The 122,863-nt window shown below is 44.9% G+C and overlaps 1 protein-coding gene across 2 annotated transcripts; it reads right to left on the bottom strand.

Moving 5' to 3' along the window:
* Positions 1 to 12,300: 12,300 nt before the first annotated feature.
* Positions 12,301 to 66,739, bottom strand: RAPH1 (Ras association (RalGDS/AF-6) and pleckstrin homology domains 1). Of its 2 annotated transcripts, XM_056861550.1 has the most exons (15): positions 66,620 to 66,739; positions 65,288 to 65,393; positions 61,946 to 62,472; positions 42,290 to 42,370; positions 36,988 to 37,062; positions 30,925 to 31,002; positions 28,711 to 28,870; positions 27,694 to 27,815; positions 26,079 to 26,144; positions 22,359 to 22,502; positions 20,922 to 21,032; positions 19,910 to 20,008; positions 18,429 to 18,549; positions 15,550 to 15,695; positions 12,301 to 14,280 (listed from the first exon to the last, which is right to left on the bottom strand). In XM_056861550.1, exons 1-15 carry the CDS (start codon positions 66,737 to 66,739, stop codon positions 12,301 to 12,303), a joined length of 3,936 nt encoding a protein of 1,311 aa, XP_056717528.1. The 2 variants fall into 2 exon arrangements, with proteins under 2 accessions (XP_056717528.1, XP_056717527.1); XM_056861549.1 differs by lacking the exons at positions 36,988 to 37,062; positions 42,290 to 42,370.
* Positions 66,740 to 122,863: the final 56,124 nt, after the last annotated feature.

Below are 122,863 nucleotides of genomic sequence, written 5' to 3'. Positions count from 1 at the left end.
AATAATCCAGGCCCTGGTGTTGGGAGATCCTGGATGCCAGTGACGAAGGATGGGCTTGGACAGGCCATCTGCCCTTCCCCCTTTCCTCAACTTCCTGTTCTGCCAGTCTCTATTGCAAGAGTACTAGTGTAGCGCAGACCTTCAGGGTTCATGTTCCAGCTGGATCTCAGCCTGGTTCCTTGCATCTCTAACCCAAGCACTTCTGCAGCTGCTCAGCACACATGGCCTGATCCAGGCACATCCACTTTTTTTTTACGATGTAGGAGGGTGTAATATCAAATGATTTCTCATTATATAAACCCTTGAAAATCACGAGCTAGACTTCCCTCAGACTATGATGATGATGTTGATGGTACAAATTGAATCTGAATTCTTATTTCCAGATTTTAGTGCATATCACCGCTAAGCGCCAGTGCAGGCAAGGAGACGCATCGCCCAGGCCGCTGGCTGTTCTCGTTAGGAACCAAAAGGGCTGCCGCTTGCCAGCCTTTCTTGGGAAGCTAATCAGGAACTGAGGAGAGCCTTCGCTGCCTTTTCTCCGTCAATAAAGCAGTTGAGTCTCCTTTGTGTGTGTCTTAAGTGGAAACCTGCCGGAATGGCTTCATACATTTGAGTTAGGCTGCCCTGACCTGTTGAATGCACACTCTAGTGATGTCTTTTTAAAGCACTGATACTGTTAGAAAGGGAATTCACAGGTGTTGCTAGCCAGGCTTATTTTCCCCACTGACTGCAGCCAAAAGTTACATTTCTTTCATTAACCAGCAAAATTGGGTTTTGCGGGAACATGCCTTCCGGATGGGAGCAGACTAATGTAATGGCTTAGGTTGGCCTTTCTGGCTAGCGCGTCAGCGAATCGTCGTGCATTTTTATTTTTGTCTTGAGCTACAAAAAACTTTGCGGTGGTACCGAAAGTCATTTCCGAGTTTCACAGGATCTCTGCTTTTGTTGGGTGATTGATAGGTGTTCCCAAAGGTTACAGATGAGGATGCTTAAGGCTCCATTGTACTTCTGTGAAGGATAGGATTGCTTTCCTGACCGGGTTGTTTGGAGGAGTGCTGGTCGTACTTGGCGGGGCCCTCTCTTAAGAACTGGTTGACACCACAGGTCTGCATGTGGCAGGGCGCATGGGTTCTGGCTCAAGCAGTAGTGGTACACACAGCGCATAGAATGTCAGAGAAACACCTGCGCACAGACATCTGTAGGTAGTTTGTGTGCCGCAAATATGGATGGGCAGACAGAGATGCTTATGTGTCTGCTTCCATATTTTAGGCGGTGGTGATTGGGGGCAGGTGTTGTGCGCACCCAATACTTAGATTCTCGCCAACTTGCATACAAGCACAGACCTCCACAAATCCCCTCGAGGGGGGAGAAGGCGGATCCCCACTCCAAAGCCCGGCACAACATGGCATCCCTCTTCCCCTCTTCTGAGGTGGGGGTGGAGGTTTCTCCTGTTGCTCCGAGATTTGAAACAGGCGGAGGCGGTCTGGAAAAGCTGCACTGATTCCACTGGCTGCAGAGGGTAGTGCGGTACAAGAGACGCACGGGCCCTTTTCTCTTTTCCTCTCCGGAGTTCTCCGGCGTTTGCAGAAGGCTGTTTGTGGGAAGAGAGAGACCAGTGAAGACCACAAATGATGGCAGGTCAAACTGATGGCACGCCGGTGCCTTGAGAGCATTGGTTTGGAAGGGATGGATGAATCGGAGTAGATGACCACTGCCCTCTTCTGTTCTCCCTTCTCCTGCAGGTATACCGTATACCTGCAGGGTAGTTGCAGAGGGTTCTTATAGTTGAGAGAAAAGCCTGATGCACAATGAAAAGGCATGGGCTCCTGCTGCTCTGGGGAAGCGAGCCCCTGCCCTTACAGTGGTCTGACTTTCCTGTTCATCTTTTTTATTTTTGCACTTTATGTCTGGTGCTGGGACCAGCATTCTTCCGTCGACTTTCCAAGACCACTGCTTTTTTTCAACTGCTGCATCCATCTCTCCACCAAAAATATAGGTTGCCTTAGCTTTGGATTCTTCAGGTCCATAGTCTGGCGTGAGACCTGGTCTCTTTGATTATCTTCTAGGAAACATCACAGTATCTGTAATTTGTAGATTATGTGACAGATCAAACATTCACCTGGCGTTTTAGCCCCTAAAGGTTAATAATAGTCATCTGGCTCTTTGCAAGGTCCCACCCTCCAGAGCTCACTTTCATTCTGAGAACAAGCGTGCGCAATGGAAGAAAAGCTGAGCCGTGATTCCGCTGATCAGAATAAACGGAACCTGGACAGGCTCTTCCCGTAAGCAGCTGGGTCGAAGAGGCTGCTGGGATCTCACCTACATGTTTTAAAAGAAGCGCTAACCAACCCAGAATTGGGTTAAAATGAGCTAGTCTGTGCTAGTTAAAATGGGAACATTTCCTAAAACTGGGGGAGGCGACCCTGAAGCCTGTGCCCCTCCAGGGCGGGCTGGGTGTTGGCTGAGAAGACGCTCAGCTCTCTCCATAGTGGCTTGCCTGTGCACGTTACAGGTGTAGGGCGCCTTCTTGCCGAGCTGCTGCAGAGGGCATTTCCAGATCGACTGTCTCCTGCTGGCTTTCTTCTTTTGTTTTACAGTACTAATATTGTAAAAAAAAAAAATCCTTTTTGAGTTTTATGCTTATTTTTAAATTTGTACTATTCGACTTCTGTAGAAAGTCTCTAGGGACAATGCCATGTCCGAGGCCCAAAGTAATCTGACTTTGTATGTATGTAATGTTACATAGACTGCATGCTGTTTCAAGTCAGTGCGGGTGTTATTCTATCAGTTGTCATTTCACCCAACTTCCCTTTTTAAATTTAATGTTTACTTTTTTAAAATGGGGTGGGGCAAGGAGGGGAAGGGGCCAGGAGACTGGAAATGAAAAAGTATTCCCTCTCCCCTGGGCAGAGTTCCGCTATCAATCGAAAGTATTTTGATTTTAGCATCTTGTAGGGAAAAGTACAAGAGCTCAATTGATGGCCCAGCATCGGAAGTACGAAGTGTTGGTTTCTTCATAAAGCAGCTTTCATTCCCTTCAGCCCTCTTCTCTCCCCCCCCCCCCGAGCAAGAACAGCACAGTGGGTTTTCCCCCACTGCCATAGTAGCTTATTGTGAAAGATCAAAAACCTGTTCTTCAGTATCTGTGGAAAGAGCCGTCAGTCTAGAGTAAGGAGGTGGTTTCTGGTGCCTTCTTTTCTTCAGGCCTGCATGCTGCCTGCCATGATTTCCAAGGGCTGTTTTTGCCCCACCCTAGTATAAGTGGCTGCTGTCTTTCTGCTCTTCCTTCATCTGTTAACCAGCTCGCGGTCGTTCAAGGGCCAAACTGCATATTCCACAGCCCGGCGTAACTGCTGCTAGTCGGTTTGGTTTCCAGTAGGGCCAGCGGTGTTAGTCAATGGCAAAAAAACAAAACGGCGCCTTGCGGCATACATTAAAGGCTGATGAATCTGCTGAAATGCCAAGTTTTCTTGGGCTGCGCCCTGCCCCCTTGCAGAGATTGTGAGCAGCGGGAGGGGTTTAAAAGGCCATGAAAGATGGGACATGTATAGTTTGAGATTTTTGGATAAAACTGAAAGCACAAGGACTGTCACAACAGATATAGTGTTAATCGGTGTTATTGGCACTTATAGCCATTGCCATGTATTCCTGCTGTTCTACTGAGTAAAATTTGAAACCTGATTTTAGACTGGAGGAACTTTCTTTAGCTTCTGGTAGGATACAGGCTATTGTGAACTGTCACCGTGCTCATCTTGTATATTTTCGAATGGGATGTGGAAACGTGCTTTTCTGGTCTATGGCCTTTGACTCCCCCCCCCTTTCACATTTTTTTCTCTCATATGTTTATAGAGATCTAAATCAGCACCTTGAAAATTCACATCCTGCGTCTGAAGGGAGCAGGATTCCAAGAAAGCTTCCATTTTAATACACCCATTAGCCTCTGTGGTGTCACAAGGCTCCGTGTATTTTGTTTTGCTTCAGTACAGCACAAGGAAGATATTCTCGTTAGAAAAATATTGCTGGCGTATTTGTCGGGGGAAGCCAACCCCCTTGAAAAGCGTGTTGATAGGTTTGTGCTTCTAAGGATTCATTTTGGTGAATGTTGAGAGGGACACAGTTGAGTGGACTGTCTCCTTTTTAACTTGTATTTTTGTTCCGAGCTTTGACTAACATCCCTTGTCTAGCAACTAACCTCTCTTGCACGCATACCTTAGGCAGATGCAGACCTTCTAGTTAACGCAGCAGAGCCTGAGGACAGGCACTCCTAGGTTGGCAGTGACTGCTTTAGTACATGATAAGAAACACTTAGCCGGGTGTGCGTTAGGCCTTGAGTTAAAAAGCAGAGAGAATAATCGCTCCTTACCCTCTTTAGAGGATCAATTCCTTAGCTAGGCCTCCTTTCTTCCAGAGCTCAGCCATTCGGTTTGGGGGAGAGGCATCGTCAGCCAGGAAAGCTTTCTCGAAGGAATTTTCCCCAACCTTTACGGCTTCCGGCTGGGTTGTAACGCTTCGCTTTTGGCTCCTTAGACTGCAAGAGGGTGCGAAAGAAGCGTTTTCCCATGGGAAAGAGGATTTGAAGCAAAAGGAAGTTTCTGCAGGACAGGACCTAGGGCGGACGCCGGGGAGGAAAACACTTCCATTTCCACACGCTGGGCTAGGCTAGGGCGCTAGTTTGTGACGCATTGGTGTGGGGAGCAGGGAGTGGCTGCCGTGGCCATAGCAAGTCTTCCATTGTAGAGTGGTTGGGGTAGACGCGATCCAGCAGTATTTGAAAATGTCTCAGCTGTGGGTGGGTGGGGCAATTGATTTAAATCGTAGTGGTGTTGGGTTGCCCCTCAGTGAGATCACATGTGGCCATTTTGAGGTGTAGTGTTTGGGGACCAGGATGCAGGTGCTGGTAAAAAAAACAAAACATACACACCTGTGACTAGGTGGTACCAATGGGGGTTTTCTGGTGTATTACATAAATAAGGGGTATGATTTCTTTCCAGCGAGCAGTATTAGTCACTTTTCCCCAAATGATGATGCAATCCGCTGCAGTATTGAAATGTGAAGTGAAACTTTGCACGCTGTGGGGTCTTCGGGTGGGGTGCAGTGTTTAAAAGTTCAATCTTGATGCATTTGGGAAGAAGGACCCAAATGTAATCTGCAAGGAACTCAGAACGGTGGCTGTTTATACCCAAAACGGGTGTTGGGATTTTACCTTCTGCAGCTAGTGTGACGTACATACATTGATTTGATCTTCCTTTGTAGTGCAAAAAGTCAGTGCGTGTTATGGCAGGGGTGCTGCTGGTTCTGTTTCAGGGCAGGCTGGTAAAGGCAGCAACACAGCATACTACAGTCACAGTGGATCCGAAGACTAGTCGTGCGCTGAACAGGGGAATTAAATAGGGTTAGGAGGCAGAGGTTTGTGCAGTTCATTTATTCATCACGTACTTGTTGATAATGCCGTTATGTTCTCCAAATCCTGACAAAGGGGATGAGCACAAATCTATTTCCTTTGGGGGGGGGGGGCTCACTGCCGAGGCTGTTTGTTAAGAAGGGGCGATTTTTCACACATTGGCCGGTCTCCTTTTGCCCCTCATGAGGGGCGGGTTGCTGTCAGTTCTCCGCAATCCCATCTGTCTCTCGAGTTGTCCTTAAAGAAACCAACCCTTCTGATCTGGTTGACGGTCAGCAACTCTGCTGCCGGTGCCATGGTGCGCTCTGGAGCCCACGCCATTTTTACCCAGTCAGTTGTGAGAAATGTGGAGGATTCTGGGGGAGGCTGTGTTGCCGGTATTGTTTTATTGTGTGTGCCATGAAACCACCTTCCAGTGGATGGGAGGAACATAAATTTTTAAAAGGTTTTTAAACTGTACTTGGAATTAACTGTTGCTGTGTACTAAAACCCTCTTGTTACAAGTCCTAAATAAAAACGAAACAAAACAAAGCACACACCCCATAACCCCCCTCCGGTAGAGTCTTGAGGTTGTTCCATACCTGAGCTTTGAATTTTGGGGTGTGGGGGAGGAATGTCTTTTTTTTCCAGGTAAGCCTATAAAAGAAAGAAGAACGAATAAACTTCCAGAAGGACAACACACGGTGGCGACAACTTTAAAAGCAGAGGGGAAAGGGAGGGAACAGATGTAGGTTTCCGCCAGGTGAATTGAGCATCAGGAATAGTAGAGAAAAAGGCCCTTCCTGTCCTCATTCCCAGTGTGCTGGGGCCAGACTGTTCACTCTGAGCCTTTCATGGCATTGATTGTCACTGCTGTGTAGTGGCCAAGGAGGAGGTGACCTGTACTAACCCCACAGTGGAGCACAGAAAAATTTGGGAGGGGGGCTGGTTTGAGCCATTCTCTTCATAATAAAGGCATAAATGTGTCTGGAAATAGTTCGCTTCCCCATCTACCCAAAAATAGCCCACTTCAGTGGATCAGTCTGTACTTTTGAGAGTGCTTGTAGGGACATGGCTGGTGTGACCCTCTGCATCATACAATGGCCGGTTCACTTTTGCTTCCCTGCAGTCAACTGATTTACACGGTTCCCCAGCTTTCCCTTTGTGGGAAACAGAATTGCAGTGGAGATAAGCGGTTGATTTAGTCAGCTCTTCTCCACAAGGTACACCTTAAAGACTATAAAATACCCTATCTCCCCCCTCCCAGGTCCTTCTTAAACTGCATAACCCCTCCTACAAAGTCCCTTCTAGAAATAACCTGTTCATCAACAACCTATACAGCAGAACTTGCTTCAAAGATGGTAAAGTCAAATCTGTAGCTGGCCCAATTACTACACCGCTTGGTCAAGCAGGTACTATTTTTTACCCTCTTCCCTCTAACAACTTTATTTCTGTAGGGGAGTGGTTTTCTCACTACTGTTTCTAGCAGAAACTAAAAATGAAGTAATCACCATTTACCTAGGATGGGAATACATTTGACAGCTTCACCTTCCCTCTCCTGTACAAGTACAGCTCAGCTGTCACACCTGAGGGGGTTCTAGGGCTGTTCGTTGCACAGGTGCATTTCTGCGCTACTGCTGAAACAATCCCCTTGTCAGCTCGGGCAGAAAGATTGAGGCTGCACTCAGGAATCCCTCCTTCAGTCAAAGCCTGTTTTAGGACATTCGTATCCTGTGCTTTAAACTTAAACCCCAGGCAGGTAACAAAGCAGCAGGAAGAGAGGAAGACCTAACAAGAGATGGGTTGTCTCTATAAAGGAAGCCACGGCCCTCAGTTTGCAAGATCTCAGCAAGGCTGTTAGAATAGGACGTTTTGGAGGACATTGATTCATAGGGTTGCCATGAGTTGGAAGCAACTTGATGGCACTTAACACACACACACACAGGCAACAAACAGCAGCTGGAACCATCTTCACGTGTCCCAATTCATGTCGGGAGTTTTCAAAGTGAACATGTGTGAGTCAGCAGGAGCGGAAGGGAGCCTGTCGTAAGATAGACCAGCCATGTGTGCATATGTTGCTTTCTGCAGGAGGCAAATCACCCAGGTGAGAACAAAAACCAGGCAAATTTAACTACATCTTTATTGACTTGTGCATATGCCACAGTATAATGATTTCTGTTAGGTACTTTGTCATGAATTTATGTTGTATTTTTCTCCCATGCTTAAAAAAGTATATTTATACATATTTATAGAATATTCTATATATAACAAAGCTCTCGTCAACCATAAATTACCACTCATAAAAGAGCTTTGCTTTCTTTCTTTCAAGGGGCAGGACGAGGGAGGCAGTCCCACTCAAAGAGGAAATGTGCAATTTTTTTTCCTGTAAAGCAAGTAAACATGAATGTATTTACAGCACTTTGCACAAATCTGCCGCACAGACAAAAACCATGGTTGCAACATTGGTGCGTTACATGTGCATAATCGTTTCCATTAGGCGTTAACTCCACCACCACCTGATACTAACACCGGTCAAAACAAAGCCCAGGTTCCTTCCCACAGTTAAAACCTATGTAGAACAGGGAAAAAAACATGTCAAATACATAGCTTGTGCCACCGCATCAGTAACAGGCCATTTTTTCCTCACATGACATACAGATCAGTGCACAACACACACATTGGGGCTGAAAGATTTGGTCGTTGAGTTTCTCAAATGTTCTTATCTCTCTTCTCTCCCCCCCCCCCCCGGTTTGTGTGAAGAGATTGCTGCCAGCCTAGACAGCTGAGAAATCCTCTATCGGCTCTGGGTTGCCAAGGGCACCACAAAGGCATCCTCCACGCTTAAAAAAACAACCGGACTCAAGGCAACCAGAACCATCTTCTTTCTGGCGAAGCCATGCTCTCTACTTGCGCAAGGTTCACAACTGCACCCATACAGAACAGTCCCGGCAACACACGGACAAACATAATCCAAGCATAATGCTCCATGCCACAAAATCTGTAGGCCCTGCATGGGCAAATTTATCTTGGTTCTTGTGGGTTATCCGGGCTGTGTAACCGTGGTCTTGGTATTTTCTTTCCTGACGTTTCGCCAGCAGCTGTGGCAGGCAGATGTGGCAGATGCCTGCCACAGCTGCTGGCGAAACGTTAGGAAAGAAAATACCTAGACCACGGTTACACAGCCCGGATAACCCACAAGAACCAATGAACTCTGACCGTGAAAGCCTTTGACAATATTTTGAAATTTATCTTGCTCTTGAAGGGCAAGCAAGGCACCCACGGGGGGGATTCCTACCCCAGCAGGGCACCCACAACTGTGCTTGGCATAGGGTATGCCTGACTTGTCTCCTTTCCCCACACAGCTGTAAGGATGGGCGTCATCTGTGTGTGGGAGGGCATTTTTAATGCATAGCTCAAGCTCTGTGGGTGGAGGGTAAACCCTTAACCATTTTTGCTCTTACGTTAGTACTACAGTCTTTTCAAGTCTGGTTAAAAGTATTATCCAGTTTTCAATCCTGGGTTCTATGGTCCAGAGTGGCAGAGGCTTATTATTTTACTGATCGTAAAAGATAGGCAGGCTGTTTAGTGACAGATGATTCAGCTTCAGCACATGTAAGTCGTAAACATTTTCAACACTGAGGAAACCAACTGCAGCTCCAACTAGGGGAACCCCGTTAAGCGAAATACAGGACAACCACGCAGGCAGGTCAAGGAACAGCGGGGCAAGCAACTCTGTACGAACAAGCCGCTACTTTACAATCCCTTTCTAGAAAACCAGGATGCTTGTTAGTAATGTGAACAAATAATCAGAACACTTCTCTATGAAGAATGGGCATCATCAAAAGCCAATGATTTATGTCTCAAAGTACATGGTATTGTGCCTCGCAAACATTTTAACAACTAATTTTCACTACGTGTTCTAAAGCAACCTCACTTTAGAAGATGCTGTTTGGACCCTCCGCCCCGCCTCATTAAAATTTGGATCAAGGAAATGCAAATGATAGAAACGAAGATAACATTTGTGATTAAAACAGCTACGAGCACTGCTGCTTGTCACCGAGGAACTCTTCAAATCATTCCTTAATTTGGAATGCAAAATGAAATGTCGGCTTCTGGACCTAAATACAGACATGCATCTAAGGGCAACAACTGCACAGAAATTTCAGCCTCCATTCTGTTCAAATTAAGCTAACTCAGCTGCCCTGGGGTGCAGAGAGAGCGTTCCAGGCAGTTTTATTAAGGCCAACAGACAGGAGCGACTGTGGCAGAGGGTAAAAGTGTCGCACTGTGGTAGGATTAGTTAAAACCCAAATGGGCAGAGAGCTACATAAAGAAGTCGCCAGCAAAATCTGGGAAGTAGGATGGTTTTTGGTAACTGTTCCCAAAAGAAGCCAAGAGTAACAGGAAAGGCAGTCTCTTCAGCCCTGCTGATGCGGACTGCTTAGCGACGTCCACTGGTACAGAGAGAGAGATAGTCCCCAGAGGTTATTACTGCAAGCGGACTTTTGTCATAAGCAAATAGTGGTTATTCAATTTGGCATTTGCCAGGAAGAAATGCCGACTGGCCCCTGAAGTACCTGTTCCAAGTGGACAAGTATGCAGGGGAAGCGGGCAAACAAACCGATCTTACTAACCCAAAAACAGCTTCGCATATTTCCAGGACCCAGGATGCGCTTGGAGGCTTAAAAAAACCTAAAGCGCTCTTCGTGCCGCCCTAATGATATGCTCATTCTAAAGGCTGGGAATTGGTTCGAGCAACGGCAGGAACAATAAAGTTGGAGCACCAGTGCGTTGTAAGTAAACTGTAACTCTAAGACGCAAGTCAGATATACTGAGCACGATACAACGAAGTAATGCAAATGGTTTTAAGGACACTTTAGAAGCACAAAAATAGAAGAAACCAAACTCTGAATGCCTTGAAAGATACCAAAAAAGTGCCTTCCAACAGCAGAGCTTTAAAAATGCACACAGTGGTATATTCTTATTGCTCAAGTATAACTATGTAAAATAGGAAAATTACACCTGGGAAGAGGGAAAACATAAACTGATTCAACAATCAGACAAGACATGATTGTTCATGTTCTGTATTTAGGATCTCCCCTGTCTAAACTGCACAGGCCAACGATTCCACCAGTTTCTAAGGAAAAACAGTCCCCTTTAGTGTTCAAAAAGACCCCTATTTGAAAAATTTCCTTCATAATACAAATAGGGCTCAAGATAGACCAATTTTTAGAAAACTGTAAGTGATCACATCCCAGAATTAACTAATTTCAGTCACTCATCTCTCTTATTTATGGACACAAAACTATGTAATAGGGGAGGGAGGTTTAAACAGACACCTCAGCTTTAACAGCCCCCCTTAAAACAAAAAGTATTTTTCAAGTAAAGAGCAAATATTACCACAGGCAAATTGCACTCATGATATGAAACTGATGATTAACAGATATGAAACTAATGAACAGTGTAAAGATGCTAAATCTGTTTTAACAATCAGTAATGACCGGTATTCTAATCTGGGTCTTGTATGGTACACACAAAACTTGCTTCCGAAATTGGGATTCCTCACTCAATGAGATTTCTGAGATGATTATGAACGTAGTGCTCCACTTCCATCATGCTAGGAACGGAGGCTGGCTCTCTCCACTCCCTTGCACTTTCTTATGGTGGCTCCCACCGTCACCAGCCAAACTTGGTGACAAGAGAGCTCTGCTGATTACTGCAGCCATCTTTCAGCCGCCCAGACATGTTTCCTTGTGGAGTACCTGCCGTGTTCTCTTGTGAGGAACACACACTAGCTAGCTCCTAAGCAGTCTCTCCTCTCTCTCCCCTCCCCCGGAAATGAATGCAGTATTTGCACATGCAGCTGTACACTTACATGAAGCTTTTCCCTTTAGTAAGAGACTGACGTGCACCAGCCACACCTTGCCACGTTGGGGGCCTAGCACCAGTACCTAACGAATTTAATAGAATCTGTGCTCAGCACACCAGTCTGGAACGGCGCACACGTTACATGCACCACCACCCCTCTAAAGTAAACCCAACGAGTTCAATATAACTTACTCCGCCATGTGACGAGGACAGCAGCTTTCCGGTCTGAGCCTATGCTACCTTCCCATTGTGTTCAACAGGCCTTACTCCCAGGTAAGCGTGGACTCGATTGCAGCCTGTAGTGCGCTAATAAAGAGCTGTGAAGTTTGGAACATTTGTAGTTTTATCAATTAAGAGTTTCCAGAGAGAATGCCTTTATTCTGAATATTTCACTCTACCCCCTGTACAGCACCAGGTCTTTGGGGTGATGTATGGACGCCACCTCGGCAGTAATCATGACCAGAATGTTTTGGTAGGTTTTGTCTGTATTTTCTTTCAATCAATTGACATTGTACAGATACAATCTGCCAGCACCGTATACCCGTCACCAACTGCGAGAAGAAGTTCTTCTGATTTAAAGTGCCCCCGAATATCTTCATTTTCAAAAGGTAAAAAGACTTTACTGATTAACACAGCAATCCCAATTTCTGGTAATATATATTTCAGTTGACTGAAACAATAAATACAGATGTACAAAAACATTCTGGTTAGCCTCTATTGTTGCAATGAAATATTTCACAATATATTATATACCTACATTTATAATACATGCACCAACATGTCTCACGTGGACAGACAACAATTTGCTTTCCTGAACTGCAGGAAAGAAAAAGGTTAATAAAAGGTTTTGGTCCGATCCATTAGGAGGACGTTAAAACTCAGAACGGCCCACCCCTCCAGCCCAAATGACAAACCTTTAGGACTGATCGTGAAAGGGAATGTACGCATTGTTCGTAGCGATTGTTGCAGTACTTCTTTTTTGAACCACAGCTATCGGACAAGACCGAATACCAACGAATCCTGTGTGTTGCCTCGATTTGTTCTCCACCCCCTCACCAGTCTCGAGACAGCTTGGTGTTTTGATCTCGTTTTGGAGGCGCTGGAGGTGGGCCCCTCCGCAACGTTGCATAGCCTGATATGTGAGCGCCTCCAAAGTTGCTGGTCTTCTGCTTGTCTGTAAGGAGTTCTGGAGGAGGCGGGGGCAAAGCCATGTCATCCATCGTAGTGGTCGGCTCTGCCCTGGAAATCCGGGCAGAGGAGAGGGAACCGTGCCGCGTGATGGACTTGCGCTGCAGAGTCCTGTTCAGGTCAGCCAGGAAGCCGGGCTGGACGCTAAGGCCAGACTTGGGGGAAGTGGGCACTTGGGGACTGGGGGTCACCTGCGATTCTGCGATTTCGGCCTGTGTGAGTCGAGTGCTGTCATTGCGTTTGGGGCGGGTTGGAGGAGGAGCTTTCTTCCCCGACGATTTGGACCACGGCTGAGGATTGACCACAGCGACTTTTGGAGAGGTATTACCTGAAAATACAGCTGGAATCTCTACTGGTGGCAGAGGAAGCTCTATTTCAGGTGGTGGAGGAGGGAAGTCTGAATCTGATGGAGGAGAAGGAAACTCTTCCACGGCAACCTTCCCAGGGGCTCCTACGGCTGGGGTTTTTGCTGAGGTTCCAGCTTGCTGTAGAACAATAGGCAGATGGAGCTTTCCTGGCTTTGGAGGAGCGGCAGGGGGAGCTGCAGTCTCCTTGGAAGGAGACCCTGAAGGTTCTGGCGGGTGTGCAAATTTGCTGACCAAGGCGTCCACCGAAGGTCTCTTAGATTCATGGTATTCTGCCGAGCTGTTAGACTTGATGCTGGAGTTGCGCTGAGGGGTAGGGGGTGGTTTCTTTCCTCCAGGACTGGAGGTCTTATTAGCCTTTTTGCCCGGAGAACCACCTGGCTTCTCCGGGGTGGGAGATACCGCTGACGGAGCTGGGGATGGCGGAGGAGGGAATGGGAGGCTACTCTCGGGGGGAGGGGGAGGGAAGTCAGGGGAAGGGGCTGAGGTGGGCTGCCATTTTGGCTTGGCTTTCACCGCCGGAGGGGAGTGGGGGGGAACGCTCAGAGGAGCGGGCTTTAAAGGCTGGGGCTCCGAGACTGGCAAGGGAGGAGGGGGAGGAGGAAGAGGAAACTGACTGGCTATCTGCTTCACAACCGACGGCAGGGGAGACTGGGGGGAAGGAGGAAGCTTACTGGAGTAGCTCTGTTGTTTGGGTAATGTGGGTGGGGGGGTGGGGCCGAGTGGGACTGGAGATAAGGGAATGTGCGGAGTGGTGAAGCTCGGCTGCTTCTTCATGGCCGAAGGAACAGGAGCGGGGGTGGGGTGTGTGGGGTGCGTCACTACAGGCGAGGCGGCTTTTGTGCTGTTCTGTGTAGGCAAAGTCATGACCGGCTTGGGCGGGGCTTGTGGAGGTGGGGGCGCAGGCATCGGGGGCGGTGGGGGCGGTGAAGCTGCCACTGCCACAACAAGTGGGAGCTGAGGAACGTTCTGATGAACCTGGTGGATTTTGAGAGGGGGTGGCGGAGGGGGCGGCGGGGTGAACTGCGGCACCGACAGGTTGGAGGGCACCGGCTTCATGAGCTGTGCCATGGCGGAGCCTGGGGTGGGGGGAGGCGGTGGGGGAGGTGGGGGAGGGACCACACCGTTCGGGGGCAGCAGGGTCAGAGGCTTTCCTGGGGGTGGCAGCAGTGGTGGCTGCTGTGTCATGAGGGGTGGCTTGAAGAGCAGCCCCCCATGCTGAGAGGCATTCTGCAGTCTGGTGATGGTGCTGTACTTCACAAAGACGGTCGCCGAGCCCCCTCCCGATGGCACAGATTGGCTGGGGAGAGGGGGAGGTGGTGGCGGCGGTGGGGGAGGAGGCGGGGGAGGTGGCGGCGGGGGTGGGGGGAGAGGGGGAGACGGCTGTGATGCTGCTGTATATGGGGCAGCCGTTTTGGTTTGGGGTGACAAGGGAGTGGCCAGTGAAGGAAACGGTCGATTTATCGAGTCCATTCTGGCCTAAAAGAAAAGGGGGGGACAGAGGTAAAAATTAAAAATGTGTTTATGGCAGAGGCAACCGATTAGTAAACCTTCCCAGCACAATGAAGGAAAAACAGCTAACATTTATTCCAGAAAACTCAAACTTGAACCAGCAGGTAAGGGAGATATGCTGAAGATATTCAGAAACTCCTGAAATCTGATAGGGAGCTCTAAATGGATTTATTTGGCATCCCTGTTGCTTTTCAAAGCACCAGCCCTACCAGCGGCAGAGAGGCAACACTCCAGAATCAAACGCAGAGCTGAGCGCCACTGAAAATGCATAAGAGCTTGGTGGGCAGAGGGATTTTTTTCTAAAAAGTGAAAACCGTAACAGAAGACTGAAAGTGCGAGTGAAGACATGCATGGATTGTTACATGGAGGGTGGGGAAGAGAGAGGCCAAACAAAAACAAGCAAAGCAACATAAGAACAGGGATCAGTTACTTGGACCATTTCTATTTTTAAAAACCACAGGGCACAAAATGTGCAACGTTAGTTTAAAGGATGCCTTGCCCTGTGCAATTCTTTCAGCCAACCGTCACACTGCGTACTGATTTAGCAAGAAAACTTTAAAATTGCGGATTCTAATGCAATAAATATATGCTTTAAAATTTTGGATTCTAGTGCAATAAATATATGCTTATCGCTGCACCAAGGAAGCGTCAGAAACTCCAAAAGGAGCGGCGCGGTACCAAATCCATCACTCCGGAAATGGTGACCTACGCTAAAGTAGAACTGTGACAGATGGATAGTGAGATGTGGGGTATACGTGACACTATCAAATGAGGGTGCTGAAAAAGGGCTCAGGCACTTGTGGGATAATCAGTATATTTAAAGAAGATTAGATCTCTTGGGAGGAAAAAAGTTAGTCTGCCTGATTCTGCCGTCATTCACCCGGGTTAATAGGTCAAACAAGGCCCCTGACCTGAACGCTACACCCCTGTTTAAGCCATCACTGCGGTGGAGCTCTGAGCTGTTCCGGGTTTGGCATTTGCAACACGAGACTGCGAGGCGACAGGAAAAACAAAACAAAAACAGCATAAAAACACAGGGGAGAGATCCGAAAGGGTGAGCAAGGGCTGACAGGAAGCAACCGCTACCGCAAACGGAGGCTAAGCTGTTCCTTAATTCCATGGAATGGCAGCTCCATATGGATTTTGGCTTCCGGTTTGCATTGGAATTGGGACATATAAGCAAAGCCAATATTGAAGTATGAAATTCCAAAGCTGGCACTGATAGTGGGTACTTACGCTAATCTTGCTGGACTCTTCCAGCTGGGTGCCCCGTTTCCAGGCCTCTGAGAAGATGGAGCTGACAATACTTTGTGAACGGATATGTCCCATTTGGGTGTCTGAAACCCCACTATCAGACTGATTAGAATGATTGGACTGAGATTCTGTTGAAAGAAATATAAGAAAAAATGTGTGCGTGTCTCTCTCTTCCCCTCTGAATTAAAGAGTACGCAACCTACAAACATGGGCAGTGTGTAAACCAGCTTACAGATAGTAAAATAAGAGCACAGAATATATATTTCAGTAAGCCTACACAATAATGATGCGTGGGATTCAACAGAAATGTCCAGAGTCCAACCCAAGGGTACTAACACTTAAAAAAAAACAAACGGTGATGCCCGCCGGGTCAAGACAGTGATCCAAGATCAATCCATATCTGGATAAGGGATGAAATGCCGTCGCATTCGGCAGCACGCTTTTAGATCTGATCCGCTGATGACAACCAAAGACTCACCTTGGGCAACTGCAACAACAGCGCATGGCATAGGCAGCTAAGGTACGCTGGGAAGGAGAGAACAGTGCATGCTCCTGGGACGCCCGCAAGGAGAAATCCCCTTTGATGATAGCCCCACATAGCATATTTGGGTTTTTAATTTTTAAAATTTAAATATAGCAGTGCAAATCCAATCAACCATCAACTTTCAACAACATACACGATGACAAACAGTTATTTATAAATGACTATGCAACATGTGGAAGAGAAAAATGCCACATACTAAGTTCTATCTGTCCTGGGATCATAAAAGATGATTTTAAAAGACAAACACCTTGGGTAACTGACCGTATACAGTCACAAAAAAAGTTTCACAATCCTAAATGCCTATATTACTGCTAAAATAGTGTTTTCCAGATCTGAATGGGTTAACAATATTTCATCAGCATAAGGACTGATCTGGAACATCTACTTTTACCCCTTTGATCTGATCTCACCATTTCGGCTAAAGGTGCCGTAGCGATGGTAAAAAAAAATAAAAATTCCAGAGTGTCTCTTGGTAGAGGCAAATGAAATTGTTTGCTCTATGAACTACAAATGAGGCTCTTGGCTGTTTATACATGGCTTTCATCATATTGAAGAAATTACCATAGAGTGGGACCTTTGTATCTGTGAGACGGCTTCTCCCGATACGCCCCCCGGAGAGCATTACGCTGCGCAGAAGCCAACTTACTGGTTGTCCCCGGCCAGAGAAGTGTCTGGCTGTCCTCAACCAGGGCCAGGGCTTTTCCATCCCCGGCCCCGGCCTGCTGGAACTCTCGCTCAGATGAGACTGGGGCCTTGAGGGATCTTACCCTGTTCCGTAGGGCCTGTAAGTCCGATATGTTCCGCCAGGCCTATGGTTGAGGGCGGCGACGGTTTTCCATCAGAGCTGGCCTCCATCTCCCCCATACTTTTCTTACTATTCAAGTGGAGGAGCCTGGCTGCCTTTTGTGAATTGGCCAAGACCCTGTGCGCCAAATTTGAGCACCAGCTGATTCTGATTTTAATTGATCTTAACTGAGAATTGCTGGTTTAAATTAACACTATCCGGAATACGTTTTATTGTATTTTATTAGATATTGTTGATGTTACCCACCCTGAGCCCGGCCTTGGCTGGGACAGAGGGCGGGATATAAATCCAATAAATAAATAAAAATTGGAAGGTCTGAGATAAGGCTACTCCACCCTATCAAAGGTTTTTTTCTGTGTCATTTTATTTATTACAGCTGAGCTACTTGTTGCTAAGATTGTTCGTCTTGTACAATCCACTATTGTTCTCCCCCTTATATTTGCAATTTGATAATGGTTTATATTTAGATATAATCAGTCTGAGCCCTTTTTTTGATTTCTGGACTCTGGATTCACAGCTGAATACAATGTTTTGACTGATATGGCAAATTATCAGGGAAAACAGAGCTGTTGGCATTGAATTTGGATATGTAGAAGAAGCATAAAAATCTGAAAGTCTGGACTTATTTCGGTCTACCTCTCCTGCCCAATTATTTAGGAATTTGGCTCTACTCTAATACTGCAGATTTATACAACAATAACTATGTAAAACAGATTAGGCCTAGATCAGAAAGGATCTAAATTGGCTTCATTACAAAAATATGAGGAAAAATCAATGTAAAACTGATGACGCTACTCAGGATCCTTTATCTTTTTGAAAATGTTAATTTATCTAGGCAAATATTTCAATATGCTTCCTTCTGTTGCAAAAGAAGTTTCACGTGGGGTAGTAGCTTGTTTGTGAATGAGTATGTAGGTAATTATGTTTGCATAACCAAAGAAATTTAAATGCATACACTGTAATCCATTCTTGACTCAAACTTTTCAAGTAGCTACAGATACAAGGTTAGGTGCATTTTTAAGGAATTTTCAGTTTAGAGGAGCACGAACATTTTGCTGTCAGAAACCAGATTGTGAAGAGAACAAAATGGTTTGCCAGCCAATTGCTGGCACTATGAGCGAACCACCCATGTTTTCCATAATCTTCAAACAAGAACAAGAAAAGTTGTTTTTTATATGGTGACTTTCTCTACCATTTAAGGAAGAATCAAACCGACTTACAATCACCTTCCCTTTCTTCCCCACAACAGACACCCCTGTGAGGTAGGTGAGGCTGAGAGAGCTGTAAGAGAACTGTGACTAGCCCAAGGTCACCCAGTTGGCTTCATGTGTAGGAGTGGAGAAACAAATCCAGTTCACCAGATTAGCGTCCGCCGCTCATGTGGAGGAGTGGGGAATCAAACCCGGTTCTTCAGATCGGAGTCTACCACTTCAAACCACCCCTCTCCACTACACCACACCGGCCTCACACACAATATATCTCTTTTTTTCCCCAAGGCTTACTGGGACTTACCTGGTAAACTAGATGAGCTAGATCCTGACTTAATACTAGAGCTGGACAGAGATGTCCAATCATATGCTGACTCTGTCCTTTTCAGCGCTTCTTGATAGTTCACATATAATTGTTTCCCATACTGAAAAATATAACAGGGGAAGTGTTAAACACTCCTCAAGTCTACCTTTACCAGTTGCATAATTCAAGTCCCCATCCCCTTTTACAGAGAAGCAGGCTAGATATTGACAAACATGGGCTGTAAGATCAACTGCAGTGGAAGCTTCATTGTGTTTTTGGCCAAGAAAGTTGGAAACAGCTGCTTGTCTTACGGAATAATATCAAACTACCTGGCAAAATGTGTGGAAAGCGCAGTAAGATCATAACTGGCCCCTTACAGCAAACCTTTGAGCTCCAAACAATCATTTGTCTGACACACTGACTGCTAGTTCTCCAATCAGATTTACCTTTCTGCAATCCATGCAGGCATTGGCTGAAAAATCAATCGGAAAAACTGAACAGCAATCGGAAAAACTGAACAGGGCTCTGAAGCAGACTTGGACAATAAAATGAAAGAATCCACACATGCATGCCCGAGTACTCAGAAATTTGTAACCTGGAATCTTAGAAAGCAGTAATAGGGCCATTTGTTTGAACACATGAAGCTACATTATATATAGGCTATGCAGAGGCAGGCACTGGCAAACCACCTCTGTTCGTCTCTTGCCTTGAAAATCCTACCGGGTAGCCATAAGTCAGCTGTGACTTGACGGCACTCTCCACCGAACCAGAGTTACATCTCTAACTGGGATCCTCTGTGCAAAAAAGAAGGGAAGAAAGAGAGCCCCTGAACAAGCTTGTGTGCACATCCCTCTTTCACACTGGTTAAAAATGATGGCTGAACGCAGCAAGTGTGTTGGGGGGATCCAACCCATTATTCTGTTGGTGTTGCTGGATTGCTTATCTTCCCCATGCCCTGGAGACAAATGTAAATAAGAATTGGCTTGAGACGGCTTTTTGCTTGATGGCCTACGATAAGTCATTCTGGCTTCCAAGAGACTAGAGTTGCACAAACACAACAGCGAGAGCCCAAATAATCTCTTATACATATACAGATGCAGCAGTCACCCCTCCAAAATATAGCTGAGTGCCTTGGCTTCTTTTCCTGGGCTGAGCGAATGGCTCCCCGAATCCTTATGTGCAAGTTAACTTGTACACCAGACAAAAACAGCACCAGTATTCTCGATGCGGAGGGAAGGTGGCATGGTGCCCGATCTCATTAGATATCAGAAGCTAAGCAGGTCAGTACTTGGAAGGGATACCTCTAAAGAAGACTGCAGAGGAAGGCAATGGGCAAACCACCTCTGCTTCTCACTTGCCTTGAAAGCCCCTTGCTGGGGCCGCCGCAAGTCAGCTGCGACTTGACGGCACCTCACACACACACTCTCGATGCAGGAGGAATGTTAAGTCACGAGGTCTTGTGCACATAAAGAAATATTTACCTTAGCTATACGGATTCCATTTACCCATTGATGCAACGTTCTGACATCGTCACAGCACAGATACTTAATATATTGGGATTTCTTCTGGATCTGGGGATGCTGCAAGAGGAAGACTCGACGTGACCCACAAAAGTAGCACAGACGCACAATAAGAAAAGAAGCGGTATAAGAAGAAAGCGGTATAATCACATTCACAGTGATTACTTATACTCCACAACAGTACTTCATTTTTGGGTTTAAGAACTCAACAACCCGAGGAAGGAATGCCACAAAAATACTCTGGGACATTATACTTAATCTATTATCACTATTGAACTGCCTTGAAAGTTGTTTTCTGTTGCCCCAGAAGGTCGGACCAGAACCAATGGGATGAAATTAAATCAAAAAAATTTCCGTCTAGACATTAGGAAGAATTTTCTAACAGTTAGAACGGCTCCTCAGTGGAACAGGCTTCCTCAGTAGGTGGTAAGCGCGCCTTCCCTGGAGGTTTTTAAGCAGAGGCTAGATAGCCATCTGTCAGCAATGCTGATTCTATGACTTTAGGCAGATCATGAGAGGGAGGGCATCTTGGGCATTTTCTGGGCATGGAGTAGGGGTCCCTGGGGTGTGGGGAGGGAGGGAGTTGTGAACTTCCTGCATTGTGTAGGGGGTTGGACTAGACTCTGGTGGTCCCTTCCAACTCTATACTTCTATAAAACACAATTAACAGTGCAATCCCAGAAAGAGCTGGACCAGCCTAAAGGCCACAGAAAATCACAGAAAAAGCCAGAGTAACTCTGCATAGGACTTCACAGTAAGAAGCTGCCTATGGGCAAATATGGAATCTAACATTCAGACTATCAGAGACAACAGCATATTCTTCAATTTTGCAGTTTCACAAATTGGGGGGGGGGAGGGGATTGTTGCTAAAGGTAGGAGCAGGCTGTGCATTGTGGCATACCAACATCTTTCTCCCCCGCCCCTTGACCTTCTTACTCCCCTTCGAAAGCGACAACTCTTACTCAGCAGTTACCTTCAGTACTAGACAATAGTCTGTCGGGGCTTTATACTTGTTCCGATAGTCTTGCCCATAGTAAACATTCACATGGTCAAGCTGAAGAAAGCACACAAGATCCCGTGAGACCTATAACACAAACACGTTTTGTCATGATAAAAAAATTCAGTTTGCCCTTAAATTTGGCTTATCCTAAAATTCCTAAAACCTTTCTGATTTAAGTAAATATCAAAAAGGCCTTGATCCTTCCCTCCTCACATGGGTAATCTCAGCTAGAAACGAATTTTCCCAGCTAGAAACGAATCCAAAGCTGGATGCAACAGTTCCAGGAGTGAATCTGGGAGGGCCAATTAGAACTAGTTCTGCTGCCAGGAACACACAGCGGAATCAAAATTCAAAAGTCATCTGCCCATAAAACTTGTAGGTCCTGGATGGGAACGAATCATCAGAAATTATAAGCAGGTGGAATGAATTTTCACAAGAGCATGAAATTTTTTTTGCTGCAGTACTCAAATATTTATGATAGAATACACCAGGAAGTTAGAAAAATGCTTTGGATAGAATAAATACACCATGGCAGTGGAAGTGCTAAAAGAAAGAGTATGCAAAGATTTGTTATCAACTGCTGTTTAATAGGCGCTATCACCATCATTGCAGACATTACAACAAACTGAAATTAAGCAGCAGTTGGGAGCTTTGGGCAGAAAAGCTGTCTTTCTTTTTTTTTGCTGTGTTCATCTGCTCCCCTTGCTCCATCTTGGAGACTGCAAGTTCTACTGGGATTTCCTAGCAACGGTCAAATTTTAATGGAACTATGACACTGGGTAAGCTGCGTTAGTGAGCCCTGTGGCGCAGAGCGGTAAGCTGCAGTACTGAAGTCCGAAGCTCTGCTCATGACCTGAGTTCAATCCCGATGGACGTCGGTCTCGGGTAGCCGGCCAAAGGTTGACTCAGCCTTCCATCCTTCCGAGGTTGGTAAAATGAGTACCCAGCTTGCTAGGAGTAAAGTGTGCATGACTGGGGAAGGCGATGGCAAACCACCCCGTAAACACAGTCTGCCTAGTAAACGTCAGGATGTGACATCACCCCATGGGTCAGTAGTGACCCGGTGCTTGCACAGGGGACTACCTTTACCTTAAGCTGCAGTAACTCTCCAGCAAACACAACGGCTTGGAAACCACCAAAATTCTTCGCTAATGGAAAGGAGTTTGGTCAGCAGAGTCTGACCTCATTGACTCCCCCAAAGTGCCCCCCCAATGCTACTCTGGGGGGACAGGGGATATCCCTAGGAACAAAAAGCTTGAGGAAAGACGCTTAGCAGGAGGAAGGTACTGGTGAAAATTCCCTCCTTCCACCTGTGGAAACCATCAGCAGGATCCAACCCACAGACTCCAAAATGACTGAAAACCAGTTTAATGCAACTAGACCTAATAGCTTTGGAAAGAGGAACCTCACCTTTGCCTTCCCTTTTGGAACATAGTAGATTCCGGAAGCTCGCAGGAGAAAGTACCGCTTCTTCCAGGACTTTTTGCCATCATCTTTCAACCACAGCACTCCCTCAATTTCTGGAACTGTTACTGAGCTTCCACAAAAACACTCCTAGAGAAACAGAAGGCATCAGGCCAAACATTCTGACATATCACAGGAATATTTCTTCAAAACATACGTACAACATTTTTCAGTCTTGAATCCTCAGGTTTTCCACTGGTATCTGTTAGTGACAGTGTAAGTACTTGGCATTCAAAAACATTCTGACATAAGAACATAAGAAAGGCCCTGCTGGATCAGACCAAGGCCCATCAAGTCCAGCAGTCTGTTCACACAGTGGCCAACCGGGTGCTTCTAGGAAGCCACAAACAAGACGACTGCAGCAGCACCATCCTGCCTGTGTTCCACCACACCCAAAATAATAGGCATGCTCCTCTGATACTAGAGAGAATAGGTATGCAGCATGACTAGTATCCATTCTAACTAATAGCCATGAATACCCCTCTCCTCCATGAATATGTCCACTCCCCTCTTAAAGCCCTCCAAGCTGGCAGCCATCACCACATCCTGGGGCAGGGAGTTCCACAATTTAACTATGCGTTGTGTGAAAAAATACTTCCTTTTATCTGTTTTGAATCTCTCGCCCTCCAGCTTTAGCAGATGACCCCGTGTTCTAGTATTATGGGAGAGGGAGAAGAACTTCTCCCTGTCCACTCTCTCCAAACCATGCATAATTTTATAGACCTCTATCATGTCTCCGCTTAGCCGCCTTCTTTCCAAGCTAAACAGCCCTAAGCGTCTTAACCGCTCCCCATAGGACAGTTGCTTAGTCCCCTAATCATTTTGGTTGCTCTTTTCTGCACCTTCTCAAGCTCTGTAATATCCTTTTTTAGGTGTGGTGACCAGAACTGTACACAGTATTCCAAGTGTGGTCTCACCATAGATTTGTACAAGGGCAGTATGATATCAGCAGTTATATTCTCTATTCCTCGTCTAATTATGGCCAGCATAGAATTTGCCTTTTTTACAGCAGCCGCACACTGGGTTGACATCTTCATTGAGCTATCCACTACCACCCCAAGATCCCTTTCTTGGTCTGTTGCTGCCCGCACGGATCCCATCAGTGTATATGTGAAGTTGGGATTTTTTGCCCCAATATGCATCACTTTACACTTACTCACATTGAATCTCATTTGCCATTTTAATGCCCATTCTTCCAGTATGCAGAGATCCTTCTGGAGCTCTTCACAGTCCGATTTTGTTTTAACCACCCTAAATAATTTGGTGTCATCTGCAAACTTGGCTACTTCACTGTTTAACCCCAACTCCAGGTCATTGATGAACAGGTTGAAAAGCACCGGTCCCAACACAGATCCCTGAGGCACCCCACTGCTCACATCCCGCCATTGTGAGAACTGACCATTGATTCCTACTCTCTGCTTCCTATTTTTCAGCCAGCTCTCAATCCATAAGAGGACTTGTCCTCTTATCCCATGACTATGAAGTTTGCTTAGCAGTCTTTGGTGGAGGACTTTGTCAAAAGCTTTTTGGAAATCCAAATACGCAATATCCACAGGCTCATTCCTGTCCACATGCTTACTGACGCTTTCAAAAAAACTCTAATAGGTTAGTGAGACAGGACCTACCCTTACAGAAGCCATGTTGTGTTTTGCCCAGCAGACCTTGCCCTTCTATATGCTTGACAATTCTATCTTTAATAATGCTTTCCACTAATTTACCCGGAACAGACGTTAAGCTAACTGGCCTGTAATTTCCTGGGTCCCCACTGGAACCTTTTTTATAAATGGGTGTTACATTGGCCATTCTCCAGTCCTCTGGTACAGAGGCTGATCGAAGGGACATATTACATATCTTTGTTAGAAGTTCAGCAATTTCCCATTTGAGTTCTTGAAGAACTCTAGGATGAATACCATCTGTTCCCTGTGACTTGTTAGTTTGCAGTTTATCTAGACGTTCTAGGACTTCCTGCCTTGTTACCACTATTTGCCTCAGTTCCTCATTTTCCCCTCTCCAAAATCTCTGTTCAGGAGAAGGAATCTGCCCTGTATCTTCAACAGTGAAGACAGATGAGAAGAATTCATTTAGTTTCTCAGCAATCGCTTTATCCTCCCTTACAGTTCCTTTACTCCCATTGTCATCCAATGGTCCAACCGCTTCCTTAGCTGGTTTCCTACTCCTAATATACTTAAAGAATTTCTTATTGTTTGTTTTGATGTGTTTAGCAATAAGCCCCTCAAAAAAATTTTTGCATCTCTAATTATCTGCTTGCATTTCCTTTGTGCAAGTTTGTGTTTGCTTCTGTTCGTCTCGTTTGGGCAAACCTTCCAGTCTCTGAAGGAAGACTTTTTTTCTCTAATTGTTTCCTTCACCTTACCCGTTAGCCATGGTGGTGACCTCTTGGACTTATTACTACCTTTCCTGACCTGCGGTATACAAGCAAGCTGAGCCTCTAGTAATGTGGACTTGAGTAACCCCCAAGCCTTTTCAAGAGATTTAACCCTCTTAACCATTCCTTTCAACTTCCTCTTTACCAGTTTTCTCATCCTATATTGCTGTTTGGCTAGTTTCCTAGTAAAGGAAATTCTACAACTTAGCAAGGCAGATGCGTTTTGCAGTAGCCTTTACGGAAAATAATTTTCAGGCATCATCTGCCCTATTTGCAGTTTTACACTGCAGATGCACTCTTGACACAGAGCGGGTAGGAAACCTTAAGGTATGATGCAGTTGTGAGCTCCGGATGTTTTCATTTTTCCTACTTTCCAGGCACATATTCTAAGAATCACAGAATCATACAGTTGGAAGGGGCCATACAGACCATCCAGTCCAACCCCCTGCTTAATGTAGGATCAGCCTAGAGCATCCCTGACAAGTGCTTGTCCAGCCTCTGCTTAAAGACTGCCAGTGAGGGGGAGCTCACCACCTCCCTAGGGAGCTGATTTCACTGTCGAACAATTCTTACTGGGGGAAAAAAGTTGCCTAATATCCAGCCGGTACCTTTCGGTCCCAATTTAAGCCCATTCTTGAGAGTCCTATCCTCTGCTGCCAACAGGAACAGCTCCCAGCTCCCTGCCCTCCACTAAGTGACAGCCCTTCAGATACTTAAAGAGAGCAATCATGTCCCCCCCTCAACCTCCTCTTATCTAGACTGAACATTCCTTAAACATTCATAGCCCTTCTTTTCTTATATGACATGTCCTTAACCAAGGTTTGGAACTCTGTCCTAATGAACACCTCGAAGAACTAGCCTTTACACACTCTGGCTCCTTTTCCCTCTGGGACTAACCAGCCACCTTTCTATCAGATTAGAAATGTTTCTGCTACAGCTCACATAGAATCATACAGTTGGAAGGGACGAACAGGATCATCTAGTCCAACCCCCTGCACAATGCAGCAAAATTCACAACTACCTCCCCCCCACACACCCAGTGACATCACTCTATAAACATTTGCACAGATTTACTGAGACTTTTTGCGTCCCTTTCAAGATCCTAATTCCTATATTGAAAGCTCTGGAGTTCTTCACGTGTCTTTCGGCTCTGTCAGCCTCATTTTTTTTTGGGTCCCACTTTTAGGCTTGCTGACTGCCGCTTGTCTTTACCTGGCCAGCAAACCTTTCCATGTTAGTGACAGAGACAGGGAAACAGCCTTTGCTCTAGGAAGTCTTACCTCCAGTAGTACTTCCTTGTTCCTGTCTGCCATTTCAGAGGTCTCTCTTTTCCCCAGAAGATAATTCTGTTAAGAAACACATTGAGACTTCAAGTGAAACATCTCTATTTGGAAATGAAACTAAGTCACCCCAATCTTTTGACGCGTACACTGTTAAGAAAGTTGGGCTTACAAAAAATAATTGTCTGGTTTTCCGGAAAAAAGATCTCGGTCTCTCAAAAAGGTAATATTTGACATTTTATTTAAAACATGTCTCTCTCCACAGTCCTTTAAGTGTAAGGTAAGTAACGACAATCTTTATGTAATATTGAAAACAAGCATTATACCCACACACACATTAATCATAATGGCCACCATATTAATTCTTAACCACAGAAAATCTCTTCAGGTACTAAAAACTGCCCTCAAAGGAATTTTAAAGCTGCTAGTAAGACTCTCATCAGATCTCAGAAGCTAAGCAGGGTCAGCCCTGGTTAGTATTTGGATGGGAGACCACCAAGGAAGTCTAGGGTTGCTATACAGAGGAAGACACTGGCAAAACCACCTCTGTTAGTCTCTTGCCTTGAAAACCCCCGAAAGGGGTCGCCGTAAGTCGGCTGCAACTTGACGGCACTTTACACACACACACAAAAGACTCTCATACAACTGCATGATTCCTCAGTATTCTAAAACTAAAAGGGTTCAAACTTCTAAAATTCTCCAGAAAAACGAATTGGTCCTTGGGAAGTGACTAAGCAACAGTGTCCCCAAAAGTATAATTCTCAGGATGGCAACACTACCATTTCCCCCATGGATAGTCTTCATAAGTTTACCGAAGTGCCATCTCCATGCATGGAATGCTATCAGTACCATCTGACAACTTGGGGAGAGTAATTTTTAATACAGCCTTCATTTCTGGTTGGGTACAGATGAAAAAAATCACCATAGGGCTAGATGCTACAGAGGAAGAACTTCCTACATATCTACATATGAACTGCTGTACATTTACAACCAGAAGCTATGGTGTAAAGTAGTCAATGGTAGCTACCCTCAATCACAAGGACATGCTTTTATTGGAATACACACAAATTAGGTCTCTCAATACTGGACAGAGTAGAACTGACTTGTGAGTATGTTACCACGTACTATCTACTAGATTACACACTCCCTCCCCTCCAACCTTCAGGTGTTTAGCTACATGAGATACCTCAAAAGGATCCAATGTATTTAAAACTGTCTGACAAAATCATTCTTCCCTGCAACCCCCACAACGCGAACAAAGGATGCACAACTCTTGCATTCAGTTAGCGGAAAATATACGTTTAATTGTGTTGGTGGAAACTTCCACTACACCATGTAATCAGACCAGCAAAATTATGTGATGTTAGGTTGTGTAAAGCAGCGCTTCCAGGTGGGGATGGGTAGAATGACCCACAAAGGTCGCAGCGTTCCATTCCCCTGTTAAGATTTCTTGTTTACTGACAGATCAGCAACTGCTTCTGCTTAATACTCCCCTCCTCCCCGGTATTATTTTTAATCCATTAAAGATGAGAAAAAGGGATGACAGAAAAAGTGTTTAATTACACACAGACACAAATAATTACTACACACAAAACCCCAACACACCCAGACTCACCTGGGGATTTTTGAAAAGTGCATATTTTTCTATACGTTCTACAAACATAAGCTTGTTTTGACTGTCTCTTGTCCAGTTGAGGAGATTTTCGACTAAATTTTCGTGATCTTCGAAGATTCTCTCTGCATAACGAAATGGAATACGCTATAACAGATACTCTAAACAAGCCTCCTGGTTTTGCAAGTGATACCAGTGGCTTTGTGGCAAATGACAACACTATGGCAGAGTTTCTAGCCGACACTCCAGAAACACTAACAACTGGGGCAAGTATATTTTGCAGTTTTATGATTCCAACAATGCACAAGCACACTATGAATGTGCCTTTCTCATGGTCATCAGGGCCCAGAGTGTAAACCAACTACATTATGAACCCAAAAGCCTCATTGTGCATAGATGGGGTTGTGCATGCACAAACAACCTTTTAATGGACTCTGTGGAACAAAGAAGTAGCTGTTCAGCACTGAAAGCCGTTCTATGCAGGACTCTCTCTCTCTCTCTCTCTCTCTGCATTATTGAATTCAGCCTATTTTTTTAAAGAAAGAAGAGTCTACTACAGTAAGGACTCAAGTCTATCATTTCATTACCACCACAGATAGAAGGGAAACAAAATCAATGAAAAGGAGAAAGTTTAGGAAGAAGAGTTGGTTTTTATATGCTGACTTTCTCTACCAATTAAGGAAAACCAGCTTACTATCTCCTTCTCTTCCCCCTCCACACAACAGACACCCTGTGAGGTAGGTGGGGTTGAGAGAGTTTGGAGAAAATTGTGACTAGCTCAAGGTCACCCAGCTGGCTTCATGTGGCTTCAAGTCCTATATCGTTAAGATGTTATCAAATGTATTTCATTGACATGTTTGAAAACTGAAAACCAGAAAGATTAAAAAAATCAGATTATTAACACTGACTAAATTAATGAAGATTTGCACACTAGGATTTCACTTGTTAAGTTTGGTCTGGGGGTGGGGGAGCATGAAGAAGCCTGGGAAAAGATTATTCTGCAAAGCTTGCTTTACTAACCCATTTGTAATTCCGAGATGGTTTCTACCAAGGACCAGTCTAAGCTAAAGCCACAGTGAGATTTGTCCATCAAGTTGTCCAGCACTTGTCTCACTGTCTGCCTCTCATCGACCATCATCGTCTTGGAGCTGTCGTCGGACATGTGGACACGTATCACCAGCTGGACAGAGAAAGAATGGCGAGTTATGGAGAAAGGCCGTGGCCCAGTGGTACAGCATCTGCTTTGCATGCAGAAAGTCTCAGGTTCAATCCCCGGTGTCTCCCGTTAAAAAGGTGATGTGAAAGACCTGTGCCTGAAGAGCCGCAGCCAGTCTGCATAGGCCAGTGGTCGGCAAACTCATTAGTCAACAGAGCCAAATATCAACAGTACAACGATTAGGATTTCTTTTGAGAGCCAAAACGCCTTTTAACAACCATTCATGCACGGGAGGTTTTGCCTTGGATTTGCCGCTCTCTAGATGCACATTTTCCCCATCTGCATTCTCAAAACTCTGCAGGGGGGCTTATTGTTGAGTTTTGAGAATCTGGATGGGGAAAATGTGCATCTGAGTGGCAAATCCAAGGCAAAACCTCCCATTCATAAATGGCCAATAACACCCCCCATGCAGAGTTTTGAGAATCTGGATGGGGAAAATGTGCATCTGAGTGGCAAATCCAAGGCAAAACCTCCCATTCGTAAATGGCCAATAACCCCCCATGCAGAGTTTTGAGAATTTGGATGAGGAAAATGTGCATGAATCAAACATGGCTTCCCTCCCCGGGCCCCAACCTCCTCCTCCTCCTCACCTACCTTGTGAGGTAGGTTGGGCTGAGAGAGTTCGGAGAGAACTGTGACTAGCCCAAGGTCACCCAGCTGGCTTCATGTGGAGGAGTGGGGAAACCAACCCGGTTCACCAGATTAGCCTCCGCCGCTCATGTGGAGTGGGGAATCAAACCCGGTTCTCCAGCTCAGAGTCCACTGCTCCAAACCACCGCTCTTAACCACTATACCACACTGGCTCCTACTTTAATGATACTGCTCATACAGCCAATTCGCCTCTGAACAGTGTCACACTAAGACTAGAACAAAAGAAATATATACATATCTGCATAAACAATCAGGAATTCATAATTTTTAATATAAGGTGACTTCATGTGTTCATGAGTGTCAGAGAGGGGGCTTAAAATCATCCAGAGGAAATTTGACAAAAGGTTTGCTGCCACCTTTCTATTGAAACTTTTGCAATTATTCCCATTTTGCCACTAATTTTTTTGAACTCCCATGCAAATGGTACTTAAAAGTAACCTTGCTACAAGTGAACTGTATTGATCCAAATTGCTGCACTTATGAATCTGTCCAACAGTCCTGCTGATTTCAGTAGCAGTTAGCAACATGTTAAGTAAATTCAGACACGGGCATCTTTCAGTGTACTTGAATCTAACAGCTCATTCCTGAGGCTGGGTCGTGCCAGCATCCAGGGAGGCATTTCTGGGGCATTCTGGGGGCGGGGCTGCTGGTAGGCTGCCTCCAAACCCAGCCCAGGAACAACCCCCCTCCGAAACAGCATTGCTGCACCAGGTTTTTCCTGGCGCAACCTTGCTGTTCTCTATAGATAAAAATGCCCCACTTTTGAAGTTTTGAATTTAAAAAGGCTTTTTTTTAGCCTTTCAGCGGCTGGGAAACCTCTTTGGAGGTGCCGTGGCGACACCGTCCCCAGCCACCGCAAAGCTCAGGAATGAGCTACTGCAGACCAACACAGCTACCCTCTGAAACTATCATTCAGTGTAGTCATTTCATGTCTACCTCACCGCACCTCTAAGAAAAATTAATTAGAATAAGCTATTTCACTTCTATTTTAACTTCACAGTGTTAGGTTGTCAACATTATCAGAGACACACCGAACTGCTTGGGTACATGCTACCGTTTATGATTTCCAGTGCCTTCAACTAAACCTAATATTAGAATAGATGGACTTTAAGAAGTCGTACACTTTAATATTTTACTAGGGACTCGTGTTATTGCAACTAAACATGGAAATGCAGCACTGACCAGCAGCTGGAACTAAACCAGTGAAGTGCAAACGCTCTGGGAATAACTCGAGAAACCAGGTGGCACGAATGCCATGGAGAGGAGGGGACATTAATGCCATACACAAGGGTCGATTTCAAACTGCACTTCAAAATAACACAGCAAGTCTAAACTTTGTAACGACGTAAAGTGGAATTGCAACTTACCTTTTTAACTTGTGCTTCTTTAATCTTCTCTAAAGCTACCCTGATCTTTTCAGCCTTTAGTTTAGCAGCTTGTTCCTCCTGTGGACAGAAGAACTCTTGGTCAAAACAAGCCCCGGGCTACGTATCAACCACTGCAAAGCTTCTGAATGCTTGCTTGCCAGTAGGAAATTATCATGGACCTAAAACACAATGGTGAGGCAGATTTTGGCAGGACCCCTTGAACCAAGCCACACCATTTGCCATTTAACTATCCCCTCCCACCCGTCCTAATGAAATTATTTCATGTCTCCCTTCAGAGAATGCAGAAGTAGAGAGCAGTGCCGCCAGTTGTTTTCTAGCTTTAAAGTGATTTAGCAAGGGAAGGCGGCAATATGAATTCCACGATTTACTGCGACCCTTTTGTCGATTAAAAACCCCAAAACACGTGCCACTCCAATTTAAAATTTTACCTGATGTAATAAAAGGTACGAGCGTTTTCCCTCCTGGTTGAACACATGCTGCTACTGTCGTCCTCTCCAAGAGCCCCTCCCCGACAAGTCTTTTCTCCTAGTCACGTATCGCTACTTCCTACCTCATTATGTTCTGCCTGTACTACTGTGAGTAGTGGAGCAACAGCTGCCGTTAGCAGTGGCCTTGTCTGTTAGTAACACAATCATCTTCAATAAAAGTAACGGGTAAGTTGATAACAGCAGTAATAAAATGGGGACTGAAACAGTATCTGAACAGTCAATTAGGCAAGAGACAAAGTATGTTATTAAGCGGGCGTGAGGAAGGATCCGTCCTTACCCTTCCTGAAAGATGGTTTCATGTAGCTCGAAAAGTAGAGCTAGACTAGTAATTTTGTTACTAAAAAAATGTTGCACAAGCAATTAAATATTGGTGGCGGAAGGCCCTTTTTAAATTTTAAACTGTGCATGAAATTGAAGCCTTTCAATGTACTGATAATTCTTTTTGACAGGCTTTTCAGATTCCTCAATTCCGTCAGTCTTTTTAGGGTTTGATCCAGCAAAGTATAAGCCTGCTCGTGGATGCTGGAGGATGCAGAGGATGTGTGGGAAAGCCCATCCTGGGAGACTGGGAGCGACAAGGCAGAGAAAAGTCACCCCCATCCTCCTATTGGCCAAGAGCAAAGTGGAATTAACTTCATACCCCTTCCCCTCCTCTCTGCAGCTTCTGGGTAGCACGGCTTGTTGCCCATGTAGGTGCCACATGCCAAAGTATATACATGCCAAAGTATTTTTGCTTCTGTACCTAAAACAGCTGCTGCCTGGTCTTTATCAGAATTCTCAGCAGAATTGGGGGGGGGGGGTTTGCCCTGGGTCCACATCCCCAAAGAAGTCAGTCAACAGATTCAAAACCACAATTTCCCAGCTAGTCCAGAGAAAGTGTGTTGCCAGCTGTGATGCTAAGAAGTGTGCCCTGCAGTTCTTAGTGATCATACAACGAATGGCCCCAGCATTAAACAGCAGGATGTTTGGGCAGAGTTTGAACAGAAGGATGGAAACATATGAGGGTACTGCCTGCCATCTGACCAGCCCAAAGCCTCAGTCGGGAAGCTCTCTATTGTCGCGCTCCACTTCCATAAATCTTTTGCTAGCTCTCTACTTCGATACAGCCCTGTGGTGCAGAATGGTAAGCTGCAGTCCTGTGGTCAAAAGCTCTGCTCACGACCCGAGTTCAATCCCAACAGAAGTCGGTTTCAGGTAGCCGGCTAAAGACTGTTTCAGCCTTCCATCCGCATCCCAAGCAAACGAGATTTAATCCATAGACTGCGGAACAGCAGAAAATGACTTTTGTTCTGAACCATTGTTCTACATGCTTAGGTGCTGTGGAACACAGGCAGGATAATGCTGCTGTAGTAGTCTTGTTTGTGGGCTTCCTAGAGGCACCTGGTTGGCCACTGTGTGAACAGACTGCTGGATTTGATGGGCCTTGGACTGATCCAGCAGGGCTTTTCTGATGTACTTATGGAGAATGGGGCTATCCATGGCTACTAGTCAAAATGGATACTAGTCATGATGCATACCTATCCTCTCCAGTATCAGAGGATTATATCAGGTGCTGTGGAACACAGGCAGGATAATACTGCTGCAGTCGTCTTGTTTGTGGGCTTCCTAGAGGCACCTGGTTGGCCACTGTGTGTACAGACTGCTGGACCTGATGGGCCTTGGTCTGATCCAGCAAAGCCTTTCTTATGCTCTGATATTCTACATGCAAAGAAACTGCATTTATGATCTCCTTTAATTGTGGCAGCTGTATTTAATCCCGCCAAATCTATTCCCATTTATCTAATAGAGCCTACAACAATTTACTATATGGGTCTAAATTCCTAGGGCTGGCGTGGTATTTACTGTGGGCAGTTCACACTGCATCTCAGGAAAAACTAATATTAGTCATGTTTAAATCATTCATGCTCCTAATTTAAAAATTTAAATATATATTACTGGGCAGTTTAGCACTTTTATTTTGGCCGTTCGGTCGCAGCTCACTTATGGCAAACCAGTAGGGTTTTCAAGGTAAGAGACGTTCAGAGGTGGTTTTGCAGCTGCCTGCCTCTGCATAGCAACCCTGGTATTTCTTGGTGGTCTCCCATCCAAATGCTGATCGGGGCCAACCCTGCTTAGCTTCTGAGAACTGACGAGAATGGGCTAGCCTGGGCCATCCAGGTCAGGGCAATTTTTTATTAGCCGTCAAGCCACATCTGACTTGTGGCGACCCCTGGTGGGGTTTTCAAGGCAAGAGACTAACAGAGGTGGTTTGCCATTGCCTGCCTCTGTGTCACGAGCCTGGTATTCCTTGGAGGTCTCCCGTCCAAATACCTGCTAGTGTTGACCCTCCTTAGCGTCTGAGATCTGACAAGACCAGGCTAGCCTGGGCTATCCAGGTCAGGGCTTAGTACCCTTAGATGGAGTTAATTCAATTTGTAGTTTATGTTCAGCTTACTAGTGTATAAATCAGCAAATTCAAGGATTCAACTTTTTTAGAATGCTGCTAAATCGGTAAAAAGCTTGCTGGGGGTAAAGTGTAGACAATTGGGGAAAGCAATGGCAAACCGCCCCATAAACACAGTCTGCCCAGTAAACATCGGGATGTGACGTCGCCCCATGGCTCAGTAATGACCTGGTGTTTGAACAGGGGAATACCTTTACCTTTAAATAAAAGGTAAGCCTATGGCCAAAATAACAGCATGAGTAGGTTAACATTTACACCGGACTGAAGTTGAATGCAGAGGTGGTAATTGTGGGGAGCCAGCGGATGCGGGCTTGTCTTGTAGCTGGTTTCAGGTTACCCTTTATTCAGTTTTGCTCTGTAAATGAAGTGGCAGTCATGGCCAGAAGGGTCAATCACATTACAGACCTTGGCTGAGCTTTCTGCCAGGCAATGCCATCACTCATGCTTCCTTCATCTTTACAACTGACTGCTCTATGTGGAGCTACTGCCAACAGCTGTTTGGAAGCTGCTGCTGGTTAATGCCACCTGTCTTGTGTGGTCTTCCATACCTCAGGGAAAAGCTCTCCCCCCTCCCCATCCAGTTAAGACAGATGGGTAGGATCCTTCCTAAGAGTTCAGTCATCCAAAGAGAATAGTAGGATGGTGGCAAAGAGGAGCAGGACCTTCTTTACAGTAGCCCCAAGATTTTGGAATACACCTATATTGGAGATGTGTCAAGCAACCCTTTGTACTTGGGAGAAATTAGCATTGGTAATGAGACAGGAATCCCAGATTTCTATTCAATCCAGGAGAATGCAGTGTCTTGAGCTTCATTATTAGCTGTAGTTCAGCAGTCCCTCTTTCTAATCTCCCATTGAAATCCCTTTGTAAGAGAACTGCTACCCTTAAATCAGCAATTGAATGTCCTGGATGGTTAAAATGTCCCCCCACTGGTTTCTGAATGTTGTGGTTTCTGATGTCAGACTTAGGTCCATTCAATCTTTGTCGCAGAAATTGGCCTGTTTGTCCTATGTAGAGGGTGGAAGGGCATTGCTGGAACGTGATGGCATAAATCATGTTAGAAGATGAATAGGAGTATGAACCTGAGATAGTATGCCTGACATTGCTGGGCCTAGTGATGGTGTTGGTAGATCTGTAGGACAATGCATTCTCCTGGACTGAATAGAGATCTGAGATTCCTGTCTCATTACCAATGCTAATTTCTCCATGCCTACTACCCCTCCGCATATCACACCTAGTCCAATCATACCTGCTAATGTCATTTACTTGCTTTTGACATTTACATTGCCATTGTGTAATTCACTCTTCTCTACTTAAGGACAGATGGACTCACATTCTAGCTGAAGAAGTGAGCTGTAGCTCATGAAAGCTCATACACTGCCAAAAATTTTGTTAGTCTTTAAGGTGCTACTGGACTCTTGCTCTTTTCTACTGATATTCAGCCACTGGAACTGTACACCGACCAGTCAAACCTAGTGATCGGGACCAAATAATTAGTTTCTCTTAAACACAAGCTAAAGTGTAATTTCTCTTCTTCACTGCTTAACTAATTTATAGAACCTTATCATAGACATTGTGTGTGCGTTTTGTGTAGTTCCAAGGATTTTAATAGACCCCACTCTTGGCAAAAGAACTACTAAATTAATATGGCTAGTTTTTTCTATGTTTCCATCTAACAAGTTTTTTTTAAATGGAATACCCTGGCAAAGATCAATAATCACCTATCTCCTCTGTGTGTGTGTGTGTGTGTGTGTGTTAAGTGCTGTCAAGTCGCTTCTGACTCATGGCAACCCTATGAATCAATGTCCTCCAAAATGTCCTATCTTTAACAGCCTTGCTCAGGTCTTGCAAACTGAGGGCTGTGGCTTCCTTTATTGAGTCAATCCATCGAATGTCGGGTCCTCCTCTTTTCCTGCTGCCTTCAACTTTTCCCAGCATGATTGTCTTTTCCAGTGACTCTTGTCTTCTCATAACCTATCTCTACCCCAAACTAATTTTCCAAGAGTCGGGGGAGTGCCAATCCCATGGAGTTCCAAATCGGATCAGCTTCTCACTAGAAGAACTCAAGGTCTGCCAAGTACATATATACTTGGCCAAAACAGGCAGGTGTGCTCATCTAATTGACAAGGAAATTGTATAGTCATTTCCTGCTGTTGCTTACCTGACTTATAGCTTGCTGTTTAGGCAGTTAAGGGTAAAAACCGAAGCAGGGTTTTGAAATTAATTCTTAGCAATGCAAATTTAGGCACTGCTTAAAGGGTGTTCACTTCCATAAACAAATTCTGAATGGAATGGAATGCAATATTAGGTTTTGCTTTAATACTAAAATGAGTAATATCAAGATAAAACTTTGGGGACAATTTTCAAAAAGGGAAGACAGCAGGAGCAGTTTTATTCAGAACATACAGACTGGGCAGATATGGCTTTCTCCTTATGCCATACCTAATTGACCACATCTCCAGCACTGTTCCGACATAAAATATCAAGGTCAGAAGGAAGAATGCAAAACAAATCAAATACCCGAGCTGCACCAATCCCCATAATTTGTGAGCAACAAGGTATCATCTCGGTAGAGAGTGGGGTTTTTTTTTAAAAGATGGGGACACATACTATGAACAGGCCTGTCAAAAGAAAGATTCCACAAGTGTTCATTTCTAGAACGTTCCACTGACTATATCACAGTGAGAGAAATCAACAGCAGCTACTTGACTCTATGACACATGACATTCTAAACCTTAAGGGTATTTAGTTGTTTCTCTACCAGAAAACAGTGAACTTCTCAATGTATTCCACTATACTGAAGGCATCTCTCGCTGTCTTTTCAATGGTGGATTTTAAGAAGAACATTTATACAATTTTCCATGTTTTTTTTAATTAGCATTAAAATTCTACAGAATACTATTAGCAAAATTAAGTATTTTTTTAGAAATTGTGAAGTCCCCAACTACACCCCAGCCACATGTATAGCCTGTCCCCTTCTGAGCAGAAGAAAAGTAATTGCTGCAAAAACACAAGCAACTGGAAACAAAGTCCAAATTTACATTAAAAAAAATGGGAACACCACTCTATCTAAAAGAAACAGTCACATGCAGGTGAGAAGTCATAGTTCACCTTGGTCAGCAAATGAGAAGGCTTTCCTGCAATGTTTCTCAGAAGGAGGGAGGTTTCCCTGTCCAAATAGGAGTGCTTGTGCAGAAAAGAGAAGAAAGAAAATCAGTCAAAAGGAAGTTAAGTGCAGTGATTTTTATAGCTTATGATTAGCAGCAGACAGGAGCAATCTTTTCTTTCTCCATTAGAAGCACATTTTTTAAAAAAGAATTCCAGAAGTGTTTCAAGCTAAAAAGAGGCAAGTGAGCAATTAGGATATTCAATGTTACACCTTATTCTTGCTTGTGTGCAACAAGTTTTTTTAAAAAAATCAACAAGCTGAGGGTTTTTTTTGTTCTTCTGTGAGTGACAAGCTGGCAATTCCACAGAGGTTCTGCAGAAGGGACCACTGTGGAAGCAAACAGCTTCCTACTAGTAACGTAACTTGCCATTATTCCTATCTTGGCGAATGACATCAACTAAAAATATTTGTGCAGATTAACAAAGAGCTTCCACTTACAATCACTTCAACATAAAAGGCATGCATGTTCACACAGATTTTGCCCACAGTTCTCAAGGGGATGATGCATAGCACAGCATATCTCAAAATCAGTAATTCCAAACTTAAATCATAAGCAAAGTATAAGACAATTTTTTTTACAATGTGGGGCTAGAAAGCCAACGTACTCAGTTTTAAGATGTGCGATTTAGTCATAAAAATCAATCCTCCACAGCGACTCACATCCATGGCCATCAGTAGCAACCCACATTTTCAGACCCATTACCAAAGCTCCCAGAATCTTTCTCACAATGCAAACTTCCTTGATGATTCAATCATAAGGCTGGATAAAGCCACCCAGTCACATCCTGGCCTTTATGAAGAAACATTCATCCAGTCCACCATCTAGATCTTCCACCAAATGCGTTCATCTCACCTAATACACACCTGCTTCTTTGTATTGTTGGGTTTTTTTGCTGTCAAGTCACAGCCGACTTATGGTGACCCCACAGGGTTTTCAAGGCAAGAGACGTTCAGAGGTAATTTGCCATTGTCTGCCTCTGCGCTGTGACCCTGAACTTCCATGGTGATCTCCACATCCCAAATACCGACCAAGGCCAACCCTGCTTAGCTTCCGAAACATGACAAAATCGGGCTAGCCTGGGGCTATCTGGGTGAGGACACTTCTTCCTTATCTTTACAAAAATCCAAATCCATCAATAGGAAGCTGGATCTGGCATTTCTGGCCCAATGCCAACAAAGAGTTGCTAGAATAAGTCACTTAGGTAGAACCCCAAGAACAAAAAGACTGCGATGCTTGTAAGGTAGGGTTTTCCAACAGACAGCCCATATGCTTCCAGTAGCTTGGCAGCTGCTGCAGAGTAGCACATGTATCTCATAGAAGATGAAGGAAAAGATAGCAAAGAGACTGGCTCTAAGGTTGTTTTAAAAATATATATGGGGAGGGAGACCCTGGAGAGCCGTTGCCAGTCAGAGTAGACAACATTGACCTTGATGGACCGAAGATCTGATTCATGTGTTCAAGAAGAAGAGTTGGTGTTTATATGCCGACTTTCTCTACCACTTAAGGGAAAATCAGACCGGCTTACAATCACCTTCCCCTCTCCACAACAGACACTCCTGTGAGGTAGATGGGGCTGAGAGAGTTCAGAGAGTTGAGTAGCCAAAGATCATCCAGCTGGCTTTATGTGGAGGAGTGGGGAAACCAACATGGTTCACCAGATTAGCGTCCGCCACTCATGTGGAGGAGTGGGGAATCAAACCCGGTTCTCCAGATCAGAGACCACCGCTCTTAACCACTACACTACGCTGGCTCCAAATTATACATACTTGCATACATCTAATGGTTTTTTAAATACACCAATAAGACTGGGACAAGAGAACTGAGCCGTGGTCTTCTGCAGTGTTCAAAGTCTGGAAAGGATGGACAAAGATGGGCCAGGATGAGAATGGTGGGAGAGTGGCTTGGAGGTCAGCAGGTGCCCATGGGGACCAACATGGCCACACCCCAGGAAGCCGAGCTACTCTCTGTTCCTCAGACATCTCTGTTGACAGAGAGAGAAATGAGATAAAAACAAAGAGCACATGTTTAGCCGTTTCCTCCCAAGCTACACTCCTTGATCGCATGCAGAGCCAAACAAATTTACCATCAACTTCCAAGAGGAGCCCTTCAGGCAGATGCTTTCTCCTTTCTAGACTGGCCCTGTGGCTGACACAACCCAATTACAAATTACATTGTGAATGGACTTCAATACTATGTAGCCAATCAGGCTCTTCAGTCTAATCACCACCAAGAAGTGAGGGCTATGAAGTAAACATGTGCACAAGGATGTGTGTGTGTGTGAAAAATAATAAAGCACAAAACAGAACATAAGAAAAGCCATGCGGGATCAGACCGAGGCCCATCAAGTCCAGCAGTCTGTTCACAATGGCCAACCAGGTGCCTCTAGGAAGCCCACAAACAAGATGTCTGCAGCAGAATCCTGCCTGTGTTCCACAGCACCTCATATAATAGGCATGCTTCTCTGATACTGTGGAGAATAGGTATGCATCATGACTAGTATTCATTTTGATGAGCAGCCATGGATAGTCCTCTTCTCCATGAACATGTCCACTCCCCTCTTAAAGCCTTCCAAGTTGGCAGCCATCACCATATCCTGGGGCAGGGAGTTCCACAATTTAACTTTTAAGGCATTGCATTACTGCTGCAAGCATCTATGAACAACAGTGAAAAATTTCAGCTTGCTTGGTCTCAACAGTCCAAATGCACCGATTTCAACAGTCCAAAGGTACCCTAGTGAATTGCTCCACATCACACCACTAAGATGATTCCTTCTTCCCAGAACACTTAACAGATTGAATTACAAATTATTTTTTTAAAATTCAGAGTTTTCATTAGAAACCTCTGTTCTTAAGGCAAGCAGCTTTTCGCCACTGCTGCAGAATTCGGGTTTGAATTGTTTTCATACCAATGTGGGCTGTGGTCTATGACAGGAGATTTTGCCTATGTTTAGAGACTAAACTATACAGTAAGTAGAAACAGCCCAAGTATTGGACTGCATTGTGTGCTTCAGATGTACTAGCCAATTAATTCCTGCTTCCTACGGTTTCTTCTCTTACTAGCATTATAGAATGACCTCTAATACACAGAGAGAAATGTAAAGGGAGAAAAATAGGACTTTTACATGTAAAAAAATTTTTTAAGTCATTTTTAAAAAGGATCTTGTAGATATGTACCAAGATTTAGAAGTTGTGAAAACTATGAAGTGATCAGGGGAAAAGGCTTTATGTAAAAAAACACAATACAAAAATGCACAGAAGGCCAGAAACTAAACAAAAAAAATGACAAAGTGTCTCAAAACTGTTGAATTCGGCAAATATTCAAGACAGCATTTAAACACAAATGGTCAGCACAGGTAGAGCACTCTCCAGTTTCAAAACCCAGTACAGAATTCAGGCGGAATCTAAGAACGAATAGTTATGTTCCCATTACTTCATCTGAAAACGTCAGGACTTTCAATTCTAAAGATCTCTTTAATATCTTAACAGGCAACTCCCCTTTAGCATCACAAGAATTTCCTGAGGTTTTTAAACACAGTTTTGGCCAGTTTTAGATGAAGTTAAACCAATTTTATGCTTCGTCTAGGCAGCAGATGGCAATATTGTGCAACAGAAATTTTTAAATGAACTGCCACCACACAGCTGTTTAATCTAATCCTACATTATATGACATTTATACAAACACACACCCCTAACTTGAAAAGCCACTTTAATGGCCAAGCAATAACTGTAGGGATTAATGGCTCGCTTTGTTTCAGATTGCGAAAAACAAGCAAGGCGGCTGCAGAGTCCTCTTTATTCGACTTTTAAACTCATTGCCCCTGGACTCAATGTGCTTTTGTCTGAAGTTGACCTCAACGTCAGCAGCAGCCTATCAAGACAGGTACACTGTTGTTAAGCCAGATATTTGGCTTGAAAACGGGCACCCCACTTCTCAATTACGCATCTTGAAATGCTGTTTCCAAGCCCAAACCCACAAACACCTCCACCACTTCTACAACAGTGCCACAGACGAGACATGTGCCGGAAGATATAGAAGCAAACATTGTAATTAGTTGTTTTCTCTGCCCCCAAGCGGTTCCAATCACAGATGATCCATGGAGTGCACAACTACACCTAAACCTGACGAAATTTTTATTTTATTGGTTTTATTTATAGTCTGCCTTTCTCACTGAGACTCAAGGCAGATCAGATAATATAACGTGCCACTAACATGCCACTATCCGATTATGTAAATAATGTAAATGTAGATAATGTAAATGTAGATAATGTAAATGTGCCACTATTCGTGAAGCCACACATTCCACGGGCCAAAACCTAACCCTGTTGCATGATGTTTAATTGACCATAAAGTATTACTGAGGCATGCATTGTGCCTGCAATATGATCTAGTGCAGAAATCAGACCTTCCCAAATTACAGATTTACACTGGCTAGCACTGCCCTGTAAATTTGTCCTGGGACAACAGAACTCATTCAGCCATACTCGGAAAGGACTTGTCTGTGCTATTCTCGCTCCACTGACTCACTAGCTCATGTGCTCTTGGAATGCTGTTTCTATGAGGACCTTAAAAAGGTAAAGGTTCCCTGTGCAAGCACTGGGTCATTCCTGACCCATGGGGTGACGTCACATCCTGACGTTTTCTAGGCAGACTTTGTTTACGGGGTGGTTTGCCAGTGCCTTCCCCAGTCATCTTCCTTTTACCCCCAGCAAGCTGGGTACTCATTTGACCGACCTCGGAAGGATGGAGGGCTGAGTCAACCTTGAGCTGGCTACCTGAAACCAACTTCTGTCGGGATCGAACTCAGGTCGTGAGCAGAGCTTGGGACTGCAGTACTGCAGTTTACCACTCTGCACCACGAGGCTCTTATGAGGACCTTAGAGCACGATATCTCTCTCCTCTTTTAATACATAAATCCAATGCCTCTGTGCCTGATATGTCTTTTTTATTAAGTGATAGGGATCCCAAGGCTACGTTGGCAGTGGCAATATTTATCTCAGTCCTTATATCCCTCAAACATTAGATTCAAAATTATGCTGCTCAAGATCAATGGATCAAGGGGCGTCTAAGGGATAAAGGAAAGAACTCATTCAGACCAGCAGAACAAGTGATTAACTTGAATTCAGATGAGTGTGACTCAACCCAAAAGGAAGGAGGCAGAAGGGGGAGTGCTGGCGCCCGGCGCATGCATTCCCTTACAGACATCTCCGAGACACCCTGAATCACACATACAACTAGCAACTTACAGGAGCCAATTCGGCCTCTTCTTCAGAAAAGTCAATGTGACGCCTGACTTGCTTGCTGGGAGGTTCCACAGAAACAACACGCTGTGAAAATGTCAGAGGGGTAAGGATGGGGAAGGGAGAAAGACAGCGGTAAAATGGGGCGGGGGGGAGGAAAGGATCCATTTATTATATCATGCAGGATAGGGGCAAGGACTGAAAACATACCGAGGAACACCTATGCACATCCAATGAGCCTTTTTTACATGGTCAACACTAAGAGAAAAGATGCTTGTTTTTTCCCCTTTGTCTCCTTGATTGATAATTAAATTTATATTATATGCCGAAGAGTGAAATGAACCAAACCTAATGAAAATCATCATCTTACTCAGGTTTGCATTCCCTCTTAAGCTGCCTTTCTACTATACTGCGCTGAAAAAGGAGTTAAAAACAAGATATTACTAATAGGTTTGGGTTAGGACTTTCAGACATGTCAAAGACAGAAGGGCTTGGAGTTTCCCTCCATTGAACAACCTTTCCATATTCATCTGGGAAGCTTCAGTGAATCTGCAAAAATTTAACTCCAGTGTATATTTTGGGGTCAGGAATGAAAACGTAAGCTGCATAGAACCCTACTACAGTCTTATGTTTTCTACATTAACACACAAAAGTAGTAATTCTGGAAGAGTGAAAAAAAAAATCTCTCACTCCAACTACAAAGTGATGCACTTAGAGTGTATTCCTAAGGAGAGTTACTCCAGTCTAAGCCCATTCATTGCAATGCACTGTTAGTATAAGTTGTTACAGTCAATCATGAGCAGAGGGAAATGATAAAAAACATCAAGCAGTAGTTTCCACAAATCTAATATGTCAATTTCACACAAGCACTGCGATACCTGATGCCTAGAACATGCATGCCTGTTGATCCTGAGTCATTAACTGTCCTAGCAATTTGATGTATGTGATGATGAAGACGACAGACAGTTGGGAAAAATGCAAGTTCTTAAAAACAACAACAACAGAACTTAGTATTTAATAAGGAACACCATACTGGATAGCCTAGAAGATGTTTTCAACCTTATACAGACACTTTCCTTTCAGGGCTTATTCACCGTAAATTTCCAAAGGGACAGGACCGAACAAGCTGTTCACTCAAAACTGGTATGCTTTATTTTTTTTTAAAGGTAAGGGGAATTTTTGACCAACAAAATGAAGCAAAAAATACATTTTAAGAATGTACGGCTGGATCCGCCCTGACCTGGATAGCCCAGGCTAGCCTGATCTTGTCACATCTGAGAAGCTAAGTCGGGATGGCCCTGGTGACTGTTTGGATGGGAGGCCGCCAAGGAATAGCAGGCTTGTGACGCAGAGGCAGGCAATGGCAAACCACCTCTGAATGTCTCTTGCCTTGAAAATCCCACCAGGGGTCGCCATAAATCAGCTGTGACTTGACGGCAAAAAAGAAAAGAAAAAGAAGACTGGCTCCACAATACGCCCCCTCTACTAACTGAGAGTTATTAGAATAAATGGATTCAAACTACTGACTTTTTCCTGAGTCAAAACAAATTAATTTTACTCCATATAAAGAGCTCCTCCAGGAATTTTAAAATGGAACTAAATTATGTGAAAGGCTCGTGGGACTGATTTTCTGTATATTTATGGGAATAATTATTTTGCTTGCAATCTGTAGTACCTAAAATGGAGCATTGTTTACTCACCGTGAATGCTCCTTCTCTCCTGAGGCGAAGGCGTCTTGATTTGTGGGTTATTTCCTTCCATCATCGGGTAGGCAGGACCAATTCTTTTGACTTCCTGTCTCCCCCTGGTGGGAAATAGCCTGCAAAACCTCAGTTACAGTCTTGCCTAGCTATCAACAGGAATGAAGCTCCTTGATAAAAAACATGTAAACATAATTGACGACAACGACCACAGTAATAAGACCAAGGAGGACTGAACTGGTTGAAAACGGTCATCTCAGGAACCTAACTCGAAAAATTTTCCAGAACCTTGACCTTAACGTTTCCGCCTTAACTAAGAATTCTAACCTGTGCCGGGTGGGCAAGACGCCTTCGCCTCAGGAGAGAAGGAGCATTCACGGTGAGTAAACAATGCTCCATTCTCCTACTGAGGCTCCAGCGTCTTGATTTGTGGGACCTCCAAGAGCTCCCAACTGGGTGGGTAGAGCACCCTATTCCACCACGTGCTGAAGAACTCTACGGCCAAAGGCCCTTGAGCCGATGCCCACGTGTTAACCCTATAATGTTTAACGAAGGTAGAAATAGATGCCCCGGTAGCGGCTTTGCAAATTTCTTCAACCGGGGCCTGTCTATCGAAGGCCGCTGATGAGGCCGCGCTACGCAGGGAGTGAGCAGTTATTCCCTGTGGCGCTATAACTCCCTAGGCCTTATATGCCTGTATGATGCAGAGTCTAAGGGTATGACTAATAGATGCTGCCGACATCCTTTTGCCCTTACTGGGATTGCTGATACCAATAAACATATAATCAGTCTGACAGATGTCAGCGGTTCTGTCTATGTATATATGTAGAGCCCTACGTAAATCTAAGGTAAGCCAGGCCTGTTCCTTTGATCCTGATTGCTTAGGACAAAAGGAAGGTAGGTTGATTTCCTGCGACCTGTGAAAGGGAGAACTTATCTTTCGAGTAAAGGTAGGGTCTGGTATCAGAACCACTTTGTCCTTATAGAAGGTACATAAACCTTCACGAATGGACAGAGCTCTGATTTCGGAAACCCGTCGCGCAGACATGATTGCAATCTGGAAAAGGACAGTCATCTGAAGGAACTTCATGTCTATGGTACATATTGGCTCGAAGGAAGCCTTTGTGAGGGCTCTAAGGACCAAATTGAGGTTCCATGAGAGAAAACGGTGTATAACCGGTGGTTGAGTCTGAGAGACACCCTTTAAAAAAGGAGATGACGTGCTGGTGCCTGGAAATAGGTACCCTATCCAGTTCTGGAATAACTGTGGCCATCGCTGCTATCTGTCTCCTTAAGGTTGAGGCTAAGAGATTAAGCTGTAGACCTTCCTGTAAAGAAAAAATCAGTACCCTCTGAATGCCCGGACGGAGTGGGTCTACCTTCTTCAATCTGGCCCATCGGACAAATGCTTTCCACGACGCATTGTATATGAGTCAAGTGGAGGGTCTGCAAGCCACTAAGATGGTGATCACTACCTCCTTTGAGTAGCCCCTAACTAGGCGAGATTGCCGTTCAAGCGCCAAGCGGTCAAGGAGAACCAGTGAGGATCTGAATGCACCAGTGGCCCTGGTGCAATGTTCCCCAATGGGTTGGAATAGCCCAAGGTTCCTGGCATGACATCTGACGAAGAGCCGCGAACCAAGGCCAGTGTGGCCAGCAGGGGGCCACCAAGATGACTTCGGCCCAGTCTTCCTTAGAACCTTGGGAAGAATGGACAGCGGGGGGGAAAGCGTACAGAAGTCCCCGGGGCCAAGGACTCAGAAGGGCGTCTATGCCCTCTGCTGCCGGGTGGTAAAACCCTTCGAGAAAACCCTTTCTACTCTGCAATTTTCTGCGGAGGCGAACAAGTCTACTAAGGGAGCTCCGAAGACGGTTGTAATCTGAGAGAAGGCCGCATGGTCTAAGTACCATTCTCCTTCATCTGCCAACTGGCGGCTTAGATGGTCCGCCTGCACATTCAGAGCTCCCTTGATATGTTCTGGCCGAATCAACTGAAGGTTTGACTGGGCCCAGGTAAAAATCTGCACCGCTTCCCGATGCAGAGCAGAGGATCAGGACCCCCCCCTTTATGTAAGCCTTGGTTACTATATTGTCCATTCTTATCAGGACATGCAACCCCCTGAGGAGTGGGGCGAAGGCTCGGAGGGCAAGCCGTACCGGCCTCAGTTCCAGGACGTTGATATGTAACGATGTCTCCTCTGTGGACCATCGTCCCTGGGTAGAGTTGGTGGCCAAGGTGGCTCCCCAACCCTCCAGACTGGTGTCTGTGATCACTTGTGTGGGCTCCCCGTGTATATAGAAGGTGTGCCTGACCAGGTTCCTTCGATCAGTCCATCATCGAAGACTCCTCCGAGTCTCTGAGGATAGGGAAATGGATCTGTTCCTCTTCTTTGCGATGTCCCTCTGGTACGGTCAAATCAGCCACTGCAGAGGCCTGGAGTGGAATCTGGCCCAGGGAACGACCGCTATACAGGCCATCATTAATCCCAGCAACTTCGCTAGGGACATGACCCCGGCTTTCCTTGTTCTGGCTAAGGATGAAAAGACATTGATTAGTTTCTGAACGCGTTCCTGGGGCAGTGATAGGGCATTGAGAGAGGAATCTATTCTGACCCCCAGGTGTAACATTGACTGAGAGGGTATGAGAGAGCTCTTTTGAAAATTGAATAAGAATCCATGTTCCTGAAGAACGTGAAGCACCCTTGCTGTGTGATGTATGGACTGGTGTTCTGATTGAACACAGATCAGGATATCGCCCAGGTACGGGTGTACCTGGACGCCCTCCTGTCTGAGAGTGGCAATGATTGTCACTAGGGTCTTGGATGTCAACCCAAAGGGGAGGGCCCGAAGTTGAAAATGGTCTTGTCCATAGGTGAACCTGAGGAAGCGTCTGTGTGAAGGGTGTATAGGTATGTGTAGGTACGCCTCTGTCAGGTCCACTGCCATCATAAAGGTGCCTGGGAGCAGTGAATCCACTACTGACTTCACCGTTTCCATACAAAGTGCCTTCGAGCCATCCGCCTGTTTAAATATTGTAAGTTAAGGATGGCTCGCCAGTTCCCGTTCTTTTTGGGGACTGTAAAAAATATGGAGGCCCCTTTCGAGGGCAGGGACCTGTTCTATGGCCCTAATAGACAATAGATGTTGAATGGCCTTTAATGTTCTGGAATGTTTCTCTGCCCTGTGTGGCATGGGAGATCTTAAGAAGTGATCCCTTTTTAGAGATGTGAATTCCAGGAGGTAACCCCTGGATATGATCTGATAGACCCAGTGGTCTGGTTGTGAGGTGGTCCACCTGGCACTGAAGAAAAGAAAATCTGCCCCCACTGGAGACAGATGGGAGTCACTGGGGATTATTCTTTGGGAATTTGTCACCTCTGTCCGACCGGGGCGGTTGGTTCTGAGGTCTGGTGAACTTGCCCCCCCTACGGAAGGGTCGTGAAGCGTTCCACAATCCCCTTCTGAAGTCAGAACGATACCTGTTTGTTGCTCGTGGGGCACGAAAGGATCGGAAACCAGGGACTCATGGTTCCTTTTTAAATTGTTTAGGCAAGGCCTGCTTTTTATCCTTCGTCTCCACTAATATTTTATCTAATTTCTCTCTAAACAGGCGCCCTTCCTGAATGGGGTAGGCCATTAAGTTTGTTTTTGCCTTAAATTCTGCTGGCCAGGCTCTGAGCTACAGTGCCCTTCTTATGGAGGTTACCGATGCCATGGATCGTGCTGTAAAGGACATGGAGTCCAGACAGGCATCAGCTATTAGGGTGATGGCGTCCTGGACCCTTTCTAATCCTCCCACTATTCTATGATGTTCTGAAGGAATCAACTGGATGAGCTTCTTTACCCAAAGGAAGGAGGCTCTAGCAAATATTGATGTAGTAGCATTGGCCTGTATAGCTAATGCTGCGTTCTCGTGGGCCCTTCTGCTTAAAGACTCAGCCTTTCGATCCAATTGATCCCTCAGGGATCCCATGCCGTCCTCAGGCGCAAGGCCAGGGGACTGCAAATCCACCACTGGTGCATCCACAAGAGGTACTTTCAAAAGGAGCGAGGGTGTATAGTGTTTTGATGGACTGAGGCGTCTGCTTATTGGACGCAGGACTGGTCCACTCCTCTTGAATGGCTCTGAGAAAAAACTCTGGGAATGGTACTGAATTATGACACGGCTGCTTTCTAGGAAAGCATTCAGGCACTTCCTGTTTCAGTTTAGAATTAGAGTCCTCTGTAGAGGAGGCCTCTTCATTCAGGTCCAAAGCTAATATAGCCTTTGCCAGGAGGGCCTGATAATCCTCCCCACTGAATAGGCGGCTCTGTGACTCCACAGGGGCTGACTTGTCCAGGGAGTCAAACACATCAGCATTGAGGGAGGAAGTGTGGGAGCTAGTGCCAGCAATATTAAGATCAGTAGATTATTTTAGTGCTGCCTTGGTAGGCCATTGTGAACTGGTAGAAGGACCTCCCCCAGGGCCTGTAACCTGCCCACTCTCAAAGGAATGGGATCTGGTAGACGAGGAAGTTGCTGACTCAACCGGTCCCTGAGGGGAATTCTCATTAAGTATGCATGAAAAGCCTGCCACTGTCTTTGCAAGGCTATATTAATCCACTCATCTGCCTCCTCCCTGGTAAGCACCGGGGCAGCTGCCCTAGGAGCAGAGGGAGAGAGTTGCCCCCCCGTCATTGAAGGAGATGGTGGGGGTTGTGCTGGCACTGGCAAATAAGTGGCGGGAAAATGGGCGCCCCCCTTTGGAAAGGCAGTAGAAGCCTGTACTCCTGTCATCAGGAAGGAGGAGGGAAAATGGCCGCCCGCCGGGAAGGAGGAGGTAAAATGGCCACCTGCCCCCGGGACCAGTGGCTGAACATTACCAATTCCAGATGGAAGTCCAGAGTCGCCGCCAGGAAAACCGTGGGGGTTGCGCCTTCTGTGCCGTCGGCATGCAGCGAGTAGGCGGGATCCTTTTTCCCGGCTCTCGACATGCCCCCCGCTCTGTGACAGCGCTTTCTCTTTTTTTTTTTTTTTTTTTTTACACCATGTAAGCTCGTTGCGACTTTTTAAGAGCCGCCGCGGCTTTTCGCGCCTTTTTTTTTTTTTCCTCTTTCTTTTAGGCGCATCATCCGCACTCTGCGCTGAGCCTTCCAAATCCCTACTCCCTAAGGCACCAACATTGTGGGCATTGGGAGTGGGCGTCTCGGACTTCTTCGGAGTAGGCTGGACCAGCAGGTAGTCCGAGACTGAGAGGAGGCCATCCTCCCTCTCCTCTGAGGCGTTTGCCATAGGAATCTCCGGGATTAACACCGGGGCTCCTATTCACTCAATCTCACAAGGGAAACGAGGGACGGCAATGAGGGAGGGAGGGAACACCCAAACAGTAGGATATTACAAACAAACAGACAAAAAACACAAATCGATAAGGAGCTACGGTAGAAAACCTGAAAGGCTAACTTAAGCTGAGCAAGCACAGAGCTGTGCTTACGACCTGCGTACCCTTCTGAGGCAGGACGGAACTGGGGTTTTGCAGGCTATTTCCCACCAGGGGGAGACAGGAAGTCAAAAGAATTGGTCCTGCCTACCCGATGATGGAAGGAAATAACCCACAAATCAAGACGCTGGAGCCTCAGTAGGAGAAAAAAGTTTATAATTGCAAATGGATACTTTTTTTAAATATAGTTCCACTGAAATTGTTCAAACGGAAAGGTTCCAGGAACATATATTGAACTGCTGGTATTTATGCAGGTAAAGCAGCTGCCAGCCAAAAGTAACATTTCAAAACCATTGCTAGTCAAGATTTCCTCCAGTAATTTTATTCTAAAGAATCAATAATTGACAATCCTGAACTGTAAAAAGGCCCGATTTCAAAACTTTAACACATTTTTAACACATTACATTTCAAAATATTTATTAATTCCAGGTATCTGGAAAAGTGTCCATACATAGCTAAGCGGTGCCTGTGCTGCAGCGTAGACATGAGTCCTTTAATTTCCATCTGCACCTTTAAGATTTAAACTAGCAATAACAGACCAAGGCCATTCATGCATAGGTTTGATCTCCCTGGTTGGACCTGGGTTCATTGCACATTAATGTAACCCGATTTGGGGGAAACTGTATGCATTGGCTTGAATGATCAGGGACGAAACTGTGTGCTAATTGAGCCATGAATACAGAAAAGCAGTCTCCCAAGCTCAAATCAAGTCCCACCCCTTTAAATGCTGCTTTGTAACTGGCTTACTTCACAGTGCTCACTGTGAGAGAAGATTTCCTTCCCCCCAAACCCAAGAAATCCAAGCCTCGTTTTTAAAAAGCCTTTCTTTTGCTCAGAAAGAGCTCAGAGGTAGCAGGAAGCACTTGAATCCCCGCCTCTTTACACACTGCTTCGTGATTGGCTGTGAGAGAAGCCAATCTTCTGTGTTTCCCCCTTTTAGTCATCTGCACGCTACTTTCTGCTGGGCTGAGCTCAGGGGAGAGGGAAAAGTTGGATTAACAGAGAAACAGGGTCGAGCTATCAAGGAATGGGATATCGTGCATACTGAAAAGTTAGATCCTGGCTGAAACAGGATAAAAGAGGTTACAGCAACCATGCATAAATGACCCAAGTGACACTATGTATTGCAGGGGTGGGGAACATCAGGCCCGGGGGCCATATAAGGCCCGTGAAGTCATTTGGTCTGGCCCTTCATGGGTCCTGGCAGATCTCTAGCTCAGAAGGATTTAAGACTGGCGATCCACCCCCTCCCGCAGACAGGAATAGCCTCTATTCAAGGCAGATGTGAGTTTGTTTTGGCAAGAAAAGGAACCTTTTCCCCCCTTGCAGAAGAGTTGTTAGCTATGTGTTAACCTTTTCCCACCTGGGCCATGGAGAAACGTATTCCCTCTGTACTACAAGAGGGCTGGGGGCGGAAGTGGCGAATGGCCCGCGAATAATGCTACAAATATCCAAATGGCCCTTGGCGGAAAAAAGGTTCCCCACCCCTGATGTAGAGTTTCAAATGCTGCAAGTGAAAGACATTAACAGTGCCATCCTAACCAGAGTTACACTCTTCAATGGGCTTACAGCAGTGATGCTGCTTAGGATAACACTGTACATGGGAGATATCCAACAGACCACGCTGCTTGTATTTCTAGGTTCTACAACACAAAACGTGCTGGCTAAAATGGAACCTGGACACCTGAAATTAGCTGGAAAAAGGGAGGCTTCTTACAATCATAGACGCTACTTTCATGTTTCCAAAGGCATCAACAAAACACAGAACACCTGTCCTTGCATAATTCTCATTTTCTTCTTTTTCACCATATCTAATGAACATGAAGTCCCTACCATGCAGATCAAAAAATCCACACAGCGAGGCCACCCAGTGCTAGAAAATCGGGGGTGGGGTGGTGGTGGGGGGTGGAGAATCCTGACTGAGACCTTGTGAGACTACTTCACAATATCATGGCCACCATTTGGTGGTTATGTTGTCCCCATCCTATCACATGGGAGTGGCATATCACTGAGAGGAAACGTTTAAAAAGGCAACTTGATTGCTTGAGTTATATCGTTATTTTGTCTTCCTTGACCCAAACTCCCTGGGCAAACTCCTTTGGTAGATTGCCGCCCAGCTTGGCATCCATTGTCATCTATATTAGGTCTTGTAGGTGAACAGGTCTTCCCCTTTGGAGTCGTTGGACCTACTGGTCCACCATCTTAAACTCTGCCACAATGTCTCTAAAGTCAATGATCTGATGCCTGTGCTTAGATTGAGTGGGCATCCCACTGTACTGGGATCCTGTAGAGCCCATACAACCTACGTTTAGCAAGATGGAGGCTCTCTAATGGCTTAGTCTTTTTTTTTCGCCATCAAATCATAGCTGGCTTACGGCAACCCCTGGTGAGGTTTTCAAAGCAAGAGACATTCAGAGGTGGTTTGCCATTGCCTGCCTCCATGCCATGACCCTATATTCCTTGGTGGTCTCCCATCCAAATATTGACCAGGGCTAATCTTGCTTAACTTCTGAGATCTGATGAGATTGGGCTAGCCTGGGCCTTGAGAAACTGGCCTTTTTGATTGCTTGGCCGTTTTGAAGGTATGTTCTTTTATTAAACCGGATGAAGGCAAACAAGATGCAGTAGCAAGGCCAAAAGATGCCAATTGTAGCAAACACACAACTTGACAGTTTCTCTTCCAATCCCTTTCCAAGTTCAATACAAGGTGCTTTTTTTTTAAGGGTATAGGGTATTTAAAGAACCTCTTAACTGCATATGAATTAAATGCAATTAATTGCATATGAACCTGCTCAACAGCTGTGATCTGCATTGGAGGCCTTGCTCCACTTGTCTGCATTCCCAGATCTTAGATTGGTGGCCCCTAAGGACTGGATGACCTGGATAGCCCAGGCGAGCCCGATCTCGGAAGCGAAGCTGGGTTGGCTCTGGTCAGTATTTGCATGGGAGATCACCAAGAAATACCAGAGTTGCAACGTGGAGACAGGCAATGGCAAACCACCTCTGAACATCTCTTGCCTTGAAAACCCCCTAAGGGGTCATCATAAGTCAGCTGTGACTTGACAGCAAATAAATAAATAAATAAATAAAAGAGGAGGAGGAGAAAGGATTGGGTATTTTCTGCCATGGTACTTAACTGATGGAAAGCCTTCCCTCTGCCTAGGACCAAACTAGGGTATCTTTTCAATGCCAGGCAGCCAAAGACTTTAACAGCACAGGTATTTTGAACTGTTAATTGTTGCTGCCTGTGTGCATGTTATTCTTTTCTGTATCTTTTTTCCCCACACTGTTCATTACCTGCAGTTTTATTATCAATTACTGCTACTGCTAATGACTAGGTATGGGTAATTTCACTATTTATTCAGGCTAGGGGTCTTTAGTTATTTTAATGTTACTATCTTACATTCCATTTTACTTTATTTACACTTTCAACGCTGGAAACCACCTTGTACACTTTTAATTAGAAGTCCAGTACATAAACAGACCTAATAATCAACCTATCAGTTCCTTGTAGCAGTCAGATAATTAAAAATAGCACAGGGAAGTCATTCTGTCCCTCCTAGGCTACGAACTGGGACAAGCGCAAAAGAAATGTGTAATGTAGGGGGAAAAGTTGTGAGGTGCCAAAGACCAAATGGAAATCGTTAAAATTAATCTGTAAATCTTTAAGTTTACTCAAGACTCAAACAGTTTGAGTCTTGAAATGAGACATCCTGGAGAATATAGCCTTGGTTACTCACCGTGAGGGCTTATTCTCCCCTGAGGCGAAGGGCATCCTGAGCTGTGGGTTGTTTTCCTTCTCCATCCGGGTAGGCAGGACTAAAGTTTCTGACTTCCTGTGTCCCTTGGCGGGAAAACAGCCTGAGGAAGCCAGTTACCGTCTGTACTAGCTACGTTCACAGGAACGAGACAAACTAACGAGACACTGCATTATAACATATGAATAACCGAACAAGAGACCAGGCGTGCTAACATTTGTGGTTAGACACGGTACTACGGCTGGCGTGGGGAGATGCCAGGGGTCTATTTCTAAAAACTGATTATTTGAAAGGGCGGGGCAGGATGCCCTTCGCCTCAGGGGAGAATAAGCCCTCACGGTGAGTAACCAAGGCTATATTCTCCGCTGAGGTAAGGGCATCCTGAGCTGTGGGACTTTTAAGAGCTCCCAATAGGGTGGGAAAGAACATATTACTCAACCACACTTTGTAAAACCCTGCGACCGAAGGAGGCTTGGGCTGAGGACCAGGTATGGATTCTATAGTGTCTGACAAAGGTTGAGACTGAAGACCAAGTAGCGGCTTTACAGATCTCTTCTACCGGCGCTTGTTTGTCAAACGCGGTCGTAGTGGCGGTACTTCGAAGAGAATGTGCCGTGATACCCCCCGGTACAGGTTTGCCTTGCGCCTTGTACGCCTCTGCAATACATAGTTTGATCGTGTAACTAATTGCGGCGGCTGACATTCTCTGTCCCTTACCGGGGTTTGAGATCCCTATGAACATGTAGTCAGACCTTCTGATGTCTGATGTGCGGTTGATGAATATACGAATAGCCCTCCTTAAATCTAATGTGTGCCATGTGGCCTCCCTTGGACAGTTTGGTTTTGGGCAAAAGGAAGGGAGGTTAATCTCCTGAGTCCTGTGGAAGCGTGAATTTATCTTAGGTTGGAATGTGGGGTCGGGAGTTAGCACGACCCTGTCTTTGTGAAAGACACATAATCCTTTTCTGATAGACAGCGCCCTGAGCTCGGATACTCTTCTGGCTGATGTGACTGCCGTAAGGAACAGTACCTTCATGCGAAGGTATCTCATGGGTACTGTTTTGAGAGGCTCGAAGGGTGGTCCCGTAAGAGCCTTTAGGACAAGGTTAAGGTTCCATGTAGGGAACCTGTGCAATACCGGGGGTTGTATTTGGGAGACTCCTTTTAGAAAGGCAGAAATGTGCCTATGTTGTGACGTGGGGACTCCGTCTGAGATAGGTATTACTGTGGAGATGGCGGCTACCTGTCGTCTCAGGGTAGAGGCCTTGAGGTTTTGTCTGACTCCTTCTTGGAGAAATTCTAGTATTGTAGGAATATCTGGGTGAAGAGGGTCACGTTTCTTTCTCCTTGCCCATCGGGCAAAGGCTTTCCATGACGCGTTATATATGCGTCGGGTGGACGGCCTGCGTGCTTCTATGATTGTGTTGACCACATCTGTAGAGTACCCAAGGTTTAATAGAGTCCTCCTCTCAAGCGCCAGGCGGTCAAACAGAACCATTGGGGGTCTGGGTGTGTTATGGGTCCCTGGTGGAGAGTGGTCTGTTCCACTGGGATTCGCCACGGTTCTTGGTAGGACATGCGCTTGAGAGTTACAAACCATGGTCTCCGGGGCCAGTAAGGAGCTATCAGTATCACGTCTGCTCTGTGTTGGTGTATTTTCCTGAGGACCTTGGGTAGGATGGGGATTGGAGGGAATGCGTAAAGCAGACCCTTGGGCCATGGACTGAGAAGGGCGTCTGTGCCTTCTGCTCTTGGGTGGAAGTACCTGGAGTAAAATCTGGGAACCTTGTGATTTGACTCGGAGGCAAAGAGATCGACGGAAGGGATACCAAAGATTTCTGTAAGCTGCTGAAATGTTGTGTGGTCTAATTCCCATTCTCCCTCGTCTATTGACTGGCGACTTAGCCAATCGGCACGCAGGTTGAGGTTTCCCTTGATGTGTTCCGCCCTGATTGAGGGGACGTTGGCTTGTGCCCAGGTGAATATCGCCACTGCTTCCCTGTGCAGGGAAGAGGACTTGGAACCCCCTTGTTTGTTGATATAGGCTTTTGTCGTGATATTGTCTGTTCGTATAAGTAGATGGTGTTTCCTGATTGTATGTGTGAATTTTTGTAGTGCCAATTTCACTGCCCTGAGTTCCAGCAGGTTGATGTGGAGTCGAGACTCCTGCTGTGACCATTGGCCTTGGGTTATCTGATCGCCTAAGGTGGCACCCCAGCCCGATAGGCTGGCGTCCGTGAAGATTTGGATGGGATCTTCGTGTATGTACTGTGTGGCTTGGCAGAGGTTGGATGGATTGGTCCACCAGAGAAGGCTGTGAGTGACCTTTGAGGGGATAGCTATTTTCTTGATCTTTTTCTTTACTATGTCTAGCTGGTGAGGCCTTAGAAGCCACTGTAGTGGGCGTGAGTGAAATCGGGCCCATGGTACTATGGCAATGCACGACACCATGAGCCCCAAAAGAGCCGCTAGGGACATGAGCATTGCGGTGTTGTGATTGGCCGTGTTGCGTGCGGAGGAAATTAGTTTCCTGATCCTTTCCTGAGGTAGGGATAAGGAGTTGGTTTTGGAGTTGATTTTGGCCCCCAGGTGCGTCATTACCTGTGAGGGGTGCAGTGAGCTTTTTTGGAAGTTTATGATGTACCCGTGTTCCTGAAGGGTCTGGATGACCCTTTGTGTGTGGGAGTGAGAGAGACTGTGGGTTGGGGCACAGATAAGGATGTCGTCCAGGTACGGATGTACCTGGATTCCTTCCTGTCGGAGGGATGCAATGATGGTGACTAGTATTTTGGTGAAAACCCTCGGAGCTGAGGTCAGTCCGAAGGGGAGGGCCCCGAACTGATAATGGTCGGGGCCATAGGCAAATCTGAGAAAGGATCTGTGTAGTGGGTGAACTGGAATGTGGAGGTAGGCCTCCGTGAGGTCCACAGCCGTCATAAAGGTGCCAGGGAGTAGTGATTCCACAATTGATTTGACTGTTTCCATACGGAAATGTCTGCGGGCCATCCTGTTGTTGACGTACTTTAGGTCCAAGATGGCCCTCCAGTCCCCGTTCTTCTTCGGGACGGTGAAGAAAATGGAATATACTCCCTGGCCCTTCTGATGGCTGGGCACTGGTTCTATGGCCTTGATATGAAGCAAATGCTGGATAGCTGTTAATGTTCTTTGGTGTTTTCCCTTTTTGAATGAGATTGGGGAACGTAGGAATCGGTCTCGAGGTTGGACCGTGAACTCCAGGAGATAGCCGTTTGTTAAAATCTGTGAGACCCATTTGTCCGGTTTGGACATGGACCACCTTGCTGCAAACTCCTGAAGTCTTCCCCCCACCTGAATGTGACTGGCGTCACTGAGGGGTGTGCTTAGTGAACCTGTCTCCTTTTTCCGATCTTGGCTGGAAACCCTGGGGTCTGGAGGTTCTTCCCCCCCTACGAAAGGATCTGGTATTGCCCCAAGATCCCCTGTTTGATCCCCAGGAACCTCTTCTAAATTCGGATCTGAATTTGGGTGAGAACTTGGGGGGACGAAAGGAAGGATATGAAGGGTGGCGATGGTCCTTTTTGATTTGCATGGGGAGCACTTGCTTTTTATCCTTTGTTTCGACGAGTATGCTGTCAAGCTTCTCGCCAAACAGTCTGCCCTCTTTGACGGGATAGGCCATGAGGGTGGTCTTGGCCTTAAAGTCTGCAGGCCAGGCCCTGAGCCAGAGTCCCCTTCGGATAGAAGTGACCGCTGCCATGGATCTGGCCACTGAGGACATGGTGTCAAGGGATGCGTCTGCCATTAATGTTACTGCGTTAAGGACCCTGTCCAGACCCCCCAAAACCCTGAGGTTTTCATCAGGAACTAACTGTATAATCTTTTTTATCCACAGGTATGAGGCTCTGGCAAAAATAGATGTGGTGGCACTGGCCTGAATAGCCATAGCCGAAGCCTCGTGCGCCTTTCTCGCCAGGTAGTCTGATTTCCTGTCTAGTTGGTCCCTCAGGGAACCCACCCCATCCTCAGGGACTAAGCCCGGGGATTGTAGGTCCAGGACCGGGGCATCTACCAAGGGAACTTTAAGCATTGACATTGCGTGGGAGGCCAGATTGTATTGCTTCCTAATATTAGTGGGAAGCTGTCTGTTAGGTGTTGGGTGGTCCCACTCCTCTCTGACTGCATTAATAAAAAACTCCGGGAATGGAACTGTATTAGAGAGTGACTTGGGTCTAGGAAAACATTCCTTGACTCCCTTCTTTAATTTGGATTTAGGTTCATCTGTTTGGTCTGCCTCTGAGTCCTCATTAAGATCGAGAGCTAGGATAGCTTTGGCTAAGAGGGCCTGGTAATCCTCCCCCGAGAACAGTCTGGTGTGCTGATCTGCCTCTTGGGGTGGATCTTCGTCCGAATCAAATTCACCTTCCTCGATCTCTTCGTCTTCATAACCGGCTGAAGAGAGAGGGGATCTAGAAATTTCAGGCTGAGGCTCCCTAGTCTCGGAAGGCTTAGCCTTCATGGCCGCTTTTGTGGGCCATGCCTTGGATTTAGTAGTAGAAGAGGAAGAAGGGCCACCATTCTCCTCAGTATGGAGGAGAGTGGGTTGCATGGGCTGAGATAGAGGGTTGGGGGGAATCCCATAGGGGCCCGCAGCCATGGAGGGAGGAAGGCGAGCCTGGAAGGATTGGAAGGCTTGCCACTGGCGTTGCAAGGCATAGTTGATAAGATCATCTGCGCTTTGCCAGGAAATAAAATGGCCGCCCTCTGCCGCCTGGTTGGGGGGGGGGTTGCCAACTCCCGCCTGGAATGCTCCCATAGCCGCCATTGCCGCGTAATTACCAGTCCCCGCCAGGAAGGGTGAAGATGCCGCTGCCGGGAGGGATGAATTCGCTGCTGCCGCCTGGTCTGCGTTCTGGGCAGTGCGGGATGCGAGGGAGACTTTTGGTGAAGAGTCGGGTGTTTTAACCCCCGGCTTTCGTCCCGCCGGCGGTCTTAGCGCCGCGCCTCTTTCTTCTGGCGCCCGGTTGCAGCGGCGCTGACTTTCGCGCCTTTTTGTATTTAATTGGGGCCGAGGAGGTTTCGGCCGCTAGGGTCTCTCCCGGATTAGTAATGCTCCCTAATGGTCCGTCAGGACGGCCGTTGGGAGATCCGGAGCCCGTGGGGGTGGTTTGAACCAGCCCGCTTTGGAAGTCCTTCTCAGAGAGAAGGTCGTCTTCCCTTGCTAACATGGCGTCGGCCATGTTGGAGGCTATAGACTAACACACAGAGGGAAAGGGAGACGGAGGATAACAAGAGGATTTACAATAAAAGGGAAGACGAGGAAGACTCACGGTACTTAGAAGACAAAGAGACAGGAAAAATTTCTTTGCTGAAATGGGCCTAAAGGATCTTCTGGCACAGAGCTGCGCGAAGTTGCCTGCTCCACCCGGATAGGCAGGACGGAAACTGGCTTCCTCAGGCTGTTTTCCCGCCAAGGGACACAGGAAGTCAGAAACTTTAGTCCTGCCTACCCGGATGGAGAAGGAAAACAACCCACAGCTCAGGATACCCTTACCTCAGCGGAGAAATGGTCCCCTCTACAAAAGTGGCCTCTGCCAGAAGACCACTGGCTCCTCCTTTAGTCCATTTCACCTATATAGTCCTGCGTATCAAACAGGCAAAGAAACCATTGCTTTGTAAATGCTTTTCTCTTTCCTTGTTTTGCATAAATAATCTGTTCATAATGGGAAATAAAGAAACAGTCCTGAAACATCCAGGCTTTATGATTTCCACAGAACAGGATAGGAGAAAAATTAATGTATAAGGAAAACAGCAGTTAAACTAACTGATCTGTCAGCATCACTTGTTTGTCAGTCGGTCCCGTCCAGGTTCTCTACAAGCCAGTGTGATCCATATCTGGACTGACTCCCTTCAGCAGCGTGAGCACTTCTGCGTGCTTAATTGTGCCAATAAATCTAAAGAAGTACTTTTACCCGTGGAACAGGGCCTTAGCATATTTGTTCTCTTTCAGGAATTATTAAAAGTTGGAGAATTTAGACTCTGTGCAACACTGCTTATAGCAAAGTTTTGGGAAGATGTGGGGATGTGAATTAACTTTCAAGGGGGGTGGGGAAACAATTAGGATATGGAACTAATCAAGCGTATAGCTGAAGATAAAGCACAACCAACAACAGGATCCAAGTGTATAGATGATTTGCGTAGCACCTCATAAGTTACAAGGTTAGTGCACAGAGTTCTACGGAGCGTTTAGGAGAGAGCTTGAGTTACTGAAATCTGCAACATCTGCATGAAAACTGCATGAAAAACATGGTCGGACCAATGAGCCGACAAGTCTAACATTCCACCCTACACTGTGACCAGTACTTCAGAAGAGATTTCAGGAAAATCAATTATTCCTTGACCACTTTCTGTTATTTATGCGTATGAGCAGACGGTAATAACTCTCCCTATCAAGGCAGGAAACAGAATGGAGCTGAAGAAGGATGGGGTTATTTCTCCCGGGAGACAGGAAGTGTTAAGACTTTTTTGTTCCTGCCTCCCTGATCATGAGAAAGAAAATAACCCATTTTGAAGATGCCCTCCTATCAGGAGCGACAACTAAATGGGACTCTTTTGGCTTCTCGGCCAGGGGTGCTTAAATGACCCAAACCCTGAAGAACACATGTCTAACAGCGCATACTCCTGTGCCAAGTTACTCCGGTAAGCTCACTGAAATCAATCCACTTAGACAGGAGCAACTTTAAAAAGGACTGCACTGTAAGTCATGGGAAGGGCCAGTGTCTGCATACCCAGAGGTGGGGCCCACTATCCCCAGCCCCCACCCCCCCAGGCACCTTCCCTTGCCACCTCTCCGCATGGCCTTCCCCATCTGCTGGCTTGAAGTGCTCCCATCCATGCTCCCAACCACCCAGAGTCACTGGAGAAAGGGCATGTGGGTGTTGCACAGTGGCAGCATTCTTGGTAGCCATGGCAGCACTCCCAGCATGCACCAGCCAGTGCTGTAGGGGAAAGGGTATGCTGGTGATAGGGCTGCCAAGCCTCCGCTGGGGGGGATACCCCACTCCCAGCTCTGGTTTCTCACCACCATTGCTGTGACTGGCGGGAGAAAAATACTTAAGAAAAATCACTGTGATGGCATGATATAAGTTCCTTTCCCCACCTCAGAAGTGACTTCAGTCCTCTATATAAATCAGGGGACACTTATGGTTTTACCATACACTTTCCAGTAATTCCTACAGAAGCATTATGTCGCTGTCCCCCACCCTGGGTCTCCCCCTGGTTGTCAGGCTGTGCCAGGAAACCCTCGTTGGTGGTGCTAGAAACTAAGCATGGATGGAGGGAGGACTTGCAAGCAGGAAAAGGAATCACTGACACGTGGGAGATGCGCAGGTGGACGTGGAAAGAGAGGCGGGATGGGGCCCCTAAAACTTGGAACCGGCTAGCACAGAATAAAGTTGGGACTCTTACTTCTCATGACTTGAATTCTATGCTTCTCTTAAACACAGCTTAAAATTGCTTTTGCCTTTTTTTTTTGCTGTAGTGCTGTACTACAAACTCATGTTCCATTTGTTACATAATGCAATCTTAGGATCCTTTTCACATGTACTACTGCCGAGACAGGTATTCCCCACTGTATACTTTCACATTTGATTCTGTTTTGCCTCAAAGAAGAACTTTGCATTCATCTGTCAAATTTCATTTTCGCCCAGCTTCTCAGCAATTTGAATTTCTTTGGTCTAAGTATGCTTAAATGTAGCAGTTGAAATGCTTCATACCAACCCACTCCCCTCAACTGGTATCAAGAGCCTTCACTACAACAATCTATATCTAAGAGCTACATATATTGAATACATACAGGCAAGAGACACAATACCAAAATACTTCGACAGTAGCAAAGTTCATAGGTAAGTATAAAAGGTAAAATGGGACCACCCTCAAACAAGATAGTGGTTTCTGCATACTAAATTCAGAGTAAACTTGACTGAGTATACTAAATTCAGAGTATCCCAAAAGGAAAGATTTTCTCATTATTAATTTCCCCCTCTTACTGTGATATTTGCGTAAGAACAAATGAAGAGCCCTGCTGGTTTGGATCACACAATGGCCAACCAACTGCAGGCCAACAAACAGGGAAAACTTTGGGGGAGCCCAACTTGTACTTCCTAGTTCCGGCAGTCCAAAAAAGTCCCAAGTTCTCCTATATCAACGAACTTGGGATATCTCCTATATCAACTTCATACCATAGCAGCATGGATGTCTTTGTTCCCTGTGGAAGTCTTTCTCCAGGGCCTTGGCTATGGTTATGGCTGTGGGCTATGTTGTAAGGTTACTATTTAATATAAAAGGACTAATTCTTCCCAGGATTTCATACAAGTTCTGTCTCCTTGGTCCTACACTATTATATCTTTGAACATTTAAACAAATGAAACACAGTTTTAGCTCTTCAGCGGATAGCATAAAAGCAAGATGTTAAAGGAAAACAACCATTTTATCTAGAAATGTTTAAAGTGAGCAGTGTTGACATATTATGCATATAGAATAGCCGTAGTTTGCAAAAGCTACCGGTATGGGACTTTCAAATTACAGGCTGGCTCCTACCACTCCACGAAGAACATTCTTCATGGACATGTGACTTTCCTCTGGTAGAAAAAGCACTTCCGCTACAGAAAGGCTTCACACTTAGCTGGGCAGAACACTTGGATCCAACTAAGTATTTTAAAGACTTACTGTGAAGAACGGGTCATACTTTACCTCGCTAATCGGCTGTGCTTGTTGCGTCAAATCCAGTTCCTGAGGTCTTGTCACCTTATCAATGTCCAGGGAATCCATACTTGAGGCTGCAGACGTGTTGCTGGAACGGGAGGAATTACTGATGGAACGGACTTCCGCGTCACTCACGGTGCCTGCCGACGCTGTCCTTCTGTGCTGAGTAGTAACTATGGGCTTGTTATCTTCCATCAAAGGTTGCTGAGCTGCTTCGTCCATACTCAGAGAGGCTTTTTCTAATTGTGCGGTAATGTCGTCCAGAGAAAAGATAGCGTGTGAAGGCTTAGTTGCCCGACCAGAGGACGAAGAGGACAGTCCCTTCATACTGCTGTGTTTGGCAGCAAGCCGGCCGCCACCAGGTGGTCTCTGGACCATTTTTCCTTCCGTGGCAAAGCGTTTCATTGATGTACTGTTTGCAGACTGTGACCCGATGCTGCTGAGCTCCTGCTCTATGGAACAAAGGTCAGCCATGAGGGCATCCAGATCCACAGTCTCTCCCTGATTCAGGGCTTCTGCAATGAATGACAGGAACATAGTCAACTTTCAGAATTCTATTTTCATGCTCCACTGCTTTAAACATTTCATTGTTTTGGAGTCCAGTTTGCGTGGTCTGTCTACTTTCCATTTTCCATTAAGGAATCCTGGGACACAAATAATGCCCACTTGGTCTCACCATAGGTTCACATGAAAGTGTGCACCTTAGACCAAATCAAACTTTCCTCTGTGATAGTGCAAGGGAATTCTGTAACAACGGGCAAACTGTCTCTCAGGAAATATCATGGTAGCTGCTTATTTTCTCAGTAAACTTCAAGGAACATGGGATTACCTGGAGTATAGTTTGAAAATCACAGGTCTAAGGATTAACAGAAGAAGCATATGTAAACCAAACTAGTTTATTACAGAGTCATAATGTTAACAGTTACCATTAATTACAAACTCCTGCCACATAAATTCCTAAATGCCTGGACAAGCCTTTCAGCTTTATCTTGTGTTTCAAAACATTGCTCATTTATAAAGATTTTTTCTGGAATTTTCCCATACAGTGCTGTTAAATGTCTCATTGCAAAATTCTTGGAGTCACCTTTCTAAGGGGGTGGGGGATTTCATATTTCACTTTAACTATCAAAGTATACTCTGCACTCGTAATATTCTGTTTTTAAAAACGCCCCTTCATTTAGAAGCAAGCTTTAGTCCTGCTGTAGTTCTTGCAAGTTAAATACCCGTTCAGGGACTGAAATTACAAGATTTCCTATGAACCGTATCTGATTTCCATGGTAAAGTACATCCTGTGATTTGTCACATGGACACATACTTATCCCATTATCCCAAACACAGCTTTACCTTGGAATTACATTATGCATATTTTAATGATTCTGAAACTGCTCAAAATGTTTAATATCTTAATGTTACTCTTCCATAAGCATGTGGACAGGAATGAGCCTGTGGATACTGTGTATTTGGATTTCCAAAAAGCTTTTGACAAAGTCCCCCACCAAAGACTGCTAAGCAAACTTCATAGTCATGGGATAAGAGGACAAGTCCTCTTATGGATTGAGAGCTGGCTGAAAAATAGGAAGCAGAGAGTAGGAATCAATGGTCAGTTCTCACAATGGCGGGATGTGAGCAGTGGGGTGCCTCAGGGATCTGCGTTGGGACTGGTGCTTTTCAACCTGTTCATCAATGACCTGGAGTTGGGGTTAAACAGTGAAGTAGCCAAGTTTGCAGATGACACCAAATTATTTAGGGTGGTAAAAACAAAATCGGACTGTGAAGAGCTCCAGAAGGATCTCTGCATACTGGAAGAATGGGCATTAAAATGGCAAATGAGATTCAATGTGAGTAAGTGTAAAGTGATGCATATTGGGGCAAAAAATCCCAACTTCACATATACACTGATGGGATCTGTGCTGGCAGCAACAGACCAAGAAAGGGATCTTGGGGTGGTAGTGGATAGCTCAATGAAGATGTCAACCCAGTGTGCGGCTGCTGTAAAAAAGGCAAATTCCATGCTGGCTATAATTAGACGAGGAATAGAGAATAAAACCGCTGATATCATACTGCCCTTGTACAAATCTATGGTGAGATCACACTTGGAATACTGTGTACAGTTCTGGTCACTATACCTAAAAAAGGATATTACAGAGCTTGAGAAGGTGCAGAAAAGAGCAACCAAAATGATTAGGGGACTAAAGCAACTGTCCTATGGGGAGCGGTTAAGACGCTTAGGGCTGTTTAGCTTGGAAAGAAGGCGGCTGAGGGGAGACATGATTAGAGGTCTATAAAATTATGCATGGTTTGGAGAGAGTGGACAGGGAGAAGTTTTTCTCCCTCTCCCATAATACTAGAACACGGGGTCATCTGCTAAAGCTGGAGGGTTATCGATTCAAAACAGATAACAGGAAGTATTTTTTCACACAACGCATAGTTAAATTGTGGAACTCCCTGCTTCAGGATGTGGTGATGGCTGCCAGCTTGGAGGGCTTTAAGAGGGGAGTGGACATATTCATGGAGGAGAGGGGTATTCATGGCTGTTAGTTAGAATGGATATTAGTCATGCTGCATACCTATTCTCTCTAGTATCAGAGGAGCATACCTATTATTTTGGGTGTGGTGGGACACAGGCAGGATGGTGCTGCTGCAGTCATCTTCTTTGTGGGCTTCTTAGAGGCACCTGGTTGGCCACTGTGTGAACAGACTGCTGGACATGATGGGCTTTGGTCTGATCCAGCAGGGCCTTTCATGTTCTCATGTTCATAAGGTCAACAATTAGGTGTTTGATTAAAATTGAGTACCTTCACTACGCCCTGACCTGGATAGCCCAGGCTAGCCTAATCTCGTCAGATCTCAGAACCTAAGCAGGGTTGACCCTGGCAAGTATTTGGATGAGAGACCTCCAAGGAATACCAGGGTCATGTTGTGGAGGCAGGCAATGGCAAACCACCTCTAAACGTCTCTTGCCTTGTAAACTCCACCAGGGGTCACCATAAGTCAGATGTGACTTAACACAACTTGATGCAAAAAAACAATACCCCTACAAAATAGTATATTGCATGTTTACATGCAATTCAAAATTATACCTACTATCTAAGCCTATTGTTCCCATGTTGGGACACAGTCTTGAGATCCAAGAATAAGCTTGTCCCATATTTGAGCTCAACCAATTCGTCGTCCCACAGTGCAGCTTTCCTCTTATTTTATACCCTAGTGGGATTTGTGAAAATTAACTGTGACAAATTACTTTCTATGGTATTTCAAAAATGTTTACCCCACCTTTCAGCTACACTCTCAAGATGGCGGTTTCACACTGCTTTCAGTAACACCTCTTACCATTCAAGTTATACATTGAAAAGCGGTAGGAGAAATTGGCAATATTTGTCTCCTGGCGAAGAGGGGATCTTTTCACTGGCTCCATGGGTTTGTCAGTATCCAGACTCTAAGTGAAGAAATTGGGGAAAAACATAAGTTCGAATCACACTTGTACTGAATATATGGATGCTTACAAATGTAGGCATATTACTAAACAGCTCTTCTAGACCTTCAGATTTTTGATAGAATGCAAGACACAAAAACAAACCAATATATGTCTACCCATTAGGCAAAAGAAACTATGACGGAACTGATTCCTCGCAAACCCATTCACTCCAGAGACTTATGAAATGCCTCTCGTTGTTTTTCTGACCCAGTCTTCGGACGATGAAGAATTTACCAAAAAACCCTTATCTGTTTAAGTCAGAATATGGAAGAGACGCTGAATGAATTAAGAACTCAAGACTGTTTTATTTTTCTCTTTTGGGGAGATGGTAAAGTCAGGTTGTCGGGGAGGTTTCAGAAATAAACTTGGCAGGTAACACAACAACAGGATTGAGGAATGAGAATTAAATACGCTGGGTACGCTTTTGAGACTAAACACTTGGCAGTCACTGCTTAGCTGAACTGACAGATGCTTCTTGGAAACAATATTTCTAAAGTCGGTGGAGGAAGGAACAAAACACACAGGTTCCTAGTTTTCCTCTTTAAAACTGGTTAGGGATCACCCCCTTTTCTTTGGAACTATTTCCCTCAGGGAAGGACACTCAGTTTACTTCCCATACATAGGATCCTTCTTGATCCTACACACAACAGTGTTCATTCCACCCTGGCTGCTAGTCTCCAACTGTCACTCTCTTAACTGTCACTCTCCAACTCCCAAACCGCAGAATTCTGTTTGAACACTCTGTCAATCAAGGGTTCCAAGACTAAGGCAACACACCGGTATTCAGCTGTCCATCCTAGAAACACATAGATTAAAGCTCATGTTTCAACTTGAAAACAGGAATAAATAACTCCCATTTTAAAATTCCGCCTAGTTTTAGCTTGATTTTTTTCACAAGTGCCTTAGTTTGTTCACATATCAGAAGCAAGAAACTCCATTGCAAGGACAACCATTATCACAAAACATCTGAACAGCAATTTTGATCTCCTGAATATTCCCAAAAACACATCCTATGCAGTTTCTGCATCAAATAGTTAACCACACTGTGGCATTAATACATTCTACAGTAGCAACTGGTTCTTTATCCATCTCACTTCACTGCTCTGTCACTGTTGCATCCCTCCAATGCTACTCCAACATGGCCCCATGTATCAATGGCAAGTTTATTTTACTATGAAATGTACAACCTGCGTCAGTTTATCCAGCTCTCCAAGCCAAGCCCCAAACATCTTGTCCAGATCTTGATCTTCTTTATCACTGTCTTCCTCTGCGACATGATCAAGTTCTTCATCTGATAGCTGCTCCATCTAAGAGAAACAAGAAACAGACCTTGAAATGTTTTAAGGAAACAGTGCCTTTTCCCCGGAGAAAACTACACTAAGTTGCTGCAGAATACCATTTTTGTCCCACCAACTTCTTCAATACAGTTCTTGGTAAATGGCATCACTAACTCAGTAAAAGGTATAATGTGGACTTTAAACGGTAAATAAAAAGAAAAAACAAACCATAGCTTACAATTAAATGCCTTGGTGACATATTATTCCTAGAAATAAATGGAGGTCAACAACCCAATCCTAAATATGTTATAAGGACATAAATATCAATACTGAAATTCAGTTCTGTTTTTTTTATCATGATTTCCATTCTTTTCTCTTTTTAAAAAGAATTGGGTATTTCCTGTTTTGTCATGACTAGGAGAACACTGCATATCTAGCTACATGCAACTCTTTCTTTACACACACACACAAAGGCAAAACCCAACCGCACCCAGAACACAAAGTAGTTATTCAAATATATCAAATGTACCTCCAGTCAGAGGAATTCTGCTGTATTTTCTGGACAAGTTACAACCTCCTTAGTATGGGGGAAAGCTAGCAAAAACTTGAGTTTAGAATAGGCAACTGAAGACCTAGGGACCAAATCCAGCTCTCAAAGGCTTCCAGTCTCAGGAGAGTCCTGGTCCCAACAATCATTGCCCTCCTCCAAATAGACATGCATTTAATCCCTCACTGAGACTACTCGGTCACTTGGTCCCAAGCTGAGGTGCAGGGGAAGGGCCGTGGCTCAGTGGTAGAGCATCTGCTTGGCATGCAGAAAGTCCCAGGTTCAACCCCAGGCATCTCCAGTTAAAGAGACTAGGCAAGGAGGTGATGTGAAAGACCTCTACCTGAGACCCTGGAGAGCTGCTGCCGGCCTGAGCGGACAATACTGATCTTGATGGACCAAGGGTCTGATTCAGTATAAGGCAGCTTCATGCGTTCAAGAGGCTCTAACACTGTTCCCTACACTGTGAATAGTCTGGCAGGCTTTGGCAGAGCCCTCACATTCATGCAACTTAACTCAGCCCCATGTGCAAGCCAAGACAGAGAGAAACGACAGCAAGTAGCTGAAGTGCTTAAACAAAGGTCTCTGCCAAAATGTCTGTTATTATTTACACTGCGTTAAAGAATCTCAGCTTCTGTGGGAATGAATCAATGGGCAGAGTTGTCGCTTGTCTTTCAACCCTCACTCAGCTGAAATACACACCCAGCTGAGAAGCTCATTACTGAACCGTGGTTTGGCATTTTTAAGGAGATGCTGTCTTATGGATATTTGCCCCAACACAAAGTGCTCACTGTGTTGTCTTGTCTGCCCTGTACACTGTGTACTACAAAAGATATCCTTCCAATCACACAGTCACAACTGCTCAACAGTTTTATAAAAGCACTGGATGTAGGGCTGCCAAACTCCAGGTACTAGCTGTAGATTTCCTGCTATTACAACTGATCTCCAGCCGATAGAGATCCGTTCACCTGGAGAAAATGGCCGCTTTGGCAATTGGACTGTATGACATTGAAGTCCCTCCCCTCCCCAAACCCCAGCTTCCTCAGGCTCCGCCCCAAAAACCTCCCGCTGGTGGGGAAGAGGGACCTGGCAACCCTAACTGGATGCGCCTGCACAGCACAAAACACTTTTGCATACAGACAGAATATGAAATCCTATTGTCATAAAGCTGATCACGTTGAAAATAAACCACAAAAATGTCTGTAAAAGGATTCCTGCATTGGAGTCTTAAAGTACTTTAAGACTCCTTGTTGCACTTTACTTGGAGGGGGCGGGTCAGCTCTTAAAGAGACTGCCTGTGCTTTTGCTGGGTATTCCTCCCCACCTTCCTTCAACAGCTCCCTTCCAACCTTTGCAGCCTCTCTTCGGTATCTTCCTGAACATTTCATGACAGTTTAACTCCCTTTTTTGTGCTTTGCTTTGAGGGAAGGGGTTGGATGGGAGGGACAGACACGTGGGAGAAGCCAAAATGGGCATGGGAAGAGAAAACCAAAGTTAAGAGAAATGTATGGAAATGGAGCGAATTTGTGCGGCTCTTGCCTCGAAGCAGTATTTAAATTCATTCTAAAACAGGATCCTAGAACTGCGGGGGAAGAACGAGGCCACAGCGAAGTCATGTCTGAAGGTCGGTAAAATCATGATTAATGCAAAGGAAGCCTCAAAGTAGTTCAGCAGGGACTGCGAAGTAAATATCCCTGCATAAATGGCCCATCTTTTGTACGTAAGAAGCAAAAGAACTCAGGCACATGCCCTGTTGACAATTCTCACGAGACTGTATGCTTTACCAGCAACAGATTTTGCGCTTGAAAATTCCAGGGAATCCAAGCTGACCACAAGTTGCGCAACATCACCCAAACCACAGGAAATGCATCCTTACAAATGGCTGACCACCCTTTTTGCTCTAGAAATTCTGCTTATTGGGGCCAATTAAGAGTGCCTTGATGACATCCTGTCAGATAGTTTAGATACTGGACGCTTTCCAGATTTCTGCAGCTATACAGTACACTGCATGACCTCTTATAAGAATATAAAAAAGCAAAGCCTAAGAGTAAACAGAGATAGTTACAGTTGAAGATATTTCTACCATGTGTTTTCACTCACGATTTAACTGAGCTGTGGTAACTATCCAACAGGAAGGACAGTTAAGTATTATTATTATATAGTCCAAGAGGTACTATTCTCATAGCCAAGGAAATGCTTTGTTACTAAACAGTAAGTGCTGAACATTTTCCAAACATTTTCCACAGGTCTCTCGACGGAAAAAATACATCTGCATCATGAGAAATAATTAGCATGAATTTTAAAATGTGACTTACAAATCCCATGCGCTGCTAAACTACTTTAACACTGGTCACATCAGACCTTTGGAGAAACCATAGGTCTGCATTTATAACACACATCTGAGTATTCCCAAGTGCTCCACATACATTCTTTCAGCAATCCTTGCACAAGCCTATGAAGTAAGCCATTATTACAATCCCTTCATTACAAATAGGGAGGATGAGAACACAGTGCATGACTAAATGAAAGATGAGAGAACCGTAACAGGAGCAATCTCAGTCCAAATTCAATGGAGATACCAGAGAGATGTTTTTAGAGTGGTGTAGTGGTTAAGAGCGGTGGTTTGGAGCGGTGGAGTCTGATCTGGAGAACCGGGTTTGATTCCCCACTCCTCCACGTGAGCAATGGAGGCTAATCTGGTGAACTGGATTTGTTTCCCCACTCCGACACCTGAAGCTAGCTGGGTGACCTTGGGCTAGTCACCCTCTCTTGGTCCCACCTACCTCACAGGGTGTCTGTTGTTGGGAGGGAAAGGGAAGGTGATTTTAAGCCGGTTTGATTTTTCCTTAAGTGGTCGAGAAAGTTGGCATATAAAAACCAACTCTTCTTCTTTTTCTTTTCTAGTGAGAAGGCAACAGAGACGGTAGTCCCATTTTCTGAGTATTTTTCAAATCCACCAAAAAGGAGAAGTGGGCTAAACCACTATCAAACAAATCTGAGTAAGACATCTTGAAGGACCTCTATATGTGTGATTCATAACCTTTAGTGCATTTCTGTTCACCAAGTATGCAATTGCATCACTGAATGCACCCATGCAAAAAACAAACAAACTAGGACATAAATACAATGCTCAAGACAAGGTAACTTTACGGAGATATCTAACTGTGCATATCTTGTTGGATCATACCCAATGAATGTTCCTTTAAAAGCTTATTTTCAATAAGCTAAAAATACAAATGTGGCCTCCACTGGTCTAACATTTTCCCACCTTTGAATACACAGGAATGATCTCTGGTTCTGGGCCACTGAGATGGTAGGAGCAGATTGGAGTCAACTTCTTCAAAGACTGAGGAAAAAAAGTTTTTTTTTTTTTTTTTTGGTCTCTTGCTTCAACGCCTATGGGTTTAAATAAGGATTTAGATTGGATGGCCACAATGTGACATACTGGCTCTGCATTCCATACGTAACCTACGTCTACCAGTATAGAGTACCTTTGGTTTTCATTCTGATGACGTTCAATTTGTTGGATGTTCGTATGTATTGTGGTATTTTTATGCCTTTTGTGATTACTATGAATGTAAGTAATGGAGCAGCCTCTTCTCGCCTTTAGAAATGTCAGGTGTACCTAATATGGGGGGAAGGGGAAGAAGGAGTAGGAGGAGTAGGAGTTGGTTTTTATTAGCTGACTTTCTCTACCACTTAAGGGAGAATCAAATCGGCTTTCACGGGAAGGGAAAAGTGATTGTAAGCCGGTTTGATTCTTCCTTAACTGGTAAAGAAAGTCGGCATCTTCTAGTGATAGTAACATAGAAGAACTGGAAGTGCTGTCTGTGAATCCTAAAAAAGGTAAAGGACATTCCTGACCCATGGGGTGACGTCACGTTTACTAGGCAGACTTTGTTTACGGGGTGGTTTGCCAGTGCCTTCCCAAGTCATCTTCCCTTTACCCCCAGCAAGCTGGGTACTCATCCTGGTCTATACTTATTTCAGAGACAAAATAGTCCTGTGGACAGATCCCTTATTCCTGCTAAAGGTAAAGACCTTGTTTAATTGGAATTCTGTGTACCCTATGTTCTGGAATTCTGTGTGCCCTTCTTCTTGCTTCTATAGCCTTGGGAGAAGGAACAGTATTCACTGGATGTTCTCACAGCTCTTCATATTTACATAAGAAGTACTGCTGTCAGAAAGCAAGTCTCTCTTTGTAGCCTCCCATGCGGTGGGAAGGAAGATTTCTATCTAAATTGTCACTGAACAGGTGGTTAAAAGAATCTTATCTCCTTAGCCTACTCAATGCAGACTAAGCAACCACCTGCTGATATCATGGCACATTCCATCAGATGAGCAGAAACGTCACAGCAACGCATGCCCAGCTTCCTGAAGCTTGCATTCCCTGCACAAACCAATCACTGCAAGACAAGACTGGCTTGTAGAAGTGCACATCTGAATACTGCAGCAGTTTTTTACAACTATCACAAAACACCCAGCAACTGCTCTTCATGGAACCTTTTTAGCATTTGCTATTGCAAGAGCTAATTTTTTTTTGAGAACTGCATTTTAAGTGAATACAGAGTGAACAAATGTACATACAAAGCAGTAGAGGACGTTTATTGTCTGATTACAGTTAAATCCACCATCATTCAAGTAAGCCTGATAGAAGAAGAAACACATTCTCTCCCATCTCCTCTGAGAGTGTTTAGATAGAGAACAACCAATTTCCAAAGATATGAAAACACCAATTTGTCTCTGTTACATGGAGGAACACATAGATACTCAAATTGTTGGAATGTCAGCAGAAAAAACATATGAAGTCTGTACCATGGAAAACACACAGAGTAAAAATCTTTATTTCCACATGTTCCAACCCCTGATATATTAGCTTGCCAAACCAAGGAAAAGAATTTAATCATTTCGCTGTCAATTTCCTGGACAAGGATATCAGTGAGAAAAAGCCCAACTAGCTGTTAAAGAACCTACAATTACTCCAATAGCGTATCTGCATCAAATATAAGTTTCTAAATGCACATGAATTCCAACCCTTTTAGTTTAAGGCTAAAGTCGCTAGCGAAATCTTTTCTGTAAATTAATGGTTTATTAATAATAGCTTCCACTGAGCTATTTCTAGTGCGTAAAGAAGGAAATTCAGGCAGGATGTATGCATAGTGTGTATTTCGTTTATTTGAAGCACGAGACTGCTGTCACCTTGTCAGAAGTGTCTCATTATTGTCATGTGGGAAAGATTTCTAGAGCCATTCGTAGTTTCTCCTTATTTGGAAAATGTCATGTTCATGAAAGTGATGAATGCAGTCAATATTCATGGAAGTACTGACAAATCCCTTCCACCAAAAAACAATTGGTGAACAATATCCCTGCCCTAAAGATTTCCACAAAGGAAATATAACACAAACCTTTAATTCTGTATTTTGGTCCATTTAGGCAGCTTTCAAAATCTGCTAACACTGACAGTTGTTGGGAGGCTAATAATCTCGAGCCATGCTCTGTTTTCCCAAGGTCAGGGATCCACAGACAAAACTTAATTCTAGCAGCCAGCAGGGGAAATTCCATATTGCCCTCTCTACCATAGGAACAGTAAGTTCTTTATAAACTGCCTGTAATCCTTGGGAAGCAAGAGATTTCAAAATGATGCTAGGCTGTGGAGTTGCTGCATATATCCCAGCTGCTATTCCGTATAAAGTACCTTTACCAGCAAATAGTGAAGAAAGACTCTTACTTTGCCTCAGTGGAACACAGAAAGAAAACGAATTCCTCCAAGCCCACCTGAAATTCCCAGACTTCTGTCCAAGACTTTTAAAAAAAGCTCACACAGCTAAATCCTTCTTGAAACAACCTGCCTGCCTTCTAAGACCATAAGCTGCTTAAGGAAAAAAGGAAATACAACCAGTAAACTCCAGCGCTATTAACAATATTGTGCATGAAATAACACTGGCTTGACAGAGTGCTGTAGGTTGGAAATTTTTACAGCATAGCCTTTTCTTTAAAGACATGTTGCGCACACTTGCTTGCATCTTGACAAATAAGCAAGCAAAACTTGTTTTTTGTTAGCTGGCTGTTATTATTCAAAGTAATTATTCTAACTAGACCAAGACGTCTGTACTCTGAAGTAGGCGTGCCTTGTGGCCAACAATAATAGATGCTCTGAAGCTTCCAACTTTTGGCAGAGAGCCCTTCCCACACTGGGGGATTTGACAATGTTATGCTATATTGCAAGTGATGCTACAGCTAAGTAATACTACGGTCATTGTTACGGATTCCTACCCCATTATTTGGCTATAGGGTCTTCCAAGTGGCTTGAAAGTTTGATGCCCTCCCCGCAAGCAGCAGAAGGAGTGGGTGGAGAGATGTGTAGCTTAGTGGTGGACTATCTGCTTGGCATGCAGAAGGTCCCAGGTTCAATCCCTGGCAATGCCAGTTAAAGGACCAGGTAGTAGGTAACGTGAAAGATCTCTATCTGAAACCCTGGAGAGGCACTGCCAGTCTTAGTAGACAATTCTGAACTTGACGGACCAAAGGTCTCATTGACTATAAGGCAGCTTCACACACATATGTGAATATATCCATACATGATATGGAAAGAGTGGACAGGCAGATGTTTTTCTCCCGCTCTCATAATATTAGAATGCGGGGTCATCTGCTGAAGCTGGAGGGATTCAAAACAGATAAAAGGAAGTATTTTTTCACAGAACACATAGTTAAATTGTGGAACTCCCTGCCCCAAAATGTGATGATGGCTGCCAACTTGGAAGGCTTTAAGAGGGGAGTGGACATGTTCACGGAGGAGAGGGGTATTCACGGCTACTAGTCAAAATGGATACTAGTCATGATGCATACCTATTCTCTCCAGGATCAGAGGAGCATGCCTTTATATGAGGTGCTTTGGAACACAGGCAGGACAATGCTTGCTGCAGTTGTCTTGTTTGTGGGCTTCCTAGAAACACCTGGTTGACCACTGTGTGAACAGACTGCTGGACCTTGGTCTGATCCCGCATGACCTTTCCTATGTTCTTAAGTGTTGTCCATACCATAATATCAACATGTGGTTCCATTTCTAAAAGCCAGAGATTCTAAACAATCAGAGAACTCTAAATGAACAACCCTCCAAAGGAGTTCAGCACAAGTACATCCATACATCGATCGGGAGGACTGCTCATATTTCTAAAATAAGTCAGGAAATCTGCACACTGTGGTCCCCAGACCATTAAGGGCTTTGAAGGCACGAACCAGCTTTTAACTGAACCCAGGAGCAAACTGGTAAACAATATAGCTGTTTCAGCACTAGTGTCATACACCAGCATGGTGCAGTGGTTAAGAGTGGTGGTTTGGAGCGGTGGACTCTAACCTGGAGAACCGGGTTTGATTCCCCACTCCTCCACATGAGCGGCGGACGTTAATCTGGTGAACCGGGTTGGTTTCCCCACTCCTACACATGAAGCCTGCTGGGTGACCTTGTGCGAGTCACAGCTCTCTTAGAACTCTCTCAGCCCCACCTACCTCACAGGGTGTCTGTTGTGGGGAGGGGAAGGGAAGGTGATTGTGAGCTGGTTTGATTCTACCTTAAGTGGTAGAGAGAGTCGGCATATAAAAACCAACTCTTCTTCTTAAGCCAACCAGTGGGCAGCTGCATCTTAAACCTAATGAAGCTTTCAAACTGTCTAAGGGTAGCCCCATCTACAGCATGCTGCAAACAGCTAACAACCCTCCACTTTGAACCAGCGTGAACCAGAAGACACTCTGCCACATAAAGCATCATGAAATGAAAATGCACTGAACCATCACGCAATGCAATTCCAAGTTATTCCAGATGTTACATCACAGGCCTGCATAACACCTCTTATCGCTGTAAACCATAACATGTGCTACACAGTCAAACTGCGCATCTACGGAAGCAGTTACCAACGCCGCTTTTAGATGTCTGAGCATGCAGAAAGTTGCACTTCTTATCGACCAGGCTTTTTGTTATAATGCTCGAAGTTGCTCTCAGTACAAATGAGCCAAAGATGGGAGCTTCTGAAGTTCTACCGAATTCATCTGAAGACTGCCTTGCTCCAGCAGTTGTAAATAAAGTAGAACATTCTACTTCAAACATGAATCAATTCTGGCTCACCAAACTAGCACTTGTCAAGATATTTGTGGAGCATTCGTGCCGTGCACAGCATTATTGAAAAAAGGCATGCACACTTTCATGGATCAAGATTTTCACAACCCTTCTTTCTCAAAAAATAGAAGAGGATTTTAGGAACAAAGATGAATGCTTCGAACGGATGTATAGATGTAGGTCCCACATAATGTATAACAAAATTCAAGATGAGCAAATAGGACAACCCCAACTGGCTGGACGCATGAAATAGTCTAAAGCATATTGTGTTCGAGGATTTTAAAATACTTAAGCAAACGAAATACACAACACAGTGGCCAAACAAGTAAGTATACCACACAATATTGTAATTAACTATCTTAATTTGAAACTGGAAACATGAATTCAAGCAGACACCCTACAATTAACTTGGAAAATAGCTGGATGGCAACCTGGTTACACAGAACACTACTCTTTGTAAAGCCAACACATAGTATAATCCAAAAATGATTTCAATATTGATAATAGGTAGTCCAATATGTGGGACAGAATGGTCAATCTCTAGACAAGTTTGAAATGCGAAAAGGAAAGTCCGGTTTCTAATCCTTTTGAGACATCTTCATCAGTCGCTTGTAACATGATGTCAAGATGAAATTGGCCAATAAAGGCTCCCTGTGCTTCTATCCATTCAAAGCAATGCTTTTTCGCAAGAAGTTGGGGGCACTTAATGCCCAAAGCAAATAATCGGAGGTACTTTCTAGTAACCTTCCTCACCAGACATCTGCTGGAATACTTAGGCAGACACCTACGCCTGGTATAGGATACTATACAAAACTTTTTGTTCAAACAGAACTTTGATTTATAGCCACTTTTTTTTCTGCCTACACATTTTCCCACCGGCTTCTACCCAAACCTGGGTCTTTCTCCAGTAGTGGAGGTAAGATGAGCAACAAACAGAGATGGGGCCTTTTCAGTTGTAGCACCCTGATTATGGAATGACCTTCTCCTTATTTATCCACCTGGTGCCACACAAATTTATGCAGGCATTTTGAGTTTGTACTTTTTTCCCTTGGTCAATATTTAATGTACGTACAATACCTTCTGTTTTGGAAGCCAACTCAAGATATGGCATTCGCTCCCGAGAGTGAGACAAAAGTTTCAAACCAACCAACCAACCTTGGGAGGAAGTGATCTGAAAATTTCTAGACTTACCCTTCTGCCCAGTCACTTTCAGGGCAAGCTGGGCAGAAAGGACACACAGAACAGGCTACAACGGTGAGATGATAAATCCCTTCAAAACAGCTACAAAAGGGAGATGATAAATCCTTTCCAAACTGTTTTACCTCCCATTGGGAGGTGAAAAGGCAGGGGAGCTTTAAGTAGCTCCTCTCCTTGATGTTAGGAATGTCTTCTTTTAGTATTTAAGCTGTCTTACACCTATGCCTTCTTAATGTATTTAAGGGTGCTGCTTGCCAGTGAATTCGTAAAAGTGTCAGATACTAACGGCTCAACTTCAAGCTGAATTTAATTGAGCTGGTAAAACTGTAACTAAAAGTGAACACAGTCAGCAAGCATTTTCAACAGTTGCACCCTACTACGTGAGACTGTATTGCCCTGGAGCTGGCTGCCCATTCCTTTTCAGTAATTACCACCACTGACACCTTTACTTTTCTGTGCCAGCCCTGCAGCATCTCTCTTCTATCTCCACAAAGTTGTAACTATTTTTTAAAGATGGCAAATATAAGGGCAACCCCTCCATACTAGTCATGATGCATACCTATTTTCTCTAGGATCAGATGAGCACCTATTGTATTAGGTGCTGTGGAACACAGGAAGGATAATGTTGCTGCAGTCGTCTTGTTCGTGGGCTTCCTAGAGGCACCTGGTTGGCCACAGTGCGAACAGACTGCTTGACCTGATGGACCTTGGTCTGATCCAGCATGGCTTTTCTTATGTTCTTAAGATCCAATCTACTCAAAAGGGGTTGAACCTATACAGCAAACGCTAGTAGCTAAAGTTACATTTAGTCACTACACCCAACTGCTTATCAAAAAGTCCACAAGCACTCGAAAGGTCTGCAGATCAATGTAAGTTGCTTTGGCTTCCCACTGGAGAGAAAGGTGGGGTATAAACAAAGTAGGGTTGCCAAGCTCCAGGTACTAGCTGGAGGTCTCCTGCGCTATTACAATTGATCTCTAGCCAATAGAGATCCGTTCACCTGGCTGCTTTGGCAATAGGACTCTATGGCATTGAAGTCCCCTCCTCCCCAAACCCTGCCCTCCTCAGGCTCCACCCCCAAAACCTCCTGCTGGTGGTGAAAAGGGACCTGGCAACCCTAAAACAAAGTCCATAAATAAATATCAGTGCCCGTTCTCCAACCTTCTGTAATATAAAGGTCTGCATACAAAGATTGTTCAGTCTACCATTAGCATTTTCTTTTCACTACAACCAAAACATAAAGCACAGTCCTATTATAAACACAATCCAACGGCCACAAGGTCCTCACCTGGAAAGCGCATGAAGGATCCTCCTATTGAACTAGCCTTACTCAATTTATTTATCAGTGAAAAGACACTTATTAACTTTTTATTAGTTGCAGCTAGAATGGCATTTTTCCAACACTGGGCAATAAGCAAAGAGATTTCCTTAGATAGGTGGTATGATAAATTAAAGAATACAGTGGCACTTGAAAATTTAACAAGATTAGATTAATTCAGGGGAGGAAAGAGAAAGACGACTTGGAATAGTTTTATAATTTATATAACGGAATTTCATGAACATAGCTCGTTAAAGAATTTTCCTTAATGGTTGGAGGGCCTTACATGAACATTTCGAATAAGGTATTGAATAATAATATCACAGGATACATATATATATTTATATATTTAGAAATGGATATGTAAAGTCCCAGCCACCTTAGAGGGAAGCACCCATCTTCCCTCCCCCCCTTTTTTTTGCTGTGTGTGTTTTTTTTCTTTACCATAACTTGATGGTATCATCACCACATCCCTGCCCCAGGATGTGGTGATGGCTGCCAACTTGGAAGGCTTTAAGAGGGGAGTGGAAATATTCATGGAGGAGAGGGGTATTCATGGCTACTAGTTAAAATGGATACTAGTCATGATGCATACCTATTCTCTCCAGGATCAGAGGAGCATGCCTAATATATTGGGTACTGTGGAACACAGGCAGGATGGTGCTGCTGCAGTTGTCTTGTTTGTGGGCTTCCTAGAGGCCCCTGATTGGCCACTGTGTGAACAGACTGCTGGACTTGATGGGCCTTGGCCTGATCCAGCATGGCCTTTCTTATGTTCTTATTTTGGATACGAGGTTACTATATGGTTTTTTTGTTTGTTTTGTTGTATTGTGGATTTTTTGGTTCTGTACATGTATATATTTAATCTTTAAATTTTTTTAAAAAGAAAGCACATGAAGGGAGTTATATGGATATATCCTGTGACCCAAGAATCATTACCACATACTAAGAACAGCTACTTGGAAACAGGCCCTGCTGAAATCTGAGAGACACTTCAAAGAACATAAATTTAGCATCAGGAAGTCTGGATGAAACAACAGTTTTGTATACATATCTATTTTCACGTACATGTCTGAATATGTTTATCTTAGTATAACATAAGCATCCTCTAAATACAGGAAAAATCCTCTAAAGGAAAAGTAACATACCAGCCAACCCAGGGTATTGAAGTTCTTTGCTCCAACAGTGACTATGGCTGCAAATCTAAGAATACTTTCCTGCGAGTAAACCCCATTGAATGAAATGGGACAGCACACTACGCAACTTAATTGTGCTTTTAAAAAAAAATCACAGAATAATTCAGTTTACTGATCAAAAAGGTTTTAGCTATTTATAACAAGACATTAAAATGTAATATCAAATGCCTCCAAATCCCTTCTGACATCCCGCACTGGCCTCCCATGTCCAAAGAGGACATTGTGGACATTTTAGCCTCAATGAAGTCAGGCAAGGCCCCTGGCCCTGACAGTATCCCTCTGGAGCTGATAAAAAATAATCCTGATTGGTGGGCTGAACCATTAGCCCACCTATTCACTCTTATTGACCATTTTGGGATACTACCAGAATCCTGGTTAAACTCCATCATAGTCCCCCTATTTTTAAAAAAGGGGACGCTAATGTCCTGGGCAACTACCGTCCCATAAGTCTACTATCAACTATGGGGAAATTATATTCAAAGCATCTGTTAAGACGCCTGAATGAGTGGATGCACAAAAATAATCTTCCGGGCAAAGTACAAGTTGGGTTTTGCCACGTCCATTCTTCCATGGATCACGCCCTTGTCCTTTCCTTCCTGGCGGAAAAGTATTCCAACCACCTCAAGGGCAAACTCTACACAGCCTTCATCGATCTTCGCGGGGCTTTTGACTCTGTTAACAGAAGCCTCCTGTGGGAGAAACTTGCTAGTCTAGGGATGGACAAATGCCTACTTTTTCTGATACGGAAACTTCACTCAGGGAACAATTGCCTAGTTAGGATGGACAAAAGCGGCCAATTGTCTAGGAAATTCCCCGTCTCTAAAAGAGTGAAGCAGGGCTGCCTACTTGCTCCGGCCTTATTTAATCTGTTTCTGTCGGACCTACCATCTCACTTATCTACATCTGACAACCTTGCACCCAGGATGAATTCCTCAAGAGTTCCTCTTCTGCTATATGCGGACGATGCTGTTCTCCTATCCATCACTAAAATCGGCCTCCAACAGCTTTTGTCTGTCTTCTCTGCCTTCTGCTCACAGAATGACTTAATCATCAATTCTGAGAAATCCAAGATTATGATTTTTTCTAAAACCTGGAAGGGCCATACATGGAGAATCGACGGCAACCCAGTCAAACAAGTTAAGTCCTTCAGATACTTGGGCCTCCTTTTTCACTACAACCTCAACTGGTCGCACCACCGGAAAGCAGCTATCATTACAGCAACGAGCCAATCCCAAGCGGTGGCACGTTTCCATTATCAAGATGGACACCAGTTTGTTCCCGCACCGATTCAGATTTACACATCGAAAGTTTCTAACCAATTACTCTATGGGATCCCCGTTTGGATCCAAGCTCTCACCTTGGATGTTGACCACACTTTGAACTTCTTTTTGCGACGAATATTGGGTTTGTCCAATATGATTAATCTCTACACTCTTTGCAAAGAGCTTGGCCATCTTCTGTCCACAAGAGCTTGGATTGCCGCCGTTAAGCTGTGGCTTCGTATCCACTTCCGATCTGACCCATTCACCTTATTGTACGACATGCTAAGAGATCCCTATGTCCCCCTATGGTACCAGCACACTGGCTGAAAATTAATTCCTTAGGAATTAGTTTAGACTCTCTAAATAATTGTGGTGAGTCCCAAATTCTCTTTACCATCCGGCAAAGAATTAGGGACATTGAGGAACAGATTATAAATGAAGGTTCAAATATGACATGTTCCCCCTGTTTTCACGGACTGTCGACCTATATCCCTGGAGGAGCTCCTTAAGTTCAAAACATCACCAATTCCCTCCATCAGTGGGCTTTTATGCTCGCCAGACTGAATGTCTTCCCCTCGGCAGTTCTCTCTGGGAGATTCCATAATATCTCATTTAGAGATAGACTATGCAAATTCTGTCTTCTTGAACCTGATTCCATAACTCATATTTTACTGCTCTGCCCCTTTTTTTCTAGTCTAAGAAATCGTTTCATAGACCCAATTATTATGAATTTTCCTTGCCCAGCGAAGAGGACTACCCAACTCTTATTAGCTGATAAGTGCCCCAACTCAACTGAAGCAGTCGCCGAATATTTGGCAAAAATGTTAACTATGGATCTTTGTATTGACAAGTAATAACTTTGCCAATTGTATGTGTTACTTTGGTGTTTACAATGATTTTTACTACTGTATTATACTGAACTCGATAAGTACTGTATTACCCTAATCTGCTTCTTTTATGCCATTAAAGGTTTTGATATTGAAATATCAAATGCACATAAAACAATCATCATTCTCTCCAATATTGAGGCTTATGGTTTTATCTATTAGGAAAGCAGCTAAATAGTGCCATCTGCAAATATAGCAAGGATTTCTATATGCAGGGGCAAATCTAAACGTGTTAAGTTCTAGATAATTTTAAAGCCATAAACTTCCTTTTTTTTCTATCAGAAAAGTCCTCGGGAGAAAAATGAATGCCCCAATAGTTTCCCCCCAACAAGGCCTTTACATGTCTAGGCTATTCCCTATGTTGTCAGACAAATATTACTTTATAAATAAAAAGCAAACCCCTCCCCACAAAAAGAAACCAGCATGATGGGGGACTGACCACCTCATTGCCTTTCAATTATTCAAAGTAGCTGAAAGTCAATTAAAAGAAGAGAACAAGTAGAGGCACATGGAGAAATTGGCCTACTCAAGTCCCTAAGGGATGAAAATATCTTGGAGGAGGAGATCTGGGTTGGAGGAGAGAGTTTCCCTCTAACAGCGAGTGATGCTTGGAATACCCATTAGCGTAAGTAAGTATAAAACAGGACTACTCAAGGAGGAAAAGACATTTCTGCATACTGGAGAGCCTCCCCAGGTATGCGTGCAAAGTGCCGTCAAGTCTCAGCTGACTTATGGCAACCCCATAGGGTTTTCAAGGCAAGAGACTAACAGAGGTGGTTTGCCATTGCCCGCCTCTGCATCAGGACCCTGGTATTCCTTGGGGGGGGTCTCCCATCCAATTACTAACGGGGGCCGGCTTCTGAGATCTGATGAGATCAAAGTGGGCCATCCAGGTCAGGGCTCCCCAGGTATGCAGTCAAGTATTACTTTGCAAGTTTTTAAAAAACAAATTAACTGCAGAAGCAGCCCAACTGACAACCAGTTAAAGGGGGAACCACCCTGCTTAGGATACTATAAACTCTTAGGGGCTTGAAGGAAGACATCTGGGTCAGAAAGAGAGTTCAAAAGCAATTTCCACTCCTTTTACCCATCCCCACTTGTAAAACCTAATGCCGAGCATCAGCTTAGCAGTCAATCACATCCATCAATCCCTCAATCTCTTCCTAAGTGTCTGGGTTTGCTGAGAGAGCCTAACCACGCTCACAGCACAATCCTAAACAGAGTTATGCCTTTCTAAATCCGCTGAGGTTCGAGACACACAGACGTAAACATTTATCAATACCCTCAACACAAATCCATACCATGAAACAGAGCAAAAAGCAGAACAGAGGCTTTTAAACCACGTAAAAGGTCACACATCTCTTCACTCAAGTCCTAGTACACTCACATGCACTTTCAATATTTAATCACCATAAATGGGATAAATAAGAAGTGAATTATTTATGAACTATTGGTTTAAAATGAAAGATTTTGGACTGCTACAAAGGAAAGATATTTCAGGGAACTACCATTTTAGAAGGTTTCTAAATAAATATAGTCCTGGGTTATAAGGAACCACCCTACAAGGATTTGGCTTTCTATATCAATAACCCTCCCCTCATTCTTGCTAAAGGGATTCTTTATGGGAGCATTTAAGTGGTAATTATGCCAGCCCTCACTTTTTAGATTCTCTGCCATGTGCAACATTCTGCAAACTAACAATGTGGGTACTTATCCAGTAAAACTCTATAGGAGTTGCCAAATTCCTTTCAACAAGAACTTAGTATCAGCATTTCAACTGCGGTTTTTGTTTTTATAAAGATGGACACAGTCTTCTAGTTGCTACAATAAAAACAACTTTCTCCCATATATTGTTTACATATTCATAGCCAGTATATAATTATAGCCCAATACCAGTAAGTTAAACTCAGCTGCAATATGATTTTTAGTGCATGGCTAAGAATTCTTGCTACTAACAGCCAATTTTGTGCTTGAGCTACAGCTATTACACACACACACACACACACACACACACACACACACAGAGAAATATTGCAAAAAATAGTGTGCATATGCCATCCCTATCTGCATGAGCACATTTAAACACATCCAAATCAATCCCTGCAACAAAAATAAATCTAATAAAACAAATAAATAAATAAAATACAAAAATACAAAACATGGAACACTCAATCACAAATGATACCGGGTTCTCATGCAGCATAGGTTCCCAATCTATTCCCTGGTCCCAAACCAGGCCCAGCATAGCACAAATCCACTCACTCACATTTCAAAACATCAGAGCAATATTCAACATTCCCGCCATCTTCTGTTACTCTCCATTCATTATTTATCCAGTCCCTACCATTTCTAGGGGAGGGAAGGTGGCATGGTAATAGTCCAATCTTGTCAGATCTCAGAAGCTAAACAGGCTCAGTACTTGGATGGGAGACCACCAAGGCAGGCTCTGCAGATGAAGGAATTAGCAAACCACCTCTGCTTCTCACATGCCTTGAAAGCCCCTTGCTGGGGTTGCCACAAGTTGCTTGCCACTTTATTTATGGCACTTACGTGCGCACATACAATTTCTAGTCCCCTGATACAACAGGGCCAGTATTTGGCTAGTATTTGGCTGGGAGACCTCCAAGGAATACCAGGGCGACGTGGAGGCGACATCGCTTGACTTGAAAACCCTATGGGGTAGCCACGAGTCAGCCGTAACTTGATGGCATAATAATAATAATAATATAGCCTTGGATACTCACCGTGAGGGCTTATTCTCCTCTGAGGCGAAGGGCATCCTGAGCTGCGGTTGTTTTCCCTCTCCATCCGGGTAGGCAGGACTAAAAGATTCTGACTTCCTGTGATACTTGGCGGGAAAACAGCCTGAGGAAGCCAGTTACCGTCTAGACTAGCTACATTAACAGCAGTAGGAAGAACTCGCTATATAAACTAACTGTAAATTGCAATTGCATATAACCCAACATGAACAGATAGACAGATAGAGCCATTCCTGTGCTAAGCAGGAGACAAGTACTGAACAGTTAAAATTTTTATTGTAAGACAAGTTATAAGGGAGGGGCAGGATGCCCTTCGCCTCAGAGGAGAATAAGCCCTCACGGTGAGTATCCAAGGCTATATTCTCCCCTGAGGCAAGGGCATCCTGAGCTGCGGGACTTATAAGAGCTCCCCAAAAAAGGGTGGGATAAGCTACACTTACTCGACTACATTCTGCAGGACCCTGCGGCCGAAGGCCGCCTGCGCTGAGGACCATGTGTGAATTTTATAATGCTTGATAAATGTTGAAACAGAGGACCAGGTTGCGGCCCGGCAAATTTCTTCCAGCGGGGCCTGTTTGTCAAAGGCGGCAGTAGTTGCCATACTCCTAAGGGAATGAGCTGTGATGCCCTCGGGCACTGGCTTGCCAGCTACCTTGTAAGCTTCAGCTATGCATGCCTTGATTGTGTTACTGATGGCAGCGGCTGACATCTTTTTTCCTTTACTGGGGTTAGATATTCCTATAAATAGGAAGTCTGACTTTCTAAATTCTGCAGTACGCTTAATGAATGTGCGGATGGCTCTCCTGAGGTCTAAGGTATGCCATAATGCTTCGGTTGTGCCTGATGGATTGGGGCAGAACGATGGGAGGTTTATTTCCTGAGATCTATGGAAATGGGAGTTTATTTTAGGCCGGAAGGTGGGGTCAGGAGTTAGGACAACCTTGTCTTTATGGAAGACACACAGGCCTTTTCTGATGGAAAAGGGCTCTGAGTTCCGATACCCTCCTAGCTGAGGTAATAGCTGTAAGGAAGAGGACCTTCATGCGAAGGTACCTCATCGGAACCGTTTTGAGAGGTTCGAATGGTGGACCCATGAGAATCTTAAGAACCAGATTAAGATTCCATGTAGGGAACCTGTGAGAGGCAGGAGGTTGAATTTGGGATACCCCTTTTAGAAAGGCAGAGATGTGTCTATGCTGTGTCGTGGGATGTCCGTCCGTGAAAGGAACAACAGTAGAAATGGCGGCCAGTTGTCTTCTTAAAGTGGAAGCCTTCAGGTTCTGTCTAACCCCTTCCTGTAAAAATTCCAGGATGCCGGGAATGTCAGGGTGAAGTGGGTCCATTTGCTTTCTCCTGGCCCAGCGAACGAAAGCCTTCCACGACGCGTTGTAAATGCGTCTAGTGGAGGGCTTTCTGGCCTCCAAAATTGTGTTAACCACTTCGACGGAATAGCCTAGCTCTAGCAGTGACCGCCTTTCAAGTGCCAGGCGGTCAAACAGAACCAATGAGGGTCTGGGTGAAGGATAGGTCCCTGTCTGAGAGTGTTGGATTCCGTTGGAATTTGCCATGGATCTTGGCAGGACATGCGCTTCAGAGTTACAAACCATGGCCTCCGAGGCCAGTAAGGGGCTATTAATATCACATTGGCTTTGTATTGATGGATCTTGCGGAGGACTTTTGGTAGAATGGGTATTGGGGGGAAAGCATACAGCAGTCCCCTGGGCCACGGGCTGAGAAGGGCGTCTGTGCCTTCTGCCTTTGGGTGAAAATACCTGGAGTAGAATCTGAGTACCTTGCGGTTTGATTCGGAGGCAAACAGATCTACTAAGGGGGTGCCAAATATTTCTGTGATCTGAAGAAATGTTCCTGGATCTAACTCCCATTCTCCTTCGTCTAAATTTTGCCGGCTTAACCAGTCGGCCTGGCAATTGAGGTCTCCCTTGATATGTTCCGCTCTGATCGAGGGAAGATTGGCTTGAGCCCAAGTGAGAATTGCTACTGCTTCTCTGTGAAGGGAAGAGGACCTGGACCCCCCCTGTTTGTTGATGTGCGCTTTTGTAGCGACATTGTCCGTTCTGATAAGTACATGATGGTTCCTGATTATGTCTGCGAACTTCCAGAGAGCTAATTTGACAGCTCTCAGCTCCAACAGGTTGATATGGAGCAGTGATTCCTGGTGGGTCCAGCGACCCTGGGCTACCTGATCTCCCAATATGGCCCCCCATCCGAAAAGGCTGGCGTCTGTGAAGACTTGAACAGGGTCTTCGTGAATGTACTGTGTGGCTTTGTGCAGGTTCGACGGAACAGTCCACCACAGAAGACTGTGTCTGACGCTGTGTGGGATTGTCACTGACTTGACCTTTTTTCTTGCTATATCTAATTGGTGGGGACGTAGAAGCCACTGAAGGGGGCGTGAGTGAAAGCGTGCCCATGGGACAATCGCTATGCACGACACCATCAGGCCCAGTAGAGCCGCAAGGGACATTAGCATAGCGGACTTTGATTTGGTCAGTTTGGTAGCAAAGGTTTTCAGTTTGCTTATTCTCTCCTGGGATAGAGATAAAGAGTTGGTCTTTGAGTTGATTCTGGTTCCCAGGTGTGTCATAACTTGGGAAGGTTGTAAGGAACTCTTGCCGAAATTTATGAGATATCCATGTTCCTGGAGGACCTGGATAACGTGATCTGTATGGGTGCGGGAGAGATTTGGTGTTGGAGCACAGATCAGAATATCGTCCAGGTACGGGTGTACCTGGACTCCTTCCTGTCTGAGTGTAGCAATGACTGTTACCAGTACCTTCGTGAAGACCCTCGGGGCGGATGTCAACCCGAAGGGGAGGGCTCTGAATTGGTAATGGTTGGGTCCATAGGCGAACCTGAGGAATGGTCTGTGTAGTGGATGTATAGGAATATGGAGGTAGGCCTCCGTCAGATCCACAGCCGTCATAAAGGTGCCAGGGAGTAGAGATTCCACTATTGACTTGACTGTTTCCATGCGGAAGTGTCTTCGAGCCATCCTCTTGTTGATGTACTTCAAGTCGAGGATGGCCCTCCAGTCGCCGTTTTTCTTTGGCACCGTAAAAAATATGGAATATACTCCCTGGCCCTTCTGAGAGCTGGGGACTGGCTCTATGGCTTTGATGAATAGCAGGTGTTGAATTGCTGTTATTGTCCTTGAATGTTTCTCTGTTTTGAGTGATATAGGGGAATTTAGGAAGAGATCCCGGGGTCGGGAGGTGAATTCCAGTAGGTATCCATTTGATAGGATCTGAGAGACCCATTTGTCCGGGTTGGACAAGGCCCACCTTGCTGTGAACATTTGTAACCTCCCCCCCACGTAGGTGTGATCGGCGTCACTGAGGGGGGTGTTTGGGTAATCGGTCGCCCTTATCTGACCTGGCCTGGAAGTTTTGGGGCCTAGAGAATCTCCCCCCTCTGCGAAAGGATCTGGTATTGTTCCATGATCCCCGGTTTGACACCCAAGAGCCTCTCCTGAAGTCTGTTCTGACTCTGGGAGTGAATTTGGGGGAACGAAAGGAATGATACAGAGGAGAACGTTGGTCTTTTTTGATCTGCATGGGAAGGACCTGTTTTTTATCCTTTGTTTCAACAAGGATACTGTCCAGCTTTTCTCCGAAAAGCCTCCCCTCTTTGACTGGGTAGGCCATCAGTGTAGCTTTGGCCTTAAAATCAGCTGGCCAGGACCTGAGCCATAGACCCCTTCTAATGGAGGTGACTGATGCCATTGACCTCGCTACTGAGGACATGGTATCTAGTGAGGCATCCGCCATCACGGTCAACGCAGTTTGTACTCTGTCAAGACCACCAAGAACTCTGAGGCTATCATCTGGTACAAGTTGTATAATTTTCTTGACCCATAAATAAGCGGCCCTAGCAAAGATGGAAGTGGTAGCGCTGGTCTGAATGGCCATGGCTGAGGCCTCGTGCGCCTTCCTCGCCAGGTAGTCTGACTTTCTGTCTAACTGGTCCCTCAGGGAGCCCACCCCGTCTTCTGGGATCAAACCTGGTGATTGGAGGTCCAACACAGGGGCGTCTACTAAGGGAACCTTAAGCATTTCCATGGCATGTGGAGCCAGATTGTATAATTTTTTAATACTAGTGGGGAGTTGTTTATTGGGAGTTGGGTGCTCCCATTCGTCTCTGACCGCGTTAATGAAAAATTCTGGGAAGGGTACTGAATTGGTTGTTGTCTTAGGTCTTGGAAAGCATTCCTTGACCCCTTTTTTTTAACTTAGACTTTGGCTCTTCAGATTGATCTGATTCCTCATTGAGATCAAGGGCGAGGATAGCCTTTGCCAAAAGGGCCTGATAATCCTCCCCAGAAAAAAGTCTGTTATGCTGTTCTACTTGTTGAGGTGGGTCTTCGTCGGAATCGAATTCCCCCTCCTCTAACTCCTCCTCCTCCTCATAATCTACAGAAGAAATGGGAGACTTAGAGAGATCCATTTGATTCTCCCTGGTTTCACATGGCTTAGCCTTCATTGCTGCTTTTGTAGGCCATGACCCACTCCTGCCAGCAGAGGGAGCATCGACCTTTGATTTTGCCTCATTTACAGCAGAAGTGCAGTTGGAAAAGGAAGGATTAGGCGGGAGATTGGGAGGGGGAAGGGAGGGGTCCAATCCCATAGGGGGAGGGAGGCGAGTTTGAAAGGATTGAAAGGCCATCCACTGACGCTGGAGGGCATAATTAATAAGGTCATCAGCATTTTGCCATGAAATAAATTGTGCGCCTGCCACCTCCTGGGAGGGGGGGGCTGCCAACTCCCGGCGGGAACGTTCCCGTTTGCGCAGGGTTACCAGAGGATGCAGCTGCCATCGGATCCGAACGTCCCTGATGCTTGTTGAGCGGTTTAGCCGGTTTTGGGGAAGAGGCGGGTGACTTGCGCCCGGCTTTCGCCCCTGCTCCAACTTTAACGCCGCGCCTTTTTCTCCGGGCGCCCGGTAGCTGCGGCGCTATTTTGCGCGCCTTTTTAGGCTTTTCTAAAGGCGCCTCCGGATCAGGCGTCTGGGTCTCTCCCGGTTCCTCTTTGCTCCCTAATGGTCCGCCTGGGCGGCCGTTGGGAGAACCGGAGCCCTTGGGGTTGCTCTGCACCAACCCCCTTTGATAGTCCTTCTCAGAGAGAAGGTCGTCTTCCCTAACTAAAATGGCGTCGGCCATCTTGGCTAAGGAAATAAGGAGGGAAGAAAAAACGGAGGGGGGGGTAGAAGACAGACCAACACTCAAAAAACAAGGATCAAGGCGAAGATTAAGGACTCACGGAACACTGAGAGGTAAGCTGTAACACGAAAGGGAAAGAAACTACTCCTAGCTAAAGAAATGAAGCCTAAAGGCACAGAGCTATGCGGAGTTGCCTGCTCCACCCGGATAGGCAGGACGGAAACTGGCTTCCTCAGGCTGTTTTCCCGCCAAGTATCACAGGAAGTCAGAATCATATTTCCTGTTGTACACTGAAATCGGGGGAGGGGGAGGACTGTACTTCCTCATCCAGCTCTTCTCCCAATCCTTGACACTTCAACCCCTTCAACACCAGAGTAGTATCAGAGCCCTCCATTCCTACCCTCTTGACGCTTCTCACACAACAGAATTTGTCATGCCTCTACTCTCCTTCCACAGACAGTGGCCGACACTGATTGTATGCTGATTGTGTTCAGTATCCAAACAGGTCAGGGTTCTTTCTGCCCGTGACTCACCTAGCTTGACACATGGAAAAAGGCATATGCGGGATCTACTTTTCAATACCAGGCAGCTTCCTGGCAGATGCGAGACAACTGTTGTATTCATATCGCTACCAGCTGACGGCACGGGTTGGTTTGTCACCCCCCTTCCGTAAGCAGGAGGCAACTTAAAGTGGCTTTAGATGGCCTATGCGACCTACTGGTGCTTAGGTTGCGCTGGAGAAATTTTATAAGTTACAACAGTGACTCTTTAAACCAACAGAGCTACTTGCAGGCCGTTTTTTTTTTTTAAAAACCTCTGCCTCAATGCATTTGTATATGTGGTGGTTCAGTAGAAGATCTCCCCCATTATGTGCTGACCTGTCCTTTATACACTGAGCCCCGAAACAAGTTCTTGGCAAACATTCTTTCAGTGTCACAATTATCATCTGATGTTGACAGATTAATCTATTTGTTATCGGATACAGACCCTTATATTTCCCGAAAAATGGCACTGTTTGGCCTGGCGGGTGAAGCAAATCACGAAAAGTGGTAAAGCTGGATAGAGCCGTATGGGCGTATTTTAATTTCTTAATTTCCGTATTCTTTTAATGATTTTGGTTTTGTATATTTTAACTTCTTATTATATTGTTTTAGATTGTAATGGCCTATGGCCTTATAAAATAAACTTGACCTGACCTGACTCTTGAAACCTTGGCATCAGTGTGGAATACTAAGTAATGCGGGGCAACAGACGGGGATGCTCCCTGGTGACTTCTCTGCTGTCCACACAAACCCTTCTGTCTTTCCCTGGTCTACTAGGAGCCGGGAGAGATGAGATTATTACCGGCAGAAAACTCACACTGAACCAGACAGAACTCTGCCACAGATCCACTTGAAAACCTATGCGACGTCGGCAAGTTTTTTTCTTCAGCCATTGTTGCTTCAGCTGAATCATATCCCACAAAAGGGTGGTTCGTGAGCTGCAGTGGGCAGTCCGTATTAGATCAACTTTGCTCTCTTCTCACAGCCCGTTTTTTAAACATGTAGCCATTTTAGCGCAAACCAGAAAGAACTGGAAAATGGCATTGTGCGTGCAATACGCAGACCCAGAACCGTGACTGCTTAATAACGATGCAGAGTTGACAGACAAGCAAGGAAGCCAAAATACAAGAAGGTGACACCTGTAATTTTGAACTGTCACCTGCAATAGACTAAGTGAACCATCCTTCCTGCATAATTACAAAGGTAATTATTAAGCAATAACAGAGCTGCAACTAACTGAATTTCTACTCCAAGCAAAAAGGGAGTCATTTTATTCAACAAAAGAAGATAGCCTTAGGGATGCAAGTCCTTCGGCTCTGCCTTTGAATTATAGTTCCAACAATATCCTTTTAAGCTGGTTTCTACAGGTACTTGTGCATTTTAAAAACTCACCTTAGCCATCCACATTACAAACATGGCTTGAAACCAAAGCCTGTATTGTGCAGTTTTGTATGTATTTTTTGTATATGTTAGATCAGAAATTTGGAAAATAAAAACTTTAAAAAAAAGAAACCAAAGCCTGCATCTGATTTGCATATTTTAAAACTGACTTACAGTTTGCATGAATGTTAACAGGAAACCCCCACCCCGAATGAATTACGGGTAGAAAGCTCAATACAGAATGAATGATCTTTAAAATCAAACTTCTGTCCTTCAATGCACTGCCTGGAAGGCAAGACTATAAAAAATAGGAACATTTCATGTGGAAATGCTCAAAACCACTAGGATTCTGTTACCCAATGTCTTCACAACCAGAAACTTATTTTAACAACAAAAGCTGAAATCCTAACAGTTATAGTAAGAGCCAAAGCCCACCTAACTGATAAACACCAATCAATTCAATACTATCGGTGTTTTGATCAGATCAATAAATCTCAAATTTAAAAAATCTCAAAATATATTTAAGAAATTAGATCACTGCATCTGCAAGAAATTAAGTACATTCTTTAAGATGCAAAAAACGAATACTAGTCATGAAAAATATGTAACCGCAACCCAGCTTTACTTGGGATTCCTTTTTTCTCCCCTTGCTTGTCTTCAGGGGATTTTTCGTATGAATCAGTAGATTCTGGAAACCTTTCCTTTAATTAGTAAGGCTTGTAAATGTGGCAATAAATACCTTACACGGAGAAGTCTGTCACAATCATTTTCTACTTCATGTCACTATAAAAAAATGTTACCTTTCCAATTTCTGAAAGAGACGCTTCGTTCCAATTTCCTCCATATGGAATACTCAGTCACAGGGGCTTACTTTTTAGCATAAAAACCCCTCCAGATGCCTGCTGTCATCTGGCACTATCAGGTAAACAATAACTGCTAAAAAGAAAAAAAAGAAAAACTAACCCTCCAAAGTTCACACTCACTCAAACAAATTCAGAATCCTAGCACTACTATAATCAGCTAGTTTAAAAATCATCTGTTGTGTTTTCCTGTTCCTATGTCTCTCCGTCTCCATCCTTTCTTTCTCCCCACAGATTGGAAAGACATCAATGGTAGGCACCAATATACAAACATCTTTTATGACATCCTTCCAAGGTGGAGTGCCATCTCTATACAGGATTTATTATTAGTGTTGCTTTAGATTGCTTAGAGATTGTTTTAACTTGTATCTATATGTATCTTTACATGTTGTTAGCTGCCCTGAGCACGGTCCGCCGGGTTTTGGGGGGGGGGGGGGAAGAGATATAAATAAAACTGATGCTGCTGATTATCTATATTTTAAAAAACTGAAGGATCTTTTTAACTGAGGATGATCAGGGGCCTAGAGACCAAGCCCTATGAGGAAAGGCTAAGGGAGTTGGGAATGTTTAGTCTGGAGAAGAGGAGGTCGAGGGGGGACATGGTTGCTCTCTTTAAGTATTTGAAGGGCTGTCTCTTAGAGGAGGGCAGGGAGCTGTTTCCTGTTGGCAGTAGAAGATAGGACTCGCAATTATGGGTTAAAATTGAGGGCAGAAAGGTACTGGCTGGATATTAGGAAAACATTTTTTACAGTAAGAGTTGTTCAACAGTGGAATCAGCTACCTAGGGAGGTGGTCAGCTCCCCCTCACCGGCAGTCTTTAAGCAGAGGCTGGACAAGCACTTGTCAGGGATGCTCTAGGCTGATCCTGCATTAATTAGGAGGTTGGACTAAATGGCCTGTATGGCCGCTTCCAACTCTATGATACTATAATAGAATGTTTTCAATATCCTGGCATGTTATTTTTTTCATTTGGTTATTAAAGGACATGGGAAATTATCTTTTTACGCCTTTGTGGATCCAAGTCTTCAGGGACCTTCCTAATGTTCACCTCATAATGTGTGTGGAGGATCCTCAGCTTGGATGAGCTGCTGGGATGGGGGGCATGTTTGACAAGCATGGGGGGCATGCTCAGGAAGCCATGCCCAATACATAACTCCAGATACAATACTAAACTTTCATACCAAGTACAATGTTGAGCACCAAATACCAGTGACATTAGAAAACTGCTAGAAGCCAAAAATCTGTTTTGATTCAATAGTTAGAAGCTAGTGCCACAATCCTGTCAAGTTATTATACACACACATACATATACAGGCTACAGTTTATACACACACTCAAGAGTATATATAGGCTACGGTTTCTTAGTCAGCCATTCCAGATAATCTGAAAAATGGGAAGTGCTATAGCAGAACCAGAAGGAAAGCTCCAGTTACATATGCATTTCTCATCCACATCTTTGTATTGGGATTCAGGCAAACTGTTTCCGATTTCAGAAAAATATTTTTTTTAATCTTATGGTAATTATGGGAAGCAAGGTGCTAAAAATAAGCCTCAAATTGCTGGAAAAAAAATTCACGACTATGCTGTGTCTAAGTTCCCATATCATATCCAGTGTCTACATGGGAAAGTGTGTCACAAATTAAAACATTCTTATGATGAACCACAGAAAAGATGTAAGCTCGTTTTACCAGTAACTGCACAACAAATCTCTAAATCACAGCCCTACATACAGTTAAAACAAGTATGAATGAAGGAGGAAGGAAGTTCTTATTTACGCCCTTAGTGAAACAAAAAAACATTATGTCATTTTAACAGCTGTGTAACAAATTGGCATGCTTCCGACAGATATTTTTTTTGTCCGTGTGTGAATAATATCCCAAAAGAACAATTATTTTCCTTTCTTCAAAAATATCCTCTTTGGTATGAAGACATGTGTCTTGTGGGAATTACAGGAGCAAATTCCAGGACAAAAAGCACAGAAATTCAGATCCATTTTAATTCTGAAAGCTTATCTATAGCGCTTATTGTCACTGACTAAAAAAACTCAACCTGGAATCCAGTGTTTTTCATACTAGATATAAGGGGCTGGACTCTACAGATCCATTCCTCTAAAGGCAGCACTTTCTTCCACCACAAAGAGCCTTTGTCAATGCAACAAGTGCATTGGCAGAAACCTTTGCACTAGACGAAAGTGGCACCATTAGCAGAATAGATCTGTAAGATCCAACCTGATGAAAAGAGCTCCCCCCTCAGAACTTTTGCTCTGTTACTTGGAATTCCAAGTAACACCAGTTACTTGGAATGCCATTTTCAATCTACAACTAAAGCTGTTCTCAATTAGACTGCTCATTAATCGATTAAAATCTTTACAAGGTTTTAATAAAAAATGAGACCGCATGGAAGTGTACTTTCAAACGCTGGAATTGATTTGCGCATTAACTTCTTCGAAGAGCACCAGTTTGCAAGAATCTTTGCTTCCTGTGTTTACTCTCCTGTGCTATCCTTCGAGATTCCATAGAACTAGAAATACCGTGGTTACTATCTAAAGAAGCAGGCTCTAGTCCATGAAAGTTTACACTGGAGTAATATTTTGTTAGTCTCTAAGATTACGCTCCTGTTTACGGAAACATTCGTAGCAAAGGGGGGCGCTGTGGCTCAGTGGCAGAGTATCTGCTATGTATGCGGAAGGCCCCAGGTTTAATCTCCAGTATTTCCAGGTAAAAGGATCAGACGTGAAAGACCTCTGTCTGAGATACTGGAGAGACACTGCCAGTCAGAGTGGACAATGGCGACCTTGACAGACCGCTGGTCTGACTCAGTATAAGGCAGCTCCATGCATTCAATAGATGGCATCGCTAAACCCAGGATGGTTCAGTATTAAATCCATGCTTCAAACCCACTAGATCACAATCCTCATCCAAGTCACCATTTCTTCACACAACGCATAGTTAAATTGTGGAACTCCCTGCCCCATGATGTGGTGATGCCTGCCAACTTGGAAGGCTTGAAGAGGGGAGTGAACATGTTCATGGAGGAGAGAGCTATCCGTGGCTAGTAGTAAAAATGGATACGAGTCATGATACATACCTATTCTCTCCAGGATCAGAGGAGCATGCCTATTCTATGAGGTGCTGTGGAACACAGGCAGGCCATTGCAGTTGTCTTGCTTGTGGGCTTCCTAAAGGCACCTGGTTGGCCACTGTGTGAACAGACTGCTGGACTTGATGGACCTTGGTCTGATCCAGCAGGGCTTTTCTTATGTTCTTATGAATACTAGTCATGATGCATGCATAGCTATTCTCTCCAGGATGAGCATGCCTATTATATGAGGTACTGTGGAACACAGGCAGGAGGACAATACTGCTGTAGTCGTCTTGTTTGGGGGCTTCCTAGAGGCACCTGGTTGGCCACTGTGTGAACAGACTGCTGGACTTGATGGACCTTGGTCTGATCCAGCATGGCCTTTCTTATGTTTTTATGTTCATAAATCCCATGCTCATGTATGCAGCCAGTGCAAGACACAACATGCACGACTGCTGTTAACAGCATATCCTAAAGCATGTACTGCCAGGATGTACACTTTCCACTACCATTACCTGGGAACTATTCCAACCAGGCTATATTCTACAGGCCACATCAGCGACCCTGAAATCTAACACATTCCTAACCGCAGACAACCAGACTAATACAGTCCTACATACTTTAGAAGAAAACTGAACAGGTAGCACCTTTCTTCTGCATCCAAGGCTCCCAACAGCAAAAAAACATGCAGTTATGAAGACAGATATTTAAATCTAATCTGAAGAGCCAAAGAGGAGAAGCAAGAGCGCAGGACAGCCTGCAATTTAAGATTTTCGTTAAGAGTGCAATTTATCACTATAAAATAATAGTTATTACCAGTGCTGAGCAGCAAAAAAAAAAAAAAAAAAAAAAGCTCAGGTTGAATCCATCTATTCTTGGAGCACTGTTTATGTCTGCATGTAGAAGAGGCAGAATACAAAAAGCTCAACAGGACGATCACATAAAATTAGCAGTTTCATTAACTCGCTTTACCCAATTTTGATATCATTTAGATGAGCCTGTGTCGGTTGACAAATACTAATGTAGAAGGTAAATAGTTTACAGTTACTTACAAATGTAATCTCCGTGATGCAATCCTGAGGACACTTTCCTGGGAGTTAGCACCACTGAGTAGGCCAGTAAAGTTCTCCTTTAACCTCACAATAGATTTCAGGCCCTGGGACACCACCTTAATAGAATAAAGCCATTGATTCACGCTGAATATTGCGAGGCAAACAGAACAGCACTGTTTTTATAAATATGGCACTCTTTCACGGCATGCTTTTGAAGGAGACTTCCGAACAAAATAGGCCAGAACAATATTCATATATTAGCCTGGTTGTATTTGAAAACACCATCCATATATTGTGTAGGATCTTCCAACAGTTACCACAGGATATGGATTCTCCTCAGAAGAAAAACCAGTTGAGTGAGTGAATGACAGACATATTTAAGAGCACCAGCGTGGTGTAGTGGTTAAGAGAGGTGGTTTGGAGCAGTGGAGTCTGATCTGGAGAACCGGGTTTGATTCCTCACTCCTCCACATGAGCGGCGGAGGCTAATCTGGTGAACTGGATTGGTTTCCCTATTCCTACACATGAAGCCAGCTAGATGACATTGGGCTAGTCACACTCTCTCAGCCCCACCTACCCCACAGGGTGTCTGTTGTGGGGAAGGGAAGGTGCTTATAAGCTGGTTTGATTCTTCCTTAAGAGGTAGAGAAAGTCGGCATATAAAAACCAACTCTTCTTCATTTACAAGATAAAAACTTGTTACTTCCTTGTAATCCTATGCAGCATTGCCTGCATTCACAAGTCTGAATAAAGAGCGTAAAGTATTAAATCAGTCTTATCTTCATTTCTTTAGAAAATCTGCATGCTGCCTCCCCAGAGAATGTGTTTAGTCTGGAGGTTCAATAGCCATTAACACCACCTACTGATATAGAAGTAGACATGGAATCAACCAGATCTATGATAAACCCATAACTTCCCTTGCTAATCATTCAGCCACAGGGTTACTGGTAGTAGCTGGGATACTCTTTCACAAGGGCAGGGTGATTGTGAAATCATGAAAATAGCACTTCAAGGTCTGCATTGTCCCAATTATAGCCCTTGAGATACAACCAAGGATGCTCAATAACTTGCTACTCAGAAGATCAAAATTAGCAAAGCAAACGTGTTAAACCCAAGTTGACAAGTAGTTTTCTATTTAAAAAAAATATGGCATATTTTGATTCGAGTGAGGGTTTCATAGCCAGGAACACTGTTTTCATCCATTGGCTAATGACCATTCAACCAAAGGTACCAGCAAATGGGATTAACAGACGATTTAGTACAGCCCTCCTTACAAAGGATTTTTATCTTTGAAAAGTCTAAATAAAAGGTGTTACCAACACAGATTACCTTCCCCCAGGCCGATCTCCAAAACAGACTGACAATACCGTCAGTGTGCCAAGTCCATACAATAAATACTTACATTCAGTTATTTTTTGTGGCTACTCTACATTAAAATATTTTCAGCTGTGGGTAATCAAGGAAAGTATTTACTTTCTAATCTCCATGACACAGAAAAGAGACACTTCTCTTTATCAAACTGTGTTGTTGTGTTGTTACAACCGGCATAATCTTATTACGCCCCTGGATAATTGTAACCAGAGCAGTTTCTGCTTAGAAGCCAACAAAGTGTTCCAACAAAGGAACACATCTTGACAGAATTTTTTTCCACTTAAGAACCACCAGTATATATCCATGTTTTATTTAATTTGAATACAGCTGGAAAATTTTATGAAGTAAGAATAAAAACAGGCATCTATCCAGATGACAGAGGTTCTCCTGGAAGGGCTGCCCCTGCCAAATAGTTTTCCCCTGTGAGCCACTCATAACACTTTGCCCATTCTCAAGAAAAAGTTGTGGAGAACGCATCTTGCATGAAGGTGCCAAGTAGAAACAAACTCTTTAAAAGACATACATTTCCACATATTACCTAATTTTATATCAAGAGATACGTAAGCCTGAGGGAAGAGACAATTGTGTGATGCTTAGAACAACTAACTTGGGGGCTGGGATGGCAAGATTAATGCTTTTTATTGCCCGGTTTTAAAAATGAGGGAGGACGGAGGAGATAATTAGATCTTTGTGTCACATCTGTTTCTTATGGTAAGGAGGAATAAGCTTCAATGCATCATACAGGCAAAAAATTACCCGCTGGTTGATAAGCATGCTTTAAAAATTTAAGTTCTAAGAGATGCAGAATGCATTTCACACACACAGAAACCTGGCAAGATATTTCTTGCATGGATGTGCCCTATCCTCCCTGTAAAATTGGCCCAGATTTTTATATGCACTTGAAGTTAAAAGAGCCTTGGCTACTTACCGTGAAGGCTTCTTCTGCTCAGAGGGACGAAGGGCATCTTCATTATGGGTGTTTCCTTTTCCTCTTATCTCGGGAGGCAGGAACCAAATATTTAAATTTTTCTGACCTCTGAGGGTAAACGCCCCCTTGTGATCAGTTAAAGACTTTCCGAGCCTTATATATTTAAGATAGACTGAAGAAACATGTTAGTTATAATTCTATACAAGAAATAAGTTCCTAATAAACATTAACGATGAACCTTTAGGATAACTATAAGTCATGAACCAACAAACAGCGTTTAACTTGAATTGAATGTCAACTGGAAGTTAGATGTAACCATGATTACCTGTAATTTTATTTTATTTGTTTTATTTATATTTTACTGACGTCTGGGCGGGCAAGATGCCCTTCGTCCCTCTGAGCAGAAGAAGCCTTCACGGTAAGTAGCCAAGGCTCTTTCTCGCTCAGAGGGAGAAGGGCATCTTCATTATGGGACATACAAGAGCTGTCCCCCGCCCTTGGGAGGGTTAGACATCCTGAAGTATACTTTGCAGTACTCGTCTGCCTAAGGCGGCATCTGCTGACAAGTATAGATCTAATTTGTAGTGTCTCACAAATGTGGACACCGAGGACCAAGTTGCAGCCTTACATATCTCTTCCATAAAGCACGGCAGTCGAAGGCTGCTGAAGTAGCCGCACTTCTTCCCAAGTGGGCAGTAACGCCCGCAGGAGCAGGTAGGTTACTTATTCTATAAGCCTGTGTTATGTATAAGGTGATGGTCCTACTAATGGATGCCTTGGACATATGCTTGCCCTTGTCAGGTGGTGAGATATGAACGAATAAGGAGTCAGAGTTCCTAATAATTTTAGTAAGATAAATGTAAACAGGTAGTGCCCTTCTTAGGTCTAGCTAGTGCCAGGCCTTCTCCTTAGGATTCTTGGGGTTAGTGCAGAAGATGTAAGCACTATGTCCTGCTCCCTGTGAAACTTGCAGCTACATTTTGTCCTATCTCAGTGATTGGTTCGAATGGTAGTTGTGTGAGTGCTGTCAAAGCTGTGTGCAGGCTCTAGTTGTGAACCTGTGTCTAACAGGAGGAGCTAAATAACTGACGCCCCTTAAAAAGGCTTTTATGTGATGGTGTTTGGTTAAGCGGTATCCAGATACCTTGGGTACTATGGTAGCTATAGATGCCAGTTGCCTTTGTAGAGTGCAGGTAGCTAGCCCTAAGCTCTGTCCCTCCTGATGGCTTCCTTGTTGTCAATATGGTAGTGACGGCCACCGGGCTATAACCTAGGGCTATAAGTCATCTCCTTTCAGTGCCCATGCGGTCAGTTTGTACCACCCTGGATTGGGATGGCATATTGGGTCTTGTAGAGGGAGATCTTGTCTGTCTGGAAGTCTCCAATGGTTCTGTATGGACATCTGAATTATAGATGGGAACCACGGTCATCGCAGCCAATATGGAGCTATGAATCTGACTGATGCTTTTTGAAGTCGTACCTTTCTCAATACCATTGGAGGGAGGGGGGAACCCGTACAGTAGGTCGTGTGGCCCTGGTGACATTAAGAGGTCCATTTGTTCCGCCCCCTGTTGACGGTACATGGAATAGTACCTTGGCAGTTGGTGGATGATGCTGGATGCAAACAGATGAATCTGTGGCGTGCCGAATCTCTGAGTAATAAGTTGAAAGACCTCTGGATGTAGAGACCATTCTGCCTCGCTGATGTCCTGTCTGCTGAGCCAGTCTGCTTGTATGTTGACTGTGCCCTGAATATGTTCTGCTGATTTTGATGAGAGGTTGGACTCGGCCCAAGGAAAAATGTAGTCGCTTCTGAGGATCGTCCTGATTTCTAGGGCACTGATGTGAAGATTCTGTTCTTGATAGTCCATGTTGCTTGAGCCATTGTCCCTTGAGTGTGGCTTCCCAACCTGATAGACACGCGTCCGTGAAGATTTGAATTGGTGTTGGACGGAGATACCAACTTCCTTTCGTCAAATTCTGAGACTGAAACCATCATACTAGTCTTGATCTGACTTCATCGGTCAGGATGAGATTTCTGTCACTTCTTCCTTGGTATGTCTCTTTGGTACGGCCTTAAGAACCATTGAAGAGGTCTTGCTCGTAAGCGTGCCCCTTGAACTGCGGGAATGCATGCAGACATGTGACCCTTCAGTTTGGTCAGGGACATTAGAGAAGGCGACCGGGAATTAATCGCTTTCTTTGCTAGAGATGAAATGTTGTGGATTTTTGTCCACTGGAAGGTATAAGGAGTTTGTCAGTGTGTCTATGTCCATCCCCCATCTCTCTCAATCGTTGGGATGGAACTAAGTGGGTCTTTCTGAAGTTGATTATGACCAGTGTTCTGTTAACCTCTTTAGAACTCTCTCTGAATGATCTATGCTCTGCTAGTTTGAGCTTGCGCAAATCAGAATGTCGTCTGAGAAGGGTGCATTATCACGCCCTCCTCGCGCAGAGATGTGACTGGTGTGTCCAGAACTTTGGTGAATACTCGAGGAGGGGCGATGATAACCCGAATCGTAAGGCCCTGAATTGGAAGAGGTGTCCCTTGTACGGGAACCGAAGGAAACAACAATGTGCCGGGTGTATTAGAATGTAAGAAAATGCTTTTCCCTGAGGACCTGTGTGACTGACTTTAGTGTCTCCATCCTGAAGCGCTTTAATGGGATAATCTGTTCAGAAACTTGAGGTCTAGGATGGCTTTCCATCCGCCGCCTTTGTTGGGAACAGTAAAGAATACTGAATAGACTCCCAATGTATGCTCTAATGGTGAGACTGGCTCCATCGCCTTGATGTCCAAGAGGCCTCTGAAGTTCTATGGATTTTTTTTTTTTGGGGGGGGAATGTTGGAGATATTACTAGTCGATGTGAAGGAGTGTAAGAAAAACTCTATCTGATAGCCTTGTGAGATAATGTTTGTGACCCAGAGGCCTGGTTGGGAGGTGACCACTGACGGTGTAATAGGCTGAGCCTGCCTTCCACTGACTGGTGGCTGGCGTCACTGTTTGGTTGGGCGGTCGGGTTTATCCCCTTTATTGCCCTGGAAGGTGGAGGATTTTGGAGATTTATTGAATCGTCCTCCTTTACTAAAGGAGCTGCGATTCTGGTTCCGGTGGTTTCTAGGTTGATCAGGTCTGTATCTTTGAAATATGTGGTATGCACGAAAGGACATAGAGGGAGTGATCCCTTGGATTCCTTGCGTAGAAACTTGTCTTTGGTCTCCACTGATATGGGGACCAAATTGTCTCCAAGCAAGGTCTTTCCCTGATACAGGAAGCCCATAATAACCAATTTTGATCTATATACTCCGCTTGCCAGGGGCGTACCCAGAGAGCCTTTCTGGCAGCTGAGGCTGTGGCTAGTGTTCTAGCTGCATATGACATGTTATCTAAGGAGGAATCAGCTAGAAAGAATACCACTCTCGAAAACATGGATGACATGGTATCTAAGGTAGAATCAGCTGGAAGGATACCACTCTCAAAAAAAACATGGATGCCCTTCTGGCATCTGATGCTGCGGCTAGTGTCCTAGCTGCATATGGCATGGTATCGAAGTTCGAATCAGTTAGAAAGAATACCACTCTCAAAAATATGGGTACTCCTGTAAAGGCGTTTCTTTCTTCCTGTGGAAAAAGTTGATATAACTTCCTAGTCCAAATTATTGCCGCTCTGTATACTAGGGCAGATGTGATAGAAGCGCTTGATAGTGAGTGCCAAGGCCTCTGAGCATTTATGCCTGCTAACTCTGCCTTCCTATCTGTAGGGTCCCTAATCATGGCAAGGCCATGTAACAAGGTTGAAGGAGTGAAGGCAGTGACAGGTGATTCTACTGAAGGCACTTTTAGAATTTTAGAAGCACCGATAAACCAAATATAAAGGCTTCCTAGAGGCTGTGGAGCATTGTATGGGTGCCATTGGTTTCTCCCGCTCTGCTTTCAACAGAGTTAGAAATAATCAAGCGCTGGCACAAACCTATCTGGAGTCTTTTCTCCCACTCTGAGTCCTCTGAGAGATCAAGAGTAGCTAGGTTTTTATGCCAATGCAGAAGGAAATCTTCTGCGTTAAATACTATAGACAGTCTGGGTACCAATTGGCAATTTTGTGACCGTGAATTAGCTTTCAGCGCTGCTTAGGCTGGCCAGCACGTACTCTCTTGGTACTACTTGGACTGGTGATTGGCTCACCAGGATCTCAGGCAGAGGTCTTCCACATCACCTACTACCAGAATTGGCCCTCTGCATGCCAATCCGACGCTCTGCCACTGAGCCACATCCGTTCCCCTGCTTTGGCTGATATTCTGCCCTTTTAGCAATCAGATTACTGTTTGTGGTGCTGGAGGGTGTGATCCCTACGATCCCTGTATGGATGGGGCAGTCCGTTGATGCTTCCCGTCCTTAAATAATAATAGGCGAGCCGCCTGAGGACGGAGCATTGCGAGGCAAAAAGGCGAGCCGCCAGACTCCTTCATTTTCCCCGTTTGTGCAGTGTGGGAGAAGTGGCTATAGCCGCTGTGTTCTCCTGGCTGCTTCCCGCTGCTTCCCGTCCTTGAATAACAATAGGCGAGCCGCCTAAGGACGGAGCACGGCGGGCGAGGCAAAAAGGCGAGCTGCCAGCCTCCTTCATTTCCCCCGTTCATGCTGTGTGGGAGGAGCGGCTACCGCCGCTGTTTTCTCCCGGCCGCTTTCTGTTGCGATCTGGCAGTCGCGTCTTTCAGGCGCGGCAGAGCAGCGTGCGTTTTGCAGCAGGCATTTGGCGCGCTTGTTAGCGGTCGAGCCAAGCCGTTTGTACTTGCCTGCGCCGTTCTTGCCGCTTTTGCCTTTCCCTTTTGAGTTTTGGTCCTCAGGTCACCAGAGTGACTGTCCGAGGGTTCATCTAATTGTAGTGGTAAGGCCACTAGCAGGCTAGGGTCTAAATTGGCAGGCGCTAGATAGCTGTCCTGATGCCGATCCGCCATTTTTTTTTTTTTTTTTTTTTGGCGGGAAAAGACCCTTCTGAGGAGAATAGGCAGAAAATTAAGACAGTAAATAGAATTGAGTAGTAGATTAGTTAGGTTAAGTTTAGGTTTGTTAAAATAAGAATATTTTTAGGTCTAATAAGTAAGGTTAAGGTTTCTCTATTATTTCTGTAGCAGAGAGCTGCTAGAAGGCTGCTCTCCCGTTCAAGGCAGGAAATAGAACTGATCACAAGGGGGCGTTTACCCTCAGAGGTCAGAAAAATTTAAATATTTGGTTCCTGCCTCCCGAGATAAGAGGAAAAGGAAACACCCATAATGAAGATGCCCTTCTCCCTCTGAGCGAGAATAAAGGTTTCTCTAGCTCCTCTTTGTTCATCATGTGCAGGTTATAAAAACAGGCAGCTCTAAACTTTAGACAAAAGAAGAAGTAATCAAACGCTGGGATTTCTTAAGAATTGTCATACTGCATCAGGAGTCAAAAAGCGCTACTGTTTAGCTGAAGGCACAATATTTCAGTGGTCTCAAACTGAGCAATTGCGCTTACTCTTGCAAGTGAAACTTATGATTGACTCTTAAGGAAGGCTAGATTTAATCACATTAGAGACAGAACTAAACAAGTGTGATATCGTTCATCCTTCCTGAAGATTTCACTGAGCGAAGTAGCTGTTTCCTATGCTATTACACACCTATTTGATCTCCATTTCGTCATACTGAATAATGCTGGGGGGGAAAACAGATACCATATCTATGCATATTGTATAGAAATTAAAGTTTAACCTACCTCCAGTTGAAACCTGACCTGAACTAGCCAAGCCAAAGAGTACTTCTGACTTTGAGATATACATGGGGAAAGACTTTCACAATCGTGCATGGGGGAGGGAGTCACGAGTAGTCACAGGATCCCCTTTGCTGCTTGAATTTAACACACAGGTGATAAAATCAAAACATGTTCTTTCTAGCTACTAGAGTGTGGCAATGCTACAAGGGATGCATCTGAAATACTGAAGAGCTGAATCACTTGATGACTTCAAGGGTTAAAAATATAGGCCTAGAGTAATCCCAGATGCCCAAGAGCAACGGCACAGGAGGCACCAACCACTCAGGATCATGTGCAGAATCAAATAAGTTTAGAATTATAAAGGGTTAACTGCAGATTACACAGCAAAGAGTTATCTGTATTCTACATTACACACACTGACTTACATGCGTGGTAGATGCGATCACAAACGTAACCAGAATGGTGGCTGCTAAAAGTTACATAGAATGAGTTGGTTTTTATACCCCAATTTTCTCCACCTTTTAAGGAGACTCCCACTGGCTTACAATCGCCTTCCCTTCCTCTCCCCACAACAGAAACCTTGTGAGGTAGGTGGAGCTGAGAGAGTTCGGAGAGAACCATGACTGGCCCAAGGTCACCCAGTAGGCTCCATGTGTAGGAGTGGAGAAACCAACCTGGTTCACCAGGTTAGTGTCTGCTGCTCATGTGGAGGATCAAACTCGGTTCTCCAGATTAGAGTCCACTGCTCCTAACCACTACACCATACTGACTCTCAAAAACAGAATATGGATGGCTACAGCCAGTTAGAAGCAGAGAGTGTTATGTAAGACTGTTGATATAGCTATAATAATAAAGAAATCTCACAGTTCCATCACAGCTACTTGCATCATGAATTTTTACAAGCCAGAGGTTTGGTGGCCATTTCTACCACCATCAGTTTCCAAGGAGGAAAGTCCAAATGTTTCTTTTGCAGCAATGGCATAAACACCGGTGTAACGCTGTGCCTGTCTGTGCCTAAGAATGTACATCTGACAAGTAATTTTTATTTTTTGAATTTCCGTCTGGCACTTCACATGATAGGCATCATTAACAATCGTATTCACAACTTCCAACAGTAGTAGAGATTTGTGGCGATGTCTTATTTGTACATTTGAAAATTACAACTAAAAAATTACTTTTATACTACTAAGATTCTGAGCTTTATCACTTAAAGGGAGAGCAACTGTGCTGGATGACACTAATGGGACGCCCTGGTCCAGCATCTTGTTACACACAGTGGCCAACCGGATGCTCCCAAGAAGGCCTATAAGCAGGGCATGGAGGACAAAACTTAGCTCTGTTGCCCCCTTTTCTCAGCACTGATATGTATAAGGGCTACTCTAAATATGGAGGTTCCCTAGAGGAAAATATCTGTATCTAAGAGTATAGTGTATGAAGACTAGATGGCATTAGGTGAAGAGGAAGCAAACTGGGGAAGTAGGTAGTAGAAAGTGGAGAATTTAATTATAGTAAAGCTAAAGTAGGGATGACAAGCAGAAATAAGAGTAGTAATAATATTGTTTATAATTTTATAACCTAGAGATTTGGTTAATTAGAAGTTTGGAATTGCTAAACAGCAAGACACTTATACAAAAACATGTATAATTTAGAGTAGTTCAACTAGTTAAAACTATTGTAAGGCTTAAACGAGTGTTTTCACAAAGGTATTTATTTACTGATTTCCCTGGAAGAATGATTAGACTCTACATATGTGTATATACTTGTTATGTTTTTCTAGTGAGAAACCTTAATTTAAAATAAATAAATAAATATGGAGGTTCTGCTTAGTCACTGCAGCTAACAGTCAGGGATGAAATTCTGTGTAACCGATCACGGGTTATATTATGGGGTTAAGGAGATGTGCGCCCTGATACCTGGATGGCCCAGGCTAGCCAGATCTCATCAAGTCTCAGATGCTGAGCAAGGTCGGCCCTGGTTAGTACTTGGATGGGAGACCACCAAGGAAGTCCAGGGTTGCTACGCAAAGCAGGCAGTGGCCAACCACCTCCATCTATCGCTTTCCCTGAAAACCGAATGGGGTTATCATATGTCGGCTGTGACTTGATGGCGCTTCCCACCACCAAGGAGGTGTGCAGTGGGAACTAACATGTCAGCACAGATATTGTAATCCATCCTCTGGAAGATGCTTTTATTAGAAGAGAAATGAAGTATATTATTTTTTACACCAATAAAAATAAATTATGGAGTAATCTCCTAAATACAGAATGAATCCACTTTATAAACCAACTTTGTAATGGTTATGTCACCGTGTCAAACTGGTCGTACACATTTTCATTCAGAAATGCGAAGTACAAATGGAAAACCTGATTTGAAATCATTCCCTTCTGTCACAAAATGTGGTGTAAACTTTATTTCCACTACACCGAAAGAATTTGGGAGTTCTGCAGACTAATTCTTGCATCTAAGATACCTCAAAATCAAAAACTTAAATACAAAATAAAGTGTACAGTGAGATACTGGAATAATATTAAGTCTTCACATATTTCTTTTCAGTATCTAAACAGAGTACACAAATTAAACAGGATGTTGTGTGTGTGTGTTAAGTGCCGGGATTATCTGCTGTAGCTGGAGGGTGAGAGATTCAAAACAGATAAAAGGAAGTATTTCTTCACACAACGCATAGTTAAATTGTGGAACACTCTGCCCCATGTGATGATGGCTGCCGACTTTGAAGGCTTTAAGAGGGGAGTGGACATGTTCATAGAGGATAGGGCTATCCATGACTACTAGTCAAAATGAATACTATTCATGATGCATACCAATTCTCCACAGTGTCAGAGGAGCATGCCTATCATATTAGGTGCTGTGAAACACAGGCAGGATAATGCAGCTGCAGTCGTCTTGCTTGTGGGCTTCCTAGAAGCACCTGGTTGGCCACTGTGTGAACAGACTGCTGGACTCGATGGGCTTTGGTCTGATCCAGCATGGCTTTTCTTATGTTCTTATCTTTTTACATGGCTTGGGGAAGTGCTGTGGCTCAATGCACATGGGCATGCAGAAGGTCTCAGATTCACCCCCAGCAGCTTTTCCTGTTGAACTTCTATGTGAGAGTCTGGTGAGCTGCTACCAGTCTGACTATGCAGTACTGACCCTGATGGACCAATGGTCTGATTCACTATAAGACAGCTTCACATGTGTCCCAGGGACATGATCTAAAGAAGTTGGCTTACACAGAAGAGCAGCCGGGTACCCTGTGTATGCCATCTGGAGCTCCATAGAAAAAGGGTGGCATATATGTAAATAATGTGTACAGAATGCTCTTCCAAATGAATCCCCAGGACAGCTTACACCAAAAAATTTAAATATACATATGAATACAAAATAAGTTCAACCCCAAAATAAATCAGATTTGAAAAGTGAAGTCTAGAAAAAATATTAAAATGCTTATACACCACCTTTCCCACCATCGACATTGGCCCAAGGCAGCTTACAAAAGCAAATGTTAACCCACTCTGCAAAATAAAAAAAAGCTTAATGCACCGTCATCACAAAATACACAAAAGCACCCCTATACACAGCTCTTCCACAGCCACCCAAAAAACAAAGGATGACCTCAAAGGGCTTTTTAAACAGAGTGAGTTCACAATGCCTCTGGAACCATGTACTGATCTCCTCTGGGAGACTGCTCCAGGAAACCAGAGCCACGGGTGAAAAAGGCAATGTTTGAGGTGTGGGAAATCTAATGCATTTAGGAGATGGAACAACCAGGACAGTGTTCTAAGTGGATCCAAGTTGCCACAAAAATCCATACTGGGAGAGAACTGGTCCTTCAGGTATGTGTGTCCCAGGCCACAAACAACTTTATTTATTTTAAAAAATCCTGAATTGAACCCAGAAACAATACAGCTAACCGGAGAGGTGGTCTTAAAAGAGTATTTCGTTTTTATTTACAACATCCCTTTCTTGCTAGACTCCAGGCAGAGTACAGAATAAAACAATGTACTCCTACAGGATAAAACATTCAATGAACAATGCAATAAGACTAGGACTAGACAATTAGAAGACAATGTGAACAAAATGCCTAGGGCGAGGTATACTATAAACAATGTAGTAAGTGGAATACAAAGACAGAAGGAAACACAGTAACAGCAAGATAATATCTAGAATAATCATTGTAGTTGTCTACAATCCTATTGTCTTTCATTCTCGACAACTGCTGCTATTATGTACAGCTTCATGATGTGGGAAACTACAACAACAAAAAACTTGCATGTAATTGAAATTTCTTAGCACCCTCACATGTACTGTACTCCCAACTAGAGATGTTCAGTGCCACACAAAAGCAGAAAGATACCTTACTTTAACGGTGATTCAGGCAGCAAGAGGTAAAGAAACCCTACTAAGGCTAGAAAAGAAGGTCAATGGTCAAAGCTAAGCAATCTGGGAGGAACTCAAGTGCTGGGAGAATTATGCTGACAAGGAGTACCAGGTATTAATAAGAAATAAGGAGTCTGGACCAAAGACACTAGTTATCAAGCGGGGGGAGGGGGGACTGAATATGCCTGTTTTGTAGGTTTTCTGAACCAATCCTGATATTTATATACAGCATGATTTGACAACAGCTTTCAGGTCCTATTAAGAAAAATATAGGGTATAAGGGTTTTTTTTAACGTTTAAGTTAAAAAAAATCCACAGGGGCGGGCTGTGGCTCATTGGTAGAGCATCTGCTTGGCAAGCAGAAGGTCCCAGGTTCAATCCCTAGCATCTCCAGTTAAAGGGACTAGGCAAGTAGGTGATGCGAAAAACCTCTGCCTGAGACTCTGGGGAGCCGCTGCCGGTCTGAGTAGACAATACTGACTTTGATGGACCAAGGGTCTGATTCAGTATAAGGCAGTTTCATGTGTTCATGCGTTCAAAACCAAAATTCCTGATAAATGATTATCTGTATTTCTCTGCTGCAACAGACTTTCCTACTACCGTATATACTCGCGTATAAGCCGAGTTTTTCAGCCCCAAAAATGGGCTGAAAAAGCCGGCCTCGGCTTATACGCGGGTCAATACGGGGGGAGGGAGGGAGGAGGGAGGGGGAAAACTTATCGCCGCCGCCGCCGGGCCGCTTCCTGCCGCCGGGAGCGGCCTGGGGCAGCCTCCTGCAGCTGCAGGAAGGCTGCCCCGGCCCTCCCCGGCCCCCACCGCCATTTTTCCTGGCCGGGAGGGGCCATGGGAAGTCTCCTGCAGCCGCAGGAAGGCTGCCCCGGGTCCCTCCGGGCCGCACTACCATTTTTCCCGGCCGGGAGGGGCCATGGGAAGCCTCCTGCAGCCGCAGGAAGGCTGCCCCGGGTCCCCCCAGGCCGCGCCGCCATTTTTCCCGGCCGGGAGGGGCCATGGGAAGCCTCCTGCAGCCGCAGGAAGGCTACCCAGGCCCCCCCAGGCCGCGCCGACGCCGGACCCTCGCCGCTGGAGAGCCCTGTCAGGTAAGCCTGCGGGGGGGGGGGGAGGGGTTATAAGCCGACCCTCAGCTTATATGCGGGTGCCTAATTTTCCCCCATTTTTGGGGAGAAATTAGGCACCTCGGCTTATACGCGGGTCGGCTTATACATGGGTATATACGGTATATGAAACTACCTAAAAGGATGCCCCTTGTTCCAAAATTGTTAGCCTATCAACCCAGCATCTACAAGGTTATTTAGGGAAGCAAGAACTCCTGAATACACCTGGGAGCTTTATCATCAAAGAACATATTTTCCTTCATAGCACTTATGTACCAAATCTCTTAGCCAAGTCTATTTCATTTCTCAGTAGCTTATATAGCTAACAAGATTTTCCGAAGCCATTAATATTAAACTTTGAAGACAAAGACATGATCTTAAACAGGTGGAAGCAGATTTTTCCATGGAAAGAGTTCAAAGTATGCAGTGATGCCTTGTTTGTTTGGTGGTAAGGATGGAAGCTGCTGGAGAAAATTCTCAAAATTGCTAATTTCTAATCCTCGAGTTTCTGTTTTCTCATCAGAAAAAGCATGCATATTTCATACTATGTCATCTATTAGTCAATTTAAAGTTAAAAAACCTACCTAGAATTTAAGAAATATGACTCAGATTGTTCTTATTGATAATTTTAAGAATCAAACTGGCTTACAATCACCTTCCCCTCCCCACAACAGACACCCTCTGAGGTAGGTGGGGCTGTGAGTGTGACTAGCCCAAGGTCACCCAGCTGGCTTCGTGTGTTGAAGTGGGGAAACCAAGCCGGTTCACCAGATTAGTGTCCACTGCTCATGTGGAGGAGTGGGGAAGCAAACCCGGTTCTCCAGATCAGAGTCCACCGCTCCAAACCACTGCTCTTAACCATTACACCACCCTTTGAAATTTTCTAATGAACACAATGGTAAGCTGCATGAGAAGATAAGGATGCCTGAAGACTACAGAGAATCCACTCTACTTGGCTGGTCGTATAAACAGCACTCTGAAAATATTACACCCATGCAGAAAGGGGGCAGTACTTTAAATATTGCTTCCAAAGAATGATTCAATCATGTTCCTGCTCCCCAATGAGGAAAAATCTTTTAGATTAGTCATGATAATAAATCTTCAGATAGCTGAAGAAAAAGAATAAACTTGTAATGTGTTATGGTAGCATCGGATTGATAATAATAAGATGAAGAGGTCGCACAGAGTTGCTGTTGAAAAGGCAAGCAGAATATTAAAAAGAACACACGGATTAACTAGAAAATGTTTTGGATAAATATGAAAAAGTGGTATGGTAAGCATTATGCAAAATGCAAATTGGATGTATCAGACAAGTTCATGTCCTGCGCATGGTAAGTCTCTAAGCAACATGTCTCTAGAAGCAGATGACCTCTGAAAAGCCCCTAGAATGTACAAAAGCAATGGAAGTGTACATCATCAAAAAAAAGTCTGAAATAAGACATTTTCACATACATTGAACAGAGAGGGAAAGGAGAACAACCCAAAACAAATTTGGAATATTTTAATACATAGCAAGTATAATACATATGAAGCTGATTTATACTGAATCAGACTCTTAGTCCATCAAAGTCAGCATTGTCTACTCAGACCGGCAGTGGCTCTCCAGGGTCTCAGGCAGGGGTCTTTCACGCCACCTACTTGCATAGTGTCCCTTTAACTGGAGATGCCAGGGATTGAACCTGGGACCTTCTGCATGCCAAGCAGATGTTCTACAGACTGAGCCACGGCCCCTCCACACGATAGGGCACAGGCACGTCATGCAAATAGTTACAAAAACGATTTGCCTTATTGTAGTCACAGTCTGATCCTATCCACGCTTACTAAGATGGAGGTCCCAGTGTGTTCAAAACATTTATGTCTATGTAAGTATACACCAGATTGGAATCCGCCTCTGCCTACTCATGAAAACTTGGCAAAACAGCCACAAATAGCGTGATACTTGTGCACAACACTTGCACAGAAGTTGGTTAGTTTTCGGATTATGTATTTGAAGCCAGAGTGAAACACAGAGAAAGGCTACATGCTAACTGAAGCATGGCGAAACAGTTAGCTCTCTATATTCTGCACACATACCCATAGCAGCAACTGGCACATTAACAGCCAATGCTGTTAAATTTAGTCACTGGAGGATGGGGGGAGAAACCCTGAGACGCTGGATTCTGATTCAGCATTTTCCCACATTCTTAAACTTCTCCTCCCCCATCATTTACAAGGGTTTCTTCCAGCAAGCAAAAAGACTGTAATTTAGCAGGCTACGCACACAGCAGAAAAGCCATTCAAACGGGATGCTTCTCCCTATGTTATTATATGCATTTGATTTCAACCGTTTTTTCCCTCTACCTCGGGTTAAGACATTTCCTTTATTAAAATTTAACTGTTTTATTACAGCTAAGCCTGGCTAAACTTAGATAATTTAGATAAAATAACAAACCCAGATAATTATTGCTTTTCAGATATAAAATTCATTCTTGTCTGACACTGAATTTATTTTGCAGTTCTATCGTCAGAACAATAGCTCCCAGTTATAAAAAACAAACAAAGAGGAAACCACTGCAGAGTATTAGCTTTAGGAGAACTTTCAAATACATCAGACAGCTTTCTAGGGGTTTCCACAGACTAAAGTATGTGTTTTTTTCTCATCACACCATGATCTCCCTAGGTTACACAAGATTCAAAAACTGATGTAGTAAATGGGGAGTCAGCATCTAAAGGCAAGTTCCCCCCCCCCACTATTAATTATTATAATTCGGTAATTACCAAGGACAATTAATAATGGACACCCATCTACAGCAAAAACCTAGGTTCTTGAATACAAACACTCCTCCTACCTTTCCCACCAATAGTTTTCACCCGGTACTAGAAAACTCTCTCCATTTCAATGGAAATCGCCAGCTGTGCCCGCAAGATTCTTCTACAATACGCCAACAGGCTATTCTCTGGATGGCTATGCCAACCCATTCTAAAAGGAAACATTTATTTCACACCAATCAACACTTACTAGACCTTACGCCAGCCCTACGCTAGCCCGTTACATGTATTTGCATAGGCTGGAAGATTAGGAAGGAAGGTTGCTTCCAGCTCCACAGGGTGGAGTCCTCCTGGAGCGGGCAACCGTCTGAATACCCCACTACAGTACAAGTCTTCCTCCCCCCCCTTTGCAACCTCCAAGTTTATTTTGAAACCTGGGCGGGTATCGCTTTCCCATTTTTACGCTCCAGCCTCTGCAGATCCGTCAGCCGTCTTCGGGAATGTCACTGGGAGAGCGATTTCAGAACGGAGGGGCAGGGAGGACATGAAAGGGGAAAACTACAAATCAGAGCATCAGACCGATTCTTTTACATAGCTAAACTGATTTTGGGGTAGGGGGAAAGATAGGGCGGAGGATGGACCCACCAACTGTTTAGTATATATGTGGGGAGAACCCCCCCCCATATGGCTCCACCAGCTGTTTAGTATGTGGAGGGGGAGAACCCAAGGGATGTAATGCCATTTTCTGTAGCAAAGTCCTCCCCTTCCCCACCATGCAGGCTGCAGGGATGTAGCAACTGCCCCTCACCATTGGAGTCCAAGGCGAATCTTGGCACGCAAACATTTATCGGCACCCCGTCCAGAAACAGATCCAGATCTCCCCTTTCCCCATCCACAACCAGCACCCTACCCAGATATTCCTTTACCAACTATACAGATCTTAAGCATCTCCTCCTTGACACACACCCCATTTCAGAGCTGGGCTCTCCAAAACATTATATCTCTCCCCCCCAATTAGCCCCTTGACACACACCCCATTTCAGAGCTGGGCTTTCCAAAACATTACCCCCCCCCATTACCTCTTTTGACACACACCCCATTTCAGAGCTGGGCTCTCCAAAATATTATATCTCCCCCCCCCATTAGCTCCTTGACACACACCCCATTTCAGAGCTGGCCTCTCCAAAACGTTATCTTCTCTCTCTCCTCCCCGCCCCCCGCTTTCCCAACAGCTGGGAACCCTGATCCCACAAAGATGCAATTAATTTATTGCAGTCATAGACCAGAAAATATCACATTGCATATTCTATGCATATCATATTCTATGCTACATTTCCAAAAATGTAGGGGAGGGGATGCTTAGCCTGACCCAGAAACAGGGACAGGGATCCCTCCCTCCACCCCACACCTTTCCAACCACACCCCCCCTCCCAGACACCACACCTTGTTTCCCCAACCAGCCACCATTTCGTGCCAACCCGAACCCCACCGCTCCTGAGGAGCCTCCCTGATTGAAAAAAGGGGACTGGAGAAGTGGGGGCGGGGGCAAACGAGGACCCCCTCAGCCCAACCCCCCCCAACCTTCAGCATAAGACCCCCCCCAAAGGGAAGCCCCCACACCCCCAAAGGGCGGGACTCCTGGAAAATGGTGGTGGTGGGGAGAAGGTGTGGTGCTTTGAGAAAGGAAGAAGAAGCGCTCACGATGACACCGGGCGGCGGCGGCTCCTCCTCGCTGCCTTCTCTCGGGGGGGGGGGGGCGGCGGCTGCGGAGGGGCTCCTTCTCCTCCTTCCAACGGCCGCTGCCTGAGTTCCAACGGCCGCTACCTGAGTTCCAACGGCCGCTGCCTGACTTCCAACGGCCACTGCCTGAGGGGGGGCTTCCCCGGGCCTCTCCTTCCCTTCCCGGGGAGATATGCCGCGCCGCCGCCGCCGCCTCACGCCCTCCTCTTCGCCTCAGCCGCCGCCGCCAAGCGCCGCCCAGCTGCTCCCGCCGGCCGGGGCTCTCTCTCGCCGTCTCTCAGGCAGCTCCCACCGCGCTCACTTCCGGCGCGCAGGCCTCGCCGGGCCGCGCCTCCTCCTCCTCCGCCGCCTCCGCCTCCTCCTGCGGCAGCTGCTCGCAACAGCCGCCGGCTCCTCGCCCAAAGCCCCCCCCCCTCCGCGGTCCCGCTCCCCCCTAGAACCATAGAGTTGGAAGGGACCACCGGGGTCATCGAGTCCAACCCCCTGCCCAATGCAGGAAATTCACTACTACCTCCCACCCACCCCCCACACACACACCTCCAATGACCCCTGCTCCATGCCCAGAAGATGGCCAAGGTGCCATCTACAACTCACAATATTTAATATTTAATTTAATATTTGTTTAATGTGTGTGTAGAAAAGGGCAAGAGTCCAGTAGCACCTGAAAGACTTGACCAAAATGTTTTCTGGCAGGGTACCAGCTTTCGTGAGCCACAGCTCGCTTCTTCAGATACGGCTGGAATGTGAATCCATCTGTCTTTAAGTAGAGGAGAGTGAATTCAGACAAGCATTAGTATGTAAATGTTAACAGTATGTACATGTGAACAGCAGGCGTGATGGGATTAGGTGTGGTATGCAGAAGATGGGGTTAGGTGTGGTGTGTGTTTGGTGCCGTCAAGTTGCTTCCGACTCATGGCGACCCTATGAATCAACGTCCTCCAAAATGTCCTATCTTTGACAGCCTTGCTCAGGTCTTGCAAACAGGGCTGTGGCTTCCCTTATAGAGTCAAATCCATCTCTTGTCGGCTCTTCCTCTTTTCCTGCTGCCCTCAACTTTTCCCAGCATGATTGTCTTTTCTAGTGACTCTTGCCTTCTCATAATTTGTTTAATACACACGTATATTCGATAGATGATAGATAGATAGATAGATAGATAGATAGATAGATAGATAGATAGATAGATAGATAGATAGATAGATAGATGCAAGAGTCCAGTAGCACCTTAAAGACTAATAAAAATATTTTCTGGTAGGGTATGAGCTTTCGTGAGCTCACGAAAGCTCATACCCTACCAGAAAATATTTCTGTTAGTCTTTAAGGTGCTACTGGACTCTTGCCCTTTTCTACTAGTGCAGACAGACTAACACGGCTACCCACTGTGAGATAGATAGATAGATAGATAGATAACCTTATATCATATATAGATAGATAACCTTATATCAGCCCAGGCATGTGTTTAGGATATCTGAAAAGAATAAAAGATTATGGCAAATTAGTTTCAATCCAATTTTAGCCAATTGTATAATTCTTAATAGAGATGGTTGGGGTTACTTACATAAACGATTTCAAATTTGAGATCCCTCTACGCCCTGTCCAGAACCAGTCTTGTTGTCCATCTCTGACTGTGGAAAGGTTAGAATCATAGAGTTGGAAGGGACCACCAGGCTCATCTAGTCCAACCCCCTGCACAATACAGGAGATTCCCAACTATCTCTCCCCCCCCCCCACAATGACCCCTACTCCATGGCCAGAAGATGGTCAAGATGCCCTCCCTCTCATGAACTGCCTAAGGTAATAGAATCAGCATTGGTGACAGATGGCCATCCAGCCTCTGCTTAAAAACCTCCAGGGAAGCCTGTTCCAATGAGGAACCACTCACTGCTAGGAAATTCTTCCTAATGTCTAGACGGAAACTCTTTTGATTTAATTTCAACCCGTTGGTTCTGGTCCGACCTTCTGGGGCAACAAAAAACAACTCGGTACCATCCTCTATATGACAGCCCTTTTGAGTACTTGAAGGTGGTTTTCATATCCCCTCTCAGTCTTCTCCTCTTCAGGCTAAACATACCCAGCTCCTTCAACCTTTCCTCATAGGACTTGGTCTCCAGACCCCTCACCATCTTTGTTGCCCTCCTCTGGACATGTTCCAGCTTGTCTACATCTTTCTTAAATTGCGGTGCCCAAAACTGAACACAGGACTCTAGGTGAGGTCTAACCACAGCAGAGTAAAGCGATACCATCGCTTTGCGTGATCTGGACACTATAATACTGTTGATACAGCCCAAGATCGCATTTGCCTTTTTAGCTACCGCATCACACTGCTGACTCATGTCTTCTTTACCCTGTTTGTTGACAGCCAGGGCAACTATTCAACCACTGTATGAAACAGGGTGTGTGCACTAGATGTTCCCCTGACTTGACCCAGCAGGGCTCTTAGTCACCTTTGTTGTATCGCTCTGAGTCCTGACCACATGGCAGACCGGGAAATAAACATATCCTTTATTTTACTGTCCTTCAATCACCCTTGTTGTATCAAAGGTCACACACACCTCTGTAACCACCCGGGTTGTGTCTGTGTATACAGCAGCAGAGAAAATGCAGTCGTGGGTACAATCCCCTTTAGATTACACCCACTGAAGAATGTGCTGCTGGAGAAGGGCAATTAGATGGCACACAAATCATTAGTGTTCCTGGTGGCCATTGGCACCTGGCTGCGCCCACTACCCAGCAACATTGGGGGAAAGGTTCACAGGCAGTATGGCAGCTGTTACTGCAGGAAAAGTGGGCAGGAGAAAGATGCACAAGCAAGTGGGGGTATGTGGGTGGGCGGGCAAGAAGAGGGGCCTGGGGTCGGGATGCCAGCCTCCAGGTGGGACCTGGGGACCTTCCAGAATTACAGCTCATCTCCAGACTACAAAAAACAGTCCCCCTGGATAAAATAGATACTTTGGAGGGTGAACTGTATGGCATTGTACCCACTGAAGTCTCTGTCTTCTCCAGGCTCCATCTCTAAATCTCCAGGAATTTCGCAACCTAGAGCTGGCAACCCTAACCCAGTGAACTCTGATCTGGGGAACCAGGTTTGATTCCCCACTCATCTACGTGAGTGGCAGATGCTAATCTGGTGGACTGGGTTAGTTTCCTCACTCCTCCACATGAAGCCAGCTGGGTGACCTTGGGTTAGTCAAGTTCTCTCCAAACTCTCTCAGTCCGACCTACCTCACAGGGTGTCTGTTGTGGGGAGGGGAAGGGAAGGAGGTTGTAAGCCGGTTTTATTCTTCTTTAACTGGTAGAGAAAGTCAGCATATAAAGACCAACTCTTCTTCATCCCCGCTGGTGGATGGGGGGACCTGGCAACCCTTCCTGAGGGGTACCTGGGCACTGGATTTGTTTCCCCACTCCTAGACATAAGGCCAGCTGGGTGACCTTGGGCTAGTCCCTCTCTCTTAGCCGCACCTACCTCACAGGGTGTCTGTTGTGGGGAGGGGAAGGGAAGGTGATTGTAAGCTGGGTTGATTCTTCCTTAAGTGGTAGAGAAAGTCGGCATATAAAAACCAACTCTCCTCCTCAAACCTGGAACTGTATGTACGTATGTATGGTTTTATAACATATTAAGGGACAAGTAATTTGGTTGACTTATTCAGTGGCACTTAACAACTTAGCCTCTCTCACAAATGAAAAACCCAGCGAGGCCTTTTGCAACAGAGAGAAACCTGACCCCTCCACCTTGTGACCCACCTGCTTCTGTGGCGTGGATCAGATCCACATCTAGTTCTGGCCTGCTCCAAGGCAATGCGTCAGGCGATGCCAAGTCCCGGGCACACCCATGCAGAACCACTTGCCTGCTGGCCAAGCGAGGGATGAGGAGGCACACCCATGGAGCAGTGCCCAGGCAAGAATAAACATCCTCCAGGCATAGGGGGGAAAATCCAGTCGACCAAGACACACCTAACGGCTGCCTCCTGCCATGACCAAGCCAGTGTGAAATGAAATAACACTGAACGTTTTGCTGCCTCCGATAGCAAGCCAATATAATAATTGCTTTGCATTTATACAACACGTTCCAGCGTAGTGTAGTGGTTAAGAGTGGTGGTTTGGAGCAATGGACTCTAAACAGGAGGACTGGATTTGATTCTCCTCCACATGAGCGGCGGACACTAATCTGGTGAACCAAGTTGGTTCCCCCACTCCTACACATAAGACCAGCTGGGTGACCTTGGTCTAGTCACAGTTCTCTTAGAGCTCTCTCAACTCACCTACCTCACAGGGTGTCTGTTGTGGGGAGGGGGAGGGATCAGTTGTAATAGGGGGAGATCTCCAGCTACTACCTGGAGGTTGACAACCCTAGGGCACAGCCGCAAAATAGTGGCTGCAGGAGGTGGAGCCAGCCATACAACGGCTGCTGTAGCTTATCTTCAGTCACACAGTGAAGATCCTTGTGTTGTGGTAGCAGCTGTTGCTGGAGCCAGATTTTTCAAAACCTGTGCAGCCAATCAAATCTCCAATGGCAAATCAGAAGCCTTGCTGGGCAAAAGCCCCACCTGGCCCCTCCCACTTTCTAAAAATGTGTGGTGGGCTCCAGGAAAGGTGTCAGCAGGCACCACGGCACCCACGGGCACCATGTTTGGGACCCCCGATCTATTTGCTGATATGGCTATTAGAACATAAACATTTGTCCCTGCAATATAGCAGCAATATTTGGTTCCCCAAAACCTGTTCTGAGAATATACAAACATTGTGTCTAGGACATTTTCTCAAGGGCTTTGCTTTCTCTGTCTGTTGCTCCCCACTATACAATCAGAAGGAACAAAGAACCTTTTCCTCTAATACACCTTCTCCTTGCACTGCCGGAAGAACGTGTATATTTAACGTATGATTAGTGTTGCCAACCTCCAGGTGGTGGTTGAAGTTCTCCCGCTATTGCAACTGATCTCTAGCTACAGAGATCCGTTCACCTGGAGAAAATGGCCATTTTGGCCATTGGACTCTATGGCATTGGCGTCCTTCCCCTCCCCAAACCCAGCCCTCCTCATGCTCTGCCCCTGAAATCTCCAGGTATTTCCCATCCCGGAGCTGGCAACACTGCAGATGATGCAAAAACGCAGAACATTGCCTAATAAATAATCTGAATTTTCCCTTAAAAGCACCATCCAAATGTATGAAAACAGTAGAATGAGTCTGGAAATTTTCAGACAGCTTCAGGCAGTTGGATGTAAAAGTTTATAAGCTGAATTAGGTTACTTTGACCTGAAAGCAGCTATGTGATTAAAGTATTTTACAACAGATTTAAATCTCTTCTTTTCACAGAGGGGTCTCTCTCCCTCTCTCTCTTTTTAGCATAGTCTTGTTCTTCATTTCATTCTGATTTCTATTTTATTTCTTTCACGACGACAGCAACGTCAACATTTTGAGTTTAACAAATAAAGCCTAGCATTCAGCCGCTAGATTAAATTCAACAAAAGCCACTCCACCCCAGCTAGTACCCGGAGTAGGGTTGCCAGGTCCCTCTTTGCAACCGGCGGGAGATTTTTGGGGAGTAGTGTGGCCACCCTCCAGGTACTAGCTGCAACTCTGATATTACAACTGATCTCCAGCTAGGGTTGCTAACCTCCAGGTACTAGCTGCAGATCTCCTGATATTACAACTGATCTCCAGCTAGGGTTGCCACCCTCCAGGTACTAGCTGCAGCTCTCCTGATATTAGACTCGAACTGATAGAGATCAGTTCACCTGGAGAAAATAGCCGCTTTGCCAATTGGACTCTATGGCATTGAAGTTCCTCCCCTCCCCTAACCCCACCCTCAGGCTCTGCCCCCAAAACCTCCTGTCAAAGATGGCAAAGGTGGCAAAGATGGCCCTGGCAACCCAAGGGCAGAGCCTGAGGAGGGCGGGGTTTGGCAAAGGGAGGTACTTCAATGCCATAATGTCCAATTGTCCAAGCGGCCATTTTCTCCAGGTGAACTGATCTCTATCGGCTGGAGAGCAGTTGTAATAACAAGAGATCTCCAGCAAGTACCTGGAGGTTGGCAACTCTAGCACGGAGCCTGAGAAGGGCGAGGTTTGGAAAGGGGAGGGACTTCAATGCCATAGAGTCCAATTGCCAAAGCAGCCATTTTCTCCAGGTGAACTGATCTCTGTCAGCTGTAGATCAGTTGTAATAGCAGGAGATCTCCAGCTAGTACCTGGAGATTGGCAACCCTAGCCATGCCTCAAGGCTTATCCCAAAGGCTTATCCCAAATCTGCATTGGCCCAAACCCTTCAGCGCGCCCGATGTCCGGCAGTAAACAGCCACAACTAGGGTTGCCAACCTCCAGGTAGTAACTGGAGATCTCCCGCCATTACAACTGATCTCCAGCTGATAGATGTCAGTTCACCTGGAGAAAATGGCCACCTTGGCAACTGGACTCTATGGCATTGAAGTCCCTCCCCTCCCTAAACCCTGCTCTCCTCAGGCTCTGCCCCCAAAATCTTCAGGTATTTCTCAACCTGGAACTGGCAACCCTAGCCACAACAGGCCGGCTGTGGACAGCCAGCACAGCAAGGAAGCCTAAAGCGCTGTGTATAAAAACAAGGAACATGGATACATGGAGGTGGGAGTGTGAAGTGAGCGCTCGTGCATTTGTACCGTCTGTTGCTTCCGAGGCCCTGAAACCCACTATAAGGAGAGTTCGCTCCCTCCACTTTGCGAGACTGGAGAACAACAAACTTCCCTTTTCTTGCTTCTCTGGCGACGACGTCTGCAAAACCCATGAGGCTATATTAAAAATAAACTCTCGCAGATTGTTTCTTTACAGTGGTATAAATTATTCAGGCACCCGAGTAGATTTATAGGCATTACTTTTCTTTCTTTTTCTTATCACCTTCATCCTATCTACTTTACACAGCAGGCTGAAATACAGTGGGGCAAACTGGCCTTGGGACACGACAGCTGCGATGCAAATGAAACAATAATTCATATTTTCTGTAGAAGTGAATAAACTGTGGCTGCATGCATTGGGGCAGGGGGAGAATCTGGAATTCTTGGGGGGGGATATAGCAAGTGGGAAATGATGACGCACTAGGGTTGCCAACCTCCAGGTGGTACACAAAACCAAAATAATCTGTGCCGCACAATGAAATTATACAAAAGTCACAGCCTCTATGGCCATAAATTACAAATTGTAACAACAAAGCAGTCTCGGTGTTTGTAAGTATATTCTTTAGTTAGTTGTGCTCTATCCTATATCTAACTAAGCTAGCTTAACTAAAACAACAAGAATACAATATAATGCAAGATCATTAGTCGTACAATGATTTTAAAGAGTACAGCATAAACCTATAAAGCCAGTTCCACTCTCTGCTTAACAAAAATGTCTATAATCCACTCTGGTTAGTCTTTTATTCCAGTTGTTAAACAGAGCGTGGAACTGGCTTTATAGGTTTATGCTGTACTCTTTAAGTCCATTGTACAACTGATGATCTTGCATTGCGTTGCATTTTTGTCGTATTAGTTAAGCTAGCTTAGGTAAATATAGGATACAGCACAACTAACTAAAGAATATACTTACAAACACTGAGTCTGCTTTGTTGTTATGATTTGTAATTTATGGCCATAGTGGCTGTGACTTTTGTAAAACCTCCAGGTTGTGGCTGGAGATCTCCCACTATTACAACTGATCTCCAGGCGATAGAAATCAGTTCCCCCAGAGAAAATGGCCACTTTGGCAATTGGACTATGAACCCTATGAAGCACAGGTCCATTGGAGACAAGCCAGTTCAACCTAATCTGATGGTGGGTGGGTGGAGTTCTGTTGATGGAGTTGAGTGGATTTCGGTGAAGCTGCTCTGTAGAGTTGCCAGCTCTGGGTTGGGAAATACCTGGAGATTTTGGGGGCGTAGCCTGAGGAGGGCAGGGTTTGGAGAGGGGAGGGAGTTCAATGCCATAGAGTCCAATTGCCAAAGTGGCCATTTTCTCCAGGTGAACTGACCTCTATCGGCTGGAGATCAGTTGTAATAGCAGGAAATCTCCAGCCACCACCTGGAAGTTGGATCCAAATGTCCCCAGCCATTAAAGGAAGACTAATTCTCTACCCAGCTCCTGACTCCTTATAGGGTTGCAACCTCCAGGTACTAGCTGGAGATCTCCTGCTATTACAACTGATCTCCAGCTAACAGAGATCAGTTCCCCTGGAGAAAATGGCCGCTTTGGCACTTGGACTCTATGGCATTGAAGTCCCTCCCCTCCCCAAACCCCACCCTCCTCAGGCTCCGCCCCCAAAACCTCCCGCCGGTGGCGAAGAGGGACTTAGCAACCCTACTCCTATCAGACAACTATTAAACAAATCTATGATGATAGTCCCATTTACAGTAACCAGACAGCTATACTCACAATATTATATCAAAAGAGGCAATCAGTAAGAATTCTTCAAAGATAACCCTGGAGTCCTTTTTATTCAGTATTTAAAAGCTGGCCATATAAATAGGATGACCCCCATTGGAAGGCGTCATCAAACACAATAAGGATTTTATGTTAAATGGAACGAATGAAGCAGTCGCGTGGACAGGAGTAACCGAAATGGCATAAAAACTGGAAGAGTACAAAGAGCAGAGCCAGCTCCTTGGGGAAATAATAACCAGTGTTATATATTATGGCCCCCGAGGGCATGGGTTCCACATCAAAGGAGGAAGGAGATCGAGGCATCTTGATTGATTAAAAAAAAATGATTTTGTGCTGCCAGCATGATTCAGAGGGGAGAAAAATACAATTCTGTTAACTGCAGCATTCTCCCTGTCAGCCTAGG

Source organism: Euleptes europaea, chromosome 15 (assembly GCF_029931775.1).
Source record: "Euleptes europaea isolate rEulEur1 chromosome 15, rEulEur1.hap1, whole genome shotgun sequence".
Taxonomy (NCBI): domain Eukaryota; kingdom Metazoa; phylum Chordata; class Lepidosauria; order Squamata; family Sphaerodactylidae; genus Euleptes; species Euleptes europaea.
Note: the sequence above shows the minus strand (reverse complement) of the source record. Positions and strands in the feature narration are given on the sequence as shown.

Bases quoted from the DNA above. Each gene is read 5' to 3' on its own strand.
- RAPH1 (XM_056861550.1), bottom strand. From the start codon at position 66,739: ATGGAGCAGCTATCAGATGAAGAACTTGATCATGTCGCAGAGGAAGAC. The intron at 27,816-28,710 runs GTTAGTAAAGCA...TTCGTTATGCAG, and splicing joins CATCTCGGAATTACAAATGG to AGAGAATCTTCGAAGATCAC. The intron at 22,503-26,078 runs GTAAGACTTCCT...CTGTTTCTCTAG, and splicing joins ACAAGGAAGTACTACTGGAG to GAGTGTTTTTGTGGAAGCTC.